General features: G+C 42.0%; 2 protein-coding genes across 4 annotated transcripts; one reads left to right on the forward strand and one right to left on the reverse strand.

Annotated features, from left to right (window-relative positions):
• Positions 1-27,348: 27,348 nt before the first annotated feature.
• On the forward strand, positions 27,349-61,332 carry tp53bp2.S (tumor protein p53 binding protein 2 S homeolog). Of its 2 annotated transcripts, none has more exons than XM_018264955.2 (18): positions 27,349-27,581; positions 36,431-36,578; positions 41,122-41,235; positions 46,456-46,535; positions 46,640-46,741; positions 47,844-48,015; positions 48,118-48,299; positions 49,647-49,811; positions 50,691-50,925; positions 52,543-52,632; positions 52,755-52,888; positions 52,996-53,422; positions 54,342-55,129; positions 56,204-56,341; positions 56,602-56,735; positions 56,825-56,991; positions 58,996-59,195; positions 60,660-61,332. In XM_018264955.2, the coding sequence occupies exons 1-18, from the start codon at positions 27,447-27,449 to the stop codon at positions 60,699-60,701; spliced, it is 3,453 nt and encodes a 1,150-aa protein (XP_018120444.1). In that variant the 5' UTR covers positions 27,349-27,446; the 3' UTR covers positions 60,702-61,332. The 2 variants fall into 2 exon arrangements, with proteins under 2 accessions (XP_018120444.1, XP_018120445.1); XM_018264956.2 differs by having other exon boundaries at positions 50,718-50,925.
• A 5,139-nt stretch (positions 61,333-66,471) lies between these two features.
• Positions 66,472-99,578, reverse strand: capn2.S (calpain 2 S homeolog). 2 transcript variants are annotated; one of them, XM_018264959.2, is made up of 21 exons: positions 98,974-99,578; positions 90,137-90,206; positions 86,826-86,944; positions 86,488-86,621; positions 85,885-86,053; positions 85,301-85,384; positions 84,925-85,010; positions 84,718-84,792; positions 84,296-84,456; positions 83,637-83,806; positions 83,101-83,112; positions 80,877-81,088; positions 80,087-80,123; positions 78,443-78,505; positions 72,271-72,328; positions 71,395-71,459; positions 70,507-70,575; positions 69,816-69,894; positions 68,652-68,768; positions 67,644-67,702; positions 66,472-66,604 (listed from the first exon to the last, which is right to left on the reverse strand). In XM_018264959.2, exons 1-21 carry the CDS (start codon positions 99,208-99,210, stop codon positions 66,581-66,583), a joined length of 2,100 nt encoding a protein of 699 aa, XP_018120448.1. In that variant the 5' UTR covers positions 99,211-99,578; the 3' UTR covers positions 66,472-66,580. The 2 variants fall into 2 exon arrangements, with proteins under 2 accessions (XP_018120448.1, XP_018120449.1); XM_018264960.2 differs by lacking the exon at positions 83,101-83,112.
• Positions 99,579-114,349: the final 14,771 nt, after the last annotated feature.

Genomic DNA, 114,349 nt, shown 5'->3' on the forward strand with positions numbered 1-114,349 from the left:
AGAAACCACATCAAAGTTCATCATTTCAGCATGCCCTTTATTCAGCAAAAACAAAAAGAGAGACGGTCTCTTGCACCACAGGGCCTGAGGTAATCAGAGACCCGTCAGCCACCCAGAGAGCTACGGGATTCTTCTTAGCTTGGAGCGGAATCTGGAACCGTAGTGCTACTCTATTGTCCAGAAAGCATCCGCTGGCCCCAGAGTCAAGGATTGCTTGGAGTTCTACCTGTTGGTCTCCCCACTGTAAAGACAAAGAGACTGTCAGGAGAGGCACAGGAACATGGCAGGGGGTAAAGTCTTTTTCAAGCAACTTCTTACCCGCTGGGCGGACCGGACAACCCCGAAACAGATGGCCTGCTTGACCACAGTAAAGACAAAGATTCAGTCTGCGGCGTCTGATGCGTTCCTCCGGAGATAAAGCAGATTTAATAGCACCAATCTGCATAGGCTCTGGGGCTGTAGCGAAGACAGGTGGAGGCATGGCTGAAGGAAAGGTGGACGGCATCCGAACCGGAGGAGGAGCGGATGGTAACATCCAGGTCTGAGGTGAAAGACCCGCTTTCTCCGCCTTTTCTTCCTCTCTACGCTCTCGGAGCCTCTGATCGAGTTGAATGGCGAGGAGGATGAGGTCTTCCAAACTGTCCGGAATGCCAGTACGGGCCAATTCGTTCTTTAACTCAGAAGAAAGTCCGAAGCGGTATTGGTTCTTTAGTGCGGCAGGGTTCCATTCTGTGTCGTCTGCCCACTGCTGGAACTCCAACGTATAGTCAGCAGGACGGACCCCTTGCTTCAGGGCACGTAAGGCAGCCTCAGCAGTAGCGACTCTGTGGGGATCATCGAAAATGACCGCCATTGCATCAAAAAAGGAATCCACCGTAGCCAAGACTGGACTGTGGCGGTCCATGAGACGAAAGGCCCAGGTCTGTGGTTCTCCCGTGAGAAAAGAGATGATAACCCCGACCCGGGTTTGCTCAGAAGGATAGGTGTGGGGCTTTAAAGAGAACAGCAGCTTGCAGTTGCTCCTGAAATTCCGAAACAGCTTCCGGTCTCCGGCAAACTTCTCTGGAAAAGCCACCTTGGGTTCAGAGATCTCCGATGTGATAACTTGAACCTCTGTTGGCGCAGGAGGAGTGGCAGCAGAAGTGGAAGGGAGAGCCGCTGGCGGATGAGATCTGATATGCTCCTGTAACTGAGCATATCCACTTTGCAGCTCCCGGACCGCTTGCGTCAGAGAGGACAGCTGCTGGGTTAGGACAGCAAACGGAGAGGCCCCTTCAGCTGGATCCATCTTGGGCCTGGTTATACTGTCAGGCTTACCGGTGTGATCCAGGCGGAGAAGGAGCTGGAGCTGAAGATTTTGAACTCACAAGCGCCTCACACAACCACTACCCACCTGGAATGGAACAGGGAGCAGGGTTGTGGAGAGTAGCCAATGAGACTATCAAACGCGGTACAGAGGATAAGGCAAGGTCGTAGTCAGGAAGTCCGAGGTCAAGGCAGGCAGCGAGGTTCGTAACGATAAGACAGGCAGAAGAGTCGAGGCAGGCAGCAGAAATCGTAGTCCAGGTTCAGGCAGGGTCACAACAGGAAATTCAAGTAATAAGAGATGCTAGGGTTTCAGTAATTAACCTAATAACCAGGCAATGCATGTAAGTCTGGATCTGGTTTAAATGCATATCTTTTGGCGCCAAACTAGCGTCCTCACGCTGACGTCGCGGAACTGACGCCAGCACGTCTGTCACAGGCGTTTCCGCCTACGTCCCTGCGCCCGCGACCGTCGCCACCGCGTCAGCGACCGTCGTCCGCGTCATGCGCCGGCGCGCATTACCGCGCCCACGCCTGCGCCGAACAGGACGCATGCGTACGTTCTTACAGGGTCAACTATGAAGCACTTGGAAAGCCATTTAATATTTGTTCACAACTGTGAGAAACTGTCTTAATTCTTTTGCTCTGGGTGCACAATGTGGTCTGTTAGCTTCTTTATTCTGAGTGGGGATCACTTACCGTGTCTGACCTGCTTACAAGTAAGCTGCCCCACATCTGTACTTATAGCAATCTGTCTATTGAAAGAGATGGAAATTGAAAAGCCTTAAAAAGGGCCGGATTTACTTAGGAGGTGCCTCTAAGCCCGCTGTGTTCGTCGACCCCTGGAGCAAAGGAGATTGGCACATGGGAAATTGTGCATCCCCAGTGTTTTTGAACCAATGTGGGTGTGGTTGAACAGCAAGCCGCAACCTAAAATCCTGCCGCCCTAGGCCCGGGCCTTGGTGGCCTTTCGACAAATCCAGGCCTGGCCTTAAATAGATACCGTTAAGAGAGATATTATCTCTGTATATCTATTAGGGCAGAGACACACATGGAGATTCGAGGAGATTAGTCGCCCAGCAACAAATCCCCTCTTCTTCGGGTGACTAATCCCCCCGCAATGCCTTCCCACCAGCTAGAATCGAAATTGCTGGCGGGATGGCACTCTGAGAGCTTTGTTTTCCGAAGTCGCCCGAAGTTTCCTTTAGATTCTAGCTGGCAGGAAAGCAGTTTGGGGAGATTAGTGGGCTGAAGAAGAGGCGATGTCGCTTGGCGACTAAATCTCCCCGAATCTCCACGTGTGTCTCTGCCCTTAGGAGGGTGGAAGAAATAATTAGATTATAGCAGAGATAAGTTGGTAATGAGATGAGCACAATATAGAGATGACACATGATAGATGGCCAAAAAGACACAGGCAGATAGACAGAGATATAGAGAGACAGATATATGGTGATTTAACAATATTTAAATTTTATGCCCATTAAATGTTATATTTGTGTAATGACTCTTTAGACTAATTAGGTTCAAGCAGCACAATTACATGTCAATAAACATTGCAGAAGAAAGAACAGAACATTTGGAAAATGGCAATAGCTTCTAAATATAACGCCTCCAATCTACAGCTCTTTTTAATGGCATCTGAATATCGAACCACTCGTTCCGTTGCTGACGCACAGAGATCCAACATTCTAACTTTAAATAACAGTTGCACAATTTAACACCTAGGGAAGCAGGTGGGAAGGAGGAACAGAACGTTCGAAAAAGTGTGATCAAATAGACCATCTGTTTTAGGTTAAAATTTACAATACATGTTATTTCTTGTTTGCATAGATTTTAGCTTGGATTTCTCTGATCAGTCACTCTTAAAGGGGTATTAGAACTATAAACAATGAACACTCAAGAACGCATCCATTCATGGACAGGGCTGGAATTAGAAAAAGGGGGTCCCTTGCCATTCAGAAAGAGGCACCAACCTTGATGGGTCTCTACAGTCACCCAATGTGATGCTGTCATTGGCCAGGAGAACAGACAATTAGATCAGCTGTTTTTGGCCCATCATGTCTTAAATGACAAAAGGTGACACATATTCAGATGTTAGTGGATCGGCAGAAATATGCTCGTTTGCCACTGACCTTATATCATATCTCCCAACTGTCACGTTTTTTCACAGGACAGTCCTAGTTTTGACAGCTCAGCCCGCAGTCCCGGATTGTTACTGAAATGTCCCGACTTTCTCTTTGATCTCCTGCACTGAATAGCCAGAAAAAGATACAAAGTTTCTAAAACTGGCTTTTGGCAGAGAGCCCAGAATATGTAACAGGTGCACTTAGATACATTCGTAACAAGTTAAGAGAAGCAAAGAAACAATATGTAACAGGTGCACTTAGATACATTCGTAACAAGTTAAGAGAAGCAAAGAAACAATTGTAGCATTTTAAGATAAGCAGGTCTCTGTGGAAACTGTGACTTGCAGCTTAAAGGGCAATTCACCTTCATTAGCAAAACTGTAATAACACATAAAAAACACAGAAATGTGTTCAAACTTTCATAACCTGCCAAATTTGCCTGGGAGAGGCAGTTAAGCTGGCCACAGACAATCGTACGAATCAATGTACGATTGGACTTTCCCATCTCCCAACCTGCCACTAACCATTCTGATCAAATAAAGTAGTAAAAGAACAGATCAGCCGATGTTCTGCCCCTGACAGCAATCGTATGAAAGGTGTGTCCGACAAAAGCTAGTGACTCCCACTGAAAATCATACGATCGGCAATATACGCAGAGATATTACCCGCAGCCGACAGAAAATTTTTAACCTGTCCGATCGACCAAACGACGGACGAAAAATGCCGGGACTCTCCACACACGGCCCGAAAATCATACGAATCGAGGAGTCCCAGCATTTTTCAACACAAAGATCAGATCTTTGCGTCTATGGCCAGTTTTAGACTATATGCTGACTTCTGCATCAATAAAACCAAAGTAACAGACACCACAAGCTGAGATTTATCAGTTATCTTGCTTCCTCACAACCACAGAAAACATGATTAGGCGGAGATTGTCTTTGTCTGATAATGAAGCCTGAACATCTGATCTTTGGCATCACTTATGCCAGGGTGGGTGGCAAAGAGCCACCAGAAACCTGCACTCCCATTTATGGTTCCGAAACTGTGGGACTGGCCTGTCTTGGGGTGTCTGAAAGCAGTAAAGGGGCATGAAGGCTAGTGGAAGTGAATTTTTAATTCAGCAGTGACAAAGGCTGCCTCACGGCCATTGTACCATCTGGATACTCAATGGGGCAGGGAGCAAATATTGCCCCATGACATACAGCAAATGTCACACCATTAATCATAATCTCCATTTGTATTCTTTGTGGGACAGTCTGGAAAAGCAGATCAAAACAAAATAATCTATAGGATAGGATTAAGGGATTAAAGGATTAAATTGGAGTGTCGCTGAGCATATATGGGAGTGGCCGGAGAAGATAGGGTGTGGGCTAAAATATGAGGATTTTTAAATCTAAAATTTGCCCAGCTCTTTCCATTTTGCCTCACCATTGCCACCTTGCTCTACTCTCTCCCTACTGCCACCACGGGGGCCCACATTCCCCTTCTTCCCCCCATGCTCATTCCTTATTTTAGGCAGGGCCCACTAGGCCCGCACATTACTAACGTGGATCTTTTTAAACCGTTGCTTTTACATCTCTCTCTCTCTCTCTCTCTCTCTCTCTCTCTCTCTCTCTCTCTCTCTCTCTCTCTCTCTCTCTCTCTCTCTGCTAACTTATTCTGCAGATATTGCAAAATATAGTAAAATATAAATATATATTCTTCAATTAGTTAGTCCAATTAAAACCTGTGGTGGTACTGTCAGCATTTGGCTCTCATTGCTTTCCTTCTGTGTATTTAGACCTGTTGTCATTGCTTCTTATGGTACAGACACTGAATATAAAGTATAGTGTAACCCCCACTACTGAAATGTATAAGGGTACAGGACCTGTTATCCAGAATGCTCGGGACCTGGGTTTTTCCAGATAGGGGATCTTTCTGTAATTTGGAACATTATGTCTTAAATCTGTTAGAAATCAGGTAACATTAATTATAACCGAAAGGGTTGTTTCCCAACTAATAAGTATTGATTGTATCTTAGTTGGGATCAAATACAAGTTGCTGTTTGTTATTACAGAGAAAAATAAATTATGTGAATTAAAAATAAAAATGCGAATTATTGATTAAATTGGAGTCTATGGGACATAGTTAAGTTAAATAGTTAGATTGGTTTGAAAAAACACCAAAGTCCATCAATTTCAACCCCTCCAAATGAAACCCAGCATCCATATACACACACACTGACCCCTCCATACACTCACACAAACTCACTCACTCTAAACAGTTTAGTTGCACGTTATCCCTCTTAAGGACTGGAGTCCAAAACTGCCCCCATACTCCAGATGAGGCCTCACCAGGGACCTATAAAGAGGCATAATTATGTTTTCATCCCTTGAGTTAATGCCCTTTTTTATGCAAGACAGAACTTTATTTGCTTTAGTGGCCACAGAATGATACTGCCCAGAATTAGACAACTTGTCCTACACAACAACCCCCTAGATCCTTACCCTAATTCAAAGCTTTCTGGATGATGGGTTTTCCGGATAACATATCCTATACCGGTATTAGAATCCATCTTAGAGTTTCAGAAAAGGCCCAAGATCTGCCTGTATCATACTGTATCTAGTAGGGATTAAATGAAAGTGGGAAACCTATCAAACAAATACGTCTGAATGAATCATGCTCAGCAAAGTTTCTGGGAGACACCCAGTGGATAGCAGCTATCCTATTCATGGAAAACATTAGCTTTTACTAGGAATCCAGTTTCATGGCATTTGTGCCCCAATATATCATATTTATACATAGCAGCAGGTATTCCAGAGATTCCCTACACCCACATTCCTGCCAGGTGAATGGAATCTTTCCCCTCTGCATTCCTGGCTCTGTACCTACAGGACTTGGCAAAGAAATGTCAGAAAGAAAAAAAGGGGAGTTGTCACGTTATTTCGACCGCTCCTTGATTTCCTTCTTCTTCCCGTGACTCCCACCCTTCCTTGGCTGATTTATCCGCCTAATCCTATCAATCATCAAATTAGATATTTCAGCGTCTGTTCAACATCTTGGAAAGCCTCTGTATTTTACTTCCTGCTATTACTTTATACTCTGGCAATGTTATTAGATTTCTTTTATTTGGTCCTTAGCAAGGAATGCCTCATCTATATGATTAACAGACCTGTGTGATGTTACTTTAGATGGATTATAAAACCCTCTAAAGGTGGCCATACACGGGCCGATAAAAGCTGCCGACAGACCTAGTCGGCAGTTTATTGGCCTGTGTATGGGGCCCCCCCGACAGGCTTCCCCGAAAGTCGGCCAGATCTCGATCGGATGGGACTTAAAATCGCGCCCGCATCTGTTCGTTGATACGTTCCCACGATCCGACCGCCCTAGGGCCCACGATCGGATCAACCCGATATTGGCCACCTCAAGGTGGGCATAGCGGGGAGAGATCCGCTCGTTTGGCGACATCGCCAAACGAGTAGATCTCTCCGTGTATGGCCACCTTTAATATAGAGGATATTTCCATATACCAGTGCTAGGCAACTTTTTACATGTAGCCAATTATGTGCCTTATTTTCCAATTATTTTAGAATGATGATGTCAAAAATTATTTACCCAACTGGGAGACATAAAGAAAGGCCACATTCTTTCTGCATTGTAGCATTATGATGTTGTGTATGGAACTAGCATATATTTCACAAAGCTCAGAGTACAAGGTTTAATCTAATTTCTTTATTATCACTTACACAGCCACACACACACTTTGGCTAGTGCAGGGGCGTTGAGAGTACCCGGAACATTAAAGGGATACTGTCATGGGAAAAATGTTTTTTTTTCAAAACACATCAGTTAATCGTGCTGCTCCAGTAGAATTCTGCACTGAATCCATTTTTCAAAAGAGCAAACAGCTTTTTTTATATTTAATTTTGAAATCTGACATGGGGCTAGACATATTGTCAGTTTCCCAGCTGTCCCCAGTCACGTGACTTTTATAAACTTCAGTCACTCTTTACTGCTGTACTGCAAGTTGGAGTGATATCGTCCCCGTCCCCCCTGCAACCTAACAACAGAACAATGGAAAGGTAATGAGATAGCAGCTCCCTAACACAAGATAACAGCTGCCTGGTAGATATAAGAACAGCACTCAATAGTAAAATCCAGGTCCCACTGAGACACATTCAGTTACATTGAGTAGGAGAAACAACAGCCTGCCAGAAAGCAGTTCCATCCTAAAGTGCTGGCTGTTCCTGAAAGCACATGACCAGGCAAAATGACCTGAGATGCACCTACACACCAATATTACAAATAAAACAAAATACACTTGCTGGATCAGGAATTTAATTTTATATTGTATAGTGGATTATTTGCAGTGTAAACAGTGGAATTTAGAAATAAAAACTACATCATAAAAATCATGACAGAATCCCTTTAACTTACCAGTGGAATTTGAGAACATTGTGGGCTTGGCTTTTTGGAACCTCCAATGTCATAACTGCGCAGGTTGGGTGAAAAGGGCAAAAATCATGTAACTCCTTAAATAAACAGTGGAATTGACTATGAGAAGGGGTAAGATAGAACTGGATTTGGGATGGATCAATTAGGCAGGCCAGTTATGGAACGAGAGGGTATTACAAATTTACTGGCTCCGCAACCAGCCAGGTTGCCTAAGGCGACTGGCCAGCCTGGCCTCGCTCTGATTTTGGGAACTTAAAAAAAATAAGCTGTAGGGTCCATTTATATCTATCTATATCTAGTTACGCCACTGCCTGAGACAGTAAAGAGAGGAGAAATTGTTAGCCCTGAAAATTCCAGGAGAGGGGGCAGAATGGTGACCCTGAGAGAGAGAGTGTCCCAGGGAAAAGGGGGCAAACTGGCAGATCCTGAGAGGAATTCCAGGAGAGAGGGTAGGCTGACAGCACAGGGTAAGGGGAAAGGCAGGTTAGTTACAATGAGTGGGGGGGGGGGAGCTGTTGGCCATAAAAGACAAGTGAGTAATTCCATCCTGCATCAACAGCTTCAGACCTTCATAAGAAAACCTTTGATCCAGGTCATCTCCAGAAACCTGATCTGCACCCCTCCCTACTTACACTTTCCTCCCCTGCCCAGGACTGCTGTCGGCTCCCTTCCCTCAATCTCAGGCGCACACAGACAAGATGATGCCAGTGAGTATCTTGTAACATACAGTATAGATATATATATCTCTCTCTATCTCTTCTGCTGCCTATACCCTCTGTATATTAGTTACCGTGCATCAAGGACCCATGACTGTTGGGTCTTCAGCTCTCAGCAGCCAAATGTTGGAATCCCTTATATGTGTCTTAAGAAAAGTGTTGTCGTTCCTGTGTAGTTCAAGATTGCTTTAATCTCATTCATGATTATTCACCTTAACTGACAGAGCTCCAGCGTATTCCATAGTAATGTATAAAGTCTTCTCCTGTACATTCTATAATATAAAAGGGGGAGATCATTGTGAAAAACACTAGTAATTGCTATTTTTATGGTGGAGTCACTGGAGATAGAAACCCTTCTATTGTTGAGTGGCTAAATTTATATTTATCAACTTTTTGGTTGCTGTAGTCACAGTTGTAAATTTAGGCTTGAATAATTTAAATAATTTAGTGGTAGATAAATAGTGGAGGCACACAGGCTCTGTTACACTAGTGGGATCCATCAGATTTAATGTATCCGGACCCTGCCAGACACTTTAACATGAACCTTCTCTCACTGTACCGCTGGGCTTCCATATTGTAATCACCTGCAAAATTTAAAGCAGGGACCTCCTGCCTGCCCATTAGTCTGTATATCTGAAATTAATAAGTGCTATGCAGCCCTGTACATTTCTACACTACAATACAAAGACAGTAGGGCAAAAAAGCTGCAATAAACCAATATAAATATACTGTATGTAATATATAAAGACTCAATGCCCTTCATTAAGCGACAGTAGAGGAATGGGTATATAGAATTTTAATTAAAAGTAGGGAGGGGTGTGTGTATGGATGCTGGGTTTTCATTTGGAGGGGTTGAACTTGATGGACTTTGTCTTTTTTCAACCCAATTTAACTATGTAACTATGTAACTATGTAACTATGTCTGTAGAGCTTATAATCTAATTCCTACTTTATATAAATAATGGGAACCAGAAGGTGTGTTTAGTCCTGGGCTCTGCCAGTACATAAGCAAACCCATAAAAATAGTTGATTGTAAAAAGTGCACTTGGAAGACAGATGTAGAGAGTTTCATAGAGAAAGGTGGAGATAGACTATAAATCATATGTGAGGCACTCCGCATGCCTGATGTGCATTGGTTTTGCTGATTCAGCGCCTGGAATGTGTCTGTTGTCTTTCACTTACAATGTGTACATTGTCACTCACTTCTGCTCCCTCTCCTTGTGACATCAGTGAGAGTCATGTCTAGGAGACTAATGACCTGTGATAGGACACAGTGTATGGAACCTGACTGATAAACTCTATGTAGAGGCTTTAGTTCACAACAGTAAATATGGCAAGTCAACGGAAATCATCAGTTACATTATGACTATGCGTTCCCTTAAATTCACATCATTCAGACACACAAGTTCGGGAGAACAAGATTTTTTTTGTATCCCAAAGGACAACAAGTGCTTCTTGAATAAGCCCCAGGTAGAGTATTACCCAGTGCTGGTAACAAAGCTGGTCCAGCTTCACCAACAAAAAGTAAATCAGGGATATCCAGTTGGATTAAGGGAATATTCCACTGCTCTGATTGGCTAAGATTGGTTTAACTCTGTGAATCTTCTAAGGCTCTGATTGGGTTCATGTGGTTTAGTCCTATAATGGTTCTAATGCTCTGATTGGCTACATATTGCTCTAGCCCAGGGGTCAGCAACCTTTACTATCAAAAGAGCCATTTTGCCCCCTCTTCCACTAAAGAAAAATAGTCTGGAGCCGCAAAACATAAAACAGATTATAAACTTTTAAAAATGTTAACCTTTTTTCAATTTTAACAATTACAACAACAGATTACAACAAACAGAATTGCAGTGTGTAGGTGTTGGCCTAGAGAGCATTTGTTTTTAGATGGAGTCAGTGACCCCTATTTAAAAGCTGGAAAGAATCAGAAGAAGGCAAATCATTAAAAAAAATTATAAAAATAAATAAATAATGAAGACCAATTGAACAGTTGCTCATAATTGGCCATTCTATAACCTACTAAAAGTTTCTTTCAAGGTGAACCTTCCCTTTAAGTAACACTTGAGGGAAGTATGGCTGACCTGGACAAATTTGCTTCAAATATAAATAAAAAAGGGATTTATTGTACTTATAGTTTAATTAACCATGGAGGGCTTCTTTATTTGTTTGTCTCTTTCTGTTCCCTGGTTCTGCTTCTTAGAACAATCTTATAGAAAACAGTTCTCTTCCAGGTCTGGTAACGAGCTGACTCATTCAGAAGTCAGAACCACCAGTGCAGAGAATATAAACAGCCAGACAGATACTTGAATTTCAATAGCGGTTACACTCACAAATATCTTATTAACTTTAAAATGTATTTTTGAAATTTCAAATGTTTACGATTATTAGACTATTGCATTTTTAAAGCGTTCTTAAAATCTTTGGCTGTAGGGCCCAGTATCTTGTATTTACTTGCATATACTTTAATGGGCGTCGGCGACATTTCGCTGGCGGCGAATCTTTGGTGAAATGAAACGGGTCAAATTCGCCCATCCCTACTTAGAAATGTTTTGTATTAGGGACAATATAGGGGTTGTTCATATTTGAGATAACTTTCAGTATGATGTAGAAAGTGATATTTTGAGACAATTTGCAATCGGTTTTCATTTTCTATTATTTGTGGTTTTTGAGTTATTTAGCTTTTTATTCAGCAGCTCTCCAGTTTGTAATTTCAGCAACCACCCTAGCAACCATGCATTGATTAGAATAAGAGACTGGAATATGAATAGGTGAGGACCTACATAGAAAGATCAGTAATAAAAAGTAGCAATAACAATAAATGTGTAGCCTTACAGAGCATTTGTTTTTAGACGGAGTCAGTGACCCCCATTGGAAACTGAAAAGAATCAGAAGAAACTTTTCAACAGAGTGAAAAACTACAAAAAAATAAACAATGAAGACCAATTGAAAAGTTTTTTAGAATTGGTTGTTCCATAACATACTAAAAGTTAACTTAAAGGTGAACCACCCCTTTCAACATGCAGCACCTTAGAACTGCAACTCCCACATCCCACTAATAGCTAGGATTGTCACCTGGTCTCTAAGGTGGCCATACACTATTAGATCCACTCGTTTGGCAAGGTCGCCAAATGAGCGGATCTTAACCCGATATGCCCACTAACAGCTGGCCCTGGGGCCGAACGATCGGATTACAATTCTACAAATGGGCTCTGATAGGTCGCAGGACTGCATCAACTAGCCAATGCGGTCCTGGATCGTACAAAAAAAATCAAACTTGAACGATCAATATCTGGCTGATTTTTGGCCTGATATTGATCGGGAGGACCCGTCGGGAGCCCCCACACATGGGCAGATAAGCTGCCGAATCTGTCTAAAGGACCTATATCGGCAGCCCGTGTATGGCCACCTTTAGTCTAAAGGACAGATTTTGGCAGCTTTAATCTACCCGTGTATTGCCACCTTAAGGCCAGGGCCGCACAGGGCTGAAATCAGAGGCCCCACTGCAGGCAGTAGCTCCTTCTTCCGTTCACAGCCGGAACCATTAAGTTGACTCTGGCGAACACACTCCAATTTCTCCATTAGAAAAATGAAGGACCAATAAAAATATGTAAAAATATGTAAAGGGAAACTCCACCCAAAAACTGTTTCCAGTGTTGGACTGGGACACCAGGGGCCCACCAATTAATCTTAGACCAGGGGCCCACTCTTAGAACTATTTTTCTTCCTCTCCTCACTCAACCTCTATTCTCCTAGTCTCTTTTCTTTACATCCTATAATCTATTTTTCCAACTATTTAGCCTCTTTGTTCTCATAAAAATAGGGAATTGCCATGAAATAGGCCAAATGTTTAGCAGCAGGAGGGCCACTGACACCTGGGCGCCTCCGTGAGTTTCCCTGGTATCCCGGTGGGCCAGTCCAACACTGACTGTTTCTACACGTGTATTTGAAAGCAGCTTTCCAACATACATTGCAGTGATTGTAAATGTTTTTGCAGGTACCCTTCTGTTCTTGCCATTGTACCTTACTATAAGCCTAGAGAGGCTGCTGGGAAGACTAGTCAACAATTTGAGTCACCCAGCAGGATACAGTTGCCTCTGAGCTACTCCCATTGGAAGCAGCAGTGTGAACAGCCACATAAACAATCACTTGGTTTCATTTATTTGATTTTCCTTTGTCTCTGTGGCTGAATCAGAGGTGCCAGGTTGGTAGGGCATCAACACATATGGAGGCGGTGGATTTCCCAGCAGTCCATTCAGATTGTGAGCTCTGCAGTGACCCTGCTCTCACTAATCTGCATTCACTGTGAGTCAGTGCCTGTGAGTCAGCAGTCAGGAATGCAGTGCTGTTAATGGAGGATTCCTATGCAGAGCGGGCAGCCAGCGAGTGGTGCATGGGGGCAAACTCCACTTTAAGGACTGCTCCTATTGGCAGTTATTGGTGCAGGGTCACATGGGCCTGGCAAATACTGGAAATGGCACTTTCCCTACTTTGAGTCTCATTCAGCTTAGAGCACTGTCCAATGAAACTGCTTTATTGGCCTCAATCACACAAACACAACAGATTTAAAGGGAAACTCCACCCAAAAACAGTTTTTTGCAAAGTGAAAGAAAAAATCATTCTACACAACTTTTCGTCCTGGGAGAATACAGGCTGCCCTCCTGCACTGCACAGTCAGTACATATAGGTGCAATATATATATATCTCTTTATTCAAATCCTTCGTGAAAGGTTCGGCGAATACTGAACCGAATTCAAACACTAATTTGAATATGCAAATAATGGCTAAGAAGGGTGAAAGAAAACTGCATGCTGCGCACGTGGTTGAAAAAAAACATGACTTCCTTGTTCGTGTGACAAAAAGTCACATGGTTTTATGGATTCGGTTCGGCCAGGCACTGAAAAAAGGCTGAATCCCAAACCAAAACCTGGATTCAGCGCATCCCTGCTCTGTTTCGCTACCCTTCTCCTTCTCTGCATAACTTCTTTCCTATGAGAATCATATTTTTCTTTTCAGGAGAAAATGACAGCCGTTCTATATTCTATTCAGCCTAAGAGCACTTTCCTCTAATTAAGTATATTAGGCTGCAATTAGCAATCAAACAGAGCTTCAAAAATAAATTAATATTTATTCCTCTGATTGGGTTATATAAGAGATTCATTCCTGCTGGGCCACTAAGAACCTGTTAAACGTCAGTCACATATCATCAGTTGTGACACAACTGTCAGAGAACAGCCACATATCAATCGATAAAGAGACAGTCAAGTAACATAAACTGCTAAAAAGATAGAGATTCATACAGCCACTATTTTTATATCAACTATTATGTACAATACTGTATATTGCACTGACGTTCCCCTTAGACTATACAGGGATGGCACCTGTTATCCAGAATGCTCAGGATGTGGGGTTTTCCAGATAAAAAATCTTTCCATAATTTGGATCTTCATACCTACTCTACTAGAAAACCATGTAAACATTCAATAAACCCAATAGGCTGGTTCTGTTTCCAATAGGGATTAATTATATCTTAATTTGGATCAAGTACAAGTTACTGTTTTATTATTACAGAGAAAAAGGAAATCATTTTTAAAAAATTTGGATTATTTGAATAAATGGAGGGTTTATAATTTCCCTAATTTGGGGCTTTCTGGGTTTCCTGATACCTGTACGGCATTTGCATCAGTCTTTGCCATAGTGGATCTTACAATCTAAGGGGGCAACATTATATTAGTTATTATATTTCCCCCTAGGGGAGAACTGTTATTCACCGTTACAAGTTTTATATCTGATTATCACCCCTTTAAACTGGTCATGCAAAGGACTGAATCTTTAAAGGGGTTATTCACCTTTGAGTTAGCTTTTAGAATGATGTAGACTAGAGACTCTGAGACCATTAGCATTGGTTTTCATTTTTAATTGTTTGTGGTTTTTGAGTTATTTAGCTTTTTATTCAGCAGCTCTCCAGTTTGCAATTTCAGTCATCTGGTTGCTAGGGCCCAAACTACCCTAACAACCATGCATTTATTTTAACAAGGTACTGGAATATATCTTATATTTAAATTTTCCCATAAATCAATATTAAAGTAATATTTTCCATGGAACAGAATGCTAACAATGCTTTTATGGATGCAGATCATAATGGGACAACATCACTAGAACTACCCTAGCAACCATGTATTTATTTAAATAAGATACTGGAATATTGTTATGTTTTGGTAGCCGAGGATGAGTAGAGTATAACAGTGCTTTATTAGCAGGCTCATGCAGCCAGTAAGCAACTCTAACACCACTAGCTGTATAGAAAGCATGCACAGTATAAGTCTTGAGCACAGTGACATCTATAGGCCATTCGTATAACCACCACATATTCCCCCTATAGTAGGAAAGCATTTGGACAACTATAATAAACAGCAACTATTAAACAGTTTGCATTTTAGAACAATATTGTAAAATATGAACAGGAGAGGCTTGAATAGAAAGACGAGTAATAAAAAGTAGCAATAACAATACATTTGTAGATGGGGTCAGTGACCCCCATTTGAAAGCTGGAAAGAGTCAGAAGAATAAGGCAAATAATGCAAAAACGTAAAAATAAATAATGAAGAACAATTTAAATATAAAGAATAAAGAATTGGCCATTCTAAAACATACTAAAACTTAAATTATAGGTGAACCACCCCTTTAAATGTACTGTCAGCTTTACAGAAGGGTATACAGTATTTTGGCAAAAAGAAAACTACGGCTGCAGCCCACAGCTTCCTCCTGATGCTTCTGCGAGGATGCCAACCTCCATATGGCATGGATAATGCACCCAAAATAAGCATATGACTTAACAAACGTCAGAATAAGTGCGTGTGCTGCATCCGTATGTGCTGGGAATAAGCAGTGCAGTGTATGTAACAGGCGCACATGGCTGAATAATAATGCACCACCACAATCAGTCATGACACACTGGGGGGGGGGGGTTGCAAATACATTGCATTTATGGTTGATGACATCATACCTTTCTATTGTCTCTGATTGGGCAGGTGACTCTCTTATTTATAGACCCAAATAAGGATTTATGAGAAAGTGAGCAGGTTTTGGGGTTGATTGGGGGCATGACTGGGTGTAAATGGTTGAGACAAGGGTAAATTACATTTCTCCATTATATTATACATAGAAATGGGTATATATAAGGTCAGAAAGTAAGAAGATTATCCAGGGATGCCATTAGAAATCATGTGGCCCATGTTATAGCTGAGGGGTGCCCAAAAGGTAGATTTGTATCTACCAGTAGACCTTTAGCTGGTGATCAGTAGATCTCAAGACTCTGTCAACAAACAGCTTGTCTATATCACCGTCTTGTTTCATCCTTTTCATTCAGATATGTATTAGGTTACAAAAGAAATAGTTGTTAAATATAGCAAAATACATTTTCCCATAAATCAATATTTAAGTAATATTTTCCATGAAACAGAATGCCAACAATGCTTTTATGGATGTAGATCATTATGGGACAATAAAGTATGAGCACTCCTGTTACAGCTCATTGCCCAAATAGACCACTGTAGAAAGGGGTCCCCATTGGAAACTAATACAACATGCCATCCAGTCCACTGGCTACTACAAACACACCCATGACCAGCCCAAACCCTGTCCATTCCACCACAAACATTACCTTTTTTTCGATTGGCCTATTGGACCATTGTAGCAGTATAGGCTTCCCACCATACAAAGCCCCTAACAGGATCCCTAAGTATCACTCCTTGATGGGGGCCCTGAGGATATCAGTTTACTAATTCAGCAAAAAGAAAAGTCAAAGTTTACCGAAACCTCTGATTGGTTGCTATGGGTTACAAGACTGGAAACAACCACTCAGGGCCGGAACTAGGGGTAGGCAGAGTAGGCATGTGCCTAGGGCGTAAAGCTGGGAGGCACAAGGCACGTACCTCCTCTGTCGTCTACCGCAAGTCCGGTTCCCTTCTCTGCCCGACTCTATGTATTTTTCGCGCTTTGTCTGCTTCAGCGCATGCCAAATTCGCGCAGGCGCACGCGCACACTAAACAGGCTCCGCGACTGCAGGGCCTGCCTAGGGCGCCTGCCCAGCGTGGCCCAGCACGGCAACCACTACATTTTTAATTCTTTTTAGCAGAATTGTTGTAGTTTTATATCAAAGTCTGTTCCCTTTTGCTAACACCTAACAACATACACCACCCAGGTCTGTGCACTGGACACACCTCCATCATATACAGTATGTACCAGTTACTGTCCAACCTGTTGCCCTTCAGTTGAACTACAACTCCCATCAACTACGGACCATGATATAACCTTGTTCCACCCAAGACCAGGCAGCCTAAATCTGCAGTGTGAATCTATAACAGCTGATCCAAGCTGTTCTGCAGTCAGAACTGACTTGATTTCTGCTTCAGACTCCCTGTTTGAACTAGGATTCTCCTGCTGAACCTGGGACAGTCTGTAAGCTAACAGCTCTGGGCTTGTCCCTTACTGCTTGGCATTACCTCTGTCCTCCCTTCCAGTAGGTATAAAAATTTACCAATTACCTCCAACTATATTAATCCAGCAGCACAATCGGTAATTGCACTTTACCGGCAATGGCACGTGGGTGGGAGGTAGAGATGTCGCGAACTGTTCGCCGGCGAACTTGTTCGCGCGAACATCGGGTGTTCGCGCTCGCCGGAAGTTCGCGAACGTCGCGCGACGTTCGCCATTTTGGGTTCGCCATTGTTGGCGCTTTTTTTTGCCCTCTCACCCCAGACCAGCAGGTACATGGCAGCCAATCAGGAAGCTCTCCCCTGGACCACTCCCCTTCCCTATAAAAACCGAAGCCCTGCAGCGTTTTTTCACTCTGCCTGTGTGTGCTGAAGAGATAGTGTAGGGAGAGAGCTGCTGCCTGTTAGTGATTTCAGGGACAGTTGAAAGTTTGCTGGCTAGTAATCGTTTTGATACTGCTCTGTTATTGGAGGGACAGAAGTCTGCAGGGGTTTGAGGGACATTTTAGCTTAGGTAGCTTTGCTGGCTAGTAATCTACCTTCTACTGCAGTGCTCTGTATGTAGCTGCAGTGGGCAGCTGTCCTGCTTCTGATCTCATCTGCTGACTGCTGCAATAACAGTAGTCCTTGTAAGGACTGCTTTTATTTATTTTTTTGTTGTTTTACTACTACTACTACTACTACTACTATAAGAGCCCAGTGCTATTAGTCTAGCAGTGTTGGGGAGTGGGACTGGTGTGCTAATCTGCTGCTCCTAGTAGTTCAGCAGCACCAACTTTAATTTTTTTTTTTTAATATTCATTTTTTTTTTATTTTACTTTTTTTTATTTTACTACCGCTGTAGTAGTGTATAAGTTGACCTTTTAGGCATTATTTGCCCTGTAGGCATTATTTGCACACTGTTTTCTTCAACCCGCCATCGAGCTGTGTGACCTTGTTCCCATTCTGTCTAAATATCCATAATATTACCGTCTCCAGAAAAAACACCGGAGTCACTTTTTTCAAGCAGCATTCATATATTTTACGTAATCCGTATCCACCGCTGTAGTAGTGTATACGTTGGCCTTGTAGGCATTATTTGCACACTGTTTTCTTCAACCCGCCATCGAGCTGTGTGACCTTGTTCCCATTCTGTCTAAATATCCATAATATTACCGTCTCCAGAAAAAACACCGGAGTCACTTTTTTCAAGCAGCATTCACATATTTTACGTAATCCGTATCCACCGCTGTAGTAGTGTATACGTTGGCCTTGTAGGCATTATTTGCACACTGTTTTCTTCAACCCGCCATCGAGCTGTGTGACCTTGTTCCCATTCTGTCTAAATATCCATAATATTACCGTCTCCAGAAAAAACACCGGAGTCACTTTTTTCAAGCAGCCATAATATATTTTACGTAATCCGTATCCACCGCTGTAGTAGTGTATACGTTGGCCTTGTAGGCATTATTTGCACACTGTTTTCTTCAACCCGCCATCGAGCTGTGTGACCTTGTTCCCATTCTGTCTAAATATCCATAATATTACCGTCTCCAGAAAAAACACCGGAGTCACTTTTTTCAAGCAGCATTCATATATTTTACGTAATCCGTATCCACCGCTGTAGTAGTGTATACGTTGGCCTTGTAGGCATTATTTGCACACTGTTTTCTTCAACCCGCCATCGAGCTGTGTGACCTTGTTCCCATTCTGTCTAAATATCCATAATATTACCGTCTCCAGAAAAAACACCGGAGTCACTTTTTTCAAGCAGCCATAATATATTTTACGTAATCCGTATCCACCGCTGTAGTAGTGTATACGTTGGCCTTGTAGGCATTATTTGCACACTGTTTTCTTCAACCCGCCATCGAGCTGTGTGAGCTTGTTCACATTTTGTCTAAATATTGATAATATTATCGTCTCTAGAAAAACCACTTGAGTTACTTTTTTTCAAGCAGCATTCATATATTTTACGTAATCCGTATCCACCGCTGTAGTAGTGTATACGTTGACCTTGTAGGCATTATTTGCACACTGTTTTCTTCAACCCGCCATCGAGCTGTGTGACCTTGTTCACATTTTGTCTAAATATTGATAATATTATCGTCTCTAGAAAAACCACTTGAGTTACTTTTTTTCAAGCAGCATTCATATATTTTACGTAATCCGTATCCACCGCTGTAGTAGTGTATACGTTGACCTTGTAGGCATTATTTGCACACTGTTTTCTTCAACCCGCCATCGAGCTGTGTGACCTTGTTCACATTTTGTCTAAATATTGATAATATTATCGTCTCTAGAAAAACCACTTGAGTTACTTTTTTTCAAGCAGCATTCATATATTTTACGTAATCCGTATCCACCGCTGTAGTAGTGTATACGTTGACTTTGTAGGCATTATTTGCACAGTGTTTTCTTCAACCCGCCATCTAGCTGTGTGTATTATCGTTTCCAGAAAAACCAACTGAGTTTTTGTTGTTGTTGTTGTTTTTTTAAAAATAATGCCAGGCAAAGGCAGGCCGCCACGCAGAGGCCGTGCTAGGGGCCGTGCTGCTATGCAATCCTGTGGCCCTAGCAAATTGCCCAGTTTTAAAAAGCCAATGACCCTGAACTCCCAAATGCTGAAGAGGTAGTTGACTGGCTTACACAGCACACCCCATCCTCTACCGTTTCTAACTTTACCACAACATCCTCCTCATCCTCCACTGCTATGGCCACCCCACGTAACACTTCCTCCACCACCGGTGCCCCTTCTTCACTGGGGTCAGAGGAGTTATTTTCCAATGAGTTTCTTGAACTGAGTAATGCGCAACCATTATTGCCAGAAGAAGATGAAGGAGATGAGGACCTTACACCAGATTTAATTCTGGCAGAGAACACGATAGAGATGGACATAATGAGTGATGAGGAGGAGGTCCCCGCTGCTGCTTCCTTCTGTGATGTGTCAGAAGAAATTGATGCATCTGAGGAGAATGATGATGAGGAGATTGATGTTTTGTGGGTGCCTAGTAGAAGAGAGCAAGAGGAGGGTAGTTCAGATGGAGAGACGGAGAGTCAGAGAGGCAGTAGGAGAATAAGACTTAGAAGAAGCAGGGAGGACAGCCCGCAGGGATCAGTAGGGCAACAACATGTATCGGCACCTGTGTTCAGCCGGCCAACGCACCCGCCATTGCCGCCAATACCGCCAACTCCGCCAACTTCTACTGTTACCGCCAGATCGCACACTTCCAAAAAGTCAGCAGTGTGGGATTTTTTTAATGTGTGTGCCTCTGACAAAAGCATTGTAATTTGCAATGAGTGCAGTCAGAAACTGAGCCTTGGTAAGCCCAACAGCCACATAGGTACAACTTCTATGCGAAGGCACATGAGCGGCAAGCACAAAGCACTTTGGGAGCAACACCTCAAAGGCAACAGGCAAACTAAAAGCCACACTCCTTCTGGTCCAGCATCTTACTGCTCTACCTCTGCTCTCCTTGACCCGTCTGAACCACCCTCCACTCCGCCTTCCACCTTGACCACCTGTTCCCATTCCCAGTCATCTGCCACCAGCCAAGTTTCTGTGAAGGCCATGTTTGAGCGTAAGAAGCCAATGTCTGACTGTCACCCCCTTGCCCGGCGTCTGACAGCTGGCTTGTCTGCACTCTTAGCCCGCCAGCTTTTACCATACCAGCTGGTGGACTCTGAGGCCTTCCGCAAATTTGTAGCAATTGGGACACCGCAGTGGAAGGTACCCAGCCGCAATTTTTTTTCTAAAAAGGGAATACCACACCTGTACCAACATGTGCAGAGCCAAGTTACCGCATCTCTGTCACTTAGTGTTGGGCCAAAGGTCCATATGACTACTGACGCATGGTCCTCCAAGCATGGTCAGGGCAGGTATGTCACCTACACTGCCCACTGGGTGAACTTGGTAATGGCTGGGAAGCAGGGAATGGGTAGCTCAACAACAACAGTGGAGTTGGTGTCACCGCCACGGATTGCACGCGGTTCTGCCACCACCTCTACTCCTCCATCGCTCTCTACCTCGTCTTCTTCTTCTTCTTACTCTGCTGCTGGGTCCTCCTTCTCCTCCTCCACACCTGTGCACCCCCAGCTCCCCCTAGGCTATTCGACGTGCCAGGTACGCCGTTGTCACGCTGTCTTGGGGATGACGTGCCTGGAAAGCAAAAACCATACCGGATCTGTACTCCTGTCATCTCTGCAGTCACAGGCCGATCGGTGGCTGACCCCACACCAACTGCAGATCGGAAAAGTGGTGTGTGACAATGGAAGCAATCTGTTGGCAGCGTTGAGACTAGGCAATTTAACACATGTGCCCTGCATGGCACATGTGTTAAATTTAATAGTCCAACGTTTTGTCTCCAAGTACCCAGGATTCCAGGACGTTCTCACCCAGTCCAGAAAGGTGTCGGCCCATTTCAGACATTCCTACACAGCCATGGCACGCCTTGCTGACATTCAGCAGCGCTACAACATGCCAGTCAGGCGTTTGATTTCTGACAGCCAGACTCGCTGGAATTCAACGCTCCTTATGTTGGAACGTCTGCTGCAACAACAAAGGGCCGTCAACGAGTACCTTTTTGAACTGGGTGGTAGGACTGGATCTGCACAGCTGGGGATTTTTTTCCCCCGTTACTGGGTGCTTATGCGCGATGCCTGCAGGCTCATGCGACCTTTTGAAGAGGTGACAAATATGGTCAGTCGCACCGAAGGCACCATCAGCGACCTAATACCCTTCGCTTTCTTCCTGGAGCGTGCCGTGCGACGAGTGACAGATGAGGCTGTAGACCAGCGTGACGAGGAGCTGGAAGCGCACGATTTCTGGTCGGAATCACCAGAACGAACCCAGGCACCTGCTGCAACGCAGGGAGAGGTGCCAGAAGTGGAGTCAGAGGAGGAAGGTGGCTTTGTGGAGGAGGAGGAGGAGGACCAACAGGAGCAGGCTTCCCAGGGGGCTAGTGGTGACCTTTTGGGGACCCCTGGTCTTGTACGTGGCTGGGGGGAGGAGACCGTGGATGATGCAGTCCTTGATAATGAGGAAGCGGAGATGGATAGCTCTGCATCCAACCTTGTGAGAATGGGGTCTTTCATGCTGTCATGCCTGTTGAAGGACCCCCGTATCAAGAGGCTTAAGGAGAAGGACCTGTACTGGGTCGCAACGCTACTAGACCCTCGGTACAAGCATAAAGTGTCAGAAATGTTACCAACATACCACAAGTCCGAAAAGATGCGGCATTTACAAACCAGCCTGCAAAACATGTTGTACAATGCTTTTAAGGGTGATGTCACTTCAGGAACTCATCAACATTCCAGGGGCAGAGGTGCCAGTAATCCTGCCACGAGCACACCTGCAAGGACAAAGCCCTTTGGCCAGTCTGTAACGTCAGACATGCAAATGTTTTTCTGTCCAAGGCAGCGCCACAACCCTTCTGGATCCACCCTCAAAGAACGCCTCGACCGGCAGGTAGCGGACTACCTGGCATTAACTGCAGATATCGACACTCTGAGGAGCGATGAACCCCTGGACTACTGGGTGCGCAGGCTTGATCTGTGGCCAGAGCTGTCACAATTTGCCATGAACCTCTTGTCTTGCCCAGCCTCAAGTGTGCTCTCAGAAAGGACCTTCAGTGCAGCAGGAGGGATTGTAACTGAGAAGAGAACTCGCCTAGGTCACAAAAGTGTCGATTACCTGACCTTTATTAAAATGAATGAGGGGTGGATCTCGGAGGGTTACTGCACGCCGGAAGACTTGTTCTGACTTCTATGCAGCTGTCCTTCTCTTCAAGCCTCATGACTCCACACACAGCTGTCCTTTAGCGTCCTCCTCCTCCCTCCGCCACCGTTACAAACTAGGGTGCAAACCCTACTGGTTTAATTTTTTCTGGCCTCTGTGCTTCAGTGGCTGCAACCAAAAAAATGCATATTTTCTGCATTTATATGGCATAATTTTTCTGGCCTCTGTGCTTCAGTGGCTGCAACCAAAAAAATTTATATTTTCAGCATTTATATGGCATAATTTTTCTGTCAACTGTGCTTCAGTGGCTGCGACCAAAAAAATGCATATTTTCTGCATTTATATGGCATAATTTTTCTGGCCTCTGTGCTTCAGTGGCTGCAACCAAAAAAATTTATATTTTCAGCATTTATATGGCATAATTTTTCTGGCAACTGTGCTTCAGTGGCTGCGACCAAAAAAATGACTATTTTCAGCATTTATATGGCATATTTTTTCTGGCCTCTGTGCTTCAGTGGCTGTGGCCAAAAAAACTGGGCAAACAATGCCTACAAGGTCAACGACGTTGACCTTGTAGGCATTGTTTGCCCAGTTTTTTTGGCCACAGCCACTGAAGCACAGAGGCCAGAAAAAATATGCCATATAAATGCTGAAAATAGTCATTTTTTGCCATACGTTGACTCAACGTATATGGCAAAAAATGACTATTTTCAGCATTTACGTGACATATTTTTTCTGGCAACTGTGCTTCAGTGGCTGCAACCAAAAAAACTGGGCAAACAATGTCTACAAGGTCAACGTATGGCGAAAAATTACTATTTTCAGCATTTATATGGCATATTTTTTCTGGCAACTGTGCTTCAGTGGCTGCGTCCAAAAAAACTGGGCAAACAATGTCTACAAGGTCAACGTATGGCGAAAAATTACTATTTTCAGCATTTATATGGCATATTTTTTCTGGCAACTGTGCTTCAGTGGCTGCGTCCAAAAAAACTGGGCAAACAATGCCTACAAGGTCAACGTATGGCAGTTGTTTAAAGAGAACAGTAGATTACTAGCCAGCAAAGCTACCTAAGCTAAAATGTCCCTCAAATCCCTGCAGACTTCTGTCCCTCCAATACAGAGCAGTATCAAGCAGATTACTAGCCAGCAAACTTACTATCATCTGTCCCTGAAATCACTAACAGCTCTCCCCCTACACTATCTCTTCCAAGCACACACAGGCAGATTTTTCAGATACATTTTTGCCCTTGATCCCCCTCTGGCATGCCACTGTCCAGGTCGTTGCACCCTTTAAACAACTTTAAAATCATTTTTCTGGCCAGAAATGTCTTTTCTAGATGTTAAAGTTCGCCTTCCCATTGAAGTCTATGGGGTTCGCGAACCGTTCGCGAACCGCTCGCATTTTTGCGCAAGTTCGCGAATATGTTCGCGAACTTTTTTTCCGACGTTCGCTACATCCCTAGTGGGAGGCAAAGTATTCAAAATTACCCCATATTGCCCTGAGTTGAATTACTTGGATCCTGCTGGGGCAATTTTGGGGTACTGGCACATTGGTAGCTTTCAGACTGCTCAGAATTGCCCCTCCTGTGAGGTCCAGGCAATTGCTATTCAGGGAAATGGGGGATCATTTTTAAAAGGGGCTTTTAATGAACTTTTAGTATGATGTAGAGAATGATATCCTAAGTCTATTTAAAATCGGTTTTCATTGTTTTATTTGTGGTTTCTGAGTTATATAGCCAGGGCCGGATTCCTTTGGCGGGCACCCCTATGCCGCGCGGTCCGATCCGAAGGGTGTTATTGAATAGGGACGCACATGTCCCCATAATGCAGCTGGGCGGCATGCCGTCCCTATTTTTTTGCCGCCCTAGGCCCGGGCCTATGTGGACTCGCCAGTCGCCACAAATCCGGGCCTGTATATAGCGTTATATTCGGCAGCTCCCAGTTTAGGGATGCCACCTTTTGTGGTTGCTACACCCAAACAAAGGGGCATGATTGATGGCATTGGGGTGGGGCAGTGATGCTGGGGTGGGCATTATGATGCTGGGTGAGGTTATGATGGTGGGTTTTATTTTATACTTAGATGTAATAGGCTGGATTTCAGTTCATTCCTTTGAAAGAATGGGAAGTCCGGATCAACCTGGACAGGTGGCCACCTTAGCTCTGGTTATATTCTGTCTGATGAGCAAGTCCAATGATTTAATTAAAAGTATAGGATCTATTGTACAGAAACCAGTTATCCAAAAAGCTCTGAAATACAGCAATGCAAATTCATCATTTTTAACTGATTTGCTTTTTTCTTTCTGTAATAATACAAATTGTGCTTGACGATAATTAAACCATGTTGACAAAAATCATGATTATGATAATAATAGTTTTGTTTAAATCTTTTTTATTTGTGTTTTTTTTTGTTATTTTGCTTTTTATTCAGTTTGCAATTGCAGGAACTTGGTTGCTAGGGTCCAAATTACCATCCACAAATTTGAATAAGAGACTGGACTATGAAGAGAGGACCTGACTAGAAAGAATAATAAAAATTAGCAATAACTATAAATGTGTAGGCTTACAGAGCATTTTGTTTTACATGGGGGTCAGTGACCCCCATTTGAAAGCTGGAAAGCATCAGAAGAAGGAAAATAATTCTACTGTAAAACAAAATATGGAGACCAATCAAAAAGTTGCATAGAATTAGCCAATCTATAATATGCTAAACTTTATCTTAAAGGGATTCTGTCATGATTTTTATGATGTATTTTTTATTTCTAAATTACACTGTTTACACTGCAAATAATTCACTCTACAATATAAAATGTAATTCCTGAACCAGCAAGTGTATTTTTTAGTTGTAATATTGGTGTGTAGGTGCATCTCAGGTCATTTTGCCTGGTCATGTGCTTTCAGAAAGAGCCAGCACTTTAGGTTGGAACTGCTTTCTGGAAGGCTGTCATACCTCCCAACTGTCCTGTTTTCAGTGGGACAGTACCGCTTTTAACAGCTCAACCCACAGCCCCATGTTTGTACTGAAAAGTCCTGATTTTCTCTGCACTGAACAGCCAGAAAAAGATACAAAGTTTCTAACTTAATTGGCTTTTGGCAGAAAGCCCAGAACAGCCACCAGGTGCATCTAAGATACTTTGTAACAATTTTGAGATAAGAAAATAAGTAATTGTAACAATTTAGATAAGGAGGTCCCTCGGGAAAAGTTAAGGTGGCCATACACGGGCCGATAAAAGCTGCCGACAGACCAAGTCGGCAGCTTATTGGCCCGTGTATGGTGGCCCCCGACGGGCTTCCCCGATCAAGATCTGGCCAAAAGTCGGCCAGATATCGATCGGATGGGACTAAAAATCCCGTCGGATCGCGGCCGCATCTGTTTGTTGATGCGGTCCCGCGATCCGACCGCCGTTCCCGTTTGTTAGGATCTGATCGTTGGGCCCTAGGGCCCACGATCGGATCAGCCCGATATTGCCCACCTCAAGGTGGGCATATCGGAGAGAGATCCGCTTGTTTGGCGACATCGCCAAATGAGCGGATCTCTTTGTGTATGGAAACCTTAAGACTCACAGCAAGGGCAATTCACCTTCATTAACAAAACTGTAATAACTGGAAAAAAAACACAGAAATATGTTCAAACTTTCATAACCTGCCAAATTTTGTAAAATGAACATGGTAATTAGGGGGTGTGGCCACAAAAATGGGCATGGTCAAAAATGTTCACCGCGCTACACGCAGCAACTTTTTTTGACCCTCTTTTTATTTCTCCCTCTCAATGTGTCTCAATGTGTCTCAGTGGGACCTGGATTTTACTTTTGAGTGCTGTTCTTAGATCTACCAGGCAGCTGTTATCTTGTGTTAGGGAGCTGCTGTCTGGTTACCTTCCCATTGTTCTGCTGATGGGCTGCTGGAGGGGGAAAGGGAGGGTTCATTTTACAAAAATTTTGGCAGGTTATGAAAGTTTGAACATATTTCTGTGTTTTTTTCCAGTTATTACAGTTTTGCTAATGAAGGTGAATTGCCCTTTAAACTGAGTCTAACTTTTCCAAAGGGACCTCTTATCTTATATTGTTACAATTACTTGCTTATCTAGAAATTGTTACAGAAGTATCTTATCAGCTGCTGTGGCTATTCTGGGCTCTCTGCCAAAAGCCAATTAAGTTAGAAACATTGTTTACTTTCCAGTACAAACGAGGGACTGCGGGTTGAGCTGTCAGAAGAGGGACTGTCCCTCTGAAAACGGGAAAGTTGGGACTCAGAGGTATGATTGATTGGTATGGGATCTATTATACAACAGAAATCAGTTACCCAGAAAGCTCTGTAATAAGAAATTAACTTCACTTGATAATTCCTTTATTATTATTATTATTGTTCGGTTTTCACAAGGCTGGAAATCGAATAGAAACTTCAGACCAGAAAAAGCCTCAGAAAAACCGAACTGCTCCGGTCACAACCGAACAGGTGGCAACGCTAGTCCGTTTTCTCTCATCTGGTGGATAAATACCAGCAATATGTCTCCTCCCTCCCCCAATAAAAAGATCCAAGAATCCTATTGCGACGACGTCACCTAGAACAGAAAGTGGGAGTGGCCGCTGGAAGCTAGGCCGCGCCCTGCGGAAGTGATGCATTGCGCAGAAGCCGCACCCCCTGGAGAAAAAGTAAGATGTCTGCCACAGCGGGGGACAGAACGGATGGGAAGCGCTCGGGATCGGCATCACCTACGGAGCCTGTACCTATCGTAACCATCAGGAATATTCTTAACTACATGAACCGGGATGAGATCAGCCAACTGCGCCTGGTGAGGGGCCCAGAGTGAGGGCTGGTTTATGTATTTGGATATCTTCCTCTGGGCAGGGGACACCTGTAGCCAGAGGATTCTGGGAGTTGTAGTTCTGAAGGGGCTGGCTCGGTACTGTGTAACTACTTGAGGGAGATTATTTCCCATAAGTCTAACAGGGAGTTGTGATGAGTATTGTAGTGCATTACTGGATTCAGTAAAAAGCAGCTGCATGTTTGTTATCAGACACGGACTTGTAATATTATAGATTTCATATGTATTTGTGATTGTAACAATTTCATTTCTGATTATTTATATATATAGCCACACTCACTGGCTTGGACTTTGTATCATAGAACAAGTTGCAGTTGGTCACTTTCTCCTGACAGTAATCTATTGGAGTGGAGCAGGTTTATTTGTTATAATTTGTGTTCTGTGTGACTGTCGGCATAGGGCCACAGGGTGGACATTGTGGTGGTTACATGATGCCGATGAGCCAGTAGCATTATCTCTCTGTGTCAGACGTGAAGATATAATTCCCTGTATTCATTCAATATAATGTTGTGAGTAAGTTTGCCACCTTTTCTGGAAAAAAAATACCGGCCTTCTTATATTTTTATATTTTTTCCTTATTAATAACATTGGGATAAGCCATCACTTTTACTGGCCAGGCAAGTAAAATGCCGGCCAGGTGGCAACCCTAGTTGTGACTGATCAGCTCTTAGGAAAGGCTCAAACAACCCCAGGTAGAGTTGTGTGACGTGTGAGTGTCGCCACCAGAGAGACATCCCAACCTTGCTCTGACCTGTGTGTGTGTTGTGTCAAGGATACCAAATAGCCCCAGGCTGTATTATGTGTTTGTGTGTCGCTGATCTGTCTGTTTGGCAGCTGACAAAGATGTGACAGTTAATGCCATGCATTGCTCTCAGTCTCCTTCCTTATCTTTTCAACTTGGTCTTGGCGAGAGAATGAAACCCTAGCGTTTAGCACCTATTTTATACATGCTGGAAAATTAGCTTACCAATATACACTCATTGAACAATTTCAACAGTATTAATGATATTCATGATTCATGAGCCTTGAAACAATTAGACAAATACAAGAGTCCTCTGCACTCAACCCATTATCAATATATTTAAGACATTGAGACAGTTTGTGCATACTGCTACTGAAAAATGCCTTACCCTTTAAACAAAACAGGGATTGTTTGTCCATATATTGCAATATATTTAAGCTGAACAACTACGTCAAAGTCATCCCATATCTGGCCAGTCCTACGCTCAATTTTATCTGATTCATTAGGAATTCAATTGCTTCATTATACATTTTACACAGGGACTAAGTTTTACCTGCAGCTTACTTGCTGCTTTCAAAGTAAAACTCCCAAACTTGGCTGCCCTTTTATTAGACACCAGTGGGATCACCTGACTATAGCTGGGAAGGGTGGGAGCTACAACATGGAGCTGGTCACTGCTCCTGTATAAACTATAACAAACAAGGGAAAGTTGTGCTCACCACTAGTTTTTGAAACCGTTAGGCGGGGGTGCAATGAGGCTGTGACCACAAAATAGAAATAGACAAATAGAAAACAATTCTTCCGGACCTCTTCTACATTGTTTCAGGAGTCGGAGCTACCAGTGCAGAAAATGTTACCAGCCAGCCAGACAGATGCATTTTTCAATAGCAGTTACAGTTACACATATAACCCGTTGGTGATGTGTAATGGACATGTGTTTGGAAGCGTCTTAGAATGAGACACACTCTTTCATTAGGCGAAAGACAGTTTTGGGGTGGCGTTCCCCATTAATACGATAGTGGTCTGTGTGCTGCCTCAGAGATCACCTGACCAGAAATACTACAACTCTAACAGGAAGAAGTGTTGAAGCAAAAGACAGAATTCTGTCTGTTAATTGGCTCATGTGACCTAACAAGTATAGTTTGTTTGGTATGTTTGTGTGCACCGTGAATCGATCCCAGGGGGCGGCCCTTATTTTTTAAAATGGCAGTTTATTTAGGATTACCCAATGGCACATACTACTAGAAAAGTATATTATTATGAATATGGTTTATTTACATGAAGCAGGGTTTTACATATGAGCTGTTTTATGCAATATCTTTTCATAGAGACCTCCATTGTTTGGGGTGTATAGGTTTCCTTTAATTTGCATATACAAATTAGGATTCAGTTCGGTATTCGGCCGAATCTTTCTTAAAAGATTCAGCCGATTACTAAATAGTGGATTCGGTGCATACCTAAATCCTAGCAACTAGGTTGCTATAATTTCAAACTGGGGATCGGCTGAATAAAAAGCTAAATAACTCAAAAACCACGAAAAGTTAGGATAATGTAGGTGAACAACCCCTTTAATATTGTTTTTGCGTTTTTTGCACCCATTTTAAGAGCTGCCATAACTGACCCTGTCTGATTATATGAAGGAGTTTCACTCAGTATATTAGTGTGCAAGGGTTTTTTTTTTCTGTATGTAAGTAGAATTTATTCACATATGGATCTTTTCTACGTCTACTAAAGTATATCCCATACATGAATATGGTGAACTGGCCAATGTTTATACCATTACTCCAATAAGGGATTATCATAAGGAAAGCCCCTCTCCCATATTGCTGCAGTAGGGTTTATCTCATGCTTCCTTCTTGGCTTTGTTTGTATCGCTGCAGCCATCGGCAGGCAAAAACAATGCATGGCTTCCTTTGGGACAAACCTTGGCCTGTATACCTAGGGTTTCCTTGATAACATGTGTTTCATGGGATTAACCCTGTGCAGGTTGATTGCATTAACAGATTTGCATTCACAGATTAACCTGAATACTTTTAATTGAACTGGAAAAAAAGTTTTTTTTAGATTCCTTTAGCCCCTTCCTGACCTCCCCCTTAAGGTGGCCATACACGGGCCGATAAAAGCTGCCGACAGACCAAGTCGGCAGCTTATTGGCCCGTGTATGGGGGCCCCCGACGGGCTTCCCCGATCGAGATCTGGCCGAAAGTCGGCCAGATCTCGATCGGATGGGGTTAAAAATCCCGTCGGATCGCGGCCGCATCTGTTCGTTGATGCGGTCCCGCGATCCGACCGCCCGTTTGGCGAACGCTAGGATCCGATCGTTGGGCCCTAGGGCCCACGATCGGATCAGCCCGATATTGCCCACCTCAAGGTGGGCATATCGGAGGGAGATCCGCTCGTTTGGCGACATCGCCAAACGAGCGGATCTATCCGTGTATGGCCACCTTAACACCTCCCTGGATACGTTTTTTTTGTTTTTTTTAATATACCACAATTCGGTCCTTTCATTTCAATTGTTTCAGAACAAACTGACTTTGTTGGCTATAACTTTCCTCTCTGTGGGTGCAGGGGTGCTGGGAGTTGTAGATGTGTGAGCGCTAGATAGTAGAAAGTTTGTAAGCAATGCACATAGAACAATGGTGGGAATAGGCAGTGGCTGCTGCTTTGTTGTTATCCCATCAACAAGTGCTGTAATTGTATCCATGTGACAGGTTAGATCCCTTGTACCCCTCCCCCATGCTGCTATTCAGACTTGTACATAATACACGGAGATTCTCCAACCCCCTGCCCCCTTCCCGGGCTCTTTCACTTCACTGTTGGCAAAAAAAAACTCCCTGAAATCTGCAGTGACAGAAACCGTCTGTCAGTGCAGTTGTACACAATTGGGGCTCATTTATCAACACTGGGCAAATTTGCCCATGGGCAGTTACCTATAGCAACCAATCGGTGATTAGCTTTTTAAAGCCAGCTGGAAGTAGAACAATGTATGCAGCAATCTGATTGGTTATTGGTTGCCATGGGTTACTGCCCAGTGTTGATAAATGACCCCCACTGTGTTATACAGTAGCCCTGTGTAAGGGCTCTTACACATGAGCGTTCTGACCTGCGCTCCCCTGCGTTCCGTTTTTTGGCGTTCAGCCGCAGGGGAGCGCAGGAATAGACGCAAGTCACTCAGGCGCGTGTAGGCGCCGAACGCAGGTTCAGACGCATCATGCTGCATTTTTCCTGCGTTCGGCGCCTACACGCGCCTGAGTGAGTACAGCCCCATTTCAAATAATGACTTGCGTCTATTCCTGTGCTCCCCTGCGGCTGAACGCCAAAAAACGGAACGCAGGGGAGCGCAGGTCAGAACGCTCATGTGTAAGAGCCCTTATGAACCTTTTGCCTGTCCTTGTCATTGCTAAACGTTATTGCTACTGTTGCACCATCTGTGACCGATGTCCCCTCACCTGCTCTCTATCAAGTGATGTCATGCAGGTGCTCACTTATTATGTCATACATTGGCCAATGGATTCCCCGCTCTGCTTATCCAGCAGCTGCATTTATTATTGTAGGGGCAATTTTCAGCCCGTTTCGTAGAAAAACTAAAGTACATGTGGCTCCTATAAAAGCATTTTATATGCAGAGATAGGAAACGGTGAGTGTATGTGTTACACACACATTCAGGTCGTATGGACTTTGTTCTGTATATACAAACATAGGAACTGGGCTGTTTGGAATTTTCTGTTTATGTTTGAACTGTGATTATGCTGTGACTGGCTGTGTATTGCTCCTGGCCCTCCCCACCCGGACTTACAGGAAAATAGCCAGTGCAGCACCTAAAATATGCATTTTTTAAAAAAGTGTTTTTCATTTGTAAATCCTTGAACCACTTACAGCCATGCATTGGTATGGACAGCTAGAGGTCTGCTTGTCCACTGCACCTCTTGGGTAGGTGTAAATATATGTGACATATATATATATTGATTGGGGCAGCACTCCGCTTTCATTTTCTTACATTAAGGGGCAGATTTATCTAAAAAAACAATTTTGATTTTCTCCACGATTCAAATTTTTTTTTCACTCACACCTTCGACTTATATTTTTTGAAATATATTATATTATAATTTTAAACTCTGTAATTAAGTGAAGAAAAGCTAGAAAATTAGAATGTGAAAAGTTGCCATCTAAAAGCTGGCGAGGTCATGTAGAAGTCAGTGGGAGTTGTCTTAGGCAAAGCTAGCGTTTTTTGGATCGTGCGAAAAATCAAACTTGACAGATCGATATCTGGGCAATTTTTGGCCTGGAAATAGATAATAGAGAGCACTCACCCACACACGCTGTATGTCGACCTTGCCGTCTGTGCTGACACATGTACGCGTTTCCGGAAGAACACGTTGAATACTGTATCCACTGAGCAACAAAATCATGGAGCACCAGGCAGCATTTGGGGTCATATAAAAAATCCAAATTTATTGAGAAAAATCATAAAATCATGATGAGCACGCAAGTGAACATAGCCCCCACTGAAGTGGCGTGAGGCCACAAAACGCGTTAAGCGTGGGGCTATGTACATTTGCGTGCTCATCATGATTTTATGATTTTTCTCAATAAATTTGGATTTTTTATATGACCCCAAATGCTGCCTGGTGCTCCATGATTTTGTTGCTCAAATTTTGGCCTGATATCGATCGGGAGAACCTGTCGGGAACCCACACACAGGGGCAGATAAGTTGCCGAATCGGTCTAAAGGACCTATATCGGCATCTTTAATCTGCCCATTTATGGCCACCGTAAGTCTACTATATCTTTTAAACATTAATTAAACCCAATAGGATTGTTTTTGCCTCCTATAAGGATGAATTATATCTTTGTTTGGCTCAAGTACAAGGTAAAATAAGAAAAGTAAAAATCGGAATTATTTGATTAAAATGGAGTCTATGGGAGAAGGCCTTCCTGTAATTCTGTATGATGCCAAACCTGTACTCCTCCTTCCTCCTACTTTCAGGTAGTTTAATTGGCTCTTGATAAAACTGCTCCTAGTGTGTGTGAATGTGATGGGGCAATAGATTGCAAGCTCCACTTGAAGAACTCCTAGCCTTGTGGTCAATGGGCAGAGATATATGGCACCCGCAGTGTTTGGATGGCTGTTACTGCCCTGCACCATGGGTGCTACAGCCCAAAGTGCTGTAATGAGCCACCGCAGAGTCACTTCCATCGAGGCAGAAGCAGGGAGGCCACTTTCTGATACAAGTGCAGTGTTGAGGCTGAATGCTCCGTCCTTGGAATGTTCACATCAGAATTCATATTGAATGAAAGGAACATTCTGAACTTCAGATTTAATCTTTATTGAAATGTGGTTCTCTGCAAGCACTTTGATCTTGTCTCGATGGCTAAAGTGCTTCAGGCAGGAATAGTTGTGCCTTGTGTGGTGCCAAGAGGAACATTTCCTTCTATGGATTACGTATGTCAGGCACTTATTGGGGTGAGGGGTTCCTGGTTGGTCCCATCCACTGTGTATAATCGTGTGTGTGACTGTCACCACCCCTCTCTGAGTCCACATAAATGGCAGGATTTTCACATGCCTGTTTTTTTTGTTCTTTTAGTAGTAGATGTTTGCTTGGGAAGAGCCATCATGAAGGTAACCTTAGATCTTAAAGGGACACTGTCATGGGAAAAAATGTTCATTTCAAAAGGCATCTGTTAATAGTGCTGCTCCAGCAGAATTCTGCACCGAAATCCATTTTTCAAAATCGCAAACAGATTTTCTTATATTTAATTTTGAAATCTGACATGGGGCTAGACATAGTGTCAGTTTCCCAGCTGCCCCCCAGTCATGTGACTTGTGCTCTGATAAACTTCAGTCACTCTTTACTGCTGTACTGCAAGTTGGCGTGATGTCACCCCCCCCCCAGCAGTCTAACAACAGAACAATGGGAAGGTAACCAGGTAGCAGCTCCCTAACACAAGATATCAGTTCCCTGGTTGATCTAAGAACAACACTCAATAGTAAAATCCAGGTCCCACTGCGACACATTCAGTTATATTGAGTAGGAGAAACAACAGCCTGCCAGAAAGCAGTTCCATCCTAAAGTGCTGGCTCTTTCTGAAAGCACATGACCAGGCAAAATGACCTGAGATGCACCTACACACCAATATTACAACTAAATAAAATACACTTGCTGGTTCACTATCCCTTTAAAGTTAGATAAGGGGAATTAATATTCAGTGACCCTCCAAATATTTCTGAACTACTGATCTTTTGGCGTAGGGCCTGGTAATGATATTATCCCTTTAAAGGGGTTTTTCACCTTTCAAACACCTTTTTTCACTTCAGTTGTTTTTAGATTGTGCACCATAAACAAAGAATTTTTTCAGTTGCTTTCCAGTTAAGCGCATTTAAAAATCTCAGCTGTCAATCTCAGCTATCAATCAAATATAACCTGCCCCTCCTCTATGCTTTAGGCCTAGAGGCGGGCAGACAATTACTTTCACTTTCCATTCAGCACTTCCTTCCACATTCCCCTGTTCTCTTTACCGTTTAATTGTGTAACCAGGGCATGGGGATGGACATCAGGTCCCCCATTCTGGTGCACAAACAAGATTCTGAGTTGATACAAGACTTGTCTTAATAACAGTGTCCACAAAATGGCTCCTGTCTGCTTGTTATAATTATGAATTCCCAGACTGATGGAATCAAGATTCATATAATTTATATAGAGTAATTAAAGTTCATTTTGCTTGACTAACGTGATAAAATAGGAATTGGAATATTTTTTTTGGGTGACGGGTCCCCTTTAAGCCTGCACTGTGCCTGGCCTAGTGATTACCCAGTGTTAATTCTGTTTGTTGCAAGTTGCTCTCTTTAGGGCTGCGGTAGCACTGCATTGCACCAGTAATATATTATGGGTTTATATCCCTCCAGCTTGGCTGCAGATTTGTCTGTACTGCAAGTGAAGTGCGATGTTTAACCATCTGCCAACCAGTTACTGGCAAATAGATGTTAACAGAGCCACTCAGTGACTTCTTAATATCCTTATAATTTACAGTAGGGGCACATTATCCCTTATAATACACAAGTTGCCTATATAATTCAGCCTGCAGCCTTGTGCCTTTATATGGTCACAGAACCCCTCAGTGACCTCTAATATCCTTATTTACAGTAGGGGGTACATTATCCCTTATAATACATGAGTGATACTCAGAGTTCCCTGTATAACTCAGCCTGCAGCCTTGTGCCTTTATATGGTCACAGAACAACCCATCAGTGACCTCTAATATCCTTATCATTTACATAGGGGGTACATTATCCTTTATAATACATGAGTGATGCTCAGAGTTCCCTGTATAACTCAGCCTGCAGCCTTGTGCCTTTATATGGTCACAGAACAACCCCTCAGTGACTTCTAATATCCTTATCATTTACAGTAGGGGGTACATTATCACTTATAATACATGAGTGATACTCAGAGTCTCCTGTATAACTCAGCCTGCAGCCTTGTGCCTTTATATGGTCACAGAACTCAGTGACTTCTAATATCCTTATGATTTACAGTAGGGGGTACATTATCCCTTATAATACATGAGTGATACTCAGAGTTCCCTGTATAACTCAGCCTGCAGCCTTGTGCCTTTATATGGTCACAGAACAACCTCTCAGTGACTTCTAATATCCTTATCATTTACAGTAGGGGGTACATTATCACTTATAATACATGAGTGATACTCAGAGTCTCCTGTATAACTCAGCCTGCAGCCTTGTGCCTTTATATGGTCACAGAACTCAGTGACTTCTAATATCCTTATGATTTACAGTAGGGGGTACATTATCCCTTATAATACATGAGTGATACTCAGAGTTCCCTGTATAACTCAGCCTGCAGCCTTGTGCCTTTATATGGTCACAGAACAACCTCTCAGTGACTTCTAATATCCTTATCATTTACAGTAGGGGGTACATTATCACTTATAATACATGAGTGATACTCAGAGTCTCCTGTATAATTCAGCCTGCAGCTTTGTGCCTTTATATGGTCACAGTTAACAGTTTCCACTGCTAAGCTCTAACGAGCACTTTCTCTTTATCCTATTGCAGATGTTCCTTACCGTGTACCTCAGTAACAACGAGCAGCATTTTACAGAGGTGCCGATCACACCAGAAACCACCTGCCGAGATGTCCTAGAGCTCTGCAAGGAGCCAGGGGAAACAGACTGCCATTTAGCAGAGGTGTGGCGAGGCACAGGTACGGGCCACTGGTTCTCACTAGTTTTATTATGAATCACATAATGTCAAGATGTTCCTGTATACTCCTTAAAGTATCAGTTGCACACATCAGGACTATGGCAGCAGCTACTCTCTAGCCATTCTATAAAAAATAGTGGCTCCCCATCTTGGATCTTGTTAGTCAGTGACACTGCACATGCTCAGTGTTCTCTGTATGGCTGTTGACAAGTAAAGCTTAGGGGGTCATCAGAAATCATCGATTCATCAGCAGAAATTGAGGTTTTCTTCTGTCATAGAAAACATTGCTTAAAGGAGAACTTAAGTCTAACTAAAGAATTAGCTAGAAATGTTGTACATTATATTTTGTGGTTCTGTGCCAGCCTAAGGCAACCACAGCCCTTTAGCAGTAAAGATCTGTGTCTCCAAAGATGCCCCAGTAGCTCCCCATCTTCTTTTCTGCTGATTCACTGCACATGCTCTGTGCTGCTGTCACTTACTGAGCTTAGGGACCCACTCACAATATACAGTACACAGAGAATAGAAATGTCACAATATAAAGCTGATTAGTAATTAATACAGATAATTACTACATGGCAGCACAGAGACCAGTGCAATTAGCATCAGAATTTAATAATCAGCCCTGTAGCATCAGCTTATATTACCGACCAACCTCATTTTTTGCTGGATAATTAGTGACGAGCCCTAAGCTTAGCTTCTCAACAGCTGCTCAGAGCCCACTGAACATGTGAGTGTCACAGACACTTTCCAAGATGGTGACCCCCTGTGACAAGTTTGAAGTCCTGGATCATTGCTGCTATTGACAAGCTGAAACTTTAGGCTGGTGCAATAAGTTTGCTATATATAATATGACATTTTTAGCCTCATTAATTTTTAGGGTTTAGTTTTCCTTTAAAGGAGAAGGAAAGCTACGGAGGCATTTTATTGCGAATAGATCAGCTGCAATAGTGCAAGCTAGAATGCTATATTTATTCTGCAGAATGTTTTACCATACCTGAGTAAAAAGCTCTAGAAAGTCTCTGTTTGTTTAGGATAGGAGCTGCAGTATTAACATGGTGTGACATCACTTCCTGCCTGAGTCTCTCCCTGCTCTGGGCTCAGATTACAGCAGAGAAGGGAGGGGTGGGGGGGGAAGAGGAACAAACTGAGCATGCTCTTGCCCAGGGCAATGAGGTTTAACCTGAAGGCAGGAAGTCTGATACAGAAGCCCATGAGTACACAATAGAAGGAAAGAAATGCAAAGTTTCTTTTGACAGGGGACTCAGAGCAGCACTACTTTGGGGGTTTACTGGTATATTTAGATGGACCTTTCTGATAAGGCTTACTTAGTTTTAACCTTTCCTTCTCCTTTAAAGATTGATGCAGAATGCATTGGTTTCTAAGCTGCCTTTTATTGTGAAAATGAATGAATGACTCCTTTGTATTGAATTATAAATTGTACATTCTGCATATTGTGAGTTGGTCCCTAAGCTCAGGTAACTGATGACATCATGTTTGGACGATTCTGTTCTAATGCTGAGTGCATGATGTCACCTCCTTTCTCCAAACCTTTTCAAAGTATTTAAAATGTGGTTTGTGTTATTTGGCCTTTGTCTGACACATGGGCAGGACTGGTTTCAATCAGCATGAGAAGCACATTTGGTGCTGGTTAATGAGCGGTGTGTCACTGTTTCATGCCTGAGGAGGAGTTTAACATGTTGTTTTCAGATTTCTTTGCTAAATAAAAAGGAAACCTAATACTGACTAGGAGTTTAATTGAGTACAAGGAAGAAAACTGGGAGACAAAGCAAATAGTAGACAGCCTTGCCCTTGGCAGACCAGTTTTCTATTTTTCCAACCTGTTGGGAGTTGTAGTCCAGCTACAGCCAAAGGATCTCAGGTTATCCCTGCCCTCCTGAGGACTCTGCTAAACACAGTTGGTATTTGTCATTGTTTTTTTGTTTTTTCTGGGATAAGTAATCGGCTACTTTTGGAAGTCAAACTTCCCCTTTAAAGGAACAGTAACACCAGAAATTGAAAGTGATTTAAAGTAATGAAAATATCATGTAGTGTTGCCCTGCACTGGTAAAACTGATGTGTTTGCTTCAGAAACACTACTATAGTTCATATAAACAAGCTGCTGTGTAGCAATGGCAGAAATTGCAAAAAGTCTACATGGCACAGGTTAAATAGTGGATAACAGATAACACCATTAAGTTCTACAGAGCTTATCTGTTATCTACTGTGTATCCTGAGCCTTTTCTCCTTTGAATGGCTGCCCCCATGGCTACACAGCAGCTCATTTATATAAACTATCGTAGTGTTTCTGAAGCAAACACAGCAGTTTACCAGTGCAGGGCAAAATTGCATTATATTTAACACTTTATTTATTTATTTATTTTTTTGATTTTGCTATTCCTTTAAGGCAAGATTGTTTTCCTTCCCCAACTTATCCCTTTATCTTGGGTATTATTGTTGCTAAAAAGCTTTGTAAAAAGCTGTTTAGAAGCTTCATTGTTTGGCGTCTCTTTAAAAGCCTGTTCATTGCCTGAACCCATGTCTGCTATCTGTAAGCAGCGTGAGAAAAGATCATCCCAGTCCAGCAGTAATCTAAAACCCCATCCCATGGCTGGTAGGAATGTTGTTAAAGGAACAGTAACACCAAAAAATGTAAGTGATTTAAAGTAATGAAAATATAATGTACTGTTGCCCTGCACTGGTAAAACTGATGTGTTTGCTTCAGAAACACTACTATAGTTCATATAAACAAGCTGCTGTGGAGCAATGGCGGAAATTGAAAAATGGCCATATGGCACAGGTTAACTAATGGATAACAAAGAACACCATTAGACAGACAGAGCTTATCTGCTATCTGCTGTGTAACTTGAGCTTTTTCTCCTTTGAATGGCTGCCCCCATTGCTACACAGCAGCTTATTTATATAAACAATAGTAGTGTTTCTTAAGCAAACACAGCAGTTTTACCAGTGCAGGGCAACACTGCATTATATTTTCATTACTTTAAAGGGGACCCGTCACCCAAAACAATTATTTCAAATCCTATTTTATCATGTTAGTCAAGCAAAATGAACTTTAATTACACTGTATAAATTATTCGAATCTTGTTTCCTTCAGTCTGGGAATTCATAATTATAACAAACAGGCAGGAGCTATTTTGTGGACACTGTTATTAAGACAAGTCTTGTATCATCTCAGAATCTTGTTTGTGCACCAGAATGGGGGACCAGATGTCCATCCCCATGTCCTGGCTACACAATTAAATGGTTAAGAGAATGGGGGAATGTAGGGAGAGCAGTGACATTTAGGAAGCGCTGAATGGAAAGTGAAAGTAATTGCTTGCCCCGCCTCTATGCCTAGGCATAGAGGAGGGGCAGGCAATATTTGATTGACAGCTGATATTTTTAAATGAGTTTACAACAGCTATGAATGCTTTAATAAAAAAAAAGGAAATTGGATTTCATATTTAATTTGAAAAGGACTTTTATTATACAGATTTTTATGTCTGGGTGATGGGTCCACTTTAAAACACTTTTATTTTTTGATGTTACTGTTCCTTTAAGGGACTCATAGGTAGGTATATGTTCCCTATAAAAAGCGGACGATTGGAGACCAAAATGGCTTTATTTTAAAGGAGAAGGAGAGCTACGGAGGCATTTTATTGCCAATAGATTAGCTGCAATAGTGCAAGCTAGAATGTTATATTTATTCTGTAGAATGTTTGACCATACCTGAGTAAAAAGCTCTAGAAGCTCTCTGTTTGTTTAGGATAGCAGCTGTAGTATAAACATGGTGTGACATCACTTCCTGCCTGAGTCTCTCCCTGCTCTGGGCTCAGATTACAGTAGAGAAGGGAGGGGGGGGGGAAGAGGAACAAACTGAGCATGCTCACGCCCAGGGCAAAGAGGTTTAAGCTGAAGGCAGGAAGTTTGATACAGAAGCCCATGAGTACACAATAGAAGGAAAGAAATGCAGTGTTTCTTTTGACAGAGGACTCAGAGCAGCATTACTTTGAGGGTTTACTGGTGTATTTCGATGGACCTTTCTGATAAGGCTTACTTAGTTTTTACCTTTCCTTCTCCTTTAATGTTTCTGCTATTTACATTGTTTAAAATGTATCCATTTTATTTGTTCCTGTGTTTAAAAATGTCTTTATGTTTCATATATTTGTTAATCGCACCCAGTGACTGTACCTATCCTGGGTCTCTCCAGGCCCTGGTTACTCTCTGCTAAGCTCACAGTTCATGTTGAGGGTGTAATGCTTTGTTTATATATTTGAGACACTAATCTTTGCATTCATAGACCCCCCTACCCCTGAGAGGTCCTGTGTACATGTGCAGTGTTCTACTAAATGGCTACAAGCAGATTTCTCCACCTTTCTGCTTTGTCTGGTCAATGTAACAGATAAGATAACAATGAACATGCAGAATCCCCTTTGCATTCTTCCTGTGGATGTATTTGGGCTTGGAACCTGTTTATTTGAGTGACTTATTACGGCTCTTAGTAATGTAACCACTGCTCTAAATCCTGACCCTCCGCTGTATTCCAGAGCGCCCTGTGCCAGATAATGAGCGTATGTGTGAAGTGTTACACAAATATGGCACACACAGGAACGAAGCACAGTTTTACCTGCGACATGAACGCCCTCCATCCAGAGAATCAGGTAGGTGACCTCTCCTTCTCACTTGTGATCCTCTACTCCACCCTTATACATGTTTATTTGCTGTGGAACTTCCCTGCACTGATCAGCAGAACATTTCTGCACTTGGGGAACTAATCCCTTTGCATTTAGCTGCCTGCTCATACACGATTAGCTGCGGCTTTGCTTCATTTAAAGCAGGAATTCCATGCAGATTTATTCTCCCTAGGTTTTTGTTTAAGTCTTGGGTTCTGTTGAAAGGAACTCTGACATTCAGCACATGCAATCCCTCTTGTCCTCAGGATAACATTTTCTTTTTTAAACCATACATTTAAAATATGTATATATTTTGTCTTTACATAGTGTTGTGGCTTATGCAGTGCATTGTTTTGTCTGCAGCTACTGTTGTGGGGAAAAATGTGTTTTTTTTTCAAAACACATCAGTTAATAGTGTTACTCCAGCAGAATTCTGCACTGAAATCCATTTCTCAAAAGAGCAAACAGATTATTTATATATAGTTTTGAAATCTGACATGGGGCTAGAAATATTGTCCCAACTACCCCCAGTCATGTGACTTGTACTCTGATAAACTTCAGTCACTCTTTAGGGCAGAGACACATGCTCAGATTCAGGGACATTTAGTCGCCCGGCGATAAATCGCCTCTTCAGGGTGACTAATCTCCCCGAACTGCCTCCCGCAGGCTAGTATCTAATCCGCCAGCGAGATGGCACTCAGAGTGCTTTGTTTTCGGAAGTCGCCCGATGTTTCCTCTGGAGGCAACTTCGGACGACTTCGGAAAACAAAGCGATCTGATTGCCATTGCGCCGGCGATTTACATTCTAGCCAGCGGGAGGCAGTTCGGGGAGATTTGTCGCCCCAAATAATTTTTATATTATAGAGTGAATTATTCGCAGTGTAAACAGTGTAATTTAGAAATAAAAACGACATCCTAAAAATCATGACAGAATCCCTTTGTCACATTTGTTTCATTTTCTGTAAAATGTTGAACGTTCTTTTCCCTTTATTGTTAGTATTTTCAGTAGAAGGGTTTCAGGCCACCATAGATGCCCCGAGGTGAGCTACCATGTGCCTCATGCAATGGTAAAACACAGTGATCTGAAACCAGAGCAACATGTTGCTCACCAACCCCTTGGATGTTGCTCCCAGTGGCCTGAAAGCAGGTGCTTATTCTTGAGTTCTTGGCTTGGAGACAAGCTTTTGTTGTATCAATCCAGATGTACTGCCAAACAGAGCCTACTGTAGGCTGCCAGTCCATATAGGGTCTACCAAATAGCCAATCACAACCTTTATTTGGCACCCCCAGGATCTTTTTCATGCTTGTTTTGCTCCCCAACACTTTTTTTTACAATTGAAGGTGGCTCATGGGTAGAACAGTTTGGGGACCCTTGGATAACACTTTTAAGATATTGCAGGGTCCTTTTATGAAGTGTGGGTAGGTGAAGGTCTTTGCTCCTTTTCCTGGTCTTGGTCGTTTTTACTGCCCACCACCCCAAGTGCCAGCAAGCCATAGCCCTTGCTCATCTGGTTTCTTTAAAAATCAGATTTGTAGGATGACTTTATGAGGACATCAGGATAACGGCTTATGTTGTACATTGGAGTTGATCACTCCTTTATAGAAGTCGGGGAAAGACCTACAACAGCAATATCATTGTTTTAAACAGAAAAACATAGGTTGTGATAGCTTGTTAATGATTGCAAGAAAGTTACCCAACTTATTGCACAACGATCATGTGCACCTAGGTGTTTATCAGCTGAATTGAGATCCTGTTGATGCCAGTTTTCCCCTAACCCTCTCATTTAGCTGGTAGCCCTGTTGACTCAGGCTCCTTTTGGGATGGTGAGTGTTTAGTTCAGCAGTCAGAGAGACCCAATCACTGCTCATTACTATTAAAGAGGTGGCTCACCTTTAAGTTAACTGTTAGTATCTTGTAGAATGGAAAATTCTGAACAACTTTTCAATTGGTCTTCATTATGTTATATAGTTTGTGCATTATTCGTTGTCTTCTTGTAACACTCTTCAGCTCTCATATGGAGTTCACTTGACCCCACCTAAAAAAACAAAAGCTCTTATGTCTACTATTGAAAACGCATTGCCACGCGTGCTTTAGCGCAGGCGACTTTTTATTGTAGCCTATGGGAAAACACGCTGAGGCAGTTTGGGGAGATTGTAAACTATAGTAGTACTTATCTGTTATCTACTGTGTATCCTATGCTTGAATGGCTGCCCCCATGGCTACACAGCAGCTTGTTTATATAAACTATAGTAGTACTTATCTGTTATCTACTGTGTATCCTGTGCTTGAATGGCTGACCCCGTGGCTACACAGCAGCTTGTTTATATAAACTATAGTAGTACTTATCTGTTATCTACTGTGTATCCTGTGCTTGAATGGCTGCCCCCGTGGCTACATAGCAGCGAGTTTATATAAACTATAGTAGTACTTATCTGTTTTCTACTGTGTATCCTGTGCTTAAATGGCTGTCCTCATGGCTACACAGTAGCTTGTTTATATAAACTATAGTAGTACTTATCTGTTATCTACTGTGTATCCTGTGCTTGAATGGCTGCCCCCGTGGCTACATAGCAGCGAGTTTATATAAACTATAGTAGTACTTATCTGTTTTCTACTGTGTATCCTGTGCTTAAATGGCTGTCCTCATGGCTACACAGTAGCTTGTTTATATAAACTATAGTAGTACTTATCTGTTATCTACTGTGTATCCTTTGCTTGAATGGCTGCCCCCATGGCTACACAGCAGCTTGTTTATATAAACTATAGTAGTACGTATCTGTTATCTACTGTGTATCCTGTGCTTGAATGGCTACACAGCAGCTTGTTTATATAAACTATAGTAGTGTTTGTGAAGCTGTGCAGCATAACCGTACACGATATTTTCATTACTTTAATTCACTTTTTAATTTTTTGTTGCTACTGTTCCTTTGATGCTTGCCCATTGTCCTCTTGGGAGCACTGCCTCTCGGCCACCCTGCGCCTGCTCCTTGGTGTCTCAGTATCGCACTGCAGAACTGTCTCGGGCAGGAGTTTCTGTTGTAGAGACCAGTAAATGTGTCCAATGCAGGTTTTGCCAAGTGCAACCAAGCACCTTCATTGTAATTTCCTTTATTTCCATTCCCCCTCCTGCTTCCCAGGCTTTCAATTTCAAATTAAATTAAATGTACAAAACTGCCAGTATTTTCATTCCCTTTATCTTTTAGCCCTTTACTCCCTAAACTTTTTTTAGGGCAGGGATGTCTGACCTACTGCTGCTGTGATTATAGGTATTATCTATTTAGCGGACCATTGGAAGGGGGTCATATATAGGCCATATAGCCACAGAGTTGACCGCTGGTATTGGCCATATTGGTGCCTGAGGTGTAGTGGCCAGACAGGTGCCTGCAGCAATGCAGACAGACAAGTGGCAGTTACTGCAGCAGACGTGTTGTCTGGGGGTTGCTGCCCCACCTAAGCTTTTAATAATGGCCACAGGGCAGACTTAATGGCACTGCAGCAGTAGCTTGAACTGTGATAGTGCAGCGCTTCAGCTGTTTCTTGTCACTACAGCTTCAGCAGTAAATTAGCTGCCATATAGCTTGCTCCTAGCCAGATCATGCTGCTTAATCCAACTGTTCCTATTAATCATACGTGAACTTAATCAATGTAGCTCAGTTCAAGTTCTATTCTCACGGGGCATATATCTGCTGCTAATAAACCCTTCCGGATTATTTAATTCTCAGCCTTTAATCCTTTTAACCAACATTTAGTTCAATTAAATCCACATAAATTGCTCACCCAATATCCACGATGACCCGGGTGTATAACCCCAGGTCCCATGTTTCTGGGTTTGCAAATCCTTCAACCATGTATGATAGTTTTAAGGGAAAACACACTCCCCAAAGTGAACAAGTGGCCAGGGTGCATCGCCCCGAATCCCTATCCGAAGGTGAATTGCATTCAAGGACAAAAAGTCGGCAAGCACTCCGTATTCTACTCGTTGGATAAAACAAATTCGTTTATTTCAGCAGGTTAAAAACATCAAAAATCCTGACGTTTCATATCAAAGATACTTAGTCATAGGCCTTTGACTTTGTATCTTTGATACGAAACACGTCAGGATTTTTGATGTTTTTAACCTGCTGATTAAACGTATTTGTTTTATCCAAAGAGTGGAATACAGAGTACTTGCCAACTTTTTGTCCTTGAATGCGGTTCCTATTAATGTTCTTGAACAAGTGATGTGCCAAACAGTTGGTTCTCCACCAAAAATCTGAAATTCCCTGCCACCCTCAGGCGGTGTCCGGCAAGAGTTCTGTCAAAGGGTCTTGGCGCCTGAAAAGGGTGGAGCTTCCTAAAACAAGGGCAGGGGTTCTGTTAATTAAAGGCAAGGGCAAGCCAGTAAAGGGGTCCCGTATTACATTACGCTACAACCCTAGCCCTAGGGTAATAAGGTGTTGCCAAACTTGTTCCTGTGAAACCTTCTTCCCAATAGAAAAGAAACACATCTACTTGTTGTTATCACTTAAAGGAGAAGGAAAGGTACGAAAGCAGTTTATTGTCAATAGATTAGCCACAATAGTGCAAGCTATAACACTTTATTCTGTAGAATGTTTTACCATACCTGAGTAAACAGCTCTAGAAGCTCTCTCTGTTTGTTTAGGATGACAGCTGCCATATTAGCTTGGTGTGACATCACATCCGACCTGAGTTTCCCTGCTCACTCATAGCTCTGGGCTCAGATTACAGCAGGGAGGTGAGGAGGGAGAGAGAAGCAAACTGAGCATGCTCAAGCCCTAGCCCTGGAGGTTTAAGCTGAAATCAGGAAGTCTGATACAGAAGCCCATGTGTACACAATAGATGGAAAGAAATGCAGTGTTTGAGCAGCATTACTTTGATGGTTTGCTGGTGTATTTATATAGACCTTTGTGATAAAGCTTACTTAATTTTAGCCTTTCATTCTCCTTTAATGGTGCACTTCTAGGATCGCATCAAGTAGCCGATGCAATCACCAAAAAAAAAAATCAATCCTCCCAGATCGATATCTTGGGCAGATATTGATCGGGAAGACCTGTTGGAAGCCCCAAACACTGGCAAATAAGCTGCAAAATCGGTCTAAAGGACTGATATTTGCAGCTTTAATCTGCCCGGGTATGACAACATTTATACACATTTAAATGACCATTCTGTCAAGGCTGTTTCCATTACATTGTGTTAACCTATTACAGTGAATGTTCAGAGAGTCCACGACCTGAATGCCAAGAGAAACGGTGTGAAGATGCCCGGCGAGAGGAGAATGGAGAATGGGGTAGGTACATGTGAGAAGGAGGCCTACTTGTTCAGATTTATTGGAAGAAGAACACATCTCAATAATTTCCACTTTTTTCCCCCTTTGATTGAATTGCAATGCAGGTTAATGGCCCCAGGATGGACATGACTCTAGCAGAGCTGCAGGAGATGGCTGCCAGGCAGCAGCAGCAGATTGAAGCTCAGCAACGGATGTTGGCCACCAAGGTTTGTGTTTCTCAATGCAACCACAGTTGTTTACTTTAGTTCTGTTCATATTGTGCTTATGTCTAGCAAAAATCTGCAGTGACCAGCAGGGTTAATCTTGGGCCAAGTTAATATCCTTGATGTATGAATTGCCAAATGTGTACATTGTTGCCCCTCACCTGTGCATGTCACCTGGTTGGCCATAGTTCTGAAGTTGGATTGAACGGTCCGTACTAGATTTTGTATATCTCCAGCTCAGCTTGCAGGAGAGAATCATGTGTTTATCTGCTCTTGTGCACCGTTCACAGTTTCATAATTAATTCCTGATCACAGTAGGTGAGAATGGAGCCATCTGCTTTGGCCCACACTGCTTGTATAATATGTATAATACATGTGTTTATTCCCAGACCTGTATGGGTGGATTTTAGAGTAAAGGTGATCCTTTAGACACATTCAGAAGCTTATCTACCAGTGTACGGGCGCTTCAAACGAGTCTCCCCGATCGATATCTGGTCAAGCTATCGATCGGGAAGGTTTGATTTTTTTGGCGATCAAGGACTGCATTGGCTAGTTGATGCCCATTCTCCTCGTTGTCATCTGATTGTTTGGTCCTATGGCTGAACGTTCTGATTAACCCAATATCACATTGCTGTCGATGGATCTTATCGTGTATGGCCACCTTTACAGTTAGGTTTTAAAGTGAAAAATATGTTCTGCAGATCAAATGATAAGGGGGTCCAATAGCCCTATTTAGACCCTATCAGTCTATTGTGTTTCAATCCTCCGCCTAGGACGTGGGTTCTCACTGGGTGGCAGTGACATGCACTGGTGCTTCCTTTAAACTAAGGTTTCTTTCATTGGGAAGAACCAGCAGCTCCCCTGTGATTTCAGTGCAACAGTACTTTGGGCTGCAGCACTGTAAACTCTTGGAAGTACCACCAGCCGTGTTTTTGGAGTCTGAGACCTGGCTGGTTCCTAAACTCAAGAGGAAGGAAGTTAGTAGCCATCTTTGTGAATGAGAGCGGCTCAGAGTGCCAGTTGATGGAGAGATTCAGAATGTCAGTTTGATGGAGGAAAGTTGCAATAGATTGGACTGAATGTGTGATTGTATTATAATATGTAGGAGCAGAGGCTGATGTTTCTGAAGCAGCAAGACCAGAGGCAACAGCAAGCCAATGAGCAAGAGAAGCTAAAGAGGCTCAGGGATATTGCAGAGAACCAAGAGGCCAAGCTGAAGAAAGTGCGAGCCCTGAAGGGCCATGTAGAGCGGAAACGGATCAGTAATGGGAGACTGGGTAAGTATGTGGCTGCTGTTTAATTTCCCAAATGACTCGCCAATCAGAACCACAGTTCACACTTAACACTTTGTTTTCTGCCCCCCCCCCCCCCCAATACAGTGGAGGAAATTGAGCAGATGAGTAACCTGTTCCAGCAGAAGCAGAAGGATCTTACGACAGCCGTGTCCAAGGTGGAGGAGCTTAGCCGCCAACTGGAAATGTTAAAGAATGGCCGTATTGAAGGTTACCATGACAACCAGTCTGCCGTTTCTGAGCTCGATAGACTGTATAAAGAGCTTCAGGTACCCAGGGAAAACTATTTTTGTGCACATGTTTCATTGTGTTGGGGGGACTCTCGCATGAATCCATTGCGGGTTTATCTTACTGGCTGCTAAACTATACAGCGGGGAAAATAAGTACTGAACATGTCAGGTTTTTCTCAGTAAATTTCTGCAACAATAAGGTTAGAACTCCACAGGCGATTTTACCAGCGAAACCTTCCGTTCCGACGTGATGAGACTAATCTCAGGCGTTACGTCAGATGTGCCGAATCTAATGTAAGTAATACAAATGTCGCACATTGAAGCTGATTGCAGCTGGCACGACACGACTGTCAGATGCGAATGCTGAATGTTGCGTCTTCATCCGACAGTCGTGTCGGATTCAATCAGCTTCTATGTGCGACATTTGTATTACTTACATTAGATTCCGTATCCGATGTGCCGCCTGCGATTAGTCTCATCGCATCGGAACGGAAGGTTTCGCAGGTAATATCTCCCGTGGAGTCCTACACTAAGGCTGTGAAATTCTTGAAAGAGTTCTGTGCTTTTACCCATCGTGAGATGCTTCTTGTGTGATACCTTGGTAATGAGAAACCTTTTTATAGGCCATCAAGTATTACTAAACCAGTCGATATTAATTTGCACAGGATTGCTTTCAGGCAGATTTCAGCAGGTTTCTTGACTTTCCATACATTTTTTTGCACCTCCTTTTCTTCATGTGTTCAATTCAGTCTCTAAGTCTGAGTTAGTCAGTGACTTGAAGGGGGGCCACATGGGACATAACTGTTCAGTGAGTTTGCAATTGATCCTCAGCATTCAGCTCAGATTCAAAAGCAACAGATATGATCCATTTGCCCCCCCCCCTCAAGTCACTGATTGGTTACTGCCTGGTAACCAATCAGGGGAAACCAAGAGAGCTGAAAAGCAGTGTTCTGGCTATTATGTTACACATCCAGTCACTCCAGCCTTTATAAATTACATTTTTGGCTAACTAACTATATTGGATACATGTTTTATTTTTCTATTTACCGAGTTTTTATATTGAACACATCTTTTAACTTCCTCCTTTAATATGACACAACTAACATGACTGAGTTGCCGAGCTGCAAGTCTGCTGTCATATAGAATTATAGCTGCTTTTCTGTGAGCAGCGTAGTTTTCCCAGTGTATTGTGGGTAAGGCCTGGTCCTAGCACAGGCCCTTTATATAGAGGAAGTTCTGGATGAGAACTCCTTGCATGAGAAACCTCCCAGTGTTCTCTGTAATGCAGGAATAAATAGTGCCTGTGTGTGAGTAGGTGCCGAGAGCCCAGATTAGCATGCAGAGCTTTGGCTGCTTCGGCAATCAAATCATTCTTGTTTCCCCCAGCTGAGGAACAAGCTGAATCAGGAGCAGAATGCCAAGCTGCAGCAGCACAGGGACAATCTGAACAAGCGCAACGCTGAGGTGGCAACCATGGACAGACGCGTGAATGAGCTGCGCGAGCGCCTGTGGAAGAAGAAGGTGGCCCTGCAACAAAAGGAGAACGTACCAGTAAGTGCAACTACTCCAGCTGACGGGCTTACTATGAGGAGCGGCTGCTTTAGAGTGACCTGTACATCGTGTGGAGATCTACAAAAAAAATATTTACAGCTTTGTAGCTGCTGTTCAACTGCAACTTTTAGTGGGACTGATTTTCTAGCCTTTTAGAGATTTGCTTACTGGCAGGCTGGCCGCAATGCCAAGTGCAATGGTGTGTTCAGTCTGCCACAGGTTTTAATACCCCCTCCCCAGCAGCAGGGGCAGCTCACTAGGTTTTTGCAAAGGCTGTACAGTCTGATAGAATCAAATTAGGTCAGCATATGTAGGCTAAAGGATGTACTAAGCACAATTCAGCAGGAACAGCCTCCTACGTTTGCTCACAGTCTGTACAGAGAGATCCCATAAAACTATGACAGCATAGATATTCCCCTGTACTAAGCACAATTCAGCAGGAACAGACCCCTGAGTTTGCTCACAGTCTGTACAGAGAGATCCCATAAAACTATGGCCGCATAGGTATTCCCTGTACTAAGCACAATTCAGCAGGAACAGTCCCCTGAGTTTGCTCATAGCCTGTACAGAGATATATCATTAAACGATTGTGAAATAGGTAAAAATTTCATTCTGGAGGAACAACTGCGTTTGATTCATATTGATATAGATATATACTGGTAAATAACAGCATAGTGTTGCTCTGTTCCTACATTATCTTACTGCTATTTGCTGTATTTCAGCTTGATAAACTTTTTGGATTATGGGTTTTGCTCTGCCCCCTTGCACTGCTTTTATGCATATATTTTTTATTTTTTTTGCTGGGTTTTTTTTGTTTTGCATTTCTTTTCCTTTTATTGCATTTTTGTGTTGAAAAGCTTGCAACCTTTTTTAATTTAGATTTCTCCTGATGGGAATCTACCTCAGCAGGTAGCGAGTACTCCCAGCAGAGTAGCTGCAGTGGGCCCTTACATTCTGTCGGCCACCATGCCGAGGGGCCCCTCTTCCAGGCCGGAGCTGGTTGTTAAGCCAGCGTTCCCTGAAGGGACCAGCACTACACAAGTACCTGATGTGCCACTGAAATCCCAAACCCTGCCCAACATGAAGACTGCATCCCAGGGCAAAAACTCACAGGGTAGGTATTCTGTTCCTTTCTTACTTCTCTACTGGTCTGTCATTCAGTCCACTGCCTGGCTGCTAGGGGTCCTAGCTAAGTGTTTCCAAATGCTAACAAACCCCCAGAACAAACCCCACAAGGGTATCGTCCCACAGGGAGCCTAGGGAAGGCAGCGTATGATACACACAGGGAGCATAGGGCAGGCAGAGTATGGCACACACAGGGAACAAGGCAGCATATGATACACACAAGGAGCATAGGGAAGGAAGCGTATGATACACACAGGGAGCATAGGGAAGGCAGAATACAGCAGGAGACCAGGAAATGTATCTATAGTTTACCTTAAGATGAACTGTTCATACTGTGCTATATACAGTGAAACAACACTGGTGCCCCTCCAACAGTTTATCTGATGTGTAAACAGCTGAACAAAATGGGCACTTTCAGTCGGGTCTGAGGTGTGACCAATAGATGTTACAAGTGTGAACAATGGAGGGAGAACTTGTGAATGATACAGGGTATTGTAGTCTGAATTTGAGGTGTAAACAATGCAGGGACCAGTTAATCTCGGTACTGATACTGTTTAAAGCTTTTTTTTTTTCTTTCTGCTGTAACATAATATCTCGTAAAATATGTATGTCAATATGTTGCCTTACTGGTTGTTCAAACGATACTAAATGTATTCCTGTCCCCTCTTGGCTTCAGTTGGCTGTGGCAATCTTTATATAATTCATTAGCGGGAACATTAGTAGTGTTCATAGGAAGAGGGTGAGTTTCGTGTTTGGAAACAACAGATTAAAGTAACCCATGTATATTAGTGGTGTGCAGACAGAGAAATTCAACCCGCACCGCCCTTTCACCTCTATTTATAGACCCCTGCCCCGCAGTGATGTCACAAAAGGGGCAGGGGCTCACAAATAGTGTAGGACTCGAGAATGTGGAGCAGACAGGCGCCGGCACATGGGTGTTTATAGCAGCTGGTCAACACTACAGCGAGAGTTAGACCAAGCGCTGGCAATTTTTTTTGTGTTTTGTATGCAAATCTATAAATTTAGGTCCCGGCAGTGCTAGGTCATGCCCGAAACCGACCCGCGGGTCTTGCACATCATTATTGCATATAATACTCACAAAACTCATGACCGGATACAGTGCCAATTCCATATATAATAACCCAGAACACATGGCAAGATGAATATAATGTCAATTCCAGGTGCTGCCATGTACCATCTTTTACTGCAAACTTGTAAATCCTTATTGGGATGAACTGGCACAATATTATGAAGAAATAAAACCATTACGAAGGAAAAATGAAGGAAATGCGATTTAGCAAAGCTTAACCTACACAAGCCTTCGCTAAAATCCCCTTTGGTGCTGCCCCTCTTGGCACTTGCCTTATAAACTCATACATTTGTATATGAACCCTTTCATTTCACTTCTTGTGAAGAAGCCGCTTCATTGTGATCCCAACTGCTGCTGGTTGTACCACCTAAGGGCAAACACGTTCTCTTCACTCTGAAGCAAACAAATGTTTTTTGGTTTTAATGTGGAACGTAGCTAGATATGTGCTCATTTAAGTCTTCGCTGCATTACGGATAGACGGCTTTTTGTAATGTTTCTCTCTTTTACATTAACCAGGTGGGTACAGTATCAAACAGCAGCCAGTGGGCACTAATTGGAGTGATGCAAATGGTAATATCCAAGGCTCTCTCAGCAGTGCTGGACAGGGTAAGTGTGCAGGTTCTGAATGTCTTTTGCAAAGACCTATATGGCGGTTGATTGAGGGCAGCACTAGGAAAAATCCAGCATTAAGGTATTTCTATTCATTGATTTTCTGAATTTATTTCCAGCTGGGAGTGCGGAGAAAGATAAGAAGAGCCGGCCATGTTCAATGTTTGATTCAGTCGAGCCTCCTCCTGGGCCTCCAAATTTTGGAACACTGCGCAAGAATCAAAGTAGCGAGGATCTTCTGAGAGACCCACAGGTATCCTGGGAAATGCAGATCCTGCTTATTGAATGGGTGAAACTTATAACGTGATTGTAGTTGTAATTACCCCTTTGTTAATGAAACATTGTTTCCTTGCTTTTCAGGCTCTCACAAAAGGAGTGACAAAAGTACCCCCACCTGTACCATCTAAACCAAAACAAATCAGCCTCACTCAATATGGCCCTCCCCCCCAGCCCCCTGTAATTGAACCTAAGTCTGATGCCAGTTCACAGAAATCTCCTGCTTCACTACAAGGAAACAAGCAAAGAGCAGCCCAGCAAGCAAGAGTTCCTGTCCCTATAAACCCAGAGTCTGTTCCCACACCTAAAGTGGATAACCCACCAGCTGTAGCAGTACGGCCTTTTACCCCCCAGCCTGCTAAGGAGCCCCCTCCTCCACCCTTCCGCAAGCCCAAGACAGTCGCAGCAAGCTCCATTTACTCCATGTACACACAGCAACAAACACCCGGAAAGAATTACACTGTGCAAGGCGCCCTCACCCGATCTCAGACGCGACAACCCTTCTCTAGCGGTACAGTATTACTTTTCTTAATTGGCAGATTATAAACGCTATATATAAGACACAGGCAGCTTTCAGTATGTTTGCTGTTAACTGATTTTAAACTGGTTGGTGGGAATCAAATCCTGCTTTATGGCTGAGATTCTAGCTATCTATATAACAGAGCATTCTGTCCCAGTGGCTGCACAGATCCTATCTGATCCCCATTGTAAGCAGCAGTCCTGTCCTGCTTTATGGCTGAGATTCTAGCTATCTGTATAACAGAGCATTCTGTCCCAGTGGCTGCACAGATCTTATCTGATCCCCATTGTAAGCAGCAGTCCTGTCCTGCTTTATGGCAGCTGAGATTCTAGCTATCTGTATAACAGAACATTCTGTCCCAGTGGCTGCACAGATCCTATCTGATCCCCATTGTAAGCAGCAGTCCTTTCCTGCTTTATGGCTTAGATTCTAGCTATCTATATAACAAAGAATTCTGTCCTAGTAGTTGCACAGATCCTATTTAATACCCATTGTAAGCAGCAGTCTTGCCCTGCTTTATGGCTGAGATTCTAACTATCAGTATAACAAAGCAGTAAGCAGCAGTCCTGCCCTGCATTATGGCTGAGATTCTAGCTATCTGTATAACAGAGCATTCTGACCCAGTGGCTGCACAGATCCTATTTAATACCCACTGTAAGGAGCAGTCCTGCCCTGCTTTATGGCTGAGATTCAAGCTATCTCTAAAAGATAAGATTCCCCACTTTTGTGGTGTGAATAATCTGTCTGCACCTCATTACCTACATCACAGCATGGCTACATGGAAGTGCTCTGAAATAGAAATATTTTTAAAAAAGAGACATTTTGGGGTGAACATATTGCTTTGTTTGCCTTGTGTATATCTCTGGCATTAGTATAGAAATAATAAATCCACCGATTTCTTTGATTTTAGTGTATGGCAAACCAGTGCTTAATGGATCCCAGAGCCAACAGACAATGAACCAATCAGCAGACGGCACTTGTGTAGATGGGCAAGTTAAATCAAACAGCCCTGAGCCAGATGGTGATACTCCAGTGACTGTCCAGGAGAGCCAAGAGACTGAAAGAATTCCTCGCCCTCTTAGCCCTACCAAACTCTTGCCATTCCTGTCCAATCCCTACCGGAACCAGAGCGATGCTGACTTGGAGGCATTAAGAAAGAAACTTTATAATGCGCCCAGACCACTAAAGAAGAGGAGCTCTATCACAGAACCCGAGGGCCCCAATGGACCAAACATTCAGAAGCTTTTGTACCAGAGGACTACTCTGGCTGCCATGGAGACGATATCTGCCCCTAAGCAAAGCCCTGTGGCCTCCATCTCTGAGAATTCTGGGGAGGGGCTAGAGGTCCATGTGACTGCAGACCAGGAAGCAGAATCTCAGGAGGAAAGTGCTTCTTCGCTACAGGTTCTTGAACCTGAAACAAGAGAACCAATTGTGGTTCCTGAAGAAATCGAATTGTTGTCGCCGGTGCTGGGTCCTGACTATGTGCCTGAGGGGAGACCTGAGGATATTCTTCCTCTTCCACCTCCTCCTGAAGAACTGAATGTGGTTACATCCCAGCCCCCTGACACAATCATAGAGGAGTACCCCCCATATCCTCCTCCTCCTTATCCCACCTCTGGGGAACGGGACAGTCTGGTTGAAGATCCATCTAACTTGCGACCTCCAGAGATCACTGGTCAATTCTCTCTTCCTCCTGTAAGTATTATTTGAGGCTTAATTAGGCTTTATTAAAGAACACTGCGATTTTTTAATGATCAGTTATGCCTTGATTCCTGTAGTTACTGGCTAGCAAGGGATGCTGGGATTCGCTTTGCAGTAGGAAAACCACTAGTTTTGTATATTGTTCTCTCCGCTTAAAGAATCGTTAGGTTCTAATGTACAATTGTACTACACCCCATGTATTCTTGAAGTTGAAACCACAGTAAATTTAGCCTTTTATTCTGCCTTTATTGTAGCTGATGATACAGGACTTAGTGTTAATAATTTTCCAGCATGCAGTGATTTCTATTCTGCCATGTAATTAAATACTGAGCTAATTGCTAATCAGCCTGGAGCACCCCACAACCCATGTTGTAAGTCATCAGAAAACATAAGGGACACTGGGGCTTCTTCAGAGACACAGATCTTCATTAAAGGAATGTGGTGGCCTTGGCCTTGTGCAGAAATATATAAAATTACTTGCAGCATTTATTGCCTAAATGTTTGAGTTTTAAGGGCGGTGACACACACTAAGATTCCGGGGAGATTAGTCGCCCATTGACAAATCGCCTCTTCTTTGGGCGACTAATCTCCCCAAAAAGCCTTCCCACCAGCTACAATATAAATCACCGGTGGGATGGCACTTGGATCGCTTCATTTTCTGGAGTTGTCCGAAGTCCCTCGTTAGACAACTTTGGACAAAGTGCTCAGAGTGCCGGCGATTTCCATTCTTGCTGGCGCGGAAGGCTTTTGAGGGAAATTAGTCGCCCGAAGAAGAAGAGATTTGTAGCTGGGCGTCTAATCTACCCCGAATCTTAATGTGTGTCACCACCCTTAAATCTATGAAAGTGGATTGTAGTACTGAGTGTCTGTTCCTGGGTTCTAATTAATGAACATGTAATTTTGATATAGGAAGGCTGGGTTATATTCGTGTACAAAGAACCAACCATGTGTGCACAGTGTATTTTGCATTCAAAGGGCTTTACTTATGTCACAAAGTCTGTGTGCCAACCCCGGTTTGTACTTACACAGCATGGAATGTGGTCATTTTAATCGTTTTTCTTCTCCCAGGGTAAAAGGACGAACCTGAGGAAGAATGGATCTGAGCGCATCAGCCATGGAATGAGAGTGAAATTCAACCCACTGGCTTTGCTCCTGGATTCCTCTTTAGAAGGGGAATTTGACCTTGTACAGAGAATAATCTATGAGGTAAGGTGCCATCAGGGGAGCTCTCTCTCATCTTTCCAAGTACCTACTCTTATTCCCACACAGTGTTTGGCACACCTCTCCCACTTAGATTAAACTGATCAAGGATCCTGACCCTGGCATCTGGCTCACTTGTATAACTGACAGCAAGCCAAGCTGGGCAGGGTTCTGTATGTTTGTGTAGCTGATGAGATGTCAGAATGTAAGATGCACTTTGTGTCTTTATATCTTGGTAAATAATTGCTTTTCCATTCGGCTCTCAGGTTGAGGATCCCAGCCAGCCTAATGATGAAGGCATCACGGCCCTGCATAACGCAGTGTGTGCCGGTCACACTGAGATTGTGAAGTTCTTGGTGCAGTTTGGGGTGAATGTAAATGCAGCAGACAGCGATGGCTGGTAAGTGGCAAACACTCTTGTCCTCAGATTCTTAGAAATCAATTTCTCATCATCTCATCTGTGATGTCCATATTTTGCCTCTCCTACAGGACCCCATTACACTGCGCAGCGTCGTGCAACAACGTGCAAGTGTGCAAGTTCCTGGTAGAGTCTGGAGCAGCTGTGTTTGCTACAACGTACAGTGATCGACAGACTGCCGCAGACAAGTGCGAGGAGATGGAGGAGGGCTACAGCCAGTGCTCCCAGTTTCTCTATGGTAGGTGGGAGATAATGTTACAGAGGGTAAAAAATGGAGGGTTACAGTGAATGCTCCCAGTTTTCTATGGTGTTACTGAGATCCAGTGTTTCAGTGGTAGAGATTGAGGAGGACTACATGAAGCCTTCCCATTATATCTATGGTTGGTGTATGTTACAAGGATATAGATGGTCAGCCTTTGCTCCTAGTTTGTCTAAAGCAGTTCTGAGATATATTCGGGAAGAGATGGAGGAGGACTACAATTGGTGTGCGATAAAATGTTAGGAGAGAGCTAGAGAGATGGTCAGCCTTTTCTCCTAGTTTCTCTATAGCACTTCTGAGATATATTAGGGAAGAGATGGAGGAGGACTACATGACTGGTGCGTGATAAAATGTTAGAAAAGAGAGAGAGAGAGAAGGTCAGCCTTTGCTCCTAGTGTGTCTATAGTATGTATGAGATACAGTGTTACAGCGGGAAGATACCTTCCTGAAATTGTACAATTGCACCTTCCCCAGTAAACATTGTTAGCCCGTGCCCTGTAGCAGAAACTCTCTAAATATTCTGTGCTTGAGTTAAATGGGAAGACTTCCCACTTCCATGTAGAAAATGTCTGTATCTGTCTGATAGTGTCACCTTTGTTACTGTACTTACATCATTATCACCTGCAATTGTAGTGCTGCCATACAGCTTGCAGACATTATTTTTCACTGCTGTTTCTTTAAAGGAGAAGGAAAGGCTAAAATTAAGTACGTTTTATCAGAAACGTCTATATAAATACACCAGTAAACCCTCAACGTAATGAGTCCTCTGTCAAAAGAAACACAGGATTTCTTTCCTTCTATTGTGTATTCATGGGCTTCTGTATTAGACTTCCTGTTTTCAGCTTAAACCTCCAGGGCTAAGGCTTGAGCATGCTCAGTTTGCTCCCCTTTCCCCCCTCCCTGCTGTAATCTGATCCCAGAGCTATGAGTGAGCAGGGAGAGACAGGGAAGTGATGTCACACCAAGCTAATATGGCAGCTGCTATCCTAAACAAACAGATCGCTTCTAGAGCTTTTTACTCAGGTATGGTAAAGCATTCTACAGAATAAATATAGTGTTATAACTTGCACCATTGTGGTTAATCCATTGGCAATAAACTGCTTCGGTAGCTTTCCTTCTCCTTTGATTAAACACTGCCATGTTGCCATCAGTGGCGTCTGCTTTGTTCATCTCAGTGCTTTGGTTCTGTGACGTTTCCTTGTGAATTGTTTTGTTCTTGCACCAATCGTTCACATTGGTGAAATGAAGGGTTTTGATTGGGTGGCTGGTAGTGTTACTATAAATTCTTGCATCTATAGCACATTATATATTCCCTACATATGCAGCAAAAAATGACACTGGGTTGGGATTTATTCTGAGAATCTCAAGTGCTGATAAGATGCTCCTTTTTCTTTGGTCTGGCAGCAGCCCCAGAAACACACAGCGAACTCGGTGCCCTCTGAAGATGGAGACCACATTCCTGAGCTTCTTTTTTTAATTTAAACGGCACGAGTCAAACAAAACAAAATTGCATAATTCTTAAAGGTCCAGTGAAGTTCTTGATGTAAAGAGCCTCACAGTTGTGAATTGTCTCTGAAAGTGAATAATGCTATTGACATTTCCCCTTTAATTAGCATGTTTGTTTGTTTGTTTCCCAGCTAGTGCCTGTTGGGCATTTCAGGGCAATTGTTGTTCCTGTGTTTGTGCCAGAAGCTGCAGGCAGTTGTCACTGAGAGTTCCTGGAATCTGGCCACACTGGGAGTTGTTGTGGTTTTCCCTCTTTGGCTTTAGGCTGTAAAATGATCAACTAAAGATTCCCTGCCAGATGCTCACGGTTAAGATTCAAAGGGGATTTAATCCCGAAAACTGAAATTGCATAATTTTTGAGTGGCGTTGGGCAGCCAGCAGCCCCTGCAAGATGTTACACTAAAACGTATTAACCGCCGACTGCTCTTATTGAATTTCCCAGGGTCTGTATAGTAACACTTGTCTTGTATTTCTCAGGTGTCCAGGAAAAGATGGGCATTATGAACCGGGGGGTGATCTATACCCTTTGGGACTATGAAGCAGAGAATGACGATGAGATAACGATGAAGGAAGGAGACTGTATGACCATCCTGCGCAGGGAAGATGAAGATGAGACCGAGTGGTGGTGGGCCCGGTTAAATGACAAGGAGGGATATGTCTCCCGCAACTTGCTTGGGGTATGTGTAACCAATGTGTTTATCACAGTGTAGCTTGTGCCATATTCCCCTACATGTGTCATTTTATATTCAGTTTAAACATGAACAGCATAATCTGCCCAACTCCCAGTGGCTGACCTACAGTAACATAAGTGCAGCGTTGCAAGCACAGAACCAAGCTAAAAGTGTTGTAGTGGAAGCCTCACAAATAGCTTTGGTGGTAAAAGGAGAAAAACAAAAGGGGCTGATGTCCAGGGTGTATAAACTTATCATAGCAAAGCAGAGTGGTATGGAAGCTCCCAAGTCTCGCTCAAAATGGGAAGCAGATTTTCCACAGACGAGGGATGCTCAATGGAAACAAGCTCTTAAGGTTCCCTTAAATAATAAGAATAATTTGATCCAACTGTATATAATCCAGAGGGCCTACTATACTAAAGGAAGGCTGCATAAAATGGATCCAAACATCTCCCCCAACTGTAATCGTTGTAAAAGTGTACCTGGTTCCCTGATACACACACTAGAGTCCTGCAGCGTGTCGGGTACCCTCGGATTACCCGCAAAATCCTGCTGTACCCTGCGGGTTGAAGTTCCAGCTGCGGGTATAGACGTGGGTCGGCGGGTTTGCAGGTCGGCCGGGGGTCTTATCAATAGTGATTTTCACTCTTTTTTTCTGACCACGTCTACTTCCGATGATGTCACTTCCGGTTTACAATGACAGCACTTCCTGATTCTTGATGGTCAGGGGTCCGGGTTGTGGATAAGGTACTTGCGGGTCGGGGTCAGGTAGCAGGTCCAAGCGGGTAAGAATGCGGGTCCGGGTTGCGAATTGCAGGTTGCGGGTACGGTTTCCAAAAAATGGACCCGTGCAGGACTCGAACACACTGTGGGAGAGTAAGAGGCTGGAAAACTTTTGGTCTAAAGTCCTATCGACCCGTTCAGTACAACTAGGTTGCCTAATTCCTAAAGATCCAATGCTATGCCTGTTGGGAATAACCACCTCAGTATCATTACCAAGGGTGGACAGACAATTCGGAAAGTGACACCCCCCCCCACGCATAGCCAATGGCATAAAGCGGTGTGTAAAATTGAGAAAACCATATACACTAAAAAAGGTAACCGAAAAAACTTCCTGAAAATATGGAATAAATGGTGTCATGCATTGGGCAACCCCCCTTGATCATACCACTGAAGATGGTGTACAAGCTGTAACATGGATTTTCCCTGTGTATACACTGTATGTAATCGCACAATTAATTTATTGACATTCTGACTTTTTTCAATAAAAACCTTCCTGAGTAAAAAACAAACAAACCATGAACAGAGCTCAAAGCTTTACAGGAATATTGCAGCAGGCTAACCCAGCATTTTATTTCTATGTACTTTGCACTATTTCCTCTGTTAAGCAGATGCTACAGTTGCTATAACACTAATAATATATATTCTATATATTTTATATTTCTTTTCTTCTTCTTTTTTTTTCTTTAGCTGTACCCAAGGATCAAGCCAAGGCAAAGATCTCTGGCGTAAAGATCCTGCATATGAAGTATTAAACATATCACGGAAGAAACTAGGTCTAATAATTTCACAAGATCTTCAGATCCGATTCACTTGAAAGTAACCGCATCTTTTCCATATGAAGGATTTTGATTGGTGTTGTAGAACAGAGGACGTTTTATACCTGCAAGCAGAGTGTAGCCTCCATATAGATTCATTTGCAAACAGCTAAAGGATCTCTGAACCTGAACAGATGAGGTGGCACCCTTAACTTTAACCCTTGTGGTTTATTCAAGACACTTTATACGTCCATTGTGGACACCAGACTGATCACTAACACCATTCTCAGTCTATTTTTTGTAGTTCTTTGTCTCTGGTTGCCAATGTTTTTGCTGCATCCTACGAAGAGAAGTCATTGGCTAAAGTGGATTTCTTAGGACATTAATGGGCTTACTAATTGATCCATCAAAATCTATTTCCTTATTTTGTTTTTTTTTTTTTCTCCTCCACTAACATGAAGCGTAGCCTTTATCAGCATTACCGTGTAGATTTAGGAATTTGCAATCCTAATATTTTACTTAAACATCATATTTATTTTATTACTTTCATTTAATTAGTGAATGTATCATTTGTAGGGTGGGAAAAAATAAATACAGCAAATGTTTCTATCTGGTCACTTTTATTTCTTTGATCTGACGCAGCAGTTTGTAGAGAGTTTGAATCTATTCGCTCAGGATTCACATCTTACACCAATGTTTCTGTATTCAGTAGCTGTGACCTTTTTATAACCATCACCCTGCTAAAGTTCCAGGGGTACCCTGAGCACAATTGAGTACTCACCCCAAATCTCACCCTAACACAACATAACATGATATATAGAAACATTGGGGTAACAGTCACCCTGATATAGTTCCAGGGGTACCCAGGGTACAAATAAGCACTCACCCCAAATCTCCCCTAACTGGCCTTCAGGCTGGGCCCCTTTAGCTCATAACAAGGTTACAGATATATAGAAACATTGGGGTAACAGTCACCCTGCTATAGTTCCAGGGGTACCCAGGGCACAAATAAGTACTCACCCCAAATCTCACCGTAACTGGCCTTCAGACTGGGCCCCCTTAGCTCATAACAAGGTTACAGATATATAGAAACATTGGGGTAACAGTCACCCTGCTATAGTTCCAGGGGTACCCAGGGTACAAATAAGCACTCACCCCAAATCTCCCCCTAACTGACCTTCAGGCTGGGCTCCCTTAGCTCATAACAAGGTTACAGATATATAGAAAAATTGGGGTAACAGTCACCCTACTATAGTTCCAGGGGTACCCAGGGTACAAATAAGCACTCGCCCCAAATCTCACCCTAACTGACCTTCAGGCTGGGCCCCCTTAGCTCATAACAAGGTTACAGATATATAGAAACATTGGGGTAACAGTCACCCTGCTATAGTTCCAGGGGTACCCAGGGCACAAATAAGCACTCACCCCAAATCTCCCTAAAATACATATTCGATACTAGCACATTATGAAGCATATGTTATACATTGTTACGGAAGTGGAATTACACAGGGAAAAAAAGATTTCCATTTTTATCAGACACTAATTAATAAACAAAAAAGTAATGCACCTGCTGTACTGGGAGGGCAGTGAAATAATGAGCCCCGGATGACTATCCCAAGAACCCATTTTTTTGTCTTAGAGCCAGTAACACCTTTCCTAACACACCCCACTCCCCATTTAGAGAACATATCCCAGTATCCTCAGTCAGGGTCACGCTGGCCAACTGGGAGGCTCCAATGCACCTGACCCACTACCCAAGAAGGGTCTATAGGGCGGGGAGAGTGGTTTGTCCAATGGCTGATGTATTCATCATTAGGGGAGTAGTATGTGGCAGGGTTGGGAAGGTACACGGGGAAGGAGTCTTCTTGTGATGTTTCCAGTGGTCCCAGATACCTCCGTCCAACCCTCTTCAGCTGCATTGTGATTGGGATCAGTTGACAGGAAGAAACGTCACAACTTCTCTGGGGCCCTTAGGTGTTCCTGCCATGCCCTGGGTCCTCTGAACCCCCAGCATAAATCTCTGCTCCTTTGTACCTGGTGACTGGAAGTGATGTCAAGTCATCTCTGGCACATAATACACTAACCACACTGGCTTTTGAACAGAATGGTTCTTCTTGCTCCTTCCAGTACTTTCTTTGTGTATCCGATGCTGATCACATCTCCTTCACATTGAGGTTAGTTTAAAGGACATGTAAACCTTCCCCACAAAAATTTAATCATTGAACAACCTCTTTGAAATCTTTAGATAAGGTTAACAGTAAGGCTGCAGCATCCCCTTAATCACTTAGAAATCCTTCTCCTCCTCTAACCCCCTCTGCCCCCTCCCTCAGGAATTTGCTTTGGCTGTTTACTTATGAGCATGCTCAGTTCTTCTCAGACTACTAAACACACCCTCCAGTCTAACAGCCAATGAAGAGATAGCATTGCTGGTTCCCATAGAAACTCTAGCTGTCTGATCCTATTTTTTTCTCCTAACCACCTCTCCTGAGCTCAGCTTAACCATTACAGTGCTCAACCCCAGCAGAACTTTTTTATCAAAGTATGTTGTGCCTGTGTAACCTACCTATTCTGCATTGCATGAACTTTACATCCTACATGTCTCAATGTTACTGGTGATGTGTCAGAGGGAAAGCTATTTGTTTTAGGAAAATGTGATGTCACTGGCAAATAGAGGAGTATATGCAGTAGAAGTAATGTGGCTTGGTTGGGGACGATACGCCCAACTTATATACATGGTAGAAAAATGTAGGCTTTACATGTCATTTAAACCAAATGTTGAGAGCACAGGAGTGAGAACCCAGAGCTCATCAAAGGCAAAGGTTCCCTATTGCCCTATTTTAGGATTCAATATTGAGGCAAAAGACACAGATTGCAATACCAAACACTGATGCAGTTGGCCTTTTATTGGAGGAACTCAAACTACATTTTATACATTTCTAGTGTTACTGTTTCTTTAATTCATCCCTGGGCCCCCTATAGCCTATATGAAGCCTATCACCTCAAGGCAACAAACTGAATACAGAATAACAACAAAACAACAGATGGAGACTTGCATAGATATTTATTCAATCATCAGTTATCCACTCTAATGCCACCAAACAGCCCCCCACCATCATGCATGGATTTGCATTCATTTAAATGGAGAATATTCCCGATGAATATTGGGGGGGCTTTTAAAGGCTAAACACAATTATCACTTAAAATGTCCATAACCTGTTAAAATTGCATATTTCTTGCTTTGTATAAAATATTCCTTGAATAGAACATTTTATATGTAAAGAACATTGATGCTTTGTGCATTTGCCTTTAAACATGAGTAGAGGCCGCCATATTGTTAAGGACATGGGTGGGGCTTTCTTCTTAAACTGCTCCCTGCAAGTGTGTATAATAGACTATACCCTCATACTCGACTGGAGCAATATGGCAATGTTCTGTGCATATAAGTTAAATCCACACTTTGTACACCGTTAAATTAAATATACTTTCATAAGATCGGTTCTCAGCCTCGGTCCCACCAGGTTAGTGATTCACAAGGCATCTTTTCTCATGCATCTCTGTACGATATATAAAGGCAAAATCCTCCCCCTGTGGATTTATAAATCATCCCTCTTTATATTAAATGCACATATTTATATATATATATTTCCTAAATAAAAATTTCTATAGTGCACTGTGGTCCCAAAGCTCTGCTCATTACATTGTGTGCATTTACATTCCCTGAATAAAAATATCCAACCAGCAGTCTTTGTAACCAGTCGCAAGCTCAAGGCATTCTGGGTAAAGGCCATTCATGGATCTCACAGTATACTTCTGCAGCACAAGCACCTGGAACTATAGGACTCCTAGCAATTCACTGCCAGGGATGCTGGGAAATGCAGGTAAGTGACAGCCAGAAAACCCATTAATCTTACATACTTTAAATAGGGCGACAGCATGTGATTATCTGCAAAACACTGGGGTCCTAGTTCGCCTGGGAAAGCTTTCCCACAAGAATATTAGGGGTCAGATTTATCAAGGGTCGAATTTCGACCATCGAATTGAAATACTTCGAATATCGGAGTCTAAGTTTTTCGTCGAATTTGGGTATCCTGTGGTCGAAGTAAAATCGTTCGATCGAACGATTAAATCCTTCGAATCGAACGATTTCACCGGTCGATCTAACAATTCGAACGATTTCACCGGTTGATCGAACGATTTTTCTTCGACTTCCAAAAACTTAGAAAAATGCTCTAGAAGGTCCCCATAGGCTAACATAGCACTTCGGCAGGTTTAATTGGGCGAAGTATTGAAATCAAAGTTTTTTTTAAAGAGACAGTACTTCGATTATCGAATGGTCGAATATTCGAACGATTTTACTTTGAATTGAATTTGGTCGAAGTATCCAAAAAATTACTTCGAATTTGAATTTTTTTACTTCGAAAATTCCCTCGAATTCACTTCGACCCTTGATAAATCTGCCTGATTTATCAAGGGTCGAAGTGAATTCGAGGGAATTTTCGAAGTAAAAAAATTCAAATTCGAAGTAATTTTTTGCACACAATGTAATGAGCAGAGCTTTGGGACCACAGTGCACTATAGAAATTTCAGGCAGATTTATCAAGGGTCGAAGTGAATTCGAGGGAATTTTCGAAGTAAAAAAATTCAAATTCGAAGTAATTTTTTGGATACTTCGACTTTCGAATTCAATTCAAAGTAAAATCGTTCGAATATTCGACCATTCGATAATCGAAGTACTGTCTCTTTAAAAAAAACTTTGATTTCAATACTTCGAGAAGTCACTAAAGAGATCAATGACTATATAAAGGCACAAGGCTGAGTTTTACAGATCTGGAAATTTATAGGACAGGATATTAAGGATATTAGTTCTGCAACCTTATAAAGGTGCCACCTGAGTTATACAGGGAACTCTGAGTATCACTCATGTATTATAAGGGATAATGAACCCTCTACTTTAAATAATAAGGATATTAAAAGTCACTTAGGGGTTCTGTGACCATATAAAGGCACAAGACTGCAGGCTGAATTATACAGGGAACTCTGAGTATCACTCATGTATGTTAAGGGCCAATGTACCCCCTACTGTAAATTATAAGGATATTAGAAGTCACGGAGGGGTTGTTCTGTGACCATATAAAGGCACAAGGCTGCAGGCTGAGTTATACAGGGAACTCTGAGTATCACTCATGTATTATAAGGGATAATGAACCCTCTACTTTAAATAATAAGGATATCAAAAGTCACTTAGGGGTTCTGTGACCATATAAAGGCACAAGGCTGCAGGCTAAGTTATACAGGGAACTCTGAGTATCACTCGTGTATGTTAAGGGCCAATATACCCCCTACTGTAAATGATAAGGATATTAGAAGTCACTGACGGGTTCTGTGACCATATAAAGGCACAAGGCTGCAGGCTGAGTTATACAGGGAACTCTGAGTATCACTCATGCATTATAAGGGACAATGTACCCCCTACTGTAAATTATAAGGATAACAGATGGAATGGTAACTTGACCTCCATTGTGCTTCTATTTTAAAATAGGGGTTATCATGCTTGTTACTACAGGAGTTTCTATGGCTTAGGTGACAAAGCAAAGCTTCGATGACATTATTGAGCACCTTCAATCAGGATCTTTGTTCAGCATATTTATAGCTTCTGCCTATTAGTATAAGAATTTCTTTATGGAAACCTAATAGGATGTCCCTCATACAGAGAGGGGGTATTTTTTTGGATTTCATTTTTTCAGATAAGGCACCAGATTCCCAATAATAACATATTTCAGAAATGTTTATCATCAGTCGGGTATTTCCTTGATGGGCAGTGGTTCTCGGCCTCCTCGGTGTGATATCGGTGCCTCAGATCACAGTCAGGGAAAGCCACTGAGAATAAAAGGAATCCTTACATTAAAGGGGTCATTGCATTTTAAGGGATTCTACTCTGGCTTATTAAGCAACACTTTGTGCAGTATAACTGGCTGAGTTACAGTAACAAAGTGGTCGGACAGACTTAAAGGAACAATTCAGTGTAAAAAGAAAAACTGGATAAATAGCCTGGGAAAAATAAAAAAATGTTTCTAATATAGTTAGTTAGCCAAAAATGTAATGTATAAAGGCTGGAGTGACTGGAAGTGTAACATAATAGCCAGAACACTACTTCCTGCTTTTCAGCTCTCTAACTCTGAGTTAGTCAGCGACTTTAAGGGGAGCCACATGGGACATAACTGTTAAGTGAGTTTGCAATTGATCCTCAGTATTCAGCTCAGGTTCAAAATCAACAGTTTTGACCCATGAGCCCCCCCTCAAGTCATTGATTGGTTACTGTCTAGTAACCAATCAGTGGAAACCAAGAGAGCTGAAAAGCAGGAAGTAGTGTTCTGGCTATTATGTTACACATCCAGTCACTCCAGCCTTTATACATTACATTTTTGGCTAACTAACTATATTAGATAATTTTTTTATTTTCCACAGCGTATTTACCCGGTTTTTATTTTTACATTGAACAATTCCTTTAAGGCTTCACATAGAATAACAAAGGGTAATCAGAGCTTGCAGGTAATGTCCCTTCACTTTATTTTACCTTATCCAGCTCACCCCAACATTGCAAGGGTGTACCCCTTGGTCAGCCGTGGTGTGAAAAACAAAAGAACTAAGACATGTTTATAATTTACACTACGCCAAGAGGACATCTCTTACATACTTGACCCTGGTGTTGTCATATATGATAGAAAAGGAATCTGGATGGCTTGATAGATAGGCCTCCCAGCTGTAATGTGGCTACGGGACGCCTCGGTAGTTCTGTTATTCAAACTATTTATTTTTAGAAAATGATGAGTGAAGTGGCGACTTGTGTCATAGCCCATAGAAGGAAGTCCCATACATTATATTCAGGAGACCACAGTGTGCTACAGACAATACTCACAGTGTCCATCTTGAGAGGCACAACTCCAGTCTTCTCAGTGTCCAGCTGACTGAAGATCTCTGCAGAAAGATAACAATGACTGAATAAAGCTGGCCATGGATGCAAAGATCTGATCTTCAAATGGGTTGGTGATCCTTTCCTCATGCAAATGCTCCCCCTTTTATTTTTTCAAAAGTCCACCCCTTAGTGCCTACTCAAAATTATCAGTCGGACCCTTGGGCAGGTGTCCTGGGGCCCAATGCTAAAACCAGGTGTTGTCTGAGCACAGAACGGCTTAACATATCCTTTATAAAGGGATTCTGTCATGATTTTTATGATGTAGTTTTAATTTCTAAATTACACTGTTTACACTGCAAATAATTCACTCTACAATATAAAATTTAATTCCTGAACCAGCAAGTGTATTTTTTTAGTTGTAATATTGGTGTGTAGGTGCATCTCGGGTCATTTTGCCTGGTCATGTGCTTTCAGAAAGAGCCAGCACTTTAGGATGGAACTGCTTTCTGGCAGGCTGTTGTTTCTCCTACTCAATGTAACTGAATGTGTCTCAGTAGGACCTGGATTTTACTATTGAGTGTTGTTCTTAGATCTACCAGGCAGCTGTTATCTTGTGTTAGGGAGCTGCTATCTGGTTACCTTCCCATTGTTCTATTTTTAGGCTTCTGGGCGGAACGGGAGGGGGGCAGTAAAGAGTGACTGAAGTTTATCAGAGCACAAGTCACATGACTGGGGGCAGCTGGGAAACTGACAATATGTCTAGCCCATGTCAGATTTCAAAATTAAATATAAAATAATCTGTTTGTTCTTTTGAGAAGCAGATTTCAGTGCAGAAGTCTGCTGGAGCAGCACTATTAACTGATGCATTTTGGAAAAAAAATGTTTTTCCCATGACAGTATCCCTTTAAATTTTTAAACTGTTGCCCACTTTCTCTTTAACAGTGGAGAGATGAACAGCAACCCTGGTGTTTGATGAGACTACAGCTTTGGGGTGGTTCCTGGGCTACTCACTGAACATAATCTCCAGGCGCAGGAGGCATCTCACAAAGTTATCAAAGTCAATGGTCTGGCCGTCATCTGCGAAGCGAGCCACCAGCAGATTGTTAATCGTGTCGTTCACCTTAAACCCTGAGGTTGGAAGGAGAATGCTTAAGTCAAACTTTCATTATAACCATGGAGCTAATACTTTCAGTGTTATCAGTTACAGGTTTTATCACTACAGGTTTCTCCATGCAAACATAAAGGCTGGGGTTTCACCTACTGGAGTAAGAGGCTGCAAAGTATGGTGCTTATAACAGGTCACACACAGCCCATTATGGAGCAAAACACAGCGAATTTTCTGCTGTCACAAGGCCTAGGCCAGACAAGGTGGATTTCAGCCTAAAGAGAAACACCTGCACCTAGAAACATCGCCTCCACTCAGGTACAGGCAGACTGCAGGCCAAGACCTTCTGGTCCTAGTCTTAAAGGGCATGTAAAGGCAAAAAAATAAAATACAATTTTTACTTTCTTTAATTAAAAAGAAACCTATCTCCAATATACTTCAATTAAAAAATGTGTACCGTTTTTATAAGAAACCTGACTGTTTGCAGTGAAATTCTCCCTTCATTTACTGCTGTGGATAGGAATTGTCAGATGGTCCCTAACTGTTCTGCAGGGAAACAATCATACTTATGAACAGCAGGGGGAGCCCCCGCCTTACTTCCCAGCCATGCAGAACTCAAGCAGCTTTGTTTATGACGATTCCTAAGCAGCCCAGACCACACTGAGCATGTGCACAGTCTTGGTCTTGCAAAGATGTTTAACAAAGTTACAAGATGGTGACCCCCTGTGGCCAACTTTGAAAGTATAAATTATTAGTTTGATTAGGCTTGTGGTGCAGTAAGTTCATGTTTATATTTAGTATACAAAATACAGCATTTCTAGCCTTATTCTATTTTAGACTTTACATGCCCTTTAAAGTACTTGAGAATCAGGCTGATGGTAACTTACCAGCAAGTCTCCCCATTTGTTGGGATATTATAAACAACAGTATCCTCCATGCTTGCTATGTGCAACTGCCTGAAGGTATGCCAGTTGTAAACTAAAATCCAGTAAGTAACTTTTTTTATGTTAAATCTTAACATTTATAAATCATGCAGCAAATGACTGTGAAAGGTAAATTTAAATTCTGACCTGCAGCTTCCAGGGCTCCCCGCATCTCATATGAATTAATGGTGCCTGAGCGGTCCCTATCCACACTGCTGTATATTTTCTGTAAGAGAGAGACAGACAGTATATGAGGAGGGGGTTCATCTTCATTGCACAGAGAACCACCCATTTCACTGAATAAGTAATGCGTTTAATGACAATTCTTTTTAACCTATATTTATATAGCACTGACATATTCTGCAGTGCTTTACATCATTTTCATTAGTCCCTCCCCAGTGGAGCTTACAGTCTAACTGTAAAATTCATTATGGTCAGTATTATCAGGAGCCAATTAACCTTACTGTATGTTTTTGGGAGGAAAACCATGCAGACAAAAGGACATGCAAACTCCTTGCAGATAGTGTCCTGGCTGGAATCAAACCCAGGACTGGGTTTCTAGGTTCAATTCCAATCAGGGGATTTTGTATGTTCTATGTGTGCTTCCATGCAAGAGGAGAGTAAGGTACTTACAGTAATATATATATACCCTCTCTTCATGTAAGGAAAACAAGATAGGAACCTTCTTTTACATATGTAATAAGTGATTCCTCATCTATATCTTGTCTATTCTATGACTCACAGACTAGTTATTAAATGCTACCTTGGCAGAATGTTTTATTTGGGGCAATTGGGCTATGCATCCACTCTGTACAATGACATTGAGGGCAGGACCTACCTGGTACTTCAGTATTTTTGTCCAGAGGATATTGAACTCCTTAAGGCCAAGTTTCCGTGAACCATCAGACTGGGAAAGGGTAAAAGGAAATAAACAAACAGGCCATGCAACAGTAACACCACTAAAATATACTTGTCCCCACAGCAAAATATATTTCTATGACCACCTGCCAAGAACCCAAGGAATATAATTATTATTACTTTATATATTTATTTTATATATATATTATTATTATTATTATTTTGCATATGTAAATTAAAATTACATAAGAGACTTGGGCCCCAAGCAGCCAAGACACGTGTTTCCATTCTCTTATGCCCCTAAATATAAATTCAGAATATTACATTGGTTACTTCATAGCCCAAACCAACAGCTTTGTCTCATACCAGTAGAGATATAGTAGGGCAATATGATTAATTTAGCCTTAATGCCATGGTGCACAAAGAGTCTGGTTAAAAGAATTTTAAAAGGCAATATTCTGGGATCCCATTGAATCTCAGAGAAGCAAATCTGCCAACGTCTCAAAATAAACACAAAGATAAAGTCCCTACACCCCTCTGCAAGAGATAAAAACTGGCAACAATCAGATATTGGCATTGCCCTGTGGCAGCATTATAGGAAACTGGCTGAAACTTTAATTCACTTTCTTCAAAATCTTTTATCTCCCGTCAGTCACGGCCATTTTCAGGCAGCAGTGCAGTAAATAAGTCTTTCAGACAATGGCTAATTAATCTGGAGTGACTGAGTGTAAATTTATAGTTCCTGCCATAAAGCAAGACAGGACTGCTGTATTACGCCAGAAAGGAAGTAGAGATCCCGCCACGGTGCACACCACCCTTTAATTTCCCCACAATAACAGTGTTTGACTATAAGGCAGCACAAGGATACATCCAGCAGGTCAACAATGGTCCTACAGGTCTCCATGCTGAAGCCATCGGATTTTATGTCTTCTCCTGAAAGGACACAGCAGGCAGTAGGTCATTAAATGAAGGTTTAATATGGGGCCCTTTCAGGTGTCAAAAAGTATACAATCTTACAACTGACTGATGGACATATTTAATGTAGGACGGGGCCACACAGGCAACTTATTTTGACTCACTGTCGTCTGTACATGGGACTGGCAGTATCAGGCATCTGTGTCTGGGCAGAATGTTGTATTCTCAAGACTAGAGTGCTGTATTCTCAAGACTAGAGCGCTGTTTTCTCAAGACTAGAGCAATGTATTCTCAAGACTAAAGCGCTGTCTTCTCAAGACTAGAGCGCTGAATTCTTAAGACTAGAGCGCTGTATTCTCAAGACTAGAGTGATGTATTCTCAAGACTAGAGCGCTGTATTCTCAAGACTAGAGTGATGTATTCTCAAGACTAGAGCGCTGTATTCTCAAGACTAGAGAGATGTATTCTCATGACTAGACTGATGTATTCTCAAGACTAGAGTGCTGTATTCTCAAGACTAGAGTGTTGTATTCTCAAGACTAGAGAGCTGTATTCTCAAGACTAGAGCTCTGTATTCTCAAGACTAGAGCGCTGTATTCTCAAGACTAGAGCGATGTATTCTCAAGACTAGAGCGCTGTATTCTCAAGACTAGAGCGATGTATTCTCAAGACTAGAGCTGCCCAAATGCACACACTCAACTGCCTACAGAACAATGGTTGCTGCTTGTTGTTCCCTATTTTTTATTTGCTCTCCTTGAGATCCTATAGAAGATCTGCCAGCTAATACTTATAATAAAATATCAGTTCCGACTACTGAGTAGAGACTTACTTTTTGATATGACTTTCTGCAGGATGTTAAAGAGTTCATGCGGAGAGATCTCTTTGTCCTGGGAGAGCAAAGAAACACAAATCAGGATTTTAGGTTACAGGCAGACAGGGAACATAGAGGGAGACAGTGGACAGACTACGGCCCTGAGCTGGCTGCCACATTAAAGGCAACATATTCCAAATGTACGATCCATGTTGTATCATGTTAATGATCATTAAACAAGAATACCGCAGCTTATTAAAGTGGTGAAGTGTCGTAGGGCGCAAGCGCCACCTCCAAAGGATCCAGCAACTTATTTGGAGCCAACATCAATGATCCATAAATGATAACAGGATGCAGAATCGTCCTATGACCACTAGATGGCCTCGGAAGACTGGCTGAACTGAAGCACGCAACACAGCAGCTCCAAGGAATAAATACAATACAGTGGCTTCCAAGGAATAAATACAATACAGTGGCTTCCAAACTGTGAGGGTGGTCTCCCTAGGTGAATGGCAGTTTGGGAAGATTATTTGCTCACTATAAGCTCAGGTTTGCCCTGACCCTTGTAGGATGTCAAAAGGTGCTTGAAATTAATGGGGTGGTTCACCTTTTAGTATGTTATAGAATGCCCAGTTCTAAGCAACTTTTCAATTGGTCGATTATTTATTATTATTTTTTTAATTATTTGCCTTTTTCTTCTCTTTCCAGCTTTCAATGGGGGATGGGTGCCACTGACCCCAACTAAAAACAAATGCTCTGTAAAGTTACATATTTATAGTTATTGCTACTTTTTATTGCTCATCTTTCTATTAAGGCCTCTCTTATTCATATCTCAGTCTGTTGTCCGTATCAATGCATGGTTGCTAGAGTCATTTGGATCTTAGCAACCAGACTGCCAAAACTGCAAACTGGAGAGCTGCTGAATAAAAATCTAAATAACTCAAAAAGTAATGCTGTACTGTCTAAGGAAACCAATATGGCAGCTCTACCCATTTGTTATATGAAAACAGGGAATGTGCTGTGCAAATAGGGCTGCAAAATTGGAAGGAGACAAATCTTTCCCATATATACAGTATATAGGATACATTTGATCCATGCTTGAAATAATTTAAAGGGATACTGTCATGGGAAAAACATTTTTTTTTTTCAAAATGAATCAGTTAATAATGCTGCTCCAGTAGAATTCTGCACTGAAATCTATTTCTCAAAAGAGCAAACAGATTTTTTTTATATTCAATTTTGAAATCTGACATGGGGCTAGACATTTTGTCAATTTCCCAGCTGCCCCAAGTCATGTGACTTGTGCTCTGATAAACTTCAATCACTCTTTACTGCTGTACTGCAAGTTGGAGTGATATCACCCCCTCCCTTCCCCCCCCCCCCAGCAGCCAAACAAAAGAACAATGGGAAGGTAACCAGATAACAGCTCCCTAACACAAGATAACAGCTGCCTGGTAGATCTAAGAACAACACTCAATAGTAAAAACCCATGTCCCACTGAGACACATTCAGTTACATTAAGAAGGAAAAACAGCAGCCTGCCAGAAAGCATTTCTCTCCTAAAGTGCAGGCACAAGTCACATGACTTGGGGCAGCTGGGAAATTGACAAAATGTCTAGCCCCATGTCAGATTTCAAAATTGAATATAAAAAAATCTGTTTGCTCTTTTGAGAAATGGATTTCAGTGCAGAATTCTGCTGGAGTAGCACTATTAACTGATGTGTTTTGAAAAAAACATTTTTTCCGATGACAGGATCCCTTTAAACCAACATATCGGACCGTCCCGGAGAGAGATGTTATTGTTCTGAGCACTGACTGGAAGCCCCATTTGTTCCGTCCCTGTCGTGTGTCTAAGAATATCTCACAGAGCCTGAGACTTCCCAAAGGGATTGAGCAATAAAAGAAAGTGAGTAGTAGATACAGGGCACAAAGAAACAGAGGCAGTGAAATACCTGGCCAGATATATCTAAATATGACACATTTGTATTATGTTGCAATGAGGAATCATCTGAAATTATTTGGTTCTCTGTTTTTTTTTTTCTGCCACCGTAAATGAGCCTTGTTGGCGTTAAAGGGGATCTGCAGCCATAATCATTTTTTTTTGCATTATGAAAGAAAGTGCATTATGCTGCCAATACTTGTTGTACAAGTTCCTTGGAGATAATTACATCCTGTGGCCTTGGAGATACTGATGTTTAAGTGCTTAATGGGCTGGCTAAATATAGAGTTTTCAGCGTCCTACTGATTTATTTAAACAGCAACAATCCCCAGAATTGATGTACTTAGGGATCTGACTCCCATAGAGCTACAGCAGCACATGCTCAGCGGGTAAATGCAGCAACCTTAAGCCTCGATACACACAAAGGGGCAAATTCACTAGGCGCCGAAGCGCCGAACGCTAGCGTTACTTCGCTAGCGTTGGGCATTTTCGTTACTGCGCAAATTCACTAACGAACGCTGGCGTAGATTCGCTAGTGTTACTTCGTACCCTTACGCCTGGCGAATTATCGCTACGGACGTAACTACGCAAATTCACTAACGCGCGCAGTGTACTGAATGCTACCTTTTACGCTAGACTTCCTTCACCACCTCAGACCAGCGCAATAGAGTAGATAGGGATTGCTTCAAAAAAAGTCAAAATTTTTTCTAAGTCCCAAAAAACGCTGGCGTGTTTTCTACATTACATCTACATTTGATGTTTTGAAGGTTTTCTAGGCATTTGTAGTGCTGATACGTATTCCTCCATTGAAATTTGAATTTGGCGCCATATGCAAATTAACCATCGCCAGCGTAACCGCTTCGCTTAGCAAATCAACGCTAGCGCAACTTTGCAACCTTACGCTACCCCTGAGCGCAACTTCAGATTTTAGTGAATTTGCGAAGCGCTGGCGAAACTACACCTGGCGAAGTGTGGCGAAGTGCGGCGAAGTGCGGCGAAGTTACGCCTGGCGCAACTACGAATCTTAGTGAATTTGCCCCATAGTGTTCTTATTTGCTTTATTCCATGTCAAATGCAAGTAAAGTCACCCATGTGTGTATGAAGTCGGATGCTTTTATATGCCAATCAAATAAAATAAATGCCTGGGGTCATCCTGCCTCCATTGCCACTGGCGATAAATGAAATATAGCAGTGCATATACATTCCCTTAGCTGTGCAGTTGAAGGGGTGGTTCACCTTTAAGGTAACATTTATAATGTTATTGAACGGCCAATGCTAAGCAACTTTTCAATTGGTTTCCATTGTTTATTTTTTATAGTTTTATAGTTATTTGACTTTTTCTTCTGACTCTTTGCAGCTTTCAAATGGGCTTCGCTGACCCCTACTAAAAAACAAATGCTCTGTAAGGCTACAAATGTATTGTTATTGTTACTTTTTATTACTGATCCTTCTATCCAGGCCTCTCCTATTCATATTCCAGTCTCTTATATAAATCAATGGTTGCTAGGGTAACTTGGACCCTAGTTACCAGATTGGTTAAGATGCAAATTGAAGAGCTGCTGAATAAAAAGCTAAATAACTCAAAAACCTTCAATAATAAAAAATGAAAACCAATTGCAAATTGTCTCAGAATATCCCTCTCTACATCATACTACATCATCCTATCTCAAAGGTGAACAACCCCTGTAATTAAAGCCCATGGCATAAGGAGCATATTTCATCCCAAGGAGAATGGCTCAGTTGTGGCCTTCACTTTAAAGGACCAGTGACATCAAAAACATTTTTTTAAACATTTCGTTAGTATACATCAGAAAAAAAAAATTCCGGACAAATGAAACTTTAAAATCGCAGTCTTTATTAAGAAATAACTTGCAGAAACTCTGCTTGTGTTCCTCTTCAGAAAGTGATTGGGCGATCCATTGTGCAGAGCTCGATTTCTCCTTCCTGCCTACCTTATATGAGAAAGCCAGGGAAGAGAAATCGAGTGCCACACGATGGATCGTCTCCTTTTCTGAAGAGGAGCGTAAGTAGAGTTTCGGTAAGTTATATCTTAATACAGACTGCGATTTTAAAGTTTAATTTATCTTGGTGTTTCTTCGTATACTAATGAATTTTTTTAAAACATTTTTTGATGTCACTGATCCTTTAATAGACTCTGGCTGCCCATACAATACAGCAGGACTTTTATCGGTACCGCCAAGACTGGAGCCGAGGCTTTGCAAAGGGGGAGCAAAGGGGTTCAGAACAGCATAAAGAGAATGAAAAGGAAATGTAAAGTAATGAAATGCCACACAGGATATGAATGTCAAACCATGAGATGCGTCCTACCTCCGACGACTGCGCGTCATTCAATGAAATGGGAAAAATGGAGGCTGATTAGTAATGACCGCAATTTACACAAACGGAAGAAGAACTGACCACAATCTCTGCATTTATAAACAACAAAATGGGAAATCCTCCCCCGAAAAATGCTCTACATTATAGAAAACAAAGTGTAGTGCGTATAAGAACTCATTGGGTTTATATGAGAGCATAAGATGGGCAATAGATATCTGTGTTAATATTCAAAATGCCCAGCCGGTGCTTATAATGGAATCATAAACCCTCAAAACAAATGAATGTAACATTGCTTAGAGCTATTTTTTTCTAGTTTTCCAGATATTAGTAGTTTGTACAATGATAATATCATAGATTTGCAACAGCAGCGCCACCTGCTTTTCATTTTGGCTATCTGGACATTGTCAGAAGTAAATTGTGAAAAGATGCTCTGCTTAGTACTGACCAGAAAAACATTACATGAAGCAAATCACTGTCCAGTCATCCAAAATTACCAGCAGGTGGCGCTGCTGCTTCAAATTCATAATGTGAACCATGTAAAAACTGCTAATATCTTGAAAATTGAGAAAAAATGAATGTAAATTGCAAAAGACTTCAGAGGCGAGCTTTTTTTTGGCAATTTTACATTCATTTGTGTTCAAGGGTTAACATTCGTGTTAATATCCATGATAATAATCCATATTTTCTTTATTTTACCATTATAAAGCAACAATGGATAATTTTTTCGTTTTAACCTTACAATCTCCCACTCTCACCTCCCACAATCAGGGGAGAGAATATAAAAAAGAGACAATGAGCTCTGTATAAACAAGCATTTCCCCCAATTGCTGCCTGTATTCCAGGCTTACGGATAAGGAGGTTTTCTATAAACACACACTGTAAGTGGGAAGGATCATTCTATTCACTACATTTCCATCACAATATTTCTCCAAAGTACCAAGGAAGCAGGACCAATTTAAAAAAATAAAGAGGGCTTTCACTGTTTTCACTTTTCTATAGTATTTAGTTCACAAATATATATATATATAGTATATTAACTATATATATTTATTCATGTATTTTTAATAAGAACACTTTATCTGGCTGGTGCTGAACCTGGTGTACAGGTTTGGGATCCGTTATCTGGAAACCCATTATTCAGAAAGCTCCAAATTACTGAAAGGCCATCTTCCATTAACCCCATTTTATCCAAATAATCCACATTTTTAAAAATGATTTCTCTGTAAATAAATAATACTGTACCTAATACTGTAAATAAAACTGTACCTTGTACTATATCCTAATTAAGATATAATTAATACTTATTGGAAGAAAAAGAATTGCCTATTGGGTTTGTTTAATGTTTACATGATTTTCTAGTAGACTTAAGGTATGAAGATCCAAAGTATGGAGAGATCCTTTAACTGGAAAACTCCAGGCCCTGAGCATTCTGGGTAACAGGTCCCATACCTGTATATTGAAGTATTTTGTGGCAATCAATAATTTGTGAGTGCGGAACAAGTTAAAGGACCTGTACCAACAACTTAAAATAGTTGATATACATTTCTATACCATATCTGTCTATTGTCAGCAAATGAACTGTAAAGTGAGCCCTGATCCAAGTGGTCAAAATGACCTCCTGCCACCACTTCCAATTATATTTTAATTGTTTATCTAGCCAAGTGACTAACTAGTAAGCTGTGAGTAAAAGCAGCAAGTGATATAAATATTTAGGCGTCAGTAAGTACAAAGCGAGGGAGTAAATATTTGAAGTCGGCAGTTAGTGAATATGAAATGGTTAGTGAGTGTTGGTGAGCTCAGTCAGGCTCCGGCTATTGAGAGCAGTCACTGCTTATAACGTCTAATTACAGGCTAGTGAGCCAAGCTACTTTTTAGTGAGTATAAAAATGGGCACAATGAGTGCAATGAACTCACATTTCCAGCCAGCGCCAGGAACATCCTTTTGAAGGTGGGATCAATGGCATCTTCATTAACCTCCTGAAAAAGACATCAAGGGAGTGAGAGGGGTATTAGCAGGGTAGTCAATGCATCAGGGACACAGGGGTGGAAATCAGATATATTGGGAGCCTGTCAATGCTTTCTCTGATCCCCACTTTAATAAGAATGCACCATCTGATTTAGCACTAGAGGACTCGTTCCCAATGGCATCTACTTGTGAGACCAGGTACCAGGTGTGGTGAGCGTAGCTGGAGGTAAGGCTAAAATGTGTATGCTGTGCTCATATGCTTAAATTGATGCCAAGGAATCTGGTCCACATTTAAGAAATATCCAAAAATTCCTGCCTGACTCCAAGAAGAACTTGGACCAATCCCAGGAATAACTTTGTACTTAGAGCTGTTTCCAGTAACCTTGTATGTTCTCACTTGGGAAATAGCCATGCAACATTTTCTTGTTGCTTTTTCTAATGTATCTGCCAGTGCAGGGAGAGAATCCCCAAACTTCCCAAACGTAACAAATACTTTTGTTCCTTTAGATGCAACCTCCTCTCTCCTTATTTAACTTTCATACCAGCTTGTAATTGAAGGACAAGGAAAGTCTAATACACAGGCTGAAACCACTAACCATAAGATTTTATTGAGGGCTCCTCAATGACATGAAACGATATAGATTTTTGGGCAGCAGAAGCTTCTTTGCGAAAATAGTGCTGACTAGTGGATTCTGAAATACCCATAGAGGTTCAAGCAGACCAGGGCCACGATTTAGCACAGTTTTATCTAGCAGGGAACCAGAGCATGAGCTGAAATAAACCATCTAGAGGGAGTTTTCCATTATAAGGGGCCGATTCACTAACTTCGAGTGAACGATTCGAAGTAAAAAAAACTTCGAATTTCAACGTTTTTTTTGGGCTACTTCGACCATCGAATGGGCTACTTCGACCTTCAACTACGACTATGACTTTGAATCGAAGGATTCGTAGTAAAAATCGTTTGACTATTCGACCATTCGATAGTCAAAGTACTGTCTCTTTAAAAAAACTTCGACCCCCTAGTTCGCCATCTAAAAGCTACCGAAGTCAATGTTAGCCTATGGGGAAGGTCCCCATAGGCTTGGCTAACTTTTTTTGATTGAAGGATATTCCTTCGATCGTTGGATTAAAATCCTTCGAATCGTTCGATCGAAGGAATTATCCTTCGATCGCTCGATCGAACTATCTGCGCTAAATCCTTCGACTTCGATATTCGAAGTCGAAGGATTTTAATTCCTAGTCGAATATCGAGGGTTAATTAACCCTCGATATTCGACCCTTAGTGAATCGGCCCCCTCGTGTCATCATTGAGCATTGGTTTGGCACAGGCTTTCTCAGGAAAGAAATGCAGTGGTGGTGATGCGGGTCCGCAGGCTAGGTAATTATAGAGCATGCCCACGAACAGCGCATCAGCCATATTGATGACAAGAAAACATGGCGGCTGCTACAGTGCGGCAGAAACATTTCTGAAACACCAAACTGGTGTAGGAGGCACAATTGAAGGAAAGTAAATCAGCGACTGGGTACAGCAAACGGGTATGTATATTATGGGGTAACTATTAGATGAATGACAAAATGACAAATGACATCACCTCATCAATGTCAGCCTTGATTTCATCATCAGGAACTCTGAAAACAACAGAAACAAATAAATCAGATTAGAAGGAAAAGCCGAAAGGTAAAGTGCAAGAGACTAATAATAATATTTGTCATATATAAACATATGATAATAATATATAAAAAGCAAAAACTATTAATACCATGTTAAAAAGGTGTTATGACCAAGGATGCACACCATATATTTCTATATGACTAATAAACTGTTTAAACCAAGTGAACCGGTGACGGAAGTAAGAAGAACCAACCTGAGAATTGCTGAAGTGATGCGAACTGCATTACATAGTGAATAAAGTACCCCCTCTTGTAAAATATAAGGATATTATAAGTTACCGAGGAGTTTCATGACCATATAAAAGTACGAGGCCGAAGGCCGAGTGTTTTTATACAGGTCATGGAACTCCGAGGTAACTTATAATATCCTCATATTTTACAACTGGGGGTACTTTATTAATTATAATACACAAATTTTAGTGACTCGTGACAGAAATGACATCAGAACTCACCGTTTATAACTGATGACATCACTACTCACCGTTTATAAGGATATAATTTACAAGATATTCATGGCTTTTGTGTATTATAATGATATAAACTAGGCTGGTTGTTTTGTGTTACCGCAGAACTGCAATGTGACAACCAAACCAGCAGTTGAAAAGCACCAGGTAAAGCCTTTGCCTCATTGCAATTCTCATTAAATATTAGCGACTGTATCTAGAAAAGTCTGTGAGATATTATGAGCCTCATTCCGGCCGTAGTACTTACTTTGACTCAGCATTCTTTTCAGAGAACACCCGCAGACAGAAGTCTCCAACTTTGTGGGGTTCAAATGTGGAAGGCATAATGACATATTCCCCTGGGGGCAGCCGAAATCTGTTCAGAACCTCGCGTAGGTTGATAAAGGTGTCTGATTTTTCCCGAATCTTGTTTCTTAGAATGAAATCTCGGGTCAGGCGCACGTTTTTCTGGCCAGTGAGCTGAAATGCAAAACAACAAAAGCCTTTATCTAAGAACCTGAATAAGCCCATGCCTCCTGTCATTAACATCAATAGTAACCTCTTATCACCGGTTTTGGGCTGACAGCGGTGGACATTTAGGGTAGAGACACAAGTTGAGATTCAGGGAGATTAGTCACCCAGCGAAAAAAATCGGCTCTTCTTCAGGCGACTAATATCCCCGCAATGCCTTCCCGCCGGCTAGAATCTAAATCGCCGGCGGGATGGCACTCGGAGCACTCCGGTTTCCAAAATCTCCCAAAGTTTCCACGTGAGGCAACTTCGGACCACTTCGGAAAATGAAGCACTCTGAGGGCCACCCCGCCGGTGATTTAGATTCTAGCTGGCGGGAAGGTAGTTCAGGGAGATTAGAAGCCCGAAGAAGAGGCGATTTGTTGCCGGGCGACTGAATCTTCCCGAATCTCCACGTGTGTCTCTGCCCTTAGGTTGTACGGCCTTTTTCTTTTTGCAGTTTTGTTGGCAGGTGGAGAGAAGCAGATCCGCTCCTATATTCTTCATGATTCAAAAATTAATACATTCCCAGTGTGTCCTCACCCTAAGGTCTCTGTTAGTGATGAGCAGGACAGCCCATTACCCGCAGGAGGCGGTGGTTGGAAGGGTTTGGGGGAAACCTCGTAGCACCTTTTGCCAGCTACTGGATTTTTAGGTGCGCATCTGCTCTGCCACTTTTGTGACATCATAGGCAGGGTGGGTCTTTAAATAGAGGGGTAAAGCAATGGGCAGATGAGAACTGGTCAGGCAGGTGCTGGTCAAAATTTTCTCGACTTGCACATCACTAGTCCCTGTCACATTGGGAACTGCATCATCAGGTAGGAAATCCCCTCTCCCATGGGTGATGAAGCTCCTGACAACACCTCGTCCTTTGCATTGGTTAGAATCACCCCATGTATAACACATAACATCCTGGGTAATCGCCCGAAAAGGCAGAAGGAGGAATTTATAAGCAATTACCCAGGATCACCGCATGTAATTCATTTTACATGGTGCGATTCCAACTAATTCCAAGGGCCAGGTGTTGTCAAGAGCTTCATCGCCCACGAAGAAGAAGGAGAAGATATTTTTTTTCCAGACAATGAAGCTTCCCGTAAGCCCCCCATTTGTGCACCGTTAAGTATTTTCAGGCCATAACGCCTGTAACTGGTGATGACATTGGGTTTCTATTCTTGTCAATGACAGGCTTCAAGAAGGTGTGAAACAAACCAGAGGAGAAATGTGCCAAAAAACCTTTAAGAATTAAGAATAGTAGAGTGCTGACAGAGTTAGAACCATCCACCAAGAATAAAGAGAATTAGAAAGCTGACAGCCCTGGTACCTGTATAAACACTCAAGACTGTATCCCATTTGCGTTTATGTGCAGTGGTTGTTACCCTGAGCCGGAGACTCACTTCTATCATCTTCCAGATTCACCCTCATCTACTCCTAAAGCCGTCTTGTAGGTCTTTCATGTGCCATCATTCTCTCATCTTCTCACCATGAACAAATGTGGGGCTTTATCACCTTACAGGTATATGGTATGTCTTGTCTAATCTTGCATTTGGTCTCTGGTATAATCAACTCCAGTTGTTCTAAAATCTTGGGGCTGAGGGGCTTGGAGCAGTGGCAAGGGGTCTCAGGCCAGTTTTGGAGAGGTTTGGGGAGAATGGCCATTTGCTCTCAAAGATACACCTGAAAGGCCATTTAGGTATAAAATTGGGGTGAATATGTTATTGCTGTCCTAGATATGTATTAACTATGGGGGAATGGCTAATAAACTGAACCTATCTTATATATGCACTAATTTTATGAACTAAGGGGGCTCTGACCCAAAGTCTGGACCTTCACGAAGGACTCTAGTCAAATGCTGGCCCTTCAAGTAAAGCTTGAGCAGTTGACCACTGCTCTAATCTAAAGTACTTTTTAACACAAACCTATTTTCCTTTAAAAGAGAATGGATCTATATAATGTGCTTGGGAATTCTGGCACAATGAACATACCTGTGGTGGCACCTGGGAAGAAATGAAGAGTGGAAACAATTTCCAGAGTTATACAATATACAGGGAGCAGTATCTTTTTGCATAACTTGAATTATCTGGAACTTCATATGTTATAACTTTCAAACCTTGAGGTAAATGAATTTATTTGATATTGCTCTGATACTGAAATTCACTACATCCTCCACTGCTGAGTCAGCAGAAAGATTAGCCAAATTTGATTTCAATTCAAGTGCAACTGGGCTGTGACGCCAATTACTGTTTGTATGGGTCATTGGACAAATGGTGTTACTCTTTATAACCATACAGGTTTATACCCAGAGCTAGCTAATCAGATGCTAGGCATATATGTGAACAGTAGGCCAAATCAGGCTCATCTAGTCGTTTGGCCTCAAGGCTAATAATCAGATCATAATGCAAGCCTATGCAGATCTTTCAGGAGAGGACTTAACAAAGGGATGAAGCATTCCTTTCCTAACAGTACTAACTGGCCAATATTTGGCCAGATATTAGGCAGTTAGGCTATCAAACTCCCCTACCTCATAGATGGCAAAGCCAATGGTTTGCATGTCCTCTCCCATCTTTCTCTGCTTCCTGCGGTTCTTCTGTATCAGACCAACAATGAAGGTGCAGCCTTCCTCATTATCATCAGGATCATCATCTGCCTCATCCAGCTTAATCACATACTGGGGGTTCATCCAGAAGGTTTCTGTAAGCCAACACAACACATCCATGAACATTTATGTATCAGTGCTTCTCGGGTTCAAGCAGAAGAGAGACAGGCTAATACATTTTTCAGATAACACACTTCACCAGCCTGATCAAACTAATTTCAATGTAAATGTATTATTTGCGTAATTACGCCACAGAGGGAGTTTTGAAAAACTGGGACTCTTAACTGGAGTCATTAGCCTCAATTTAAGTGGAAACCTGCACTTTTTTGGTCACCACCAAATGGGCTAGTGTAGCCAAGTTTAAAATCTTGGCTTACGTCAGTAAAGACGGAGAGTCCAATTTTAGCTAATTCAATGGACTCTAGAGTGAAAGCAAAGTCTAGCCTGGGCTACAGTGATGAAGAGAACATTAGATAAAACATTAATAGCCTGGAACTGAAAACCCTAAGGTAAAAGTACTTATCTTCTTAAAATGATTTCCTTGTGTTATTGGCCTTTTCATTTAATACTGAGCTCAGCCCCACCTGGGAAATTCCTGCATCCACCAGCTGTAGAGCCCCGTCTCCACGTGCCGTCCATCTTGGTAAGGCTCCATTTACTGTATTTATCAGATGCCAGAGTGTCCGGGGTCAGATTGCAGATCTCTAGTCTTGAATAGTTTCTCAAGAAGTCATTAAAGGACATCCTACACAGTCAAAACAGATTGATTTTAGTTTACCCATAGTTGCTGCAATATCATACTATAGCAAATAGTACACAGAGGTTCAATAATTAATGGATGTCTATGGCATCTTGCAGTGGCCCATCTGGCATTTGTCAGAACCTACAGATAGTCTGGGCCTGTTGGTCTTTGGAGAACTCAAGCCTGCAAACAGGGCCTGGAGCCTCTATAGAATTTCCAGTTTTATATAGTTCCTATTGGCTTGCACAGGGGTGACTTCCTTACCAGAACTCTCCATCATCACATCTCTTGATCAGCCTTTCTCGCACCTCCGGATCCACAGAATTCCACTCACTGGAACTAGAAGAGGCCACAAACAGAGTTAATGCATTGAGATCATCCAGAGAGCAATGCTTTCTCATTTTAAAAGTGGTACCCAAATTAGTGATCAGACCTGAAAAATGGCAATGACTGTTAAATTCCAATACTTACTTGTCACTCCAAGCTCCAGTCCATTCCACCTCCCCCCATGGATTTCTAATTCGAATCAGCTTTTCCAGGCTCCCTCTATATTGCACCTTGGAAAGGACAATATAATGGTAATTATACTGGTCTATTGATACATATTTTGTCAACAGGAACAAAGTTAAAATCATAACCTAAGTACTTAAAAGATGGGGCATTGTGGCCTAAACAAATTAAGGCCACAAACAACAACAACGACCATGTGAATATTGGTTAATGCAAGTGGAATTCCATTTATATACATTGAACATTCCATACTACGTTTTGGCTGGACAAATGCCTATGTACCCAGCAACTAGTTAGATTTAATCATAGTCCATGGTGGGTCCACCTGGTTACCAACCTCTTCTGCTGCAGTCACAGAGTAGGCATGACCCTTCACAAGCTTCTGGAAGGTGATGGCCTCTGTCTCGGCCGCACTGGTGATCTGATAGATTAAAAAAGGGCTTAGTAACCAAAAATATACACTTTTTTTTTTATCATTTGGTTATGTTCACAATGATTTGGAATACTCTAGGCATTTATATCCATTTGGGCAAAGGTGTCAATAATCATTTAAAAAAAACATTTTTTTTGGAAGATAAAGATAAAGTATTATGCTAATTGTGGGGGATGCTGGATGGGGGTTTTGCTATTAAAGCTATCTTTGAGGGGGTAGCAAATATAGACTCCATTCCCCTCCTTTGCTGAGCAGCAGTTACAATAAGAGGAGAGGCTCATAGTAGGTATTTCAGAGCAACCACAGGGATAGGTGACCACAGCAACACGTTATATTTGGGTCACCCAGTCTGTGGCTCCTCAGTAACAGTTGAAAGACAAGAGGCTTATAGATTTCTAGGCTCATCTAGGTCATCTTTTCGTACATTACAGTGAAACCAAGTCTTCAAGGTTCTACTGAGCAAAAAGAATGCAACCTGTGACACGTACATCTATAGAGCAGCCCAGTAGAGATCCAGTTCTTAGAGCTTTCTGGATAATCTTGAACAGATTAGGTGGGGCCTTCCTCAGTTCATACCACTCTGCAAGTCCACCTGTGAAATCTTCAAACCCCTCAGTGGTGGACCCACCCGAGAGAGCTTCATAGGATCCATTGAGTCTATGTGACAGAAGATACAGGATTAATGACTAAAGCTGGTTGGGTTGTCCACTGCATCCCACAATATCCACTGAAATATGTACTTGCATTACTGTAACTACTCTAGAAAATGCAATGTTCATTTATGATTGGTTGCTATACATTACTGCAATTGTTTTTATTCATTCTGCTCCTAAATCCACTTTGAAGTCCAACATATTAATCTATAGGAAAGAACTGATGTATCGGTTCTTCGGTCAATGTTGAAAGGATAGCTATAACATTACATTTTACCATCACTATTCTTTAGGCTGGACTTGCAGGAGTACCTTCTTTTCAAACATCATCCTATGCCCCCAGTCAATCATATCAGCTCCATAGTTTAGGACACAACAGATGAATGTAATGGCAGTTTGCCCATGTTTCTGTATAAGCCATTTCTGTATTATACTTACTTGGCATAAGCCTTCTCCATGAGCGCACTCCAGAATTCACTCCCTTCGACTGAGTGCACAAAAAGCAGCTTCCCATCCTTGGTTGGCAGACGGTCATCAATGACAACATCCACCCATTCACCGTATTGCCAGAACTGCAAATAAATGAGATTAAATGGTATTTAATTTAGGGCAGTATAGGGAGATACAGTGTTTCCAGCAGGGCATATAGTGTTATTTTACCCAAGTGTCTGTGTCTCAATAAAGTATGTTTTGAGACTATGTATTCATTGCTGTATAGCAACCAACCAAGTTTTTGCTTTCATTTTATAGAGTTGGACATACATAAACTGATTTACCTGGAAGTGGAATATTCCTGCATAGTTCTCCTGAAAGCTCTGGTCCTTTGGAACGACCCGGGAGAGAATCTGTTCATTGAGGGTGAGGGAGGCGATGGCTGCCAGAAGCCAACAGTCACCTACAAGCACAGAGGGAGTCAGTGTCCATGAGGCTGTTTGTGTACTTATTCGGCTTGGCAAGAGACTCAGCAATGGGATGAGGGGAATGGCATCATAGGATTTTCCTGTACATGGTTGTAGCAGGATTAAATACTCTCGGGTAGTTTTCCATAAAGCAAATCTTACTGAATAATATTTTATGTTGTTGGGTGCAGCAAATGTTCTATGCTATGCAAGATTGTGGACACAAAGCCTGTTGGGTTATTAATGTAGTCTCAGCAGTCACATTCAGGTCAGACCACTATGTGGCCTAGAATCTGCCTGATATGGCATTAGCCTTATGCTGATAATGCCTCCTGCACAGTGTTTTAAATTAAACTAAGAAAAAATTTGTTGCTCTTCATGTTATTACTTGCATTCAGTCATGTATGTTGGTCCAGAATGCTTTATACACACTAGGAGGCTGCATTGGTGGAACCAAGGGAGACTCTAAATTAAAGGGCACAAAACCTTCCCACTGAAAACGTATGCATTTTGTAGTTACATCATTGAATTGGGCTTGGGACACTCATCGCCGGATTTCCTGGGTGGCCACCCCAGGCCATGGGGTCCTAGCACCTGCCCACACTACCCCCTCCAAACATGCGCACACATGCACCGGACCACTGGGGAGCAGCACGTCCCCAGTGCTCCCCAGAAAGCAGCTGGGCGGCATGACACCCCTAATATTTTTTCGCCAGGGCCTTTGTGGCCTCACTACAAATCCGGCCTGGGGACACTGCTCTGCCCCATAAGAGTACAGCACATTAAAATGACAGAGGGGGAGGGGGGGAATCACCCTCTGTAATAATTAACCCCTGAAATCCTGCCCTGTAGGGATTCTCGGTAGCTGCAGAGAAAAAGTCTTTTGAGGTCATGATGTATTTTGGCCAGGTGCATGCACTGGAATTCAAAGCAGTTGTTTTTATTAATTTACTAAAGAATAATCAATTATATATAAAAAGAGTGGATAAAGATGGGAAAGTGGTGGGTTTAGACAAAAGTTACTATGTTAATAAGGTGGAAGAAATTTTAAAGTATACAAGTACATATGAATGCCTAGAGAAAAACCCAATGAAAAATGAGGGATATGCTAATACATGCAAGGGAATACGATATATTGGATGAGACAGAATGTAAGTTTATTATAAGGATTTATAAGGATTTTTATTTGTTTTTTCAAACACACTGCTATTATTCTGAATACAACGGTATATCCTATACCTGTAGAGCTAAGGAAATATCAATATAAAGTGTATTCAGCATGAGTCCAAAAAATAGGACTAGCAATGTGCATACACCTGATTTCATACTTAATGCAAACAAGGGGTTGATATCCCTTTTAAGGGGCAGTACACACCTATTAGATGTATAGAACTGGTGTTGGTTTCTATTATATAGTACTGATGGAGCTTTGTTCTAATTTTAGCTTGAACTGCCTCCCCCTCTAACAAGGCTAGAGTAGAGATAATGTGCTCTATATAAACAAACCCCTTCCTCTTCTCAGCTGCAGTCGGTGTCTCTGATTTTGAGATAAGGAGGGGTTCATTGTACAGAAGGATTATCTATGGACCGATTATTTAATAAACTGCCTTCTCCTGCTCTTAAGAACCAAATTAGTTGAAAATGAAGACTGCTTTTAGTTTCAGTCTTTGTCCGGCATAGTGCTAGAAATAACACAAACCAAATATATGTTTTAAATAAAAACAACAGGTAAAATAAGGGGGTATATTTCACCACCAGTCTCCATTTTCTTCTTGTAACAAGGGCTGACCCCATACAATGCAACCACGGAAATAAGGATATTTTGCTTGTGCCCTCAGCTATTGTACTTTCATGCAGAAATTCAAGGTGTTCTTTGTGTCTCTGTGCATGAGAAATGATCAGGGCTGCGCTACCCTCCATCACTATGTAATTACACTAATTGGTACGAGGGAGGCACATTGCTCTCCAAGCAAAATTTCCCCTTGGTGTCCTGCCAAAGTCAGCTGATTGGCACCGGACTACTAAATGGAGCAGCACTGGGAAAGTGGAATAGAAACCCTGTGGAATATTAATGAAAACATAACATGGCACAGTGCTGATGTATTGTAATGGTGCAACATTGTGACTCCCACAGAGAAGGTTAGAATAAAGACTGTAATTTAGGAGCACTCATGGTTGTGATGTACAAGTAGTTGATTATGGAACCTTCTAAGTATACACCCAGCAGTGCATGGAGTAATGGCTGCCATAATCCAGGCTGTGGGACTGTTCTTCTCTCCTGCTGTGGAAGTGTAGGGAACCCATGAGAATCATAAATTTAACTAAAGCATGAATCAGTGCTAAAACAGGATACAGACCTTACTGCCAAGTTACCTCTATGTACAGACACACCCAGGGACATCTGGAGAAGAACTAAAGTCTAACAACAATTATGGCTAGGAATGATGTATTTTATATCCCAAACTTACTGTATCATCCCAGAGGTTCAACAGCAATGATCTAGCCCTACAAGCAGCTCCCCAACTTGTTGTTAGGCATATTTTGTGTGTCAGTGACACTGCACATGCTCAGTGGGCTCTGGGGAGAAGCTAAGCTTAGGGGTCGGGGGAGTCATCAAGCAGAAAGTGAGGTTCATCTGTCATTGAAGCTGATGCTACAGGGCTGATCAGTGCACTGGTTTCCATGGTGACATGTAATGTTATATTGCACATATATTATGAGTGGGTCCCTAAGCTCAGTATGTGTCAGCAGCCCAGAGCATGTGCAGTAAATCAGCAGAAAATATGATGGGGATGGGCATTTTCAGAGGCACGGATCTTAGATTTCATCCTCTGGAAAACCAAATACAGACTGATGTGGTTACTGTGTTGCCATAGAGAACAACAAGAGGAAATGCACATTCAATGGTTGCTGTCAGCTTCCTGCTTAAGCTGCTCTCCGAATGACTTGGCAGCGAGCGAGTTAACAAGCGCACGGCTGAACTTTAACAAAACTACTGAACTCGTCACAGGGGGCCGTTTGTGGTCTGGACAAAGAGCAGCGCATGGTTTCAGTATTGAAGACTATTTGCTCATATTCCTAATCTCCCGCACACCTACATTCTATAAGCCCCCAAATAATAACAAGATTGCTCACATCTAAGTCTAACACACAGTAACATGCAGTTACCCTGGACCATGGCATCTTACCCAGGGCTCCTTGGCAGATATCAGTCCTTGTCGCTCCACCAGAGATAAACTGAGGGGTTGAGCACAGCTCCTGCAATAAAACACAGAAACTTCCATAAGCTTCTCAGAAAGGCAACACTTTGCTTCTGAATAACATACAAAGGAACTGGGATAATGAGCAACAGACTGTACTACTGAGACTGTGAGAAATGAATGAGTAGCTGAGGGTGTGCAAGTAGCAATAAGTTTTATATTTGATTAGCCCTGTTTCTTAGGCCCTTACATGTAGTTGCACTACAACTCCCAGAATGCTATAACTTTTAAAGAATCTGTGGACCGGCAGCAGCAGAGGACTCCAGGTACAGAAACAGGGCCCTAAAGGCTAAAGCTCATCCAGAGGGAGGAAAGATAAGAGCCTCAAAAACTAAAAAACGGAGGTGAAATATAGACTGAGTAGCCTAGTTTGCATGAGGAACTGCTATAACTAAAACTATTTAAAATGCAACAGTGTGAGGTTCTTGTGGTGTAATAAAGGATACTACAAACTGAATAAATAACTGAGTTTGTGAGGCAAGGACTAAGTAGCTGAGGCTTTCAGGGCAGAGACTGAGTAGCTGATGTTGTAGGGAGGAGACTGAGTAGCTGAGGTTGTTAAAGGAACTGTAACATCAAAAAATAAAAGTGCTTTAAAGTAATAAAAATATAAAGTAGTGTTGCCCTGTTCTAGCAAAACTGCTGTTTTTGCTTCAGAAACACTACTATTGTTTATATAAATAAGCTGCTGTGTAGCAATGGAGGCAGCCATTCAAAGGAGAAAAGGCTCAGGTTATACAGCAGAAAAGGTCTGTAGAACATAATGGTGTTATCTGTTATCCACTATTTAACCTGTGCCATATAGACTTTTTTCAATTTCTGCCATTGCTACACAGCGATGAACTATATGATATGAACTATAGTAGTGTTTCTGAAGCAAACAGATCCATTTTACCAGTGCAGGGCAACACTACGTGATATTTTCATTACTTTAGAACACTTTTATTTTTTTGGTGTTACCATTCCTTTAAGGCTGAGACTGAAAAGCTGAGGCTGTAGAGCAGAGACTGAATAGTAGGGGCTGTTGGAAGGAGACTGAGTAGCTGGGACTGTTAAGGTGGAGGCTGAGTAGCTGAGGTTTTAGGGAGGAGACTGAGTAGCGGAGGCTGTTAAGGTGGAGACTGTGTAGCTGGGGTTGTAGGAGAACAGGCCAAGGAGCTGAAGTTGTAAGGAAGTGACAGAGTAATTGAGATTGTAGCGAAGAGACTGAGGAGCTGAGGGTGTAGGGAAGGGACAGAGTGGCTAAGGTTAGACTAGAAGAAAAAAACTTTAATTTGAAGCAACGTAGGGGGTTCTTCACAGTCAGGACAGTGAGGTTGGGGAATGCACTGCCGGGTGATGTTGTGATGCTGATTCAGTTAATGACTATAAGAATGGCTTGGATGATTTTTTGGACAGACATAATATCAAAGGCTATTGTGATACTAAACTCTATAGTTAGTATAGATATGGGTATATAGAATTTAATTAAAAGTAGGGAGGGGTGTGTGTATGGATGCTGGGTTTTCATTTTGAGGGGTTGAACTTGATGGACTTTGTCTTTTTTCAACCCAATTTAACTATGTAACTATGTAAGTATGAGAAGTGGAGGGCAGAGAAGCCTCAGGACAGAGTAACACCTATCAGCTTGGGGCAGGGCAGTTATACAGTATATAGTACAAAGACATAGTAGCAACAGTAACACTGCAGTCAAACCTGAAGAAGAAGGAATTTAATGCAGTTTGCCTTGTTATATTACCAGTCAGGAAAAACATTTAATTAGAATTTAATTTCCTCGAATGCTCTGACTTTATTAATTATACCGCTGGGAACAGAAAATAACATTACAGGGCTCTGAGGGTTCATTAGCTGAGCAATATCAATAGTGCAGTATTTTACTCCACAAGCGCATAATCCATCGTAGCACTTTCTGTATCACGAGAATCCCAGTGTTTATACACAATTACAGAAAAACCTATGGGACAGTGATGCATTATGTTCCTGCATAGATACATATATATATTTGCTGTACTTGCAGGTGCATGGGCCCACAGCCTAGGACTCTGCATACACCTATAACATAATATAATTTACATGCATTGTTTGCTTTGATTTAACCCAAACCAACTGGTGGTTCTCTGAACAAGGACCAATGTTTTGTAGAGAGACAAGGGTTTCTGTGTTTCAGTACAAGCACAGCAGCTGCCATAACCTCCCCTGGGATTAGCAGGAATAAACCTATTATCACTAAGTAGCTTAGTAACTCAATTAACCAATATTCAGCACTAGTCATTTATTGACCCCAATGGAAGGGGTCAGCTGTATAAAACAGAAGAGCTGGAGGGGGCAATGCCATTATTGACATCAGAGACAGGCAATAACATGTGGGTGAATATAAACTTGACCCTATTATTACTATGTAACATGCCAGCAAAACACACTCCTTCTGTATCACCATAGTAGGCAAAGTGAGTTTAAGTCAGGGGTCACTCATTTAAAATGTAAACCTGCTAATATCTGTAAATAAATGATTGAGACGTTCTAGGCCATTTCCCAGATCTGCCCCAATCTCCAACCACTATTGGGTAAGCTCTACCCTTCAAGCTCTAGTCTTCATGTTGGAACAGTCCCACCTAAGTCGTAATGTCTGAAAAGGATGAGAAAATAGGCAAAATGGTTCTAGTCTGAAGCCTTAAGATTTCACTGAAACCAGGGGCCCAAAGGATGGATATAGCTCAAGACCATTAACAGCACCAGGCCTCTCGCAAAAACATCTTTTTTTGGGGGGGGGGCTAGGCACACAGCCCCTCCTGACAGCAACCATGGCCTGAGTATGTTGTGCATTAGTGATGTGTGGGTCGACAAAACCTACCCAAACCTGACCCTGTTCTATGTGCATTCGAACTACCTGCCTAATGTCTGACATCACGCATAAAAAATATCTTGTTTTTTGTATTTATCCTATTTTTCTCATTTCGGGCATGAGATTAAAATTTGTAATTGGATTTGTCAATTCCCCCTCCCTTCCCCTTCCCATTGGTGCTTGGGTCTTTAAATACCTATGTCATGTTGTAATAGTTTAAGCCTATGACTAAGTGCAATAGTGACGTCACCATTGTGCACTGTAACACTGCTCCCCTCCATCCGGCATCCAGCTGTAAGCCCAACGAGGGGTATGCAGGCAGGGAGAATAGGTATGTGCCTTGCACTCCCTTTCTGTTGTGTCACAGACACGCAGGGGTGCTTCGCCAATGAGGCAAGTTGAGGCTGTCGCCTCAGGCGGCAGCGCCCCACTAGGTACCAGGGGCAGCAAAAATGCTGCTCCTGGTACTTTAAGAGCGAATTTCAGGGGGAGGGGGGCAACAGCAACTGCTGCTGCCTCAGGCGGCGGAGGGGCCAGGATCGCCCCTGTAGACACGTCTATCAGTTCCATCCTTGCTTTACCCCACTCCGACCCTTGGCATTGCATATGGCAATTAGGGTTGCCACCTTTTTTGGAAAAAAATACGGGCCTTCCTATATATTATGATTTTTCTCCTATTAATAACATTGGGGGTCAAGCATCATTTTTGCCGGTCAGGCCGGTAAAATACTGGCCAGGTGGCAACCCTATTGGCAATGTTACGCTTGTTTGCCTTTGAACCCCTATAAAAACCCCACACTCCCTACAAATATTTCTTATGCTGACATTGCTCAGCAGTGACATTGGACTCGGCAGGGAGTGTTCCATCTGAGGACATGAAGATTTAATTGGAATGTCTTGATACCTTTGGCCATATAGATATTGATAAAGGTGAGTGGGAGAGAAGAAAGGGAAACACACATGAAGCCAAGTCTGTTGTGCTAAAGGGATACTGTCATGGGGAAAAAAAAAAAAATTCAAAATGAATCAGTTAATAGTGCTGATCCAGCAGAATTCTGCACTAAAATCCATTCCTCAAAAGAGCAAACAGATTTTTTTATATTCAATTTTGAAATCTGACATGGGGGCTAGACATATTGTCAATTTCCCAGCTGCCCCAAGTCATGTGACTTGTGCTCTGATAAACTTCAATCACTCTTTACTGCTGTACTGCAAGTTGGAGTGATATCACCCCCACCCTTTCCCCCCCAGCAGCCAAACAAAAGAACAATGGGAAGGTAACCAGATAACAGCTCCCTAACACAAGATAACAGCTGCCTGGTAGATCTAAGAACAACACTCAATAGTAAAAACCCATGTCCCACTGAGACACATTCAGTTACATTGAGAATGAAAAACAGCAGCCTGCCAGAAAGCATTTCTCTCCTAAAGTGCAGGCACAAGTCACATGACCAGGGGCAGCTGGGAAATTGACAAAATGTCTAGCCCCATGTCAGATTTCAAAATTGAATATAAAAAAAATCTGTTTGCTCTTTTGAGAAATGGATTTCAGTGCAGAATTCTGCTGGAGCAGCACTATTAACTGATGAGAAGTTATAGGATTCCCAGCTGCGGGTGGTGCTGAGCAGTGAGTCATGGGATAAGCTCTTAGTGGGCCGGATGCTTTTTTAGCAAAGGAAAAAATACCTCTCTGATGTTAAACCGACAGCCCCAGTAAACTAATCTGCAGTTTTAAACTTCTGAATTTGTAAATTGCACAAACATGAACTATAAATAGTTAGACAAAAAGTCAAAGTGTGAGATGCCGGCATTCCTTTCAGAAAAGAAGAAAGATACAAAGTCATATAAATAGAGAACAATGTTAATACCAATGTTTGTATCCAGCATGAGTGATCCAAATACAAAGAGCACAGACATCTCCACCCAAAAAGAAAACCTTTAATAGACAAGGGAAGCAGAATAGGGCGTGTTTCACTTCAAAGGTGCAGCACAGAGTTGATACAATAAATAAAGGGCAAATATAATAATAATAGAGTTGATACAATAAATAAAGGGCAAATATAACAATACAGAAAAGGAGGGGACTAGAACTCCTTTTGGTTTTTATCATGGAATCTTTTCTCAGCCTTTATGTGCACAGAATTTTGGGCTGGTCATTTTTTTCCTCAGTGTTCTATAAGGTTCTGCCCAATTATGGAATATGAAAAGCCTATGACTAAGTGCCCCAGTAGGCACGAAACACGTTAGCCAGTTATCTGTATGTCCTAATAAATGATTTGGATTTATACTTATAATTTTGGTCTCTACTTTTTTTGGAGAAAAGAAAACCTATTGAGCCAGACTTTTTGTTCAAGGATCAATAAAGATTTTTTTTTTCTTTAAAACACATTTTGTTCCAAAGTAATTGTTTGAGTCTAAAAATCATGCACTGATCAATACTGGCTACCAACTCTACCCTAACCTGCAACTGATTTGATTGCTGGTGCCAGGGCCAGATAGTAGGTTCAGTCCAATCTGGCCAAGCTAGTGGGGCATCTTATCTATTTAAAGCCCACTTCCAACATCTGAGAATTAAAATTTGGTTCACCCCAGTCTACCCCTTCCATGCCTGGTTACATCCAGACTGCCTGACCACCCACTTCCTTGTGGTGCTTTATTAATGCTTGTTAATATTAGGAATAATAATAATTTAGATTGTTGTTGGAATGTTAAGAGTGTTAAAGTGGTAGTATGTTATAAAATGGTTAATCCTAAACAACTTTTCAATTGGTCTTCATTTTTTTTTTTCTATAGTTTTTGCCTTTTTCTTCTGACTCTTTCCAGCTTTAAAGTTGGGTCACTGATCCCATCCAAAAATGCTCTGAAAGACTAATGTATTGTTATTTCTACTTGTTTTTTTATTCAGGTCCTCTCTTATTCATATTTCAATCTCTTATTTGTTACTAGGGTCATTTGGATCCTAGCAACTAGATAGCTGAAATTAAAAAAAACTAGAGATCTGAATAAAAAGTTAAATAACTTAAAAAACACAAATAATATAAAAAGAAAGCCAACTGCAATTTTTCTCAGAGTATCAGACTCTACATGATACTAAAGATGAATTTAAAGGTGAACAACTGCTTTAAACTACAGAAGTCAGGTAGCAACAGACAGAGCTATGACTGAAACACCCAATAGTATGTGCCATCAGTATAGATTTAAGCCACGTAAGGCAGTCATACACACCTCGTACAGTGTCACCCCAATCGGCCCATGGGCCTAACAGACAGTAGCCATCGGGCCTAGACTGGGATTCAAATTAGGCCCTGGCATTTCAAATACATAGATGCACAAACAGCCCCCCCAAAAGCCCAATAAATAGTGTTTGTCTATTGCATCTTACAGTAGCCCCCCGGGCATTTGCCAGAAACCAAAGATTGCCAGTCTGGACCTGGTAGTCACGCGAGAGGGTCATACATTTCATGAATCCCTTTGTATTGTTCCTCTTGTTCAGGCCAACAGCTTTAATGCACACAGCCAGCTTTAGTTTCATCAAGTACAAAGGACTGTCTCATTATTACACAGAGGAAAGAAATCTGTTATAGGAAAAGACAATGCTATCAAGATTTCTGAATGAAAGGCAGATCCAATAACTGTATTTCTATTTTTATATAGCTACCAGATTTCTTGGTTTTAAGGTGTGTGTAAAGAATACACGTATGCTACAAGGTACATGTGATAAATATGGAGAAGAATTGGTGCAGGCAGACTATCGGCTTTACATACTGTGTATTTCTGCTATAAAGCTTGCAACTGGCACCCTGCTGCTTTGCTTCCCCTTTATTTACTCTAATCTGTCCAATTTGTGGCCCACAGGCCTCATCCAGCCTGTGACACCCCCCTTGTGTAGCCCCCCACATGAAAGTCTGGCTGCTATGACTACTTACCTTGTGTAAACTTTAAAAGGTATGTGTTGAGATTAACTGGCCCCTACATTGTTCACACCTGAAACTCAGACTGTAAGATCTTGCATTATTTACACATGTAAAGGTGGCCATATATGGAGAGATCCGCTCGTTTGGAAATGTCGTTTGGAAACGAGTGGATCTCTCCCCTTGAGGTGGGCAATATTGGGCTGATCCGATTGTGGGCCCTAGGGCTCAACGATCGGATCCTAACAATGGCTTACAGGCGGTCGGATCACGGGACCACATCAACGAACAGATGCTGCCGCGATCCGACGGGATTTTAGTCCCGTCTGATCGACATCTGCCCGACTTTTGGCCAGATATTGATCGGGGAAGCCCGTCGGAGGGCCCCATACACTGGCCAATAAGATGCCGACTCGGTCTGTCGGCAGCTTTTATCGGCACGTGTATGGCCACCTTAAAGGGATACTGTCATGGGAAATTTTTTTTCCCAAAATGAATCAGTTAATAGTGCTGCTCCAGCAGAATTCTTCACTGAATCCATTTCTCAAAGGAGCAAACAGATTTTTTTATATTCAATTTTGAAATCTGACATGGGGGCTAGACATATTGTCAATTTCCCAGCTGCCCGAAGTCGCAAAAATGACACTTAAGGGTAAGGACAGATGGGCAGATTCGGGGAGATTAGTCCTGAACCGCTGAAGTCCTGAAGAGCTGAAAAGGTGAAGTCCCAAACTGGCAAAGTCCCGAAGCCGCAAAAAAAGACCCAAAGTCACGAAAAGAGCCAAAGCTGAAGTCCTGAAGAATGTAAGTGGCCGGTGGGATGGCACTCGGAGCGCTTCGTTTTCCAAAGTTGCCCGCAGTTTCCTCATGAGGCAACTTCGGGCGACTTCGGAAAATGAAGTGCTTTGAGTGCCATCCCGCTGGTGATTTTTCATTATAGCCGGTGCGAAGGTAAGGGAAGGCAGTTCGGGGATATTGTCGCTCTGAAGAAGAGGCGATGTCGCCGGGGCGACTAATCTCCCCGAATTTGCCCGTGTGCCCTTACCCTAACACTTCAATATTAGAAAAACAATCACAAATAGAAAGTCATTGGAAAAAGTCTTTATTTCTGGTGAACTGTCTGAAACCAACTGAACTGAAAAAAAGTGTTTGAACGTGAATAACCCCTTCAAGGGAAAAAATTAAGAGGTAATCAGCAACAATAACAATAGATTTAATCCCAACAATCAGGGACATGTCAGTGGGATGGGCTCAAACTGAATACAGGGAATTTGGGAGTCACAGTACAGCAGTGATACAGATACAGTGAGTGTAAATAGGAAAGAAATGAGACTGTAACTATAGTGTAATATACAGTACAGCAGTGATACAGATACAGTGAGTGTATATAGGATAGAAATGAGACTGTAACTACAGTGTGATATACAGTACAGCAGTGATACAGATACAGTGAGTGTAAATAGGAAAGAAATGAGACTGTAACTACAGTGTAATATACAGTACAGCAGTGATACAGATACAGTGAGTGTATATAATAGAAATGAGACTGTAACTACAGTGTAATATACAGTACAGCAGTGATACAGATACAGTGAGTGTATATAATAGAAATGAGACTGTAACTATAGTGTAATATACAGTACAGCAGTGATACAGATACAGTGAGTGTATATAGGAAAGAAATGAGACTGTAACTATAGTGTAATATACAGTACAGCAGTGATAAAGATACAGTGAGTGTATATAATAGAAATGAGACTGTAACTATAGTGTAATATACAGTACAGCAGTGATACAGATACAGTGAGTGTATATAGGAAAGAAATGAGACTATGTTTTAGTGTACTACACTACACTTCAGATTGTCGGTACCAGTAAAACCGAGACGCAGCGACAGTGCAGCAATAAGAGTAACTTTAGTGAGTGATAGAGAGATGATAGACTGGTACAGCTTCTCATGTCCCCCTGAGACTGAGCCCTCGCTGCCCTAGTGATCCCCGGGTGCCACTTACCGTCGGCCTCTTCCACACGACCCCTTGGGTTTTGCTTGAGTGTTGGCCCAGCTCTTTGAATCCCAGGGAGGAGTGGATGGCCGGGAAGCTGAGATCCTTAAACAGAGAGCCGGACTGAAGACACTCATTGCGCAGAGCCTCATAGTCCTGGTTGAGGTAGGGCAGAGCCTTATCATTGGTGCCAAAGCCATTGGCCAGTGCCCGCTCCTTGGCCAGTCTGTCGGCGACCCCACTCATGTTGGCACAGGGCAGGGGCACACAGGGCGATTTAGTACAGCGGCTGCTGCAGAGTCGCACAGTCAGAAAACCCTGGCACAGACTCACAGAGCAGCAGCAGCAGCAGCAGTCACACCCAGGCAGCAGGACTCAGAGGCTGAGGGAGCAGCAGGGAGGGGGCAGAGGAAAATCAGCAGCAGCAGCAACGCAGATACTTCAGGCTCCTCCTCAGCTTTACATCAGCTCCAGGGTGTGTCTCCCTCCTGCTGCACAAATATATGTGTCACCCTCTCTCCCTGGCACCTCTCCCCTCCCTTGCACCCTCTTCTGCATGAGCCACAGCACCCACAGCTCTCCTGTGCCACCCAGCAGCCCCTACCCCTTACACACCACAAACTCTCCCAAAGCCCAATAATGTCAGAAAGAGGCTGTTTTCTTGCATCACGTGACCCAAGGAAATATTAAAGGGAATCGACTCCCAAAAAACTGATTTCATTGAATAATATCAGAGAAAGGAATTCTGAGCAACTTCCCAATATACATAAAGTACTTCATTTTTAGCTGTTATTGAGAGTAGAATCTGTGCTGGTTCTGACTCTTGAAACACTGAAGTGACTGAGTTTATCTGTACTGGTAATCAGCTGGCTTGTGCTACATTGTGTCAGGAGTCTGAACAGACAGGCACTGCCTTGAGTCAGAACCAGCAGTGCAGGGAATACATAGGCCAGATATTATGTTTGAAAAATAGCTAGTGCAATAATAGTGCAAACATTTTTATTCATGTATATTGGACATCACTTTAGATTTATGTTTTCTCTCATGATGTAAAAAAAGGACACATCTTTCACATTTTTGAGTTGAGTCTCAGTGCAACCCTCCAAACTTTTCTATTATACACGAGATGTGTTCTTGCCCCATATCTATAAAGTGCATTGTATCTCGGGATGCACCAAATCAACTATTTCGGATTCGGCCGAACCCCCGAATCCTTCACGAAAGATTCAGCTGAATACCGAACCGAATCCTAATTTGGATATGCAAATTAGGGGTGGGAAGGGGGAAGATTTTTTACTTCCTTGTTTTGTGACAAAAAGTCACATGATTTCCCTCCCCACCTCTAATTTGCATATTCAAATTAGAATTCGGATTTGGCTGAATCCAGGCAGAAGGATTTGGCTGAATCCTGCTGAAAAAGGCCGAATCCTGGCTAAATCCCGAATCCTGGATTTGATGCACCCCTGATTGTATCCATTCATTATGATGCCAGTGCCCAGTGCATGTGGCAGATAAATCTACTTCTAAAGGTGGCCATACAGACAGATAGAGAATACAGGGGGTTGGACTGAGGATTTCATCAATGAACTGATATAGTCCTCAATCCAATGCTATTTCTAAAGGATCTGGCCAGATATTGATAGGGCATACCTCCCAACATTTTGCAAATAGAAAGAGGGACAAACAGATTTGCTGTGCGGAGCGTGGCGATTTTACAAAATTTGTCAGGTTATAAAAATTTGGACACATTTCTGTGATGTTTATGTGTTATTGCAGTTTTGCTAATGAAGGTGAATTGCCCTTTAAGCTGCAGGTCACAGTTTCCCCAAGAGACCTGTTTATCTTAAAATGTTACAATTGTTTCTTTGCTTATCCTAAATTGTTACAAAAGTATCCACCAGGTTGGCTGTTCTGGGCTCTCTGCCACAAGCCAATTAAGTTTTAGAAACTTTGTATCTTTTTCTTAGGGATGCACCGAATCCAGGATTCGGTTCGGGAATCGGCCAGGATTCCGCCTTTGTAAGCAGGATTCAGATTCGGCGAATCCTTCTGCCCGGCCGAACCGAATCCAAATCCTAATTTGAATATGTAAATTAGGGGTGGGGAGGGAAATCGTGTGACCTTTTGTCACAAAACAATGAAGTAAAATTTTTTTCCCCTTCCCACCCCTAATTTGCATATGCAAATTAGGGTTCGGATTCGGTTCAGTAATCGCCCGAATCTTTTGTGAAGGATTTGGGGGTTCGGCCGAATCCAAAATAGTGGATTCGGTGCATCCCTACTTTTTCTGGCTGTTCAGTGCAGGAGATCAAAGAGAAAGTCGGGACATTTCAGTAACAGTACGGGACTCTGTGGTGCTCAGTGGAAGAATCCCTGGTGTAGTTTTCTCCTCATAGGAGCACTAGCTTGGGGTTTCAGGTACGTAAATAAAATCACTTGGGGTGCCTAACTTTTGGCAACCCCAAGTATATAGAGCCTTTCCTTCTCCTTTAAAGGGCATGTAAAGTCTAAAATAGAATAAGGCTAGAAATGCTGTATTTTGTAAACTAAATATAAACATGAACTTACTGCACCACAAGCCTAATCAAACAAATAATTTATGCTTTCAAAGTTGGCTACAGGGGGTCACCATCTTGTAACTTTGTTAAACATCTTTGCAAGACTAAAACTGTGCACATGCTCAGTGTGGTCTGGGCTGCTTAGGGATCATCATAAACAAAGCTGCTTGAGTTCTGCATGGCTGGGAATTAAGGCGGGGGCTCCCCCTGCTGTTCATAAGTATGATTGTTTCCCTGCTCAGCAGTTAGGGATCATCTGACAATTCCTATCCACAGCAGTAAATGAAGGGAGAATTTCACTGCATACTGTCAGGTTTCTTATAAAAACGGTACAGATTTTTTTATTAAAGTATATTGGAGATAGGTTTCTTTTTCATTAAAGAAAGTAAAAATTAGATTTTATTTTTTTGCCTTTACATGCCCTTTAAAGGGGTTGTTGGCCTTTAAACGAACTTTTAGCATGATATAGATGTTAATATTCTGAGACAATTTGCAATTGGATTTCTTTTTCTATTATTTGTGGTTTTTGAGATATTTAGCTTTTTATTTAGTAGCTCTCCAGATTGCGATTTCTGCAGTCTGGCTGCTATGGTCCAAATTACCCTAGCAACCATGCTCAGATTCAATAAGAGACTAGAATATGAATAGGTGATAACCTGAAAAGAAATATAAGTAATAAAAAGTAGCAAAAACAATACATTTGGAGCTTTACAGAGCATTTGTTTTAAGATGGGGTCAGTGACCCCCATTTGAAAGCTGGAAATAATCAGAAGAAAGAGGCAAATAATTAAAAAACTATAAAAAATAAAGAATGAAGCCCAGTTGAAAAGTTGCTTTGAATTGGCTATTCTATAACATACTAAAAGTGAACTGAAAGGTGAACCAACCCTTTTAAGGGATAATTCACCTTTAATTGCTATTCGCCTCCTGACAGGTACAGAATATGATCTGTGTCTGAAACTGGAGCTCGAACCTCACCCTGAAAATGAGACTTCATGTGAGTGTATATGAAATATAGTGTATAGACATAAATATACCCAGAGCCCAGGCACAGGCTGAGGATATTTCCTGGTATGACGCATGAATACATTAGAGCCCTTGGCCTTTATTAACTTGCAGAACGGGTTTGTTTTCTTTTCTCTGGTGTTTGTGAGGCTTAGGGCTCTTACAGACGAGCGGGGAGCAGGGGAGCGCAGGAGTAGACGCATTCCGTTTTTTTCAGTGGGGCTGTACTCACACAGGCGCATGTTGGCGCCGAACACAGGTTGAGACGCAACATGCTGCATTTTTCCTGCATTTGGCGCCTACATGCGCCTGTGTGAGTACAGCCCCACTGAAAAAAACGGAATGCGTCTACTCCTGCGCTCCCCTGCGGCTGAACGCATAAAAACTGAACGCAGGGGAGCGCAGCTTCAAACGCTCGTCTGTAAGAGCCCTTAATATTCGACCACTAGGATCCATCATTAAAGTTCTTCTCAGCCGATAGTCAGCTCTCATTGAACCACTTTTATTCCTTACAGCTTTCAGATATCAGCTCAGGGATATTTATCCAATTTATGAGATTGCAGTTAATTGGCCAACATTCCTTTATGTTTTCCTTTATTTTTTTTTTATTAAGGTATGAATTATCTACTCCTGCAATTGAATTTTTAGTATGTTATATATATGTTCATTGTTATTTTTGTTAAGATGCTGCACCAAACCCTTGTACTGCCTTGAGGTCACTTGCTTGTGAGACAGAGATGTAATTTCAGCTTTATGTTTCCACACCAGCACATCCCTTTAACACCAATCCTAAACAATAATGCACCTCCACTTCCATTGGATATCAGATAGTGACTTGTCATGCCCAAGCTTTGCCCGGGGGTACCCTAATTTATCAATGCACCCACAGTTGCAGTTGTGCATGGACTTTAGCAGAACCCCAGTAACAAACAAGGCACGGACTCTGCCCCAACTTTTATTGCTTCTAATTGAATTTTGTGCCAACACCTTTCATTTCCTTCACCCTGTTCTATTGAAATGTAAAGGTGCGGCTGCGTCCATTCTCTTTCCTTTGGTATTTTGTATGCAGTGGGTTCTTCTGCAAATATTGAGAGTGTGTAAATGTCAAGTGTGCCAGCTCCATCCTTACACACTGGTGCTTCTGTGCAGTGTTAGTGGCTGTGGTTACTCAGTATTAGTCTATGTGCAGACTGAGCTCAGGCTGAATATGACACCCCTGAAAACTATTGTGCAAATTCTGCATCTGAGCTGGTAAAAGCCGAGAAATGCATCCCATGGGTGTGAGAATGATGTTCCCCATTGTACCTGCCCCTGGTGCTCCCCCTTTAAAACAGAAAAGCCAATGTTTATAATGAGTTATACACATGGATTCTTGGCACTCAGATTTATTGTTCTGAGTGCAGCTTCACTGAGCACAAGTTTTCCAGCTGAGTCACCCACACACCCGTGAGTCACCCACACAATCTGCTCCTTTTGGGCAGAGATAGGGAACCTGCGGGCAGCCTACTAAACTGCAGCTCTTGGCACCTCGCAAGCACCCGAGGATGCTGGGAAATTGTGGTCAAGCTGCAGGACAAAGTTAGTATAATTAAAGGGATATTGTTTCCACTCTTTTTTAACCAAAATTCCTACGCATATGCACCTTATTTCATAAAAAAACACAGCACTTCTTAAAATCAAAGTTGTTCTCATGTTCCCTGTGGATAGCTGAACAGCAGCTGGAATAGAATTAATTTTGTTGCCAGTGATACAAAAGTAACAGCACCTGTGAAAGTTATTGTCATTGAAACTATGTAGCAGAAGCCACCTAACAGACCTGTGAAGAAGGCTTGGTGGGAACTGAGATTCTGCTTCTGATACATTGTTCCCTTCTCTGGTCTTCTGTAGTGATGGGCGAATTTATTCGCCAGGCGCAAATTCGCGGCGAATTTGCGCGATTCGCCGCCAGCGAATAAATGCGTGAAACACCCGCGAAAATTCACGTAAAAAACGGGCGCTGGCGTCAAAAACGAGACGCCAGCACCGTTTCGCGAATTTTTCGGCGAAGCGAAGCGGAGCGGAGCAAATTCGCCCATCACTAGTCTTCTGCTTTTATCAAGTTTATATGGAATGGGAAAAAAAGCAAAGATTGCTCTATATAAATTGAGAGCTCTAGTTAAACTTGGAGGTTTAAATCTCCCTGATTTCAGAGCTTTCAATTTATCAGCCCTTACTAGATATCTCATTGAGTGGATCTCTCAAGGTAATACGTTTACAAATCCTGAAATTGAAATTTTTCATGAACCTCACTTTGATATTATATCTGTTTTACATAGTAAATGGGGTAGTATTCCTAGCGATTTTAAGAAGAATCCCCTTTTTCGGGACTCTATTTTTGTGTGGAAACACTTATTCTCTCGACATCGCTACAGTTATAGGGAAACTTCTTTTATGCCGGCTAAACTCTTACTTAAACCCTCCGATTTTCAAAAGTCTGAGCCCTTTTTATTTTCTTTGAAGAAAAAATGATTAGTCTTAGTTAAAGATTTATTAGATCCACCCAATGAGACTGTTGTCTTGGTCAAGACTCAAAAAAGACTATGGGCTTCTTGAATCTGATAGATATTATTACTTGTCTATGTGGTCTTTCTTTGTTAAGTAATAATATAAAGATTGTTTTGTCAGATCATAGGCTAGCTAAAGATTTGGGAGGGTGTTTGGAGATTCCTTCTTTGATTTCTATTAACTCTATATCTAAAAAATTCTGGAATGATTATGGGTCAGACCCACACCCATTACTTATCGTGTCCAACAAATGGGCTGAGTTTCTACAATGTCAAATATCCCCTTCAGATTTGGTGAAGTCTATTTGTAATTACAATTAATTAATTTTGGCAGAAAGTTGGAGGATACAACATTTTAAGTTAGTTCACTTAGGCTATGGGAAGATTTTTTCTAAAGGTATCTTTTCTAGTCCTGTATCATACTGTCCCAAGTGTGATGAGTATAATGTGTCCCTTCTTCACCATCTATGGACTTGTCCAAAGATCAGTATATTTTGGAGAAGAATTTACCAGTTTTCTAAACATTAATCTGAAAATAAAAATTAAATTATCTCCAGGTTTTGCTTTGTTGCTTCTAGATGATAGTAGGCTCTCTTCAATTTCTAATATTGAATTTAAGTCCCAAGAAAATAAAATATTGACAATTTTATTTTGGCTGCCTCCAGAAAGGCTTTATTTAACTGTTGGCTACAAAATGAGTCTCCGTCATTGACAGACACAATTGCTTATTTGAACCAGCTGAGTTGGCAGGAAGCTTTATTAGTAAAAACTAAAGGAAAAAATCCCAAAGAATCATTTAGACTTATATGGTCTCCTTACTTTGCGTTCTTTGACTCCAATACCAGAATTCAAATATCTCAATTTCAAATTGTAAAATGTTCATGGAGGGGGGGGGGGGTTATCTGACATTCCCAAGACAATGGGCTTTTTCTTTCTTCTTTTTCTTTTAATAATGTCTGTGCGTCCACTGGCTTAGTTACTTAGTGATAGTTAGTTCTTGTTAGTTTCTATTTTATTTTACATATTACTTCATTGTAAGTTATACATTCTGTATAATATGTCATTGTATTAATCTTCTTGTTCTGCATACTATTTGTTATCATATTGATTTTTATGGTTTATTGTGAAAACCAAATAAAAGATTTCAAACCCTTCTCTGGTCACATCAGCTCCGTAGCCATAAACGTATGTTTCTTGCTTTCCAGTGTTGCCAAGAATGTGTCCCCTTTCCTTGTCAAGAGAATGCTACACTTATCCTTTTTGAAAAGACATGAACTTGCAGAGATACTAAAATACTTATAAAACAGGGGACCAGGGAATGTGTATTGATCCCCTCTCTTTTGTTTGCTTATAGCCAATTTGGCCCAATCAGTCACACTTCTTTTGTATTTATATATTTTTACTTAGCCTTGAAGTGCTCCCGCAGCCCCCCTTTTTTTTTGTATTTTTACTCATCCATTCCCACTGAGACTCCTGCCACCTGCTACTGACAGGCCCCAGACTTATACTTCTGCCTCTTTGTTCCACATTACCTTGTGCTCCTGTTTTCACCTAAGAGAGTATCAGCTTTCCCTCTGTGGTGCCTCACTACATCTCATTACTTATGTCTCTATACATTCCTGGGCATCTCCACTATTCAGGTCTGGACTGACAATCAAAATAGCTCCAGGCATTTCAGGTACACAGAGGCCCAACCAGCCCCCCACCAGTCCACTAAACACTTACTTTCTATGGCACCTTATAACAGCTAGGGTTGCCACCTGGCCTGTATTTTACCGGCCTGGCCGGTAAAAACGATGGTTGATCCCAATGTTATAATAGGGAAAAAAGATAAATATATAGGAAGGCCGGTATTTTTTTCCAGAAAAGGTGGCAACCCCTCTGTCATTTGCCAGAACCCACATTTGCCAGTCTGGGCCTGCTTCTATTCCATTCAGAGGGGCCCTGGCCCGGTCGCACCTCCCACTCTCACTACAACCTTACTTGTCCTTTGATCCGTACCTCTTGCATTCCATACTTAAATTCCTTCTTTAAGTGCCAAACCTTCAAGAAGCAAATTCTCCCTCATGGGTCTGTGACTTAGCTTACTGGGCTCCACAGCAAAACAATTTTTAAAAACCTTGGCAATAACTTTTTATAGCATAAAACAAATTTAACAACCGCTCCGACTCACCACTACTTGGTATGATGCAAATGGCAGGGTCTGTTGGAGTGTTTGTTGGAGTTTCTTTGTTATGTGGGCCTCTTTATAAAATTTTGGTTTGGAAACCAGAGTTCCCCTTTAATAACTTTCTCTAAATGTGTAACGAGGTGCCCAAGAACTGGCTGAATTAACCCTATAGGGTGCACAACACTGTCACAAAACAAAGGACTTATAATTACACAATACAGGAGAATAGTATGGAGGTCCACATGGTCTTGCAGATGAACACAGCAACAATTTTATTCACAATCTACAATACCTCTTCCCTAATAAAGCATGTCGAAAACATTTTGGGGGGGGAAAAATGTCAATTTGCATCCAAAAACTACACTTCACTGCGGCACTCCATTTTGCAGTGTGAAAAGGTGGCATTTTTTGGGTGGAAATGTTGCCTGGATTACGTCCAGAATAAACTCACTGTTTCACTTTGCAAAATGGACTGTATTTCTTCTATATTTGCATCCATCCAAGAAGGTACTTTAAGGAGATTGTTGCATATCCTAATTGCTTTATCACCACATACTGAATTTATAAAAGAACATTTAAAGATTCACTTCCCACTTTTAAGAATTAAATAGGAATTAAGAGACCACAGTGACACCTGCTGGTGGATAGGGATACTGCTTTTAATTTGAAGGCACATGAGTTTGGAACACAATATCTTAAAAGGCAAAAGTACAAAAGTGACCCAATTAGACATGATTATTATCCTAAATCTTCTGTTTTCCCCAGAATTTCATTGTATTTGAAATATGATATGATTTAAAGAGAAGAGCACATTTGCCCCTTTGCCATAGGTTATTCACTCTACACATCAGCATTTCAGGCACACAATGGGAGGGAAAGATATTGTTGAACTGCACCACTGTTGCTGCAAAATCGGTATTTGGGCCACCAGAAGTTCTTAACCATAAACACAGGTTTATTTGACACAGTAATGGTAGTACAATATAGTAACAGAGGTAGAACTTATGCAATGACATATATTAGCAGAGGGCCACTGTGGAGATGGATTTGGATGATTTAAGTTCATCTTGTAGAGATTTCCCATCCACTCCAGTGGAAACCTCAGGGAGTAGTTACTAGTCTCTTTTCCAGCCTATTACTTTCAGGCAAAGTGCTACTTGGGAAAGATACCTCTAATCTATCGATCCTATGTTGGAGCTCAGTTCTAATATGGGTGCTACACCTATTACTGTCCAAATATCACATTCATTGGTTTCTATAGGACAATCTATTTTACTGGGACCTTGTGTCACAGGCTCTCCCACAACATCCACCCTGTTCAGGTGGAGGCCAAAAAGAAAGAGCTATGTTCTCCCACCTATTGTATTAAATTCAAGCAACCAGGGGCCTAAAGGTGGTCATACACTATAAGATCTGCTTGTTTGGCAAGGTCATCAAATGAGCGGATCTTAAACCGATATGCCCACTAACGGCTGGGCAATATCGGATGAATCCAAACGTTCGGCCCTGGGGCTGAACAATCGGATTACAATACTACGAATGGGCTCTGACGGGTCGCAGGTCCGCATCAACTAGCCGATGCGGTCCTGGTCAAACTTGATCGATATCTGGACGATTTTTGGCCTGATATCGATCGGGAGGACCCGTCGGGAGCCCCCTCACATGGGCAGATAAGATGCTTAATCTTTCTAAAGGACCGATATCGGCAGCTGTAATCTGCCCGTGTATGGCCACCTTACATACTGGGACATTCTTAGTCAAGGGATATAACCTCAGGGCCAATGGGACACTGGGAAAAAAACCCGTGGGACCCTGGACTTTGTGGGCCCTGGACTTCATGGGCCCACTGACACTGCCCCATTTCCCTAAATGACAGTCATGAAGGAAAGAAGTAAAAGTTACAGTACTTGGGGGTGGTTGGATAAAGGACAGAAGGCTCTTGAGGTTGCAGTCACAGTAGGCCCGAGACATTTCAGTCTAACACTGTTTAATGCTATGGATCCCTGCATGTTCATCCCAAATCTCATCCTCAATGACCGTTAAGTTCACCTTCCAGGAGAAAATAATAGATATTCTGCCAAATATTAAGGTGGCCATACATGCTCCAATATAAGCTGCCAACTCAGTCCTTCTGAGTCAGCAGCTTATTGACCCATGTATAGGGCCCGCTAACAACCCAATAATTGATTAGATATCATTCTGGCAGGTTTTCATTTACTGTCATTTGGACTTCTCCAAACAGAATGTATTGACCTTCATTATGATCCATTCATTGAGAGTCAAATAGCTGGATCAGCCCAGTATTGCCAACTTCAAGAGTGGAAGACTGGGGAAAGGTACTTTTGTATGTCAAACAAGCAGATCTCCAGGCACATTGTCAGCTTTACTCTATACCAGTTGTTCATTATTCCCTTGGATTTTGCTCTCAGGGGCCTCCAAGCAGGTGCTTATTTTTGATTTCTTGGCTTGGAAGGAATATTTAATTGCCTCCTGTAGGCTGCAAGTCCTCATAGCGGGTAAAAATAGCCAAAGCTCTGATTTGACAGGGACTTTTTTCATGCTTGTGTTACCCCTCAACTATTCTACATTTGAAGGCTTTATACTTTGGAAAGCTTTTGTGTTGGACAGGAAATGTCAATTTCCAGATAGTAATCTCTGTCCCTATAGAGACTCAGTCCCCCTACAATGCACTCAGTCGCCTGTATTCTTATGTAAAGCAAACACAAGTGTTTACATGGTCCGTGTGTTATCCTTTCAAACAAAGAGCAGCAGGTAGCAGTTTCACGGATCACAAGATACACTTCATCCTCTCGGCTGAATTTATTAGAGAAGAGAAAAATCAGCCCAGGGCAGAAGATTAGATATTTTAGTCACGGCATGGGGGGGTGACCCTGAACTGTTCCAGTCTAGATCCCTTATTCTAGGGGCACAAATGGGTATAGCTATTTCTGGAAGGTGCTTTATGCTAAATTTATTTACTAAATCAAACCACAGTTTTTGGCTGCAATTTATTCTGCTGTTGTATTGCTGTCTGTGGAAAACATCTCTATTTGCAAGACGCACCACAGCTGACAGAGGGATTCTGAACCTCCATAATTTTTGGCAGAATTAGGGGATGTGATCTACAACACATACACAAGTCTTATATTTAATTATTCTTAATATCCATCCAGAAGGAGGGAAACACCAACCCCAAGCATGTGAACTGCCAATCAGATCTTTAGGCAAACGTGGCATTAATGATTGCTATTTGTTTCATATAATATAATTCTATATTCCATGTTATGCTACAAAAAAGAATTCCTTGGCCTCCTTCCCACAACAACAGGTGCCAGGGTTTCTTATTAGCAGGGACATGGACAGTACAGAGGCTGCAGTAGAATTAAATATCCCACACAGTTACATTGTTCTGTTACAGTCAGCAGTAGGACTCACACTTGAGTTTCAGCCAAAATCAGAGCCGTCCAAGACAATCTCCCAACGCTATGCTAATTTATGCCATTGGTTACTAACCCACTTCTCTTCTAGGTGGAACGTCAGGCTGCTCAAATGTCACCTTCTCTATCCTTCACTCCTAAAGTGACAACACACAGGACCTAGCCCTAATCTTTCAGCTGTAGTGCCAACGTAGTTCCAATTTACGTAGCTTTTTTTCTGTTTCAGGCCTTTTCTTTTAGGGTTCACTTTTACTGAGGTCTTCTCTCCCGCTCTAGAAGAAAGCATGCAGATTATACATTCTTTCAATTATTTTTGTTTCCCTCATTTTTTTGCCTGTAAGCTGTCTTGCTATTAATATTGCACTCATCAATTTTTGATCATCTTTCATTCACCATTCCTATTTTAACCCAATCTTTTACAAGACTCTTCTGCCATATACTATAGGGTTTTGCTCCACTTGTTACTGGTGATAATTAATGGGATTGGCATTTATCTTGCCATGTGTTTTGGGGTATTATACAGGCAGTCCCGGGTTACGTACGAGATAGGGTCTGTAGGTTTGTTCTTAAAAGCATTCTTTCATGATTTTTATGGTGTAATTTTTATTTCTAAATTACACTGTTTATACTGCAAATAATTCACTCTACAATTTAAAATTTCATTCCTGAACCAGCAAGTGTATTTTATTTAGTTGTAATATTGGTGTGTAGGTGCATCTCAGGTCATTTTGCCTGGTCATGTGATTTCTGAAAGAGCCAGCACTTTAGGATGGAACTACTTTCTGGCAGGCTGTTGTTTCTCCTACTCAATGTAACTGAATGTGTCTCAGTGGGACCTGGATTTTACTATTGAGTGTTGTTCTTAGATCTACCAGGCAGCTGTTATCTGGTGTTAGGGAACTGCTATCTTGTTACCATCCCATTGTTCTGTTGTTAGGCTGCTGGGAGGGTGATATCACTCCAACTTGCAGTTCAGCAGTAAAGAGTGACTGAAGTTTATCAGAGCATAAGTCACATGACTTGGGGCAGCTGGGAAACTGAAAATATGTCTAGCCCCATGTCAGATTTCAAAATTAAACATAAAAAAAAAACTGTTTGCTCTTTTTAGAAACTGATTGCAGTGCAGAATTCTGCTGGAGCAGCACTATTAACTTATACATTTTGAAAAAAACATGTTTTCCCATGACAGTATCCCTTTAAGTTGAATTTGTATGTAAGTTGAAACATATACATTTACTTATAAAATGCAACAAGACAGATGTTTGTCTTAACATAGTAGTTATTTTTTTTTTTACCTTTCTGTGCTCTGCACAGTACATTACTGTAATAGCCTCTGTCTGTAAGTATGAGTTGTATGTAAGTCGGGTGTATGTAACTCAAGGATTCCCTGTACATAGAATTTGCACTGTATTTATCCTGCCATGTGTTCTGACATTCCTCAAAGAAAATAAAACAACCCTACAGTCAAACATGGAGGGTGTCTCCTGATGTCTTGGGTCTGATTTGCTAACTGCAAATGGGTACCTTGAGTCTCCGCATGGCAATGGCATTTTAGAGAGAAATACCTGTTCCAATGTCAAAGAACTTGGTCTCCATCACAGATCAAGGGTCTTCCAGCAGGACAATGTCCCAAAGCACATGCACATGTTCTGCTGTCAATATTGTCCTTTCTAACAGAATTGGGAAAGTGTCGGCCCCTCCATTATCCAGCACAGAACTATCTCACTGGAAGAGGCTAGGTGTTACTGGAGTTAATTTCATATAGTAGCCAAAAATATTTGTTATCATTACTGTGAGGGTAATATCTCTTTTTTAATATTTCTGGCCAATTCCCAGTCACCGGGTGCTCGTCTCACTCTCACTAGTATTTCCAGTTCCTGGTTATTTAGTGAGAACCAGAGGAGCAGGATTTAAATGTTGCTTGTTATACAAATATGAACTCAGAGAAATATCCGCATGGCAAAGCTTATCAGTAAGGTAATGGCTGGTCTGGGGTTATTACAATTCATCCTGTGTGTCTTAATATAAAGAAATAAAAATTTCTAATTGGGGTATTCTCACTCTATTTTCCCATTATGGTTGATATCAGCTTTTATACACGTAGTTATTCTACTCTGTAGAACCACATGGATCTACATTTAGTTAACATCTCTTGTCTTGATTTTTATGATGTTGTTTTTATTTCTAAACTACACTGTTTACACTGCAAATAATTTACTCTACAGTATAAAATTTCATTCCTGAACCAGCAAGTGTATTTTTTTAGTTGTAATATTGATCTGTAGGTAATTTTGACTGGTCATGTGCTTTCAGAAAGAGCCAGCACTTTAGGATGGAACTGATTTCTGGCAGGCTGTTGTTTCTCCTACTCAATGTAACTGAATGTGTCACAGTGGAACCTGGATTTTACTATTAAATGCTGTTCTTAGATCTACCAGGTAGCTGTTATTGTGTGTTAGGGAGTTGCTATCTGGTTACCTTCTCATTGTTCTATTGTTAGGCTGCTGGGGGGGAGGGAGAGGGTGATATCACTCCAACTTACAGTACAGCAGTAAAGAGTGACTGAAGTTTATCAGAGCACAAGTCACATGACTGGGGGCAGCTGGGAAACTGATAATATGTCTGGCCCCATGTCAGATTTCAAAATTAAATATAAAAAAATCTGTTTGTTCTTTAGAGAAACAGATTCAGTGAAGAATTCTGCTGGAGCAGCACTATTAACTGATGTGTTTTGAAAAAACACATGTTTTCCCATGACAGTATCCCTCTAAATATGTCCATGAAATGAGCATTGTGCATTGATAAGGATTTTGCATAGGAACCGTATTCATGCAAAACAGTCACCTGAGTTGGACAGAAAGCATTTGTTCTCTCTCTGCACATCATTTCAGTTTTACCAAAAAGCGTGACGGCAAGCTAAGTAGGCAGGATATGACATTATGGATCCCACGGATATCAGCTTGCACTAACCAATCAGTTTGTAATGTTCCTGGCCTTCTGTTGGAAAGCAAAAAAACCCTGATTGGGTTACTAAAATTGGAGAAAACCTTTTGCTACATGCCCCTCACTACAGTGTTTGATTTGTAGATTTGAAATCTTGCACCTCGGAGCCCTTTGATCATATTGACCAGTGACACTGGCTGCCCTTCTCCTTCTTGGGGAGCAACTTGTAACTCCTGAAATGGACACAGGTAAACAGATCAAGGTACCAGCCAATCCCCTGAAGTGAAATCCCACGACATTGAGGCAAGAGTAACTCCGTTAAACCTACGGGAACAAGGGAACTGCTTAGCTGAAAGCCAGGTATTGTCATAGGGGACAATGTAATATAAATTGGAAGGTGTGCTCTAGGTCTAGCAAACAGACAGTTGGTTGCTATGGGCAAACTTTGCACCTTTTATTATATTCCCCCGGTAATATCTTAGACCCACTTAAAATAGAGAATAATTATAAACTGCAAAAGTGCTCAGAGGAGCATAAGAGTAAGTTACTCAGGATACCCATAGCAACCTACCCTGGAATAAGTAACCTTGTGGCTGTCAGAAAAAAATCAAAAATAAAAGAGCAGTGATTTGCTACAAAAACACAGATTTTGTTTTTTTTGGCATTACTTATGGTATTTTTATTTGTTTGTTTTGTGAGTAAAAGCAAGGTCGGTTGGAAAAAGTAAAG

The sequence above is a fragment of the Xenopus laevis genome, chromosome 5S (genome assembly GCF_017654675.1).
Source record: "Xenopus laevis strain J_2021 chromosome 5S, Xenopus_laevis_v10.1, whole genome shotgun sequence".
NCBI lineage: Eukaryota > Metazoa > Chordata > Amphibia > Anura > Pipidae > Xenopus > Xenopus laevis.

Excerpts from the sequence above, each read along its gene's own strand:
- tp53bp2.S (XM_018264955.2), top strand. The coding sequence starts at position 27,447 with ATGTCTGCCACAGCGGGGGACAGAACGGATGGGAAGCGCTCGGGATCG. Across the intron at positions 50,926-52,542 it reads CCAGGGCAAAAACTCACAGG|GTGGGTACAGTATCAAACAG; the intron begins GTAGGTATTCTG and ends TACATTAACCAG. Across the intron at positions 52,889-52,995 it reads ATCTTCTGAGAGACCCACAG|GCTCTCACAAAAGGAGTGAC; the intron begins GTATCCTGGGAA and ends CTTGCTTTTCAG.
- capn2.S (XM_018264959.2), bottom strand. The coding sequence starts at position 99,210 with ATGAGTGGGGTCGCCGACAGACTGGCCAAGGAGCGGGCACTGGCCAAT. Across the intron at positions 84,457-84,717 it reads TGTGATGATGGAGAGTTCTG|GATGTCCTTTAATGACTTCT; the intron begins GTAAGGAAGTCA and ends TTGACTGTGTAG. Across the intron at positions 78,506-80,086 it reads TCAAGGCTGACATTGATGAG|GAGGTTAATGAAGATGCCAT; the intron begins GTGATGTCATTT and ends TGTCTTTTTCAG.